The sequence below is a fragment of the Saimiri boliviensis genome, chromosome 11 (assembly GCF_048565385.1).
Source record: "Saimiri boliviensis isolate mSaiBol1 chromosome 11, mSaiBol1.pri, whole genome shotgun sequence".
Taxonomy (NCBI): domain Eukaryota; kingdom Metazoa; phylum Chordata; class Mammalia; order Primates; family Cebidae; genus Saimiri; species Saimiri boliviensis.
Window position 1 is genome coordinate 81,370,103 of NC_133459.1, and position 144,179 is coordinate 81,514,281.

Genomic DNA, 144,179 nt, shown 5'->3' on the forward strand with positions numbered 1-144,179 from the left:
TTTGGTAAAAAATATTTTAATTTGAGGTAAAATCCACGCAATATAGAATTAACCATTTTAAAGTGTACACTTTGGTGGCATTCAATATATTCAAAATGTTGTGCAATTACCACTTCCATTTGCTTTTAAAGTATTTTCACATCCCCAGAGGTAACCTCATTAGGCAGTCCGTCCCCATTTCCTCCTCCCCCAGATGCTGGTAACCAACTATCTGCTTACTATCTCTACGGAGTTACCAAATCTAGATATTGCATATAAAAGGAATCACACCGTATGTGCCCTCTTGTGTCTAGCTTCTTTCACTTGGCATAATGTTTTGAGCTTCTTCCATGTTGCAGCACTTCTTGTTCATGTTTATAGCTGAATAATACTCCATTGTAAAATCTTACCACATTTTGTTTATCCATTCATCAGGAGAGGGACAGAGTTATTTCCACCTATTGGCTATTGCCAATGCTGATGCTATGAACATTAATATATAATTTTTTATTATTTTTATCGATAGGATACCAGTGCAATTTTGTTACATGGATATATTGTGTAGTGGTGAAGTCTGGGTTTTTAGTGTAGCCATCACCCAAATAGTATACATTCTACACATTAATCTCTCATCTCTCACCTCCCTCCACTTCAGCCCCCACCCTTCCAAGCCTCCAGTGTCAATTATTCCACTCAAGTATTGGCTTGAATACATGTTTTCAATTATTTTAGGTAGGAGTAGAATTACTGGGTCATATCGTAATTTTATATTTAACTTTCGGGGGAATTGCCAAACTGTTTTCCACAGCTACTACACAATTTACATTCCAACTAGCAATGTCCAGGTGTTCTAATTACTCCACACCCTTGCTAATACTAGTTATTTTCCATATGTTTTTATTGTAACCATGCTAGTGGGTGTGATGTAGTAATTCACTATGGTTTTGATCTGCATTTCCCTAATGATTAATGATGATAAGTGTCTTTTCGTGCACTTGTTGAATATTTGCATAATGTCTTTGGAGAAATGTCTATTCAAGTCCTTTGCCCATTTTTTAAAAATGAGTTTTGTCTTTTGTTGTGGAGTTGTAAGAGTTCCTTATATATTCTGAATACTAGGTTCTTATTAGGTATGTCATTTGCAAATATTTTACTCCTTTCTATAAGCTTTCATTTTCTTGATAGTGTTCTGTGATGCACAAAAGTTTTTATTGTGATGAAGTCTAATTCATCTACTTCTTTTTTTGTTGTTGCTACTGCTGAAGGCTTTTGAAAAATCAGTTTCTTAAAGTTTGACTGTTTCATTCACAGACTAATTGAAAAGAAAATCCAATTTATTAACCAAGACACTGAAAGAATAAAGAAGTCTCACATTTTCTTTGCTCATCTTTGATCAAGAATTTACTAAAATTAGTTTCCAATTTCTAATATATTTCTTAAAAATATATCTGTTGTTAAAATATCTTAACAAGTAGGAGAAATATGCCAGAGTCCAATAACATATTATTAAAGTATTCATAAGTATCGTGGCCTAGAATGACAGCAATACTATAAAAAAGATCCGGAATTTAATTAGGAAATATAGAAAATAAAGAGTAACATATTTTCTTGGCAGTTATATACTGGTTGGGAGTGTTATGGACTGATCCCTACTGAAATCAGCTTAAGCAATTAGATAAAAATGTATCTTGAACTTATGAGGTAGGAGTTGCAAAATAAACCCTATCTGAAGGGTTTAGCTTGAAGTCCTTGTTTTTATGGCAACTCTTTAAAAGAGCTCCAAGTGTCCATATTTGAGAGAAAAAGAATCACCCTGAACACACACAGCTCAGATTACACATCTGAGATGATAAAATTATTCCCTTAGTGAGTATCTTTCCAAATCCAGGATGGTTTAGAATTAATTATAAAGATGATACAAGTATTAATACTTTTGTGTCAAGTTCAGGAATGAGTTTTTAGTCATTGGTTCAATCTGTGTATATTCAGTATTTAAAGTGTTTGTAATGATTTAGAATTGGCATGTTTGAGACTCTGACAGATTAGCCTGGTGATTCCTATTTAAAATATGTAACTGAGTTGTGATTTAAAGTAGAGGTATAAGATTTTGACTAAGTTTGTAAACAGAATTAGAGCATTTCAGAGAACTAGATTTACTATATTTATAAATTTAATAATTTATTAGACTTAAATGACTTATTTAAATTCTCAAGACAGTTTTGCTTATTAGAGATATGAACTTGTCACATTGGTCAGGTACCTAAAAAGCTTAAAAAGAAAACTGAATATATTACATTTATAGCTGCAGTTTCAAATTTCCACATTCATAAATGAGACTGATTGTTTAAAGAGAAATTAGTTAAGTTGGTCAAACACTTAATCAATTGCCTCTCAACGTTATGGTTCTTAATTCTTAAAAAATGTAAATTTTTAACAATAATGATACTTATAAATCAAACTTTAATATTTGGGGAAAACTATGGGGTTTTAACTTTAAAAATCCAATAAGAGAATAATTTAAATTACACATAACTCTGATTGCACAATGCACGGAAGTCATGTGTCATAATGCCCATTCAAATTGCACAATAAAGGATAAGTAGTAGTCCTAGTATAAGAGAAATGAATTAGTGAGCAATGATCAACACAAGATAAAGTGAGTGTGGGCAATTCCACACAATTTAGGTAAAGGCTTATTATTATTATTATTTTTAAATAAATGGGGAAGGCAGCCTCCTTCCAAGCAGTCACAAAAAGGAAAGACAGCTTTAGAGTAAGGTATTGTTCCCTGAGTTCTCCTAGAGGAGAAATATAGTTGCTGCAACCAACATGTGTCTCTAAAACATTGGGGACCAGACTAAATCTCCAAGAAAGACAAGGTCTTGACATTCAGGATGCTGCGCTCAACATCCTTTTAAACTGCTTGCATATGACTTTGTGATTTTCAAATGAAAAACCTTCAAGATTTTAAAAATCTTAAGGAGGGAATAACTAGTATGTTTCTCTAGTGGAAAATAAAGGCACTGGATGGCATAAAGGCCTGTCTTTGGAATCAGATAGCTTGGGTTCAAATCTGAGCTCAGCCACCTATTAAAAGAATGACCTCGTACAAGTCACTGCCCTCAAAGAAAGTTCAATTATTTAATAGAGCTGTAAGTAGAGGTTAGTAACTATCTCTCAGGGCTGTAAAATGTTGTAAAGAGTTTAGCACCACGATCAACACATAAGAACCATTCAGCAAGTTACTATTGCAGTCACTGCATTCTTAGGAGTAGGAAATTTCTGTCAAAGGACATGAGTCCACCATTCACATGGCTGCAAATTTTTTCTGCCTTCAGCCTTTGACTAAGAAATATACTTTACTGTTTTACATCAAGTTCATTATTTTCAAATACTTAAAGCAAGTTGTCTCTTTTCTTAAAGAGATCATTCATCAAGAATGATACTGTCATCTGTTAAAAATTTGAAGAAAGGACATGAATGCTAAAGGCTTTTATTAAAATGTTGCTAGATATGAAATAACATTCTTCTCATTGAATGGTCATAAATTGAGAAATAGAAAGAAAACCAGCTTGCACAGCTGGGAACATCTAGTTATTGTAAACCAAATGTTTGCTTTTGAAAACTTCATTCATACATGAAGCAACTATGAAATTATTAAGACGTGTGATAATTTGAGAAGCTTAGGCTTGAATTTATTATTTTTAAAATTGATCTTTCAGTACTTCACTGTTATTTAAGTTAATTATCATGATTGGTCACATCAGTCAGTTCAAAGCATTAATAAAATAAACACGGTCACACTTTGTCTATTTTCAGATAGATTTGGGAGACTGGAGATGACGATATGGATCATGGTCCTCTAAGACCTCCAAGGCGACCCTGGGAAGCTAAAGGTTCTGGAAAAACTTCACATGATTAACCTCCACATACCTAAGTTTCCATGAAGACAGTCCTCTTGTAAGAGTATTGCTCTGCTAAATAAATGTTTATTACAAAGAGACTTGAAACTGCGTAGACACAAATAGCATTTTTCAAAACCATATATTCTGCATGGTTTTGGTAAGTACAATTTTTGCTATATTCATAAAGACTTGGGGTTTCAGTTTTTAGTTAACTAAAGAATATTTCAAAGAAATTAGTATTTCAATTTTTAATCAGTGTAATGGAGGGGTAAGACTATCATGAATAAAGAAATTCTATACAGATATGGACCAGCTGTTCCTTATCTCCACTGGGAGAAAAAAATAAATAAATTAGGAAAGAAAGTCCTCAAATGTGCAGAAGGACATTTCGATACTGAAAATAACTGGTGAAGGTTATGAAACCTCTGTACCTGGAAGTCTTTCAAAGGCCAGTCCATACCTACCCGGGGTGACCACGTCCTACTGCACCAGACGCCACCTCAAAGCCCCAATTAATCTAAATATTCTGTTTTTGACAGATATACTCTTGGGGTTTCTAGGACAGGAAACTGAAATGTACAGTTGAGGAATGTACCTTTGATTGTTGAGTACTGATTTACCTGCCCAAATTAGCCTGACTCAGGATGTGGACTTTGATCTCAAAATGGTTGAATCCTGAAAATACTGTCATTGTCTTTAGAAAAAAACCCCAAGAACTGGAGACAGCTTTTTAAGTAGTATAATTAGTGTGGAAGCATCTTTCCCAGATTTCATGGCATAACCTTCCATGAACCTGAGAGGGAAGATTTCATCACACCCAGCAGCTGGGAGGGTTTGTGCTTACATTCCCATTTATCCAGTTAAAAACAAAAACAAAAAAATATTAAAACTAACCTAGCACATTTAGGGCTCAAAAACTGTAGTACTTAAGAGGATTTATTTAAATCTCTCAAATAACAGCTTGAGAACAAATCCTGTTAAATGCTCCATTTCGCTATTTTTGTCAAAAATTTTTGCTTGGCCCTTTCCCTTTTATTAAATTTTGTAACTACCCATTATGTTGCAGAGTAACATGTATGGTTGTTAGCAATCACCTGTAGCCATCGGCATTTCTGAAAGCAGTTAGAAAGCAAAGCCTTGAGATTTGCCAACATGGTAAAGCTGGATTATGAAGATACGATTCATCAGAGAAAATAAACTGAAAGAATTTTTTTGAAATGCTGTGAACACAACCCTTCTTCTTCAGATCTTTTTCCCCATTAGTATCACCTGCAAGGATTATTTGCTCTATGAGTGGGTGCCAAAACCAAGTGTTAAACTAAATATAAACTGCAAAAGCTGATGGGCTTCACTTGTCCCAGAGGTAGGAAAGGTCAGCCAGATCTTATTTGCAGGAAGACTCAACGATTCAGAAAAGCTTTGGAACTGCCGAAACTGACATCTGAGTGCCAGGGCTAAGATCCCTAAACTGTCCAGGAAGGAGGCCTTGTACAGGCTCCAAGCACAGTGCCTGGGTGAACACTGTACAAGATGCAGATGATGCTGATGGTCTGATGAGGGAAACAGGCCATCCTAAGAACGTGAGGTCAAATACTTAACCCAGGGACACAGTTGGTGGGGGACAATTACAGGGAACAATGACTTTGAGTACCTCTGTTTAGTGACATTCAGATTACCTTCAAAGGAAAATGCTTATAAAAAATATTAAGTCATAGGGAAGAGTCAAGCTACTAGAAATGAGAAAGGAAGAAAGCAAGAGAGAAAGGGGAGCACTTTCTCACTTCCATGTGGAGACCACTGGAGCAAGACTGAACAACTGGAACTAAGCCACTTGGAAGTAGCAAAAGAATACTGCAGATACCTGGGAGCCACATGGTTTTTGCTGAAAGTGGCAGAGCAGAAATGCAAGGTTAGATATATGGAAAGCTGCTAAACAAAGGACTTTATGAGAGACCACAGGGTATTTTTTTTATTTGAAAAGAAGGGTCTTGGGGAATTAGGAATCCATCGATTTTGCTGGTGGGTGCTAAGCCAAAGATTATTGTTTTTAATCAATATCATGATCCTGCTGTGGCTGCAGATAAGAATCCCAGAAGGAAGAAAGTGTAATGAAATACTACATAATCTAAGCACTACAAGGCTTGGTCCCAGCTGCATACTTTCTTGTCAGGGGAGGTGCCCTCTGACATGATTTCTCCCAACCTTCTCTTTATCTGCCCCTGGCATGAATCCCCACAGCCTCCCTACTGTTGATGTCCCTTCCTAGAGATCCAAAAGAAACTCATAGAACCCTGCTAGGCAAAACAGTGCTATGATTACAGGCACTGTTTCCATCCCTGCTCCTCCTTCCATTTCATGCCAATTCCTTTTTTCCCTTACTCAAATCAGCAAGTCTGTTTCATATGCAGAAGCCTACCTGTACAGAAGAAGCCTGCCTTTCTTTTTATTAGCCACGCTTACACATTTAAAAGGGTGTCTTAGCTCTCCTCTCATTTGATCTGGTGTGTAGGGGGAGGTAAGTGTCCCAAATTCCCCTTGACTTCCTTATGTAAATGGAGAGGATAATAGCAGAGATAGTTCTGCCACCTCTTAAGTAAGTCCTGCAAGGATTTTTGGAGTTTCTGTTTAGAAGAGGAGGCCTACTGTCTTCATCTTGAAAGATTTATTTGCAAATCTGAGACACAGAAACAATTCAACATCCTGTTACATCCAGTAAAACTCTAGTAAGAGTGGATGTTAAATGGGGCAGCAAAAATGCTTGCTAATCGAAGGAGCAGTCTCAGAATCTTTCTTAAGACAATATCACTGTCATTATATTGGTACAAAATATAATAATAATATTATTTTTATTCTCATTCTATAGTTAACAAAAATGAGGCTACAAAAGGTTAAGCAGCTTGCCCAAGATCACGTAACTAATAAGGGATGACAACAAAATTTTAACACAGTTCTCTCTTGAACATACTGTAATAACATTATGTGGTGGTCAAAGGTGTTGGGATAGTTGTGATTTGACAGACTGTCACAAGTATCTCCTATTGTTTTCCCTTAGAGTGAATATTTCATCTGATTAAATCAATATCCATGTGTTGACATGCTGCTAAAAACTAAAATTTATAGTTGTAGCATCTCAAATAGATATTAAACGGACATTGACCTAAATATATGGTTAAAATCCCTATGTCTACAAGATCAATCATTTGTAAGTTGACTCTTCAAATCTTTCTAATAGATTTGGTAAAATTGAGAATCCATTCTCCTATTTTGTGAGGAAAGCAGCGTCTGTAAGTATCATAGCTTTATGTCAGTATCTACTACTTGAGACTGTCTCATATTGTACATCCTCTAATAAACAGCAGGCCAATTACAGGCCAATTAGGTAATGTGGAAAAGTCATTAGTGAAACTAAATCTAGCATATCTGGATTTCCAAGCAAACACCATGCAAGGGAAACAAAAAATCAATCTGACCCAGCTTTACTCTAAATATATTACAATTTTATTGCATCGTGTCCAGTGCAACACATCATTCTAAATACTGGTGAATTCCAACATTCGTCTAGGAATATCTCTGAATAAGAACACATAGATTTGATAAACCTTTATAGTGCAGCAAACTTGTAATTTTGTCCTAAGTATGCTCCAATTAAAAGTTGAATGCACTACTCACTGGGGTCTGTTGTGGGGATATAGGGGAGGGACAGCGGGGGGTGGGGAGTTGGGGAGAGATAGCATGGAGAGAAATGCCAGATATAGGTGAAGGGGAGGAAGGCAGCAAATCACACTGCCACGTGTGTACCTATGCAACAATCTTGCATGTTCTTCACATGTACCCCAAAACCTAAAATGTAATTTTTAAAAAAAGTTGAATGCTAGGGATAGCGTTAGGAGAAATACCTAATGTAGATGATGGGGTGATGGATGCAGCAAACCACCATGGCACATGTATACCTATGTAACAAACCTGCACATTCTGCACATGTACCCCAGCACTTAAGGTATAATTTTTTAAAAATCTATCTAAAGATATTCAGGAAAAAAGAAAAGTTGAATGCCAACCAGATGCACCCAGAGAAAATCCTGAGTTCAACAACAAAAGCTTCAGCTGAGAGCTAAGGCAGTGAGGATTATATGGTGCTGAAAGGTGCTGAGATAGTTGCTATTTCATGCCAAAATGAAGACAAAATCCCTGTGCTTAGGTGAACTGGGAAGTTCAGGTACAGGTGGGGAAATACAAAGAAGAGTCCAGGACACTTTGGGAGTACTCAGGATGGAATAATTTACTCTTCTCAAAGCAGGGGAATGAATACATAGTCTATTTAAATGAATGGGATTTGAGGCTTGTATGGATTGTCAGTAACCTGACTGAAAGAATTAATTAGCACATCTAAATTGGATCAGTCATTTCAAAGCAAAGAAAGAGAAGAGTCACAGAAGGAATGCACAGGTGGTGCTCATCAAATATTGTTGGAAGACAGGATACCCTGCCTGGCCAACATGCACATAATAATTTTGGCAGGTTGTATAGTAAGGAAAGCACAGCAACTGTAAGGTCCTACAATGAAACATCTGAATCATATATAAATTTCCCTGTTCTGACTTTATTCTTAATCAAGAATATTCTAACATTCACCTTCTTACGAAACGTTTCTATAGGAAGAAACTTCACCTGTCCAGTATGTGTTCAGAATTTTTGTAAATTAATAAACTTTCAGGTTTTATGAATACGTTTTATACCACTTAGTGCTCTCTGCAAGAAGGTGATTAAGATTAACTTCGACGAATTTAATAAAAGGAGAAGCTATTAGAAGAACAAATAGTTGGAAGACTAGAGAGTTCAGTCCTAGGAACAAGCAGGAATCAAAGCAACTCCAGAGACCAGAAGCTGGAAATACTAAAGCTGTCTTAGAGCAGGGAACAGACTCTACGCTGCTTGACTTCCATACATCTCAGCTGTCTTTGTGCCATATGCACAAAATCTAAATCCCAGAAGAGAATATCTGCTTGGCCAAGTTTAGTCACGTAACTGCTCCTGGCCATAACAGAGTAGCAGGAGAAAGTATATGGAAGGAGGAGCCTCATCTGTGGCAGAAGAGCGGGTACCAGAATTCACTGTGCCACCGAGAAAACACAAAATAAGAAACAGCTATTTCCTCCTCTCAGAAAATCAGTGCTGGTGGGAAGGAAGAAGAGACATTTGATGGCCAGAACCCAAATGGCTACTACACATTCCCATGAATGTTTTAATGGAACTCAAGAGTCCCAAGTCTGGTTACACTTCGGACAAAGACTAATTCAAATTCTTAAGGCTCTAAGGCTGAGGGCCAGAGTCTGAACCAAGGGAAATTTACAAAAACAAATGTCACTTTACAAATGTTGGGGCGAAGAGCTTTTATAGTCATACAGTCTTACTCCATCTCGACTTCCCCATCAAATACTGGTATCCTATTACACATCGTGTCTGAAAAAGATTGTTTGACCTGATAGTTTCCAAATCTGGTTTTATATCAGAATCACCTAAGAAGGTCAAACAATACAACTCTCAAATTTCCAGTGCTGCAAGGAATTCTGGGATGGGATCTTACAGTCAACTCAAAACTGATTTACTTAGCTTCTGCTTATCCTTCCTGTTTGTCAATCTGTATCTATACTACTAATTTTGTCTTCTAAATTAAAGTTACTACAGAATTTCCACCCAAGAGAGTCTTTGACAGTGGGCAGGGATCTACCTGGAGGCAGGTTCTTAAAGCAGCATTTGCCAAACATATTAACAAGACTGAGAAAAATTCTAATGGTGGCTAATGAAATGTGGAGGATAGTTCTGCCAATTCATCTCTTGATGTCTCCATGCATCAAATATTTGATATTTGTCCCAGTCTCATCAGTAAATCTGAAAATCACACCTTTCATATTTTCAAGCAAACTATTGACAGAATGTTAGAGAACAGAACATGTTTGAAGATAGCAATACGTTTATATTCTGATATGCAACCAGATTAATATTGATTAATTCATCAGAAATGTTTGGATATTGTTGTTCAACTTGTTATTACACTACCTAATTTTACCTCCATACAGCCTTTGTATTTCTTCAATTCCAGTTTATCATGATACAGCTGGGAAAAGTCAAAACAAAAATAATATGTTTCTAAGATCTTCCTGTAAAATAGCTTTGGCAAAGAAAAAATTAGATCAATATGTCTTGTTTCAGTAAATCCATCCAGTCATTCAATGGCTATCCTACAATTTTACCCGAAATTGACATCAATTTCCAGAGTTTACCTTGGAGTTTAGTATATTGGAAACTCCATGACAGCAGGGAACCATAACTGTCTGTGTCCTGAGAATCCTGCAACAGCTTCTGGTAACCCAAGGGCACTCAATAAATGCTACAATGAATGAATCTTTGGTTCAGTAAACCTACTTTTTTCATTTTTGAAAAATCAAACTGGCATTTGTCTTGGTCTTTTGATTCCTCTACAATTCTCAAGAAATTATCTACCTAAGATGTGGCAAAATTGTATCCAGTTACGGCCAGGATCAGCCCTGAACAGACCCTGGGGAAATACTAGCCAAGTCCTAGCCTCCCAACCAGTGAGTTCATAGCCCCCACATACTGTGATCTGTAACAAATTTGTGCCCTGAATATCTAAGGCGCTCTGACCTTTAGCCCCTTATTCTAACACTGACCATATATGTTGGAATATGTGCTAGTATACGCCTGACTACCCTTGCATCTAATTTGTTTTAACCTGTGTGATGAATAATCTAGGCATATAATTTTTCACTGGAACTAAGCCTGGAACAAATCCCTAGGCTGCTAGTGGTAGTGAACTCTTTTTTTTTTTATTGCCAACCAAAAATTAAATCTTGCTTCTAATATTCCTGTTATTAAGTTTATGAAGTTATATGACCTATCAGTCATACACTGTTGCCATAACCTGCTCTACCAATTCACAGGCCTCCTTGGCACCAGCAGAGTCCTGAATGGAATCAGAATTTGCTATCTCCCTTGTATTGAGGGGACTTCAATGTCCATATGACTTCTCCATGTGTGGGAGTAGATCTCTGGTAAGCTCTCAGGTATTCTGCTTAGTTTCCTTAGCTCCCATTTTGCCAATCTCTCTCTGGATTTCTAGAGCGTTCCCTGTTCATGGGAAGAGTGGCCTCCAGAGTGTAAGCCATCTGTACTAGAAGACTCAACATCACTTCAACTGTTTAGGTCTTCTCAGAATCTCTGTCATCCTCAGCTCTATTTTCCTTGTATAATCTCAGTTCTAGTCTATGTGGTTTGAAGATTAGTTTCCTTGACAATCAAGGGAAGGAAAAACAATTGAGGAATTCTGGTTTTTTTTTCTTTTCTATTGATAGTACAACATCAGTTCTTAACATGTAAAATAAACTTCCATATTTTGTGCTTTAATCAGGTTGGCATTGTTATTATAGGCATTATTATTATGCCACTCTTTTAATCACCTATGATTAAACATCCTTTCAATCTTTTTACACATTATTTTCATTAGCTTATTCTAAAACTATTTCCGGATGTCTGCTCTTCACCAGATCCTATTATAAGTGCTGCTGATACAACCATGAACAAAACAAAGTTCCGTTCTTTGAAGCCTACATCCTAGTCTGAGGAGAAAGAAAATCAGCAAACAAGTGTAAATACAATGTCAGGTGGTACAAAGCGCTATAATGAAAAGTAAGGCAGTACAAAGGGAATAAAGGGGATAGTGCATAAAAGTGAAAAAGGAAGGCATCTGAAGGTCATATTTTATCAGAGAACAGGTAAGGGAGTGGGCTAAAAGAATATCTCGGGGAAGAATACAGTAGGCAGAAAGAACACAAAGGCAAACACTTGAGGTGGGAATGTGTTTGGCTCATTCACGACAGTGGATGAAGTAGAATGAGCAAACAGGGGTGGTGAGTGAAATAAATGGAATACTAAAAAATAGAAAAGGGCCGGGTGCGGTGGCTCACGCCTGTAATCCCAGCACTTTAGGAGGCCAAGGCAGGTGAATCACGAGGTCAAGAGATCGAGACCATCCTGGTCAACATGGTGAAACCCCATCTCTACTAAAAATACAAAAAATTAGCTGGGCATGGTGGCACATGCCTGTAATCCCAGCTACTCAGGAGCCTGAGGCAGGAGAATTGCCTGAACCAGGAGGCGGAGGTTGCAGTGAGCCGAGATCGCGCCATTGCACTCTAGCCTGGGTAACAAGTGAAACTCCGTATCAAAAAAAAAAAAAAAAAGAAAAAAAAATAGAAAAGGAATACAGGAAAAAAAAAAAAAAAAAAAAAAAAAAAAAAAAAAAAAAACAGAAGAAAAGTAAACAGATGGGACAAACTGAAAATAAATAGCAAGACGGTAGCTATAAACCAACCATATCAATAAATACAAAAAATACATATGGCATAAACCAATTAAAAGTCACAGATTGTCAATTTGGTTAAGGAAGCAAGATTTCTGTAAGAAACATACTTTAAATACAAGGATTCAGAGAGACTTAAAATAATAGGATATTAAAAGATGTATCATATAATCACTAATAAGAAACATGGTGTGGCTATACAACGCTAACAAAACTGAGTTCAAGACAAGAAGTATTACCAGGCATAAAGAGGGATATTTTATAATAGTAAAATGGTAAATTCATCAGAAAGACATGATAATCTTTTTTTTTTTTTTACCATTTTAACCAATTCTTGGTATACAGATCAGTTGCATTAAGTACATTCACACCAATGTGTAACCACCATCACTATCCATCTCTAGAACTCTTTCATCTTCCCAAACTAAAACTCTGTACCCACTAAACGGTAACTTCCTATTCTCCCATGCCACCCCCTCCACTGACAACCACCATTCTATTTTCTTTCCCTATGAATTTGACTATATATCTCATATAAGTGTAATCATAAAATATCTGTCCTTTTGTCTGGCTTATGACACTCAGCATATATTTTCAAGATTTACCTGTATTGTAGCACACATCAGAATTTAATTCTTTTTAAAGACTGAATACTATGTAACTGTATGTATATACCACATTTTTGTTTATATATTCATCTGTCAATAGACATTTGGTTGTTTCCACCTTTTGGCTATTGTGAATAATGCTGCCTGTATGGTTAGGCTTTGTGTCCCCACCCAAGCCTCATCTTGAATTGTAATCACCATGATCCCCATGTGTCAAGGGAGAGACCAGGTGAAGGTGATTGGAACATGGGGTTGGTTTCCCCTGTGCTGTTCTCATGATAGTGAGTGAATTCTCACAAGATCTGATGGTTTTATAAGTGCCCTCTTTTCTGGGCACTTCTTCCTGCCTCCTGGCAAAGAATGTGCCTTGCTTCCCTTTTGCCTTCTGCTATGATTGTAAGTTTCCTGAGGCTTTCCAGCCATGCTGAACTGTGAGTCAATTAAACCTCTTTATAAATTACCCAGTCTCTGGCATTTCTTTATAACAGTATGAAAACAGACTAATACAGCTGCTATGAATATGGGTGTACAAATACCTGTTCAATTCCCTGCTTTCAATTCTTTGAAGTGAAATTGCTGGATTATATGGTAATCCTGTGTTTAATTTTTTCACAGAACAGCTGTACTATTTCCACAGGGGCTTCATAATTTTACACTCCCACCAGTAATGCACAAGTGTTTCAATTTCTCCACATCCTCACCAACACTTAGTTTTAGCTTTTCTGATGATAGTTAGTCTAATGAGTGTAAAGTAGTATCTCCTTGTGGCCAATCACTAGTGCTGTGAAATATCTTTTCATGTGCTTATTGGCCTCTGCATATCTTCTTTACTGAAACTTTTATTCCTTTGCCTATTTTTATATTGGGTTGTTTGTTTTTTGTTGTTCAGCTGTAGGAGTTCTTTATATATTCTAGATATTAATTCACTATCTAATATGTGATTTGCAAATATTTTCTCCTATCCCATAGGTTGTCTTTTCACTCTGTTGATCATGTCCTTATATGTATATATAACAATCTTAATGAACTTCAATACGTATGATGCAAAACCTGACAAAACCAAAAGATAAATGGACAAATTCACAATCACAACTGGTTCTTTTAACATTCTCTCTCACAACTGATTCTAGTTGATGGAGCAACTAGAAAAAGATACCTGTAAGAATAATGAAGACTTGAATAACCAACTTGAAGTAACTGACATTTATAAAATAATATAGTTAATAACTACACTCTAATATTATATAATGGTATCTGAGTAAAACAAAAATAATTAGAAAACAATAACAAAAAGAGATGTAAAAATGCCAAAATATTTTTAAATGCAACACATTTTTAAGTAACCCACGGTCCAAGAATAAATCATAAAGGAAAATGAAACAGATTTTAATTAAATATTTAATTGGCAATAAAAATATATCAAAGTTTGTGTAATTCAACTATAGCAGTGCTAGAGGAGAATTTATAGTTTTAAATGCATATGTTAGGGGGAAAAAAGTATAAAAATAGTGATTTAAGTTTCTACCTCAAACTAGAAGTAGCAGCACAGATGAAAGCTGAAGTAAGTAAATGGAAGGAAATAATAAATACCAGGACAGAAATTAATGAAATGAAAGACAAACAGCAGATGAAATGAACAAAAGCAAAAGATGACTGTTTGAAAAGAATTTAAAAACTGATAAACTTCTAAAAGACTGACCAAAAAATCAAAACAAAAAACACAAATTAGTAAAAGGAAATCACTTCAGATTCTACAGACATTAAAACTCTATTAACGGCCATTCCACTTCTGGAATGGTTCTTATAGAAAGTTACAAGAGACCGTCATTTTTATCCTAACAACTAAAACAAGGCAGATCAGATAAATTTAAAAAACAAAATATTTTAAAGTGAATCAAAATACTAAAGACCTCAAATGAACTACACATCAGAAATTGAGGAGCCATATTATGTAAGTAAGAGAAGCCTTCCTGGTGCTCTCATCTCAGGCAGAAATGTGGAGGATGATGAATCTACCACACATGGAGTTTGTATACAAGGTAATAAAAGCAATTATACTTTTATCTCCTAGCAGTGAACAACTAGAAAATAAAACATGTTTTTTACTTTAAAAGCACAAAAGAATATATAATAGGAATACATTTAACAAAAGAAGTGCAAGACTTGTGTATCGAAAAGTCAAAACATTTTTGAGAAGTATTAAAGTAGTCCTAAATAAATAGAGATAAAACATATTCATAGATTAGAAGAGTTCATAATGGTAACGTGTTAACATTATCCAAATTGTTGTGAAAATTCAATGCAACCCCAATCAAAACCCAGAATTTTTTAAAGATTGACATATGAATTCTAAAATTTATATAGTAATATCCAAGACCTAAAACAGTCCAAAAAAGCTATACACACACATGTGAAGAAGCAAAACAGAACTGCATAGATAAGACCACAGGTACTTGATTTCAAGGCTTTAACATAAGCCACAGTAATTAAGTTTTATGCATGTGTTATTAGTGTAAAGATTTTAAAAAGTCTATGAAACAAAACACATGAGAATGTATATATTAGGATTACTTTGTCAAAGTGCTAAGACAATTTAATGAGGAAATAAAAATTTTTTCAAGAAATGGTTCTGAAATATGACATTCTTGTTGTGGAAAAATAAATGATCTTTGGTTCTCATTTCAGTCACACAAAAGCTAATTTGAGATGGATTGCAGACCTAAATGTAAGAGCTAAACCTGTAAGACCTGGAGAAGAAAGCATGAATACCTTCATCACACTGTGGTATGCAAAGTTTTCTTAAAGAGGTTACAAAAATGGCCGGGCGCAGTGGCTCACGCCTATAATCCCAGCACTTTGGGAGGCCGAGGCAGGTGGATCACGAGGTCAAAAGATCGAGACCATCCTGGTAAACATGGTGAAACCCCGTCTCTACTAAAAATACAAAAAATTGGCTGGGCATGGTGGTCTGTGCCTGTAATCCCAGCTACTCAGGAGGCTGAGGCAGGAGAATTGCCTGAACCCAGGAGGCGGAGGTTGCGGTGAGCCGAGATCGCGCCATTGCACTCCTAACAAGAGCGAAACTCCGTCTCAAAAAAAAAAAAAAAAAAAAGAGGATACAAAACACTAACTATAAAAATATGTACTGATACATTATCAATATTAATGACTTCTTAACAAAACACACATTGAGGCAAATGAAGAAGCAGGCAACACACTGCAAGAAACCATTGCAATACATACATCTAAAAAAGGATTTGTATTCAGAATGCAAAAAGAACTGCGACAATCAATAATAAAAAGACAAATAACCCCATTTATTTAAATGGGTAAAAGACTTGAACAGACAATTTATACAAGATCAACAAATGGACAACAAAGGCATGAAAAGTGCTCATCAGGGAAATGCATATTCAAGCTAGAATGTGGTATCATGTCACACACACTGGAATGGCCCAAGAGATCTAAAAATGCCAAAATATTTTTAAATGCAACAAATACTGCCACCATATGTTGGTGAGAATGTGCAGAAGCTACAACTCAGACACTGCTGGCAGGGGTATAATAATGATACAGCCACTGTGGAAAACTGGCAGTTTCTACTAAACAGGTGTCTATCCTGTTATCTAGAAAGTCCTCTTCTAAATAGTTACCCAAAAGAAATAAAATCATATGCCAACAAGAATGTTCAGAGCAGCCTTATTCAAAATAGCCGAAACGGGGGAAAACCTGAATGTCTATCAATAGAAGAATAGATTAAAAACAAACAAACAAACAAAAAGCAACTGTAGCATAGCCATACAGTAGGTTGCTATTTGCAATACCAAAAAGAATGAATTACTGACGTGATCAACAATTGGATAGATCTCAAAAACATTATGTTGAGCAAATATCCCCATATAGTTTATGATTCCATTTATATAAAGTCCAGAAGAAGGCAGAACAAATCTGGGTGTTAAAAATCAGAACAGGCTGAGCACAGTGGCTCACACCTGTAATCCCAGCACTTTGAGAGGCCGAGGTGGTTGGATCACAAGGTCAGGAGATAGAGGTCATCCTGGCCAACATGGTGAAACCCCATTTCTACTAAAAAGACAAAAATTAGCTGGCTCTGGTGGCATGTGTCTATAATCCCAGCTACCCAGGAGGCTGAGGCAGGAGAATTGTTTGAATGAGGGAGTCAGAGGTTGCAGTTAGCCAAGATTGTGCTACTGCACTCCAGCCTGGTGACAGAGTGAGACTCCGTCTCAAGAACAACAACAACAACAACACAGAACAGCAATTGCCGTGGGGTTGGAGACTGTCTTCAAAGGGTCACAAGGGAACTCTCTAAATCTTGAATGAGTTGTGTCATATGGGTGTTCACATTGTCCCCATTCATTGAATTGTACACTGGCAATTTATGGAATGAATGGTGGCTGTGATTTACAAAGGAATAAACTGAGTTGAATAAAGGTTCCAGGAGAATCCATGGTCAGTGTGTAACACCTGTCAAAGTACTTAGATATTTTGCATGTATATGTACATGCATACAAACCCCAGTGAGAGAGATGGGGCAGGGGAGAGAGGGAGACAGAGAATAGGAAAAGGGAAAGCGGAAAGTGGAGTGCTATGGTTTGAATACGTCCCCTCCAGAATTCATGTGGAAATTTTAATACCATTTTGATGGCATTAAAATGTGTTCCTTTTGCGAGATGATTAAGTCATGAGGGCTTTCCCCTCATCATGAATGGATTAGTATCTTACAGAAGGGCTGGCTACAACCGGCCCAGGTCTTTTTCCATCCCCACCCCCTCTTCTATCCCTTCCCAAGGACGCAGCAACAAGGCGCCATCTTAGAAGCAGGGAGTGGCCCTCATGAGACGTCAAACTTGCTGATGCTTTGATCTTAGACTTCTGCCTCCAGAACTATATAAAAATATGAATTTTTCTTTACAAACTACCCAGCGTATGGTGTTTTGTTATAGCAGCATGAACAAGCTAAAACATGAACCTAGCAAGTAGGAAAAACTCTTTGGGGAAGTTCTGCTGTAGAGAGATGCCCAAAAAATGGAGCATGAAGGAAATGCAGAGGCAAAGCTTGCTCAAGTTTTTATAAAGTCATGAGATATTTAAGCATTTCTGTACCATGAGGATTATTCAGAAAAGAAGAAATGTATGAAGATACAGGAAAAAGAGGGCACACATGTGGAAGTGATGTCTCTGAGAAGGTGAGAAGAGGAGGATCCAGCATACAAAAAAGGGCTGTTCTGAGAGGCCCTTTAACAACCAGCCTGTTTATTTAAAACACCCCAAATTCAGAGAGACAGTGTGCTTAAAATGTTTATTGCGGTGCTGGTATATATTCAGTTAAGAAACAAATTATTATTGGCTGCTGCTCTTCCATTCTCTTTTCCTTGATTACACAAATTACATGCCATGGGTGACTGCACAACAACTTGCACTTCTTCAAGCGTGCACAGAAAGCAAACTTTGTACTAGGGAAGGATGATGAATGTGCCTTAAGGGATTGCCACAGAAGGTTTTAGAAACTGATAACTTTAATAGTTATTCTCAAAAGAAAAGCACAGCAAAAAGTAGAAATGTAAAATAAACTTCTTGGTCCAATCCAGGTTCAAGGGCTGAGTAAAAGTTACAGTAGAATAACTGCTAATCATCCTTTCCTCATTTTGAACTGATCGAAAGCTCCAACTCTTACATAAATGCTACAAATATCCTAAAGTGCCTGTGATTTTCCTAAGCCTCGCTGGTTTAGAATTAATATCGCTAAAGCTCCATTCTCACCACATAGAGGACTGTCTCACAAAAAAAGCCCGTGTTCACCATCGACAAATACCCACAGCTTGAGATTAATAGTCAGGATTTAGGAGGGCAGGAACCTTCCATAAAAGCCACATGTGAAGGCCAAAGTGGATTTTTAATATTGGGGACAACAAGCATTAACTAATTTTTCCTACTGGAGTGCACTGTCCTTTAGTCTCTATTTTTGCTCCTAATTGTTCCTGCAGGTAGTAGGTTAACATGTAACGTACTTAGAGAAGGAAGCAATTGAACATGGCATAGATACTGAAAGAAAGGTCTCAATAAAAGAGCAGCATGTGCTCTAATCTGGCCTTTTACAACATCCACTATCAAAGAGCTTTGGGGGTTTAAGGGGATTAGATACCATAACCCATCTGTCAGGTCATTATGGAAGGAAACATTCCTGCTGTTTTCAAGGGAAGATGCCCTACTGTATATTATTATCATTAGGCATTTACAGAGTACTGCAGGCTTGCAAAGCACTTTGAAAGCATTCTTATTTGTTGTTCCTTATAAAATGCTGTCAACTCTAAGAATTATCTACAAACGAAGAAACTGAGGTTCAGGAAGATGGTGACAAATGTTTCAGTCACCCTGAAAGTGGCAGGAGCTATGAGGGGTACTTGGAGCCTTCAGAAGAGGGAATAATTTCCATTTGCTCCTACCTAAAAACGTGCCAAAGGTGTGTGCATGTGGGCACTTGTGTGTGTGTGTGTGTGTGTGTGTGTGTGTGTGTGTATGTGTGGCCCAAACCAATTCTCTTGGGTTTTCCTGAAATCTTATACACTATTCCATAATGAGCACTTATGAGTTATTTTCTGTAGACACAGGATATATCTTAACAGCAGTTGTATGTCATGATTGACACTGTTCCATATGGGAGGAGAAGCAGGATGCATTCAAGCATGAGCATGTGTAAAGATGGACTGACATATCGCAGCTATCATTTACAAAACTGGAGATCCCAAATCTAAAGCATAATGAGGCAAAAATGAAATACTACATGCCCATTCATCCGTGTTGCTTGTAATTTGCTAGAAATAATTTAGCATTCCAGTAAATTCTAAGCAAACGACTTAGTATACAGGGCAAAAAAATAAAGATGTCTACTGGAAAACAGCAAAGCTATCTCATATGGGCTCCCAGGAGAGGAGCTCTAATACTTCACAATAACATGGGTGCAGTTACCTGATATCATTCCTTTTGCTGAGATTCTCTCTTCTATTTAGAACAGAATTATGGGAGTTATTTTTGTGAGTCTTAGAATTGAGGGGATTATGGTTTTCCTTTGAAAGGGAATTAATCTCCATTAAAGTAAGGAACAAATAGCACTGATATATTTAGACACTAAAGGGAGAAATTGCCTCAATTGTGCCAAAAATTGTTTAAATATACTGATCAAATTGGATGACTTAATTAAATCGCTATGTTTTGTATCTTTTAATGTTGTATTTTAAAGAAAATGGAGAAAAACAATTTTTCATACTATTTTTAAACCATGAGTTGGTAAAAATGATTACTGATATTCACTTATTTATTCTCTACTGAGCATCATCTATATGCTAGACACGATCTCTTTCCCAAGGAGTTCACTGATAAAAGAGATAAGATATATTCACATATAAATATATTATAATGTATGGGGTTATGGTTCCATAGCAAATTATAGGTGAATTACCCTGGAGCTTGAGGGAAGGTCCAGTGCTTGAGAGGATTTTCATCTCATTCACAGAAGGGAGGGTCGGCTAAGAAAGAAGGGGGAATATGGGAAGCCTGTACAGGATAGATTTCAACCAAGGCACGTCTCCAAGGTTGTATAGGGATTGGGCAAACAGAGAAGGAGAAAATGAGGTATTCCAGGTAAAGGCACGGGGGCAAAAAAGGAGCTTTAACAGTAGCTGGTAGCAGTTCACCATCACTACATGCTTAAGCTAAGTCATGCGTAACTAGGTGTAAAAAGGAGGAGAGAAGGCGAAGGCAGACCAGTTAGTGCCATGGTTCCTAAATCTGGCTAATCCAAGAGATCCTGAATCCTGGAGATCCTGGTTTTAGTTTCATAGATTCAAAGCCCTTCTACCCTAGCCTTTGAGTCTATGTAGCTATAATTATCCAGCTACTTGCAATCCTCTCTCATTCCATTTTTCTCTTCATTTCCTACCCAGTGTCCTACCTCGGGTCCTTCTCTCTCACATGAGTGATTGCAGTAGCTTCCTGCTTTGCTTTCTCATTTCTGCTAGAATCATGTTTCTATAATAAAATATACGTATTTCCTCACTGCCCTACTTCAAAACCATTAGCGGCTCCATATTGCATCACAAAGGACACGGTATAGTAGGTGAGCCAAAACCTGTACAACACCTACCTTTCCCCCAGCACAGACGCACACGTACATGCATACTCCCTGAACACTTCCTAAAGCCCATTCAGCCTCCATTGGAATGCTTTGTGCTCCTCTTGTCGCCCAGCAGAAGTATTAATAACATTTAGCATTTCATTCCTGGGAATCCGTTCTAAAGAAATAATCTTAAAAATGTTAAAATATCTCTCTTTAGCCTTGTCTCTTGTGATTTCCCACCTCACTCTAGCTCCAGCTGTTAAGAAAGTTCTGGCAGTTCTCATTGCCTCTGGGCCCCTTTGCAAAGGGTGTTCCCTCTGCCTGATGGCTTTCTGCTGGTAGAGTTTTTCCTTCTTGCTTTTTATTTTTCTGTAATTCACCCTTAAAGGATCAGTTAAAACGTCCCTACTCTATTGAATCTTCTCCATTATGCTAAGCATTTAAAACCCTTCACCGGTTTTCCACCGCACCTTGAACACATCTCCACTATCACGCTAATCACATTGAATTACAATGGCCTAGAAGTCCATCTTTCTCTAAACCACAAGAGCCAAGAGAATAAGAAGCATTTCTTGTCTATCCACATGCTTTATCACTAACATTGAGCTCTCCAACATTTGTGAACAGTTAAACGAAAAATTATGAAAACCTCAACCAGGAGTGTTTGGAAAGCTATAGCAGAGGTGGAATTTATAGGGATTGTTAGATGTGTATGGAATAACTAAGAGAGGTATCAAAGGCAAAGTCAAACCCAGGTGATGGTGAGAATGATCTTGACAAAAGAAACAAGAAAACACAGGATGAGAAGGTGTTTAGCAAGAAGAACAGTAACAAATTCAGCCTGGGACTTGAAAAAAAAAAAAACAAGGCAAAAAAGACCTCCGAGTTCTACGTATGGAAAAACCACGGTCTGCTCTTGCATTCTCCCTCTGTCTCCTTCATCATCTCCCTCTGGCTTTCCTAGAATCAGAGGAATGGGGGAGGAGTGTCCAGAGAAAGAGACAAAATATTTCCATGTAAACAGTGCTCCTTATAGTTCTGCATTGACTATTCCTAGCCTCTTACATGCCATCTGCAGGTCCAAATGTTAACTTTTTTGCAGGGTCTATTTGCGTATTTCACAGCCCCATCAGCTCTCATGAGACATATAGATCAGCTCATTCATCCCTCCTATAGGCTAGGAAGTCTGGATATTTCCAGCTCTACCTATGATTCTTCTTCCTTCAGCCCTTTTGCTATTGAGATGCAGTGTGGGTAGCTATTAGTCACTGAATGACTACATTAAGAATCAATGGAAGTGTAACCAGTTTATTGAAAGGGCTGAACGTAATGAGTACAAAAGGAAGCAGCTGTATTTCCCTTCTACACTGTCTTTCAATATGTCACATTCCCCTTGCCTATACCTTAATGACATTTCAGGCAGCTCTCATAGCTTTCCAGTCATTTTAAACAACAACAACAACAAAAAGCATATTCATTTCAGTAATTATGAGTTACTTCTAGGTAGTAAAAGGCTCTGGTAAGTTTTAAGATTCTAATCGCATATTGCACTCAAAGCTTCTCTCCTCCCCCTAAGACAAGCTCAAGCCCCACCTGACTCCAAGCTCCTGCAGTGGAGAAGCTGGGCATAGTCTGTTCTTTCACTCTCTCTCTGTCTCCTTCACCATTGCCCTCTGGCTTTCCTCATCAGAGCAGAAGGGAAGGAGATTCTAGAGAAAGAGACAAAATATTTTCATTTAGACAGTGCTCCTCATATTTCTCTATTGACTATTCTTGGCCTCTTACGTGGCTTATGTAGGTCCAAATCTTAATTTTTTGCAGGGTCTGTTCGTAGGTACTTCACATACCCCTAACTCCCTGATGTGGGCACTCTCTGGCTCTGGCTAACTTCCTGTGATCCACATATTCTCTCTCTCTCTCTCTCTCTCTCTCTCACACACACACACACACACACACATGCACGTGTACACACACACACACACACATGCACGTGTACACACACACACACACACACACACACACAGACACACACACACAGAGTCCCATCAAGGCGGCTGAGCCTGGTTACTTCCAACACTTGCTCCATGGAAACTACACACCCATGTGACATTACCTCATGGGTTTATCTAACTGCCGCCCCTTCTCCCAGCACAGGTGGCTCCATAAGCCCCAGAAAATTTTGATGAGTTTCCCAACACTCAATAATAAACAGCCTTTTCTTTGTCTCAGAAAGATCAGCCTTGTTAAAACAGAATGAAAAGAGAGAGAAAAGAAACAGGCAGTGCTCAGTTCTGAGTTTAAAGTAGATTTATGAAACTGATAGCAGAGATAAAAGTGTGAAAGCAAAAGCTTTTACTTGCAAGAACTAGGTTATTTTGCAAGAAGGAATTGTTTGTTTGTTTGTTTGTTTGTTTGTTTGTTTTCAAAAAGCATGATTTGGAGAATTAAGCAAGGAATAAAAAGGCAGAACACTGAAGGAGCTGAGGCATAAGGTTTATGCCATAAACACTAATGAGAAAGCCCAGAAGAGAGCCAGGCTACTGCACTCCAGCAGAGATAAAGATTAAGAGGACTGGGAGAGGGAAAAGACAATAATGGAGGAGAATGTGATGAGGGTGAGAAGTCAGTGAGGCCCTGACTAGGGAGCCATGCCTGAGAGAAAAACATGGTATACCCAGAAACTACCCAGCCTTTGCCAGACCAAAAGCTATATGTCACCATCAAGCACCAGAGAGGCTCAGGGGACTATCTCACTGTCCAAAGTCCATTCTGAGAGTAGCCAATGAACAGTTGCTTATGATTTGTGCTGAGAAATTACATCAGCTGTACTTTTCATCACCACCCAGGGAGAACTTACTATCCACTGCAGTCCACTCACCACTTGGTATAAGCTACAATTGAATCACCATTTGTGGGCAATCCATCCTTTCCCCCGACCCTTGAGTGGCTCAGAACACTTGAAAGTTCCCAACACGGTGCCCTGAAATCTTAGCATGGTGGTATTAATGTGGAAAGAGAGGTCACCAGTCCCTGGCTTCTATACATGTGTTGTACTACATAGATTGTTCTCACCTTTAGCAGCCCCTATGCCCAAACACTGCCATTATATACTGGTTTTCTTAGGATAAGGTTTAAACACACCATAAAACAACAGCCCAAGACTTACCTAGAAGAAAAGCATGACAACAACAGAAACAAAATCCGGCAATTTGAAAAATGCAGAAAAAGGCAAGTTAAGTTTCCATTCTACTTACTATTATACGAGTTCTTCATGCCAGCCACCCAGCCCTTTCCTCAACCTGAGCATGTGGGAAAATGGGCTTTCCAGGGTAGCTGGGCTTCAGACCAATTTCTTCCTTAATGACATATATTAAGAACAGTATAACAATAATACTTTGCTCTCTTCCAGAAACTAAATTATGTAAAACAGACTCTTTGCCTTATCAAAAGAAAACCAGGAAGGAGAATATGTAGAAGAGGCACGGCTATGAGGTATATGAAAGTCAAATCAACACAAGTATTTAGATATTCTGTGTATTGAATTTGGTAACATTGAATTTTCAAAATTAAATACCTAAAATTTACCAGGTCACAGAAAACGTTCCTAGTGCATTTTGCATTTCCCTAGATAGTCACAGGCAGGCATTTCACTCAACCTTCTAGCTCAACTCCCTAGCTTCTACACATGTGTTGCCCTATGTAGATTGCTTTCACCCAGTACTTTTAGCAGCCCCTATGCCCAAACACTACCATTATATACCAGTTTTCTTAGGGTAAGTTCTAAATACACCATAAAACAACAACCCAAGATTTACCTAAAAGAAAAGCATGACAACAACAATAGAAATAGAATCTGGCAATTTGAAAGATTCAGAAATTTTCCAGAAGGTCCTAAAATGTATTTGTATCGACCATTTCAAAACAATTCCAAGCTGCAACTCCCTTCTCCTATTTCTTTCCGTATCAAGAGGCAAAAGCATGGGAAGAAAACCTTCAATGATCAGTTAATTTATTACAGTCCTTGGAAGAGTGACTACAAACAGTTTGTATGCTCTAATCATGCCCATAGTCGCAAAGTGCCTTTGTCAGCTACAAGATATTACTCGATAAAAAACTGTTTTCTCTGTTTTTCAGCATTTTAACAAATATTTACTAAAAATCTTCTTTGGTGTGCTAGGAGTTGAAGATACAAAGATAAATGAGAAACGATCCTTGCCTTTAGGGAGTGCGTAATCTCTTTTATTTAGTGTGTTTATATGGTGGTTTATTCTTTTTTTTCTATTCAATTTATCTAGATAAATGGGGCGTGGATATTGAACTTTGTATTCACACTCTGTGTTGCTGTGTTTGGGGCGAATCCCATTCTCTCTTCCTCTCTTTAGCTCTCCATGTGAATGCCGGGAGTCTCTTTCTTTTTCTAATTCTCTCCCTCTGTTTACTTCAAACTTCCTCATAGTCCTTCCTTCTCTCTTCTTTAAAGAGTTAAGTGGAAGTATATTTTGTTAGAGTTGTTAGACTTTTATGTTCCCCGGTCATAAATCTTAATTTTTGCACTTTAGATTTTTCCATATTATTTATTTATGTAGCCCCCTTATGTATTTTTTTTTTTCATTTACATGTCAGTAGAACTTGACAGAAAAACAAGTTCTCAATCTCCTGAACTAACTATTCCCAGGTAAGAGATAAAAGACCCATACACATAAACTCATACATGATGGAAAGATGATTATATTCATCACTCTTTTTTACTCATTGATATCAAAAGTCTCATTATGATTTTCACTAGGATTTGGCTTTATTTCTTTTATGTTCATAGTATGTGGGCCAGGAAAATACAATTTAAGAGCAATAAGAAAGACAGCAACAGGAAATATCCCTAAAATAATCAGAAAATGGACAGAATAAGCAAGAAGAAAAATTCTGTGATACCTAGAATATCGCATGTCAACAAACCTGGTTCAATCGCCATTTTACTTTATTTCATACTCCCATATAACTAACTCCCCAGTATAAAATAAAAATCCAGTTTTACAAATACATTAATCACACTCTATTTTCTAAAGCACTACTATTCTAAAATGAGTCAGATTATTTATTTTATTCATGCTTGTTTTGGGGCTTTTTATTATTTAGCCTTAACCTTTGTCAAACTTAGCTCAAAGTACTGAGTCATGAATATTACCAATTGATTTCTCCTGAAACCTTTGTCGCCTTCCAATCTACTTCATGAAATTTATGAATCCACGGCTGTAGATTGCTGCAGCTCCCTGTCTCTAACCTGCACAACATGTCTCAGTTCTCTCTGTAGGGACCTATGATCCTTTGTTCTGACAGCTGCCTTCTCTCTATGTTATGTGATCGGAGAAAGTTTTGAAGATCTTTTGGTCACGTTTCTGCATTTGGAGCTTAAACTGAAAGTCAACTGCACCACTAGCACTGCTACCCAGAGCATCTCTGTAGCTCAAACATCCCCTGCCCTCTGCTAATCCCCACAATAGTTCTTACTGACTTCAGGCTCAACTCTCACAGTGGGCCATGAGTAATTTAGTTCAGTTGAAACTTAGGCATTATATACTCTGTGCTAAACAATCTGATGGGTGTCTGGAGACACAAAGTGGAAAGACAGGAACCTTGTTTTGATTAATTAACGCACAATTTCATAAGAGGGAAAAACATGAATAATTACAAGAAAGTTTTAATGCAATATTAGAAATCATGATTATATAGCCTTAACATAAAAGACTGAGACACTTATTAATGGGGCAGTAGTGGCAGGTGGGGATTTTTGACAGATTTCAAATCAGAGGAAGAGTATTTCACTAAAGGAAAAGAAGGAGATAAACAGCAGATCTTCTTCTGAGAGTCTGCATGTAGTGTATGGTATCCATCTAAGTAAAGAGAGGCTCGAAGAGGTTATGTAAAAAGCTGACGCTGGCAGCACTGGTATTAGAGGCAGAACTAGTGCACAGGTCTCTCTGACTCCAGAATTCATGCTCTCTACGTCACTGCCTCAGAACAGAAGTCATTTACTGTCTGTTATACACATATAACAACATGTGATGCTTTCTGCATTCCTTGTTTGGTACCTGACCTTCCCATAATATGTTCAATCTAATTTAAACTGGCTTCCTTCCCCGCATTGAAACTGCCCTTGTGAAGGTGACACAGCCTCATGCTGAGTAATCCACCTCTCTTATCTTATCCAACTTCTACATAGCTTTCAACTCCTTGAAACAATTTCTACCTTAATCCCTGTGAGTCCACAAACCCCCAGTTTTCCCCTGATCTCAGTGGCTGTTCTTTTTCAGTCTCCCTACTCCCTTCTCATCTCCTTCACTACCTCCCGTGCAGAAATACCTAGTCATGGCTGTGCATCTTTCTTCTCTCTACTTTTTTTCCCCAAAATTAGCTCATTGTGACATCGTGGCCTTCATGTCTCTAACCTTGAGTACCCAAATGGCAGAGGAGTGGCTAAAAGTGTAAACTCTGGATCCAGGCTTCCTGGATTCTAATCCCAGATCCACTGACCAATCCCAGATCCAACTTAAGTGCCTACCCTCTCTTGCCTCAGTTCTCTTACTTGAAAATGGAGAAGACAATGGTAGCTATCTTTATACACAGCTACCTTCCCTACAGATTCACTTATATATCAAATTTAATGTGTTCCCAACTGAATTCTGTATTCTCATCCCCTAATAAGCCTGTACCTCCCCATGTAAATAAATATCACCATAAACTCAGATACTCAAGCCAAAACATTTAAGGATGTCCTCTAGTGTTGTCCTTTATTGACTCCCAACAGCAGCAAGTTTCAACTGCTGATATCTATGTATCCTCCAAAATATATTCTAAGCCTCTCCATTTTTTTCATCTCCTCTTTCCCATTCTAACCCTAATACCATTATCTCTTACTTAGACAACTTTAGTAGCCAACAAACTGAACTTATATTCATATTTTCCACCTTACAATCTACTTTCCACATAGAAGGAAGAATTATCTTCCTCAAAGGGTGTAGCAGATCACATCTATCCACTGCTGAAAACCTTCCAGTGACTTCCCACTGAACTTAACATCCAGACTCTACACTACGGCCTAAAACGCCCCTTGTAAACAGCTCCTTCCTTTCCAGCCTCTCTGTAACCACCCTCCCTGACTCCTCACACAGCAGTCACAATGGCCAATTTCTGTTCCTTAAACATGCCATTTGAGTCACTCCAGGACCCTTGAACTTCTATAGAATGTTCTTCCACTGGCAAAGATGTGTTTGTCACTGGATAGCTAGTACTTACAGAAGTGCCTGGCACATAGTATGTGCTCAGTATCCATCTGTTTAATGAGTTGATTGATTGATTTACAGTTCTTTACAGTTAAGATTTCATTCATTTAATTTTTATTTTGAATTCACTAGGCATGCTCTCTGTGTAAAGGAACCATGAAATGAAATATTTTTAAATGTGTAGACTCATTCTTAAGTTACAGTTTTAAAAATAGGATTTTTGCCATTTTTCTATAGACAATTACATTACCTCCTTATATAGAAGAAATAGACAATAGATAGATAGATAGATAGATAGATAGATAGATAGATAGATAGATAGAGACAGAAAGGTATCTACATATACATACACACACACACACACACACACACAAATGATCCAAGAATATGCTTTTTATAGAAAAAAAGGTGGCAAACTGAATACATAAAACTTGTTATATTCTCAGATAATGTTAAATATAAAATTGAACCAAAGATCTAGAAATAATTACTACTTTTTCAAACCTAGATACCAAAAGATAAAGAATAGTACCACACCACAAGGCTTCACGATGCAAATGCCTTCTTGTGGCATTGACATTCTTAACACATACCTGTCACCATTCTGAACAGCAAGCTATACAAATCATACAAATATTTATACAGAATTTTTAAACTCCACAAGCTCCTTCCTATAAAGATTTATAAAATATTTTAACAATCATTTATGTGCATTTATTTTCTGAATTTTTCTTGATTTAAAAGAACATAAAAATAACGTTTCCTGAAAACACAGAACTGTTGCATTTTGTAGCCATTACCTTTTTTTTTTTCTTTTTCTTTTCCCTACCCTGGTAAATGCTTCCCACCACTAAGGGTGACAGGTATCTAAAGATCTGTAAATCATGAGTTTAATAAGTATAATAAATCATTTGTTACAGTTATTTTTAAGACTTGACCTTATCGAGTTTTAACTGATATGTTTTGCAGGTACTCCTGCTGTTATATGGAAGCAATATAAGTTTAATATTTAGTTACTGCATCCTAAGGACACTTTGTTTTACTGAAGTATGAAAACTGTGAGTGGAAACAGTGTCCCTAAAATAATTAAACCAAGACTTCAAGCCACAGAATACAACAAAGTTTCTCATTAAGGTTAATCTTTGAAAGTTGAAAATTTAGAGATGAAATTTTCAGGCTTCCATTTTATGGTCAAGTATCTGTTGTTTATGTTCAAATAACTGTCATTACATTTAATAGTAGTAAAATCTGAAAGAAAATTTCCTGACATACCAGTTCTCTTAAAGTTGGATATTATGCACCTTAACTATCTTAAAACAAAATTTAAAATCCACCATTTACACTTTTAAAACTATTGCAATTTTTTTCTAACCTTTTTATAGGAAATAAAGAAAGAGTATCCTGTTGAAAGCCATTCTGACAGGAAAAGCAATGTCAATGTTTAGACACTCATAAATGTGGACCATGAGTGAAATCATAATGAAGTAACATATTGTGCATAGAAAATATCTAAGGACAGAAATATAATATCTATAGAATGCTTCATCAACTGTCATAATCCTAACTAATCACGGCACTTCATCAATCGAGTTCAGAAGCAGATAAAGTGACAGATTCCTAAGTAACACACGTACATGACGCTACTGCTTACAATGTAAAATGGCCACTTGGATACATTTTGTTATGTGTGCTTATGTTGCTCTCTCTTGGTGGAAAAGCAGTACTGTTCAAATTCATTACCACTGATTTTTTTTAAAACTTTTTTTAAAGGTTTTCCTATTAGGAAAACCAGTTTGTTTTGATACAGTATTTTCAGTGCCATTTGCACAAATTAAAGTGCTAATTGCTAACCTTAGAACAGCTAGAACTACTTTAAATAATTCCGAGTTTCTAAATTGATGTGAATTAAAAGCCGGTTGGAATAAACACTGAAAGGTTTTCATTTATGCACTCCCAGGAGATTTCATTTTGTAATAAACAAAGTACCAAACAAAATGAAGAGCAAGAGGGTATTGACTGTAAGAATTCAGCTTTGAAAACCTGATTCACTGAAAGGAGATGAAAACATTGGTAGAGTCTCCTAAGTGCTCCACCCATTTACATATTTGCAGAAGCAAACTATGATTCATTGTTTTGAAGATACTGGATAAACATAAGTGGTGGTAGAAGTTCAAACCTGTAACAGAAAAAGAAATTTCTTACGATAACCGATGTTAAGATGAGAACCAAGGGCACGCTGAAGCTCGCTGGCACCAGTTTGTGAGACTGACTGTATACATATCTTCCCAAATCCATGTTCAGTGACATAATTTTGACAGTTGAAATCTGTCATGGTGAAAGTTTTTACACTACGGAAATTCTCAAACATTGTAAGTAAGGTTTGTCTTTCTTTTTGTGCTTGTTTCATTTTTTATTTTTTGGAGAGATGGTTGTTAAATATTTACCAGCATACCATTAGAAATGCCAAAGAACATGCCAAAAAGAAAATTAAAATTTTTTCCTAATTGCCATAGATCTAAATGCCAAATAAACGACTTCTCAGAGGAAGTCATTACATGCTAAACACTGTGTAAGTAAAAGTACTGCTAAATTTAGTGTAGTACCTTGAAACAAAAGGACGTCTTCTCCTTCTTTTTAATACACTTATAAATCAAACAATATATAGCATTTATGGACAGAATAGAAAATATTCACAATGACCATTTCCTCTCTTCCAAATTGAGTCTTTTCAGAGAGAGGCACTGCAGTTGTATTTCTAACCAGTTCTCTACAGTAGTCATAACAGCCTAGTAACCTTTGGGAAATTGTTAGCTTAGCCAAATACCACACTCAATCGCAGGGAAAAAATGTTTTGTATGCTGCTGTATTTTAAATGTGAGACTGGTAACATAAACATCCAATAGCATGAATGAAGATGTCAAAGAGGGAAGCAAAACGTTTGGTAAAGTCTCGAAAATGATGTTCCATAAGCCAGGCCCCTCATGTGCTCACTGGGTTACACTCACCTTTAGAAGAAGGCAAGACGTGGGAACATTTTGGAGTCTTCATTTCGCTTGGGAGATTTACCCATCAGTTTAGAGAAACAACCCCAGAAAACAACTGCTATAGCATTTAAAACCTTAGGGAAGGACCTCCTATCTAGAAGACATGAGAGTTTAACTTCTGAAACATCATAGTCTTCTGCAGCTCATATATGTCAACAGCATGAAAAAGAACTCATAAGGCATGGTCTGGTAGCTTGTGTTTGCATTAGGTACAGTGCACTGTGTGGGGAGGATTATCAAGAGAAGGTTTGATTGATTATTTCTCCAGTTCTGCCTATGCCCCCAGGACCCACTTGAAGACATTATACTTCAAGGTGACTATTCCGTTGAAGAGAATATAATATCAATTAATTAATGATTACATATAAATAATGGAAAGAGTCTAATTGAGCAATAGTTCAGCTAAATAGCCCCAACAATGTCACCAGCAGTGACAGTGCTGCTGAGCAACTGATGAACAGTACCAGCCATGGAGGGCAGAAACAGAGCCTTTTAAATTCATCTTTTTATGTATTTCCTCATAATGAAAGCCAATAACAAAAGCATGTTTTACATGAAAATATGTTTAAAAAATATAATCATTGAACAGCAAGAGTTATCTGTTTACACAAACACTAAAAAACTCAGAATAAAAAGACAGCTGATGATGTAAGTTTGTTTCCAACTATTGGCAGAAGGACAGAAAGATCATCACATCAGTAACATAGAAAGAACCATCATTCTGCAAAGAACAATCAATGGAAATGCAGTTTTCAATGTTACAAGTCAATAAGCTGAAGATATAAGAGAATCATCTTTAAATATTATATGTAATCAGAATCTGTTGTAAAACCAGATGAAAAATAACTTTGAAAAATCTGTACTAAATCAATGAGGTATTTATTTAATAAAATAAAAACCTGACCTCTGGGTACAATCATTCTGAAGTCTCTATCACAGGGAATGAAAATGAGACTTCCTCTCTTAACTTTAGAAATACACACATCTTTATCACAATCTGATGGATACCATAACTATTGTCTCCATTTCACAGGTAAGCAAAATGAGAAACAAGGTATTAAGCAACTTATACAAGGTCAGCCCATTAGTAAGTGAGCAGCTGGGATGAAAACTCTGGCAGTTTAGCTCTTGAGTCCAGCCTCTTAGCAACTACATTACACACCTCTCATCTGGATGAAAGATAAAACTAAAAAATCCAGGAGTCCTTTCTAAGCAAAGAGATTTTAGCTGGATTTTGGAGCTGGTTTTTTTTTTTTCTTTTTGCCTCTTTTTATTATATGCCTTTATTGATAACCTAAAATATTAGATATGCAATTCTGCCTTCTGTTAAGCAAATGACCCATTATACCTAATGTCCATAAGGGCCATTCCATCTGGAAACCAGAGCCAGTCTCTTAATTGTTCCATGCTAATAGTTAATAAAACATTTGATAGAATTCCTTACATATACCTTTGTTCTTTAGCCTTATGACATTTCATAGAATTATTTATTTAGATGACTTTTTCCTGTACTAGAATTTGAACTCATGGAAAGTGAGGATGTTATTAATAATTTGTTTCTCTGTTATCTAGCATAGCAACTGACACACAGCTGACACGCAACACATATTTGTTAAAGTGAAATTACATGCCACAAAGAAAGCAAGCCTGAAAGAAACAACCTTAGCCTGCATATTAAATGCACAGATAATTGCCTGTTTTATACTAAATGCACTTTTTAACAACAATGAAAAGAAATTTTAGACTGTTTCCTGACCTCTATCCTTTCTTCCTCATGTAAAATAGGTCAAAACGTCTGAACGATCCTTTCTCAGACACGTCTCCTGAATGTGGATTATCACCATGACACCCGGGGAAGCCTCTGGTCCTAACCGGCCTGGACTCTGAGCAAGCGTCCTGACTGCTCTCCTGACACCTGCCACTCCCAGGCCCGGCCACTCGCCGTCTCAGCGCCCCCTGGCGGCCCTTCCCACCCCACCCGCCTCCGGACCTCTCAGGCCTCCCGGCTCCGCCGCAGACCTTCCCGCGCAGGCCCACTCGGGTTCCAGCCGCTGCCTGGGACGGCGAAGGGCCGGCCCGGGCGGTTCTTCCCCAGGCCCTCCGGGGCGTCCCGGGGCGTCCCGGGCCGCACCGGCCTGGCCCCATGGCCCCGGGGAAGGCGTTGAGCCAGGGACCACTGTCCGAGCGGCTTGCCCCGGCCCGGCCGGGCGCGGCGCCACATCCCCGCCAGCCCGGGTGGCAGCTCGGGAAGCCTGTTATATGGCGTCTTCCACGTCCATTTTCACACCGACAATGGTGACGCTAAGGAACTTACACCTCGGCTGAGCCCCGCCGCCCACTCCCCGGGCACGGGAGCTGCTCACAGGCCTGGGATCCGCGAGCGGCCGAGCTTCCTTCTCTGCGCGTGGGCAGGTGAGCCAGAGGCTGGCACGTGGGCCTGTGCGTCCCCCAGCCCTGGCCCCGCCGCCTCCGTACCAGGGGAGCAACTGGAGGGCGCCGCTGCCTCTCTCTCCACACGTGCGCACTTGCCTCTAGGAACTGGTGAGTTACTTCAGTTGTATGTGCCTCTCCAGTGCGACACTTCAGTGTGTACACCAACCGGCGTTATTGAATAGGTGAAGATGATTACCACCTGGTAATGCGTTTCGTTAGTCCCATTCTTACAGAGCCTGAAACTCAAGGCTAACCACCACCCTCCCACCCCCACAACCAGACTTAGAATCACAAAGTAGAATCTTTCTGGTCATCGGATTAGTTTGTTTGTTTGTTTGTTTTTGATATGCAACGAGGAAATTATACTTTAGAGACTAGTGCTTGTTATTTTCCTCACAACGAAACTCTTGAAAGTTGGCATTTACTTTTAGGAAACAAAGACCCTGTTCCACTCAGCTAGTCGATAGACAAACCAGGATAGAACTATGTTGGGAACCCACATCTTCAGCTTCCTATTGCAGCGTATGTTCTATTACATAAGAAAAATAGACAATAGAGGATAAGTAGGACGCTAAAGAAGCGAGGAGAGAATCCAATGTTTCTAGAATCCAGTGTTTCTAAGGAGCTTCATTTTATTTTCCCAAAGTCTGGAGATTATTTGGCAAAGTGTGACGATGCTATGCAGCTCTTTAGAAATTTGTAATTACTCATCTAACATGTACCTAGCTTGGATCTGCAAACTGCTGTGGAAATTTCTAGCAAGTGTAGGAAGAAGCCAGATCAACATTTCTTAGAACGTTTCAGGTCCTGAATGAGCCTCTTGCAGTTTATCAGGACATAAATTCTCAAGAGGTTCTGAGTAGCCACATAACTTAGGGAAGTTGTCATTATTTATCTGCTGCTTTGAGAAACAAGACACTGACTGTGGGCCAATGTGCTAAGAAAAAATTTTACCCAAAAATGTAAATAATGCAGAAGTGCAATATGCCTTTGCTCTTTCTTATAAATATAAGAAAATATTTTCATTAAAACAACCAAAAAATAGGCAAGATTTGTCCAACACCTTTAGAATGAGAGTAACGTGACAGTGCTTCACATGGGGAAAAGTGAAGCTGAATGAGATGAAATTTAGAAACAGAAATGGTCAGGAAAAAACAACAATTCAAAAAGCAAACAAAAGTATTATATGACTGAGAAACCCAAGGCTAAAATAAGAAATTAAGCTAATTTCTTAGGTATCTACTGATTCGTTTCAAGACAAGTCTGGCTTCAGTTTGGGAAGAGCCAAACAGTGGAATTAGCTAAATTTGCTTATGTTTTAAAATCCCCTCAATTTCTTCCCCAAATTCGAGTTTCCCTTTGTACTTCTCACATTACAATATAGAACATTTACTGAACAAAGACCAATTTGGACTAAAATGATATTAGGTTTTGATGATCTACCTATTTTTAGCCTAAGGACTAAGTGGTTTTCTGAATTCACATTCTCATCATTTTAATGAAAATGAGGCAATATGCTGAAATGGTATTTTTTTTAGATTGTATTAAGGTTTATATACCTAGATTTTTCGCATACACTGTGTCATATACTTTTCCTCTAAATCCAATATATTATGAACACACGGATAATGTTTTTACTGCTAACAGCATGCTGCAGGTTTAAAAATTTAGTTTCTTGACCTTTTTCAATTTATTCCAACACTAATAGCAGCATAGTTGTAATGACAGAACTTGACTAAATGCATTAATATACAGTTTTATTATCCAAGAGTTTGGATTTGCACATCCTCACTGTATGTTTATATTACAATATCAAAGACTGAAGACTGCCTTAATAAAACATTTCAAAAACAATGAGTGTCCATTGCTGTGCAACCGTGAAGACACTACTCTGTCTACACAAATCTATTTTTGATGACTATATAAAATAGCTCAATTTAGACACTACATGCCTCAGCATAGTGGTATATTATATTTTTAAAGAGGGGGCTTAATTTAGCAGTATTTCGCATGGGACAATACAAGTTTGATCAAATTTCTTAAGGCCTAACAGGTTGCTTAAAGAAAACTTAGACACAGAAAAAATATCTGACTTGATAAATACCGTCTCTCACAAATGTGACAAACTCTGAATAAATTCTAGCTTTAAAGGAAGTAGGTCAGCCACAAACAGACCTTTTTGTTTCGTATAAGAAGATACTTTCAGATGGCCAGCAAGTGTTTCTAGATATATCCCGTTATTATGCAAAGCTCTCATCTGCTGCTGGACGACTTTAGACACTCATTAAAAACAAACTTTTATCATATATGACCCAATAACTGATTAAGATCTATTCATAAGGGCTTGGATCACATTCTGGCTACATTCTTAAGCATTTTCCATCTTCATGTATCATGATTATGTTGTAAATATCTAATATAATGCATGCTTATCATTAGGATTATTTACCTCTGGATATCATTCCTGGCCTCAAGCCATCCCTCTGAAACCCTGGTTCAAATATTCCCCTGGAAATGACCAAATTCTCAAGTGACAAGTCCAAGTAGATTTCTTGCACTAGACTTGTCAGTGTTCATATTTATACCACCAGTGTATATTTGATAAATACATGATTAAATGTTTTGATTACTTTATTAGTGAATGAATTTGTGAATTTTGGTGTATTCCAAAGTGTGCTCAATAGAAGTCTAGTCCTGGGAGATGCACTGCAATAAAAGATACTATGGTGAAATTTTGGGAACTGATGCATGTTCCTGTCCCTTTCTGGAAAAATCTCAATGTATCTGAGGATACTAAAGACTCTCTGAAGTACTGAAAGTAGAGAAACACATTCCACTTTTATACCCAGTGTGTTCCAAATTTACCTGACCATGGCGATGGGCATCATTGTAACCATACTGTACACATACCTGATGAATAATCATTAAAAGATAACTCTCTCCAAGTTAAAGATTATCTTATTCACTACAAAAGAACCAAATGTTTAAGGTACCATATAGTTTTCTAACACTTGAAATTATTCAAGATTTTATTATAATTTTAAAAATATTTTCATTCAATTAAAAATGAAATTATATATATATAATTAAAATTATTTTATAAAATAGGGCGACAGCAAACTACCCACATTGGCCTCATCTTTAGAAGCCATTGAAAAAAATCAATTCAATTTTAAAAGCCTGTATAGAATATTTTAACTTTATAAAAATAATAATGAATTTTTAAAAATATATTTAAGAGTCAATCGTTATACCATTTGGTTATCAGTTCCAAAAAGCAAGGCATACATGAACATTCCAATTTCCTAAATTTTTATCCAAAATGCATCTTTTTTAAAAAGAAAACTATTCCACATACTTTATACATAATCATCCTAAAGAGCAATGGCACAAATAGCAGTATGATATGCTTTTGGTTTTTTTTGAGGCTTAGTGTTCTAAGTTTTAACAATGATGATATTATAAATTACTGAAAAAAATGAACTTCATAGCTGAGATGCTGACATAATTCTAATCACATTAGTAATACTTTTGCTATAATCCATGACACTAGAAAGATGTAAAAATGTAATTTCTAAATTTTAGAACAGTTGGCCTTCAAGCTATCTATGAGAGGAGTCGACACCAATTTTGTTGACTTGACCTGACTTTAACAGCAGGTAAAGTTATCCCCATAGTGCTACTGCTGTCTGTACACAGTAAAAATTTCTGTAAAAACATATCTCATCACTCTGAAACCTTAATTGCGAGTCAATGTCTTCTATTACAAAAAACCGTGTGTGTGTGTGTATGTGCATGTGTGCATGTGAAACAGAAATAAGCGTTTGATGACATACTATAGTTTTCTTATGTTAAACTTTTTTTTATTATAGTAACATACGGGAGTAATTGAAATAACTTCACCATACAGATAATCACATGCTAGAGCATGACAATGCAACGCTAATTGCACACTGTATTGACATTTCAAGCACATTTTCTGTAACAGCATTTGCATTCATATACAGGTAGTAAAGCACATGGGGATAATTTGAGTCATGATTTATGTTAGCAAATGTATTGCTTTCAAGCTAATCCTCACACCCAGAATCTTCAGCAAATCCAATAATATTCAGATGTTTTAGCATGTACAGTGGTTATTGTATGAACCGAATAGATCAGGACCAAGAATTGCTGTTAGCCTTTGAAACAGAAATATCAGTGTTATCTCATTTTTTTTGTAGGGCAAGCCTTCTTACTAATTGAGGAACTATCTGGTCCATTAATTATAGTTCTACTTAGATAATACAGCACAGTTAATGTAGCATGTGTAACTTGAATAATTTTTCCTCAATATACTATATACCCATTTATGACAAGGCCCGAAAAGGACCAAAAAATGGCAGCAATCTCAAAATGTGCAGTAAATTTTAATACACCAGTTTTGGTTGCAAGACTTAACTTGTAGCCATGTATCTGGCTTTATATGGATCCAGACAATTAATGCATTTTTAGGCATAGAGACTTCAACCTGGTTCTTAAAAAAAATCTCAGCAGACAAACTGAACTTGATGCAACAACATATTTTATCTATGTTTTATTATTGCTGAGGCAAAACCACACCATAAAATGCAAGGAAAACCGATGTCTAAAAGGCAGGATTTCTCTTTTCTTGGCTTTGTTAATACAAAGGTCAAAATTTCACCTTTGAACTAAAAAAGAAGAAATAAATAGAGAATAAGCAGTGTAAGTAACAAAATTGTCATCATGAATATATTTCTAAATTTTTATTTATTTATAAGTCAACGTTAGCCCAAAATAGTTAGATAACCAATACGGTCCTTGAAAATTTAAATTTCTTAATTTAAAGAGAAAAGCAGATTTTCAAAAAATCATCAGGTTGCAGGAACACAATTAATTGTACAGTTATACATTTCATTGTTTAACCCCTAGGACCATGTAAACTAAGACTCAAAGTTTAAATTAACATCACAGAACAGAAAAGGAAAGTTTTCTGTCACTCTTGAGGTATTTACTATTTTTTTAAATAATATATAAGAATGAATCAATGTTTTATAGAAAAATCAAATAATGGCATTTCTGCAGCTATCAATCATTGATACTTTTAAAAAAGTAATGTATATGTTTAGAGCTAAAGAAATTTTTTAAACAATTAGTACTTTGACATCCTAAAGAAGTATTTGGATTATTAAAACGTCTAAAATTTCAAGTTATATACAAAATTCCATACTCATATCCTTTACAAATTAAAAAGAGAATTAAAATGAAATCTTTTTATTGATGTCTAGAAGCTATTATTACCTAGTTGGATATAAATATTAGATGAAAAGAAGTTTAGGTTTCTTCATTTGGGTTTGGTTTGATTTTAGTTTTAGGGAGGAAGAAATAGTTGAAACTGTGTATTTAGATATAATTTTGACATACGATAAAATTTGTAAAGATCTTTGCATCTTACACATAACGAAGAACATCAAACTATGTTCCAGGCAGAGTTGCCATTGCCATTTCTATATTTGATCCTGTTACAACTTGATTTTTAAATATTTAAGGTAAATGCAATGCCACTAAAATAAAAATTTGTTGCTAGTAAAATCAAAATATGAATCACAGTAGTTCCTTCAATAGATTATATAGAGTGAGTGGTAACTAATCTACAATGCTGGATTATACAAGTGAAAACTAATTTATAGTCTCAGACTATGTCTGTAGGTAATGATCTAAAATAAAAAGGTTGCTTCTTAGACAATTCTAGAAATTATTCAAATCTTGCACAGTTCCAAAAAGCATTCCAATCTTAGATCTACTGAATGAGCAGGGATCTGTCTTTCTACAGCAGAATAAATATATGCTTTCATTATAAGTAAGCCAAGTTCCCCTATTAAAAACCTCTGGCAAGATTGAGTCGCTTTTGGAGTTTTCAGATAAAGCTATTTTCTCTCCTAGAAAAGGGAGTCAGACCTATACCATCACTTACGCTGATATGTTTTAACCTATGAATAAAAAATTTATAATAAAAACTGGGAAATAATTTCTGCCTCTAAAACACTTCCATGGCCTCCCAGGACTACCATGGTTTATTGTTGTGTCTTTTCTTCTTAGTTGCTCATTAGGGAAGAACACTACACCAGACACAGCCCATAGCATACCAAGTAGTATATATAAATAGTGAACACAAGGCTTTTATTCACAACTTCATCATATCAAACTAGATCAGTCTAAATAGGCAAAGGAAGGCAATAAAATTTGAACTCTCAAAATAAGGCCAGATATAAGTAGCTAGAGAAATGAAATGTACTTGTTGAATTCAATTTGTTGGGTAGTTTGATGTATTTAAATTTACTCTCAGAGTTTAAATTTGTGTATGTTTGCATGTGTGAGTGTGTTTGTGTTTTCTGGGAAGAGCATTTCTCCTAGTGATAGACATTCTTATTTTTTGTTTTAAATAAAAATTTTGCTCTTGTACAAAAGTTGCAAAGCACACACTCTAGCAAACAACATAACCATTTGTGATTTAAGATAATGCAAAATGAGTGGCAAACTGGGCTGATATCATAGACACTTAAAGATATAGATAAATAGATAGATAGATAGATATAGATATAGATATAGATATAGATATAGAGAGAGAGTGAGTGTGTGTGTATATATATATATAGTGGCCAAATCATGAATTTAAAAGAAAAATGAACTCCATGAAGACTTATTACTTGTTGATCATTCTTAGGTGATTCTGTAGTGTCCCAATTTTAGCATTATTTTTTCTAAAAAATCCGTAACATATAGTGTAGTCACTGTAATTTCCTTCATTCAGATACCCTCATTCTCTTCTTCCACAAAATAGCAAAGTCCTCTTTGGGATGCACACAGCTAGGAAAAGTACCAAATATGGATGTTAGGTAGTCATAAAGAATCAAGTAGCTAGCAATAATTTAGGAAAGAAACAAATTATTTCAGCTAAAAAGACTCAGAAGATGGCTTGAAAAGCAAAATACATCTAACTTATAACTTTGGGTTGCCAATTATTCCGGCTGTGAATTAAACCAGGCCAACTCGCCCCTCTCAGTTCTCCTGCTTCGGGGCCATTTCTTGAAATAGCTTTTAGAATAGAAAAAGGAGGTAAAACATTCATGAATTTGGAAAATAATTAGCAGCTGGGAGAAAATAAAACTGTTGAGGGAAGAAGTTTAAATAAATTCTAAAAAGTGATGGTTGCACTGATGATTTCAATGTCAAGGTAGTGCTGCTTATATTTTTATGGAAAACAAAGCTCATTCTTGGTTTTAAAAACTGTATTCAAGAAAAGGAACTGCTATGAAGCTTTTGCACAATAATTTTGGACAAGAAGAACACTTTGTTCTCTGTTTTGATTTCTTAAAAAACCCTGAAGGGTACAGTGATGACTTGTAATATGTGGTAAGTAAAATATTCTATTCACAATCCTTTAATTGTTTTCTATGGTGCAATGAGAAACTACTGTATTAGACTTTGCAATATAAGTTGGTTTCAACCTTGAAAGATTTATAAAAATAAGTTTGTCTCATTATCCTACAACACTAAAATGTCAGCTCTCCAACTTCTGCAAAACAGGAGAAACTGAATTTAACCGTATGTTAAACCCATCAAAGATACACTTTCCAAATAAAAATGAGTGGTATAAAACATAAAAACCTTATAGAAAGATTTTGTTACCACCATTTTCTGTTCCTTTATGTGATTCTCTATGAAAAGTAAAAATGAAAGTTTACATTTTATTTTTAACCCACTGGATTGTCTTCTGTTTTGTTTTTTATCTTCATTTTATTTATTTATTTATTTATGAGATGGAGTTTCACTCTTGTCACCCAGGCTGGAGTGTAATGGCACGATCTTGGCTCACTGCAACCTCTGCCTCCCAGGTTCAAGTGATAATCCTGTCTCAGCCTCACAAGTAGCTGGGATTACAGATGCTTACCACCATGGCCAATTTTTGTATTTTTAGTAGAGACGGGGTTTCACCATGTTGCCAGGCGAGTCTCAAACTCCTGACTTCAGGTGATCCACCCACCTCGGCCTCCCAAAGTTCTGGGATTACTGAGCCACTGCACCCGGCCTGTCTTCCATTTTAGAACATAATAGATCTCACTAGATCCTTACCGAAAATGTGTGTTATTACAAGCAGCAAAATTTCCACAGAGAGAAATAAAAAGGTTGGAAAATCAGGTTATGACTTTTCTAGTACTTTACAGTGTGCTATAGTAATGATAAACCCGTTTTAAACTTCTTTATCTTATCGAGCAACAACAGGTTTCTAAATCTTTTTGTTTCAATTAAAATGGCTACTATATATGAGAATTTTTAAGGTATTATACTAAACCCTTTTTCATGTCAAAAGGCATGTTATCTAGAAAATAATTTAACACTGTAATGGGATCTTCAAGATCAGTTTTTTTATATACTCTGCAGCAAAAATAACATTTCTAGTAGGAAGGAATTAATTATAAACCTAGCAAGTTCTAGACATTCAGATATTTGTGTAAACAATTTTAACATGGTTTATTACATTTCCAGAAAGGTTAAGTCTTATATTCCATTTTCTGCTAATTCTTCTTTCATATATTATTTAATATAATAAATATATGTTATTTGAGTGCATATGTGTATATATTTTCACACATATATATGTCTTATATACATAAAACAGCACTTAATGGTCATGTTCTTTGCATGTTCAACTTCAGGGGAAAAAAATGAATTGCTATTATGTATAACCAATGGCAGTCTTCCCTTCTGTTTCACAAATGGCCATATCTGGATGTAAACAAGACATTGGAGCGAGTCATTCCAGGTGAATTGTACTTCAAGTTGTAGGTCGGTGTTCTCAAGAAGAACTGGGTACTCCCTGGTAGTAAATACCTAAAAGTGATAGTTACCAAATTAGATTTGTACAAGCAAATTATAACTAACTCTCTCACTAAAGGATTATGTGGTTAGCAATTTACATATTCTATATAAGAAATGTTACTGTAACAAAAATGCAATTCATATAAAAAGATTTCCTCCCCCAGACTGTAGGAAAGGAGAGAAGAATCATATATAGATACAATATATGATATTAGTATCCCAAGACTTCCCATAAAGAGCCATTGTACTCAAATGCTGTGAAACTGTTCATGTGGCTAATGTTAATTTAGAATTCATCATCAGTCCTTGGAAGTAATATGTGGAGTCAGTCAAATATTTCTTTAAAACATGTGATTTGAGACTTTGACTAGCTATATTAACAATAATTGTTTGTTTCAAGGGAGGCAGAACCACTGATTATAATTTAATAATAGATCATTGATGTATTATTACTATTACAGGTAATCTAATAGAAAAAGTTAAAGATTAACATTCCTAATTAGAATATAAATTTTATATTCTTTGGCCATCGAGTGCTTATGATCACAGAATATGAAAAACAATCATGATTACAGGTTGCATATAACCTGTATATGCAACATATAGCCAAATGTATTTCATTATATGAAATACATTATGAAATACTATACATTACATTACATTATATGAAATATTACATTATATGAAATACTATATGTACATATGGCCAAATGTATTTCAAAAATGTGGGGTTTTTTTCAGATTTTAGAAAGACAATCTAGCACATTATATATACTATATTATATAGTAATATGTATATTACTGTATAACACCTCCATCAGGGCCTTGGAGCAGCATCTTGTAAACAAACCATTAACATTTCTGTAGTAAATTGTATTAATATTCACAATAAATCAGATAAAGACTACAAATAACTTCATGTCAGTTCAGGTCAGATTTGCCAGCATATGAGCTACCTTTTTTCTTTTTTTTTGAGACGGAGTCTCACTCTGTCACCCAGGCTGGAGTGCAGTGTTATGATCTTGGCTCACTGCAACCTCTGCCTCCCGGGTTCAAGCAATTCTCCTCCCTCAGCCTCCTAAGTAGTTGGGATTACAGGCGAGTGCCACCACACCCGGCTAATTTTTTTTTTTATATTTTTAGTAGAGATGGGGTTTCACCACGTTAGCCAGGATGGTCTCAAACGGGTTACCTGATTTTTCAAGTTTTCAAAGCTTTGAAAATTAGGAATTGCAAGTAAGAGATTGTGCACCTGTAGAAGCTGTTTTCCTGTGAAAAATCTTGATTAGCATTAGGCCAGTCCAATCTATATATGTCTAGAGAGAAATGGTCAAGGAAATCCACATGAACAAATGAAAACAACACTATTTGAAATGTAAGTCCTACTAATGATGAGAAGGAAATGCTATAAAGTCAGGACAAAGATACTTAGGAGGAATTTCTAAGAGCAGAAGCAGCAATATAAGGAGATTTGTAATTAGCAGTAGTCTTGGGAAATAAACAATGGAATGGAATCATATCTTTTATTTTCTTCATTTGACATTAGAATCCTCCAGGGACAGTATCATACTCCCATAGATACATGAAAAACAGAGGGTCTAGGGCACTATTAGCAGTCTATTCTATGTTAAATAATACTAATAACTATGATAATCCTGCATCAATGGAAAATTATATTTATAGTTGTTTTATATGAATTATGTAGAAAGAAAAGAAATTCATTATAATCAAACTAAATACAGCATTCAGATTAAAATAGCAGAACTTTCTATAATATCCATAAACATTTTATCATGAATTATCTAATATCTTCTAAACCTATTACCTAATATCACAAACTATAATTACTCAAATCATTAAGTTAATAGAGCAGTAAAATAATATAAAACAAACCAAATTAAATCAAAATTGCATTACAGGTCATGAATAATGAAACAAGTGATTTCTCACATCACAGATTATATAAATTATTTTCTTAATATCACTTGGGTAATTTATATGGATTAATTATTATGTCAACAATTGGTGGGGTCATGATGATTGATCCGATATCTTCTGCCATGAAAAAGCTATCCTTCCTATCTAGGGCAAAACTGCAAAAGAAAACAAGGTGTTTGATCAAAATCCACTATTCCATATAAGTTGAGAGTTATTCTACCTTCTACTGAAGATGCATTCTGATAGTACTGGTAATTACACAGTAAACAGTAACTTCTACCAACTTTCTTTCAAAGACTTTCCAAGCAATAGTTGCTACTGACATTTCATTTACATATACTTTTGAGATAAAGATCAGTATTTCACACATGAAAAAATAAAAGCAAAAAGTCCAGGATCACAATTAACTTACACTATTTTACAGAACAAATATTTAAATAATAGTGTTTTCCATGTGCCCAACACTATTGTAATTGCTTTACAGATATCAACTCATTTAGTTCTCATAACAATTCTATGTGGTAGATATTATTGTCAGCTCCATTTTACAGACAAATAAACTTTATGAAGCATACCAGGGTCAAATGCCTTGCTCAGGGTCTCCTACCCAGGAGGTGGCAGAGCCAGGATTCAAATCCATGCAGGCTAGCTCCAGCAGCAGAGCTCCTAGCAACCACACTATACTGTCATGACAATTGTACATAATTATCTTTGGATATTAATTTCGGTTTTAAAACTAATGGGTATAATTATTATACTCATTTTCCCAGAAATATGAAGTATAAAATAATCTAGAAAGCAGAAAGATTATCATGCCACAAACCTAAACTTTTTAATAGCACAGAAAAATATGAAACTTTTTTTTAAGACTTGAAAAGAAGTTCAGCATGAACTAAGAAAAAGCATATAAAATTACATTGGAAGAAACACTTTGCATCCTTAATACAAATCCTGTAGGATATTTTAAAGTGTTGCAGAGAAATACAATGGATTATTTACTTTAATATCTCCATTAATATGTCTTGGGAGATCCCACACTAGCTGAACATTGATGATTGTTTTTGAAATGTTCCTTGCAATGAAGTTAAATAATTTGATTTTTTTTTTAAGCAAGAAGACTATCTCAAGGAAGTGGGCTTATAGATTAAAGAATTTGTGTTAAGCGCCAAAAAAAAAAAATGTGGTAAGTGCACAGCTTATTTTTCTACCTTATTCTTTACTTTCTTTTCTACCTAAAATGGCTCATTGCTAACTCATGTCAAGGAGAAATACCTCAGACTACCCTATTAGTTTCATAGCCTCACTCCTCATCCTTCTCATCCCTAAGGCAGGTGTGTATATCTTTACATAACCATTATATTAAATACAAACATAGAGCCCATATTTATGTAATTCCTGATTGATACAGAATTAGTCTGTCTTTCATGTACCAATTTATTGCTGACCGTGGAGGATCTCTAGAATATGAGGCATTTCAAAACTGGTAGAAATTAAACCTGAAAAACATAAGCTACACTCACCTTCCGTTTCCTCTTCCTGGAGTTAAGACCAGGACCCCTGATTTCCCCAGAGCAATTTTAAGACCCCATTTGGAAAATTCAGGGTAAATAAAGTTCATCAGAATGTTTGTTTGTCCTGTGTTTTTAAAATATTTACATTGTAATGAAATATAGAACATGAAATGTACTATTAGTGTTTTTCTTACCATTTTAAATTGTACAATTCAGTGCATTAAGTACATTCACAATGTTGTGTAACCATCCCATTAATGTCAGAACTTTTTCATCATTTCAAACAGAAACTCTTTATCCTTTTAAGTACTAAAGCCTCATTTTCCCTTCCTTCCTACCTCTAGTAACATCTATTCTATTTTCCAATCTATGAGATATTCTTTATCAATCTCACCAGGTGTTTATCAATTTTGTTAGCATTTTCTAAAATCTGCTTTTGGCTGTGTTTATCTTCTTTATTCTATGTTTGTTTCATTATGTCATTAATTTCTTCTATTTTTATTATTTATTTTTTTCCTGTATTCTTTGGGTTTATTTAAATGCTATTTTGTTACCTCTAAAAATGAATGCTTAGATTTAATGTTTGCCTTTCCTTTTTCCTAATATATTCATTTAAATCTATAAATATCCCTATATTACTGATTTAGCCATATTCTACAAGTTTTATTTCTAATAGCTTTATCACTCAGTTCAAAATATTTTCTTATGTCCATTATAATCTCTTATTTGATTCATGGATTATTTAAAAGTATATTTTTTGACTTTCCAAAGCATAGTTATTCTGTTTATATTTTTCTATTGTTTTCCAGCTTAAAGGCATTTGGTCAGAAAAAGTTCTCTGTATAATTTCAATCTTCTGAAATCTTTGAAATTTGTTTTTTTTTTAATTCCACTATATGGTTGATTTTGTAAAATTTCCTATTGTGCCTGATATACTGAATTCTGAAGTTAATACATCTACTTCTGTATATGACAGTTAAGTCTGTTAATTCTATTCTTAAAAAATTTATGTCTTTACTGAGTTTTTTTCTGAAAAATGTTTATTAAATCTTCCTCAAGGGTTGTAAATTTATCTCCTTTTCATTTCTGTCATCTTTTGCTTTGCAAGCCATCGCGAGCATTGTTACTCCTAGGAATCTAGAGTGTTGACAACAGCCCCCATCTTTAGCAGACCCTGAGCTCCTATTTTATCCCCTCGGCTTTTGACAAGACTGTCAAAAGCACTGCTTGGCACTAACAAGTACTCACTAACAGGTACCAGGTTAACAAGTACTTTCGAGCAAATGTGGTATTTTGTACAGCTTTTCTAGTTACTATCAGATGCAGGATTTATCCAAATATTTAATGTTCTATTACCAAAAGCAGAAATGCTAACTTGGTAGTTTTTAAAATGTGTTTTAGCTATGGAACCCCTCATGAAATGAGCTTATGTGAAAGCTCGGCACATGAAAGGTAGAAACCCAGAAATGCTGAGGCTCAAAAGTGGCAGAAATCCCAAAGCTTCCCAATTAAGCCTAGGTACAGTGGAATATTGAGCAGGTCTCAAGAACTCTAGTATCCTGGAGAGATATATGTGTATTTCTAACTGACCACCTGGCTTTAGATACACAGTTCTATTTGCTCAAAGTTATTATGAGTCCATCTCTGAGAAATGTCTTTCATTTGATATGCATATATTATTTTTTCTGAGACTGCAAAGTTGAAGGCCACTCTCTTCCATGTAATAGATGCCATATACTCTTTAAATCCCCTTAAGAAATATCCTATAGATCTTTGGTAAAGATAAACCTGGTCCATAAACCTGTCTGAGGTTAGTTCTATTTTCCATCTGTTTTACTTTTATAAACAAATTAACCAAAGTTAAATCTCCTCATAAATTATTTAGGTGTACCTCATAAATTATTTATATTAGGTATATTTATTTGTAAATATTATAAATATAAATTCATATTATCAAGTATACTTCATAAATAAAATGTGTCAATCTTCAATTTATTCTACAATAAAATGCAGAATGTGACTTCTACATTTAAGTAAAATGCTAAAGAGTTTGTTTCTTACTGTGAGGAAAAGTAATATGGCCACTTTTTACATGTTGTTAAATTAATGTGACATTAACTTGGGTTTTAACAGCTAGATATTAGGGAGAAATGTTTATCCCTTTGCTCCTTGCATTCCAGTATAGAAGAATTTCACTACTGTGAACTTCCTGGCCTCTTACCAGAACCAAATTATATGATTTGTGGATTTAAAAGAAGAAAACAGGCATGCTTGGCTCAGCCTCTTTTGTCTTTCTGGCTCTGCCTTTCTGCAGTGAGGATGCATCTTTTCTTTTTTTTTTTTTTTTTTTTTAGACAGAATGTCGCTCGTTACCCAGGCTGGAGTGCAATGGCACGATCTCGGCTCACCGCAACCTCCGCCTCCTGGGTTCAGGCAATTCTCCTGCCTCAGCCTCCTGAGTAGCTGGGATTATAGGCACGCGCCACCATGCCCAGCTAATTTTTTGTATTTTTAGTAGAGACGGGGTTTCACCACGTTGACCAGGATGGTCTCGATCTCTCGACCTCGTGATCCACCCGCCTCGGCCTCCCAAAGTGCTGGGATTACAGGCTTGAGCCACCGCGCCCGGCCGAGGATGCATCTTTTCTTACTCTCCTGCCAATGCTAAAGGAACTAGACTTTATGGGCTAGTGACAGTGGAAGGTTTGCATTGATTCTGCTCTCCCTTTGACAGGATAGGTAAGTTTAATTCCAAAATTCAGTATTAGAAAACTCACTTGGCTCACATCTACACCATGTTCCCCATTGTAACTTTTATCAGTAATAGCACTGTAGAGTAACAGAATAACAGATGATGACCATATATCTAACTCCAGTATTTCTCTATCAAACGGTTCTGAACTTTGGCAGGAATGAAAGTGTATTTACTGACATCTCAAAATGATTATAATCATAACACTGGGGCCATCTTGGCCATTTGTCAGAAATCCAGAAGTCAAGATTCCATGGATGGGAATATCTCTTTTGACCACCAGCGGGGGAAGAAAATAAAAAAGTCTGAAGCAACCATAAAGCTTACCTTTTTCCTCCAATGTAACCAAGAAGACTCATCCTATTTTGTGTACCCACAAAAGCTACAAGATCCATCAATGGAAATTAGTTTACGAAATCTAGAATTGTAGAAGTGATATTAAAGAATCTCAAGGAATTCCTTCTTAGACTGAAATTTAAGATTTTCCTGACTGTGCTCTCAGAGTATCACCCCTTAACAAGAAGGTTCTTCATTTATATAGTATGATGTCCAAAAATGGCTATCATTCTTTTAAATCATACAAAAGTATTAATGAAAAGTATTAAGAGTTTTATTGCAATAATTTGCTCCATTCAAACCATTAAAACTGCAGAATATAACTTTGATATTTAAATATTTTTATTAATGGTTACTTTTACCACTACTATTATTGTGATCAACCCGCTTCTATTTGTAGAAGAGTTAAAACCGGTTAAATGTCCCGTAACATTACAATGACAGAATCCAAGACAAACAAATATTTAAAATGTCTCAATACTTTCTATTAAAAATATTCTGAGCCACTCTGCTGTTACAGCTCACATTTGCAATAAAGTTAGCTTTATTATACTCCCTCAGATTTTTTTAAATAAACAGATCAATTTCTAGGTGTTTTCAAGAAAAGAAAATCCAAGCTATAGTGGTTCCATTTTCCTCATTTTTTTTTTTTTTTTTTTTTTTTTTTTTGGAATGGAGTTTCGCTCTTGTTGCCCAGGCTGAAGCGCTGGAGGGCAATGCTGTGATTTCCGCCCGTCACAACCTCAATCTCCGCCTCCTGGGTACAAGCAATTCTCCTGCCTCAGCCTCCTGAGTAGCTGGGATTATAGGCATGCACCACCATGCCCGGACTGCCTCGGCCTCCCAAAGTACTGGAATTACAGGCATGAGCCACCATGCCCGGCCCTCATTGTTTATTCAACTATTCACTGACTTTTTTGACTCTGGCTTAGTTTTTCAAAGTCGTGGCTTAATTTCTTCTATCCTGAATAGCACTACATCTTACAAATACTAAAACTAAAGTTACACATTCATCTTTATTTTTAATGGGAAGTATAGTTGTCTTGAGAAATGCTAAAAGGTACTTTCTTTACTCTGTATTTTTGTAGCTTAAAAGCAATATTGTTTTTCATGTTTTTTGGAAAACTATTTCAACTGTTAATTTATGAAACTCATTTTTCAAATAGCTTGACAAAATTTTACCTTCTACATATATGGTAATGAAGGAAATAGCAGAAGTAAATTGAACAATAAAAATGAAACCAAAGGTATCTTCCCAACTGTAGTAAGCTCAAGGATAAATATTGAAATAACTCTATTGGAGAACAAAAGTTAAATATATTACCAAATTTTGGATGCTCTTGCTCTGAACTTTTGAATGTGAAAGTATATAAGTCAAATAACTTCATTTTCAAGTATGTTTTATCACCTTTATATTCATGATTGCTGTCCTTGTTCAATCCCTTAAAGGTAAAGACTGTACTGATTAAAAATATTTTGCAGATAATAGCACGTATGAATTTTCAGTCTTTAGCTTTTTTCCTAGTCATATAAATAAAAAAGCACTCTCAATTTCAAACTGTGTTTTAGCATTACTTTATATAAAACTCTCAAGGGTTAGAGAATGTGAACAAGTACCTGGAATTACCCCAGTCAGGACCAATGCCTGAGAGTGATCCTCTTGTGTCAGTTGCATATTTGTAAACCACTAGCAGGCACTGTTTACAAAGCTCTACCAGGCGCTGGCAACACTGGAGCTGCAAAGGAGTCACCACCTCCGAGCTTTTATTGAATATACTCTCCCAAGAGGATCTGTTGGCATGGAAACAGACATGATCTCATGTTGGCTGTTAAAAATGACAACCAGCTATATCACTTCCCTAGCAACAAAACCAGTAAGGGAAATAGAAATGACCTCATACATTTGCAATAACTATGAATGGTTTAAAGTTATATAGTAAGTATCAATTAGGAAATTAATCTTTATATTAAAGAAACAAAATATCAAATGCATATACGATGTGTGTGTGTGTGTGTGTGTGTGTGTGTGTGTGTGTGTGCACGCGCGCGCGCGCACATGCACGCGTGAGACAGAGAGAGAATCTCACTATGTTACCCAGGCTGGAATACAGTGGCTATTCACGGGCATAATCATGATGCACTAGAGCCTCGAACAACTCCTGGAATCAAGTGATCCTCCCCCATTTTAGCCTCAAAGTAGCTGAGACTACAGGCATGTGCCACCTTGCCCAGCACTGTTTGTTCTTAAAGCTTTTAAAGTTGCCAACCCTCATGGGTAATAGGAGAGTTTTCCAACACCTCTTAAAAAATTGAGTTACTCTATATTAACGTATTTGTAAAATTAAAATACTGAGCTAATTTCTCAAAAGTTAAGTATTCTTGGAATTTAGGCTTTCTCGGAATCTGTATTTACCTTAACATTAATAATGATCCCTCAAAATAATTAAAAAGTTGCTGAGGCCAGGCGCAGTGGCTCATGCCTGTAATCCCAGCACTTGGGGAGACCAAGGTGGGTCGATCACAAGGTCAAGAGATGGAGACCATCCTGGACAATATGGTGAAACCCCCTCTCTACTAAAAATACAAAAAAAAATTAGCTGGGCGTGGTGGCGCACACCTGTAGTCCCGGCTACTCGGGAGGCTGAGGCAAGAGAACTGCTTGAACCCAGGAGGCGGAGGTTCCAGTGAGCCAATATCACACCACTGCACTCCAGCCTGGAGCCTGGTGACAGAGCAAGACTCTGTCTCAAAAAAATAAAAATAAAAAGTTGCTGAAACAATTGTTGATCTCTCTTCACTAGGAGAATTTAGGTGAATACCTTGATTGTGACCATCCCTTGCAAAATACTTTTAGACAAAGCTATTATCTATGATAATCCTAGAGCACAGATTCTCTGTGCTAGAAGTTATGCTATCTTAACAAGTACTGCGCTACTGCAATGCCAGAAGCAGTATGCCTCCTCCTCCATTGCACTCAGCTTATTCCAAAGCAAATGGTACATTCTTCCTTTAATTTTGTGGTGGTATGCGTGAGTGTGGGTATGGGTGTGTGTGTGTGAACAACTCCTAAGTTTACCATCATGGCATTATGGTTTACATCAGGAAATACCTCACTACTTTACCACCAGGGAAAGAGAAAGAGACAGAGAGAGAGAGAGACACACACACACAGAAAGAAAGATTTATTCCTCATACTTATTCTTTGAAACTCTTCAAGCCTCCAGGGGAAAGTCTGGTTTGAGACTTAGTAATGATTCACATCTCATTTTACATAAACCAATTCACATAACCCTCAGAGAGAAAAGCACAGACTTTCATAAAGGAAAAAGTATTCAGAACAATATTTTCCTGAAGAAGTGAACTTCCCAATGGGAAACACAAAGACTTCACCTTCAACCTTCTGTGGATATTTGATATATTTGGAATTTTTTAAAAATGCCTTAGAAACCGAAATGAATTTTTTACTAGAATGGCTACTGTTTATTTTTTCAGAGAAACATGGCCACAAATAGACAGCATGTCACCAAGGAATGAGAGATTTTCTTAATAGGAGTAAGATTCAAATGAGCTAATTGTAAGAAACAAATTTTCTTCAGTGTTCTGAAATGTTCAGGACTAAATATAATAGGCTTTTAAAATATTCCTTTTTAAAATTGTCAAACAAAAAAGTTACTTTTATTTAGGAAACAGTAATTTGATGGTTAAATTAACTGTAAAAACAAAATTTTAATTATTGCTAAATACAAGAAAAACTAGATATAACACATGCGTTTATCAAGATTTACAGATGTAGATATAGATATAAAATCTACTTACCTAATTTGATCAAAAAATGCTGGAAAAATAAATTAATTAGGGAATATGTTTATAATTAGTATACTTTGATTTAGTAGACCCTATAAAATTTCATATAAATGTGAATACATACAAAAAAATCCTGTGTTTTGATGGTCTACCTAGCACTTTTCTTTCTGCTGGGATTTTGGTTCTGTCTACAAAAGTCTACCTCCATCACCACCCTCTACTCTCAACTTGGATATATTTATTATATTTATTTTTTGATACTTTGGACCTATTTAATCAGATCTACTATCAGGTGACTCATATTATGGTAATTTTTCTTTAGAGGTAGGAAAAGAACAAATAAAATGTAAGAAAGCTAAAAGAGCTTCTTCTGTACCCCTCAAATCTGATGTAACTTCTCAAATAATATGTGAGTTATAATATGACCAGCTTTGGCTTCTCATTCTCTCATTCTCCCTTAAATATTTAAAATAAATATATGAATCAAAGTCCTACACATATTTATTTCCAGTGTGTGTATTTACCACCACTAGCCAAGACTACATTCTAGAATATATTAATCCATATTTAGGTTTCAACATACCAAAACCCTCAAGAAAATGAAAGCAACCTATTTAATTTGGCACTAGGCCAGTGGTACCCCTCTACACAAAGGAAACCTGAATATATAACTGTATCCCCTACTCCTACCTGCACCTGGCATAGCTGAATAGATGTGAAATGCCTCTATAAGACCACAGTATTTCAACTTTCAACACTAGCAACACAAAGTATTTTTAAAAGGCCAAAGGAGGTAAAAAAAAAATAGCTAAAATACCAGTGTTTTTATCAAAGAACCCAGTTCTCATCTACCTGCTTTTTAAATTTAAATTCCAAGGAAATAGGGTCACCAAAATCTATGAATTCAAAAAGAAAAATTAAATGATTAAAAAGTTCTTTCTGGCTCTCCCTAATCCTCACAGAAATATAAAAGGAAATCACTTTAAATGACTTTTTTAAAGTAATATAACAGTAAGATATAGAATACTGAATACCTCTGGCAACAAAGGAGAGTTATTCATGAAATCCAAAGACTTAGAAATCCTCACATTATCCAGTAATCCAGTAATTTTCACCCCACTTTCTCATCAAAACATTTCATAAAGCAGTTATCTAAAGAGTGAAACTGATTCATTCATTTCTCCCCTGGTACAAGTCCTAACTGAGTAGCCCAAAGTTAAGCAGGAGAACAGAGAAAGGAAAAGTTGTGGTAGGTTTCCCTAGATTTGGTCCAGGGGTTTTAGTGATGCTTAAAACAGAAAACATCCTTGTCCCTCTTTTTTCGTCTTCCAGGCTGCTAAAGTTTATACACACCAACACAGTAATCACCAACAGAAAGATTAATGACCTAAAAAGTATAACAACACAGCCAATTGAAAGTGGCATGAGAACAGGGAGATTCACATCATTTTAAATAGTCTATACATTATGCGTACCTTTTCAAGTACGCATAATCCAGCCTAGAAATACGCTGCTGCCTTAGAATGTTCCTTAAAGTTTCTTCTTGTCCTAAGATTCTAAAAGAAAAGCTTTTATATGTCAAACCCCCACAGGAAAATACTTTTGGCTTGGGAATCCAAGCTAGATTCTCTTCTTTTGGGTTTATGTATTAGGATTTTGAGTGGAAGTGAGGCTTTCCCTGACCATGCATTCCTTCTCCCATATTACCCACTCTGCATTTTCCTCTTGGCTTTACCCCACGCTATTCTTCCCGTAACTCTCAGCTGAAATACCACTTCCCATAGCCACTATTCCCTACCTCTCCAGCCTAAGTTTGAATCCCATAGAACCCCAGACTTCCTCTATGCCAGTAAAACATGGTATGTAATCTTATTTACGGAAATTCCAAGAGCTATTTCCTTAGAAAGTGAACACATTCCAAATGTGGGCATCATAACACCCCCAAGATGCTGCATGTAATAAAAGGGTTGCTGGGCATGCTCATCAGCAGCCTGGAAGAGGAAAAGAGAGGAACAAGGGTGTTTTCTGTTTGATACATCAGTAAAACCCCTTGGCCAATCTAGGGAAACCTACCACAAAGATCTACATTACTCTGGTGTTTCTGGAGGTACACAGGGGATGGTTTACTTTCTTTGTTTTATTGTTTGGGATATTGACAGGCAAAAGCAAGAATCAAGGCCTTGGATTCTTAGATAAAATCAAAGACTTGAATTATATTTTTCTAGGATTTTACACCTAACTGTGAAAGAAAGTTCAACTTCATATTAAAATAATTCCTTAAAAACTGAGAAGAGTAGATTTTCCCCATGACAGTTAGACTGTTGGACCAAAGGTTAAAGGAGTATACATTGACAAGGCATGATCCGTAGGATAAAGAAGAACTATTCTGGGTCCAAACTGAGAATCAAACACACACAGTACTAGTATTGTGTGACTTCACTAAATTTAGGAAACCTAAGAAACTCATTAATGCAAAATAAAATTTGATATTAAACTCACCTCTTTAAACTACTAAATTGAAAGAAGTAGATGAGAGTGGAGGCAAACTGGTCTCAAAACTACTCCTGCCCCACCTGCCCAGGCATAGTAGGCTAGGGATTTGGCTAATGCTATGGACCTGCAGTAAAACAAGCTTGGCAACCATTGGCAGATCTGCTTTAGGGAACATCAATGAAGCACAGAGTTAAGGGCTTGGGCTTTTGACTCAGACTACCTGGATTTAAATACAGGCTCATACAGTTACTATGGGAAACTGAGTAAATTATATACTCTGTTTATGCTTCAATTTCCTCATCTGTAAATGAGGGTAACAGTTTCCTCCAAATACTTTTTGTGGAGATTATACAAATATTTAATATGTAAAACAATGGCAGACATTTAGTAAGCCTTCAATAAATTCTACTTACTATCCCTATGATTACTAGTACTAATAGATACCATCAGAGAAACTGGCAGGCAGTATTGTACCAAGGATAGGAGAAAAGGATTCTAAATCAAGTTAAAGTATGACAGCAAAATAGTTCAGAAAAGAGGAACCATAGAAGCAAGGAAGCACCACTTTATGGGTATCTTTAGAGTCTGGTGTTGGAGATTATCTATGGACTCAGAGAGACAGCACTGATTTCACTAACAGATTTTCTCATTGCTCTCCATGGTAGAGAGTAGCTGGGATTCACATACAGCATAAAGCCAATAGATCAACCAACAGAAAAAAACATTTCCATTATGAGTTCAGGTTGGGAGAACTTTTACAGAGAGCCATCAAACAAGGGGCTGCAGAGCTCAAATGTTTCACTTAAGTCTCTGTAGAAATAAGAGCCCAAATTAATCTCAGATTTCATCACACCCCAGGTTGTCTTATTAATTCTCCCTATTGGTGAATGGCAGCTAAGAAAAAAACATGGAAGAAAGACTGAGTCTCCAGATGATATGAATGATTCTGTATCACATGGCTAAAACAGTTAAATGGAGGACATTCTGAGATCATTTCAGAATGGAACAGTCTGTTTAGGTTTTACAGAAGAGGTAGGTATAGTATGGGGCTTTACATAAGATTCAAATAATACAGAGGGTACCAGAAAGTTGGGTTGTAGAAAGCCATCCAATCAGATATTCAATAACATCAACAGTTCTAAGGAAGAAAGTGACAATTTTTTAAGAAATCTGAAAAGCAATGAGTTTGTTTTTCTGGAGCAGAATTCAAGTAGGAAAGTAATGAGAAGGAAGACTGGGGAATAAGAAAACAGCATATTAGATAGCCTTGTATCTGCAGATAAGAAAACTAGACTTAAATGATAAAGGAGGAAAATCACTACAGATATTAGGAAATAATTCCAACAGTAAGATGGAGACGGGAAACAAAAAACTGGAAGCAAAAATGCCTAGAAATCTATTCATTTCACCTAGCTGTCTTACCAAAAAAGATTCCTTTTGTCTAAAATCCTGTCATACTTTATCTGCATCTCTTTTATAATGATGATTAGTCCATTCTCATGCTGATAAGAAAGATATACCTGAGACTGGGTAATTTACAAAGAAAAGAGGTTTAATTGACTCATAGTTCAGCAAGGCTGGGCAAGCCTCAAGAAACTTAGAATCCTTTGGGAGGCTGAGGTTGGCGGATCATGAGATCAAGAGATCGAGACCATCCTGGCCAACATGGTGAAACCCCATCTCTTATAAAATACAAAAATTAGCTGAGCATGGTGTTGCGTGCCTGTGGTCCCAGCTACTCAGGAGGCTGAGGCAGGAAAATCACCTGAACCCAGGAGGTGGAGGTTGCAGTTAGCCAAGATCATGCCACTGCACTCCAGCCTGGCAACAGAGTGAGACTCTGTCTGAACTAAAAAAAAAAAAAGAAAGAGAGAGAGAGAGAAGAAAGAGAGAGAGAGAGAAAGAAAGAAAGAAAAAGAAAGGAAAGAAAGAAAGAGAAAGAAAGAAAGAGAGAGAGAGAGAGAAAGAAAAACTTACAATCGTGGCAGAAGGGGAAACCAGCACATCCTTCTTCACATGGTGGCAGCAAGGAGAAGTTCCAAGTAAAAGGGAGAAAAGCCCCTTATAAAACCATCAGATCTCATGAGAATTCACTCACTGTCAACAGAACAGCAGCATGGGGATAACCACCCCCATGATTCGATTACCTCCCACTGGGTCCCTCCCACAACATGTGGGGATTATGGGAACTACAATTCAAGATGAGATTTGGGTGAGCACACACCAAACCATATCAAATGATTCATTTGTATATATCTTACTTCATCTGCTAGAGACATCAGAGTTTATAGGTTAAGAGCATGAACTCTGGGGTCAAGGCTAACTGAGTTCAAATCCCAGTTCCACTAGGTCCTTAGCACCTATCTGTGCCTCAGTTTTCTTATCTATAAAATGGAGATAATATAAAATCTGATTCAAACAGATGTTATGAGGATTAAATCACTTAACACATGTAAAGTGATTAGAACAGTACATCTCACACAATAAGTGATACAGCTATTATTTTTGTCAGATTCAACATTGTATCTCCAAAATATTTGCACAAAAGTAAATACTTGATGATTATTGAAAGAATGAATGGAAACAAGTTAGTTTAGCCATATGGGAATGTGATAGAAAAACTAATAGGATTTAGCAAATGACTGAATAAAGACAGTGAGAGAAAAGGAAGATGCAGATGCCCCTGTGATATCCAACTTGTATGACTGAGAGAATAACAACAGGATTAAGGGAAGCCGAGAAAGGAAGCCATTTCCGAATAAAGGACATGGAATGTTTAGTTTTAGATATATTGAGGCTAAAATGACAATGAGTCACAGCAGCTTTAGCAGCCCTGGGATTCCGGGGAGGAGGTGAAACATAGCCATAATTTTAGAAGTCTGTTACATAAAGGTGACTGCAGAAGAACTTCAAGGATATTGGTTTGTATCTTCTTTAATTGGACTACCTTCTCTCCACTGAATTCAAATTAATTAGGTGGTGTTGTGTTCACATTCATCATATTATCTAAATCAGCTTAACTGATCCAAATTATAGTTGAGTACTAAAAATTATATGCAGTAAGAAAATCCATATTTTAAAAGATCATTCAAGCCTTTTATTGGACTACCTCTGTAACTCAATAGTAAAATATTAAAAATGATTACAATAAAAGATGACTTAGAACTTACCCTGAATCACAGAAACAGTTCCACAGCCCTTGGCCATGACTCCAGAGTAAGCGATTAAAAACTCGGTTGAAAATCCGATACAAATTTACTTCTTCAACATCAGGAACCTTCCAGATGCGTGGAAGAACTGTACGAATGCTTGTTTTCACTATGTCCAAAACCTAGTGAAAAATCCAAAGTGCTTAAAGTCCAGGAATGTATATCTGTGTCTAAAATTCAAAGATGCAGCTTGAGCCCAGAACTAGACCAGCCTAGGCAATATAGTAAGATCCAGTCCCTGCTAAACTTTTTTAAAAATTAGCCTGGCACTTTGGTCCACACCTGTAGTCCCAGCTACCTGAAGGGTAAGATGGGAGGACTACTTGAGCTCAAGTGGTCAAGGCTGCAGTAAGCCATGATTAAAAATAAATAAATAGAGGCCAGGCACGGTGGCTCAAGCCTGTAATCCCAGCACTTTGGGAGGCCGAGGCGGGTAGATCACGAGGTCAACAGATTGAGACCATCCTGGTCAACATGGTGAAACCCCGTCTCTACTAAAAATACAAAAAATTAGCTGAGCATAGTGGTGCGTGCCTGTAATCCCAGCTACTCGGGAGGCTGAGGCAGGAGAATTGCTTGAACCCAGAAGGCGGAGGTTGCAGTGAGCCGAGATCGTGCCATTGCACTCCAGCCTTGGTAACAAGAGTGAAACTCCATCTCAAAAAATAAATAAATAAATAATCCGAAGAGAAACACACACACACAGAACAGTCATAGAACAAAAAGTCTAGAAATAGGCCCAAGCATTTATGAAACTTCGGTGTATGACACACGTGACAACTCAGATCAGTGGAATAAGAAGAGACTGTTCAGTAAATAGAGATTTCAAAATTATGATTTTTATGGATTAGGTGAAGAATAGATCAAGCAGAATCCCTCATTAAATTAAAAAGAATCAACTCTAGAGGGGTTAAGGTCTTATATGTTAATAAAAATTAACTCTCTATCTTAGTGGATAGTATAGGTGAGTATCTTTTGGACCATGACTACTTAAGTCACAAAAAGGTAGGGACCATCAAAGATTAATAGATTTTGATTACATAAAATTCATAACTTTTGGTCATTAAATATACCTTGAAGAAAATAAAAGACAAACTTACAAACTGTAAAAATATATTCAAAACATAGATATCCAAGAAAAGATTATATCAGAAATATATAAAGAATATTTACCAAATTTTTAATATAAATAATAGAAAAAAATGGACAAAACATTACAAACAGTCATTTCAGAAAAGAGGAAATAAATATGCCCAATGAACATAAAGAACCAAACTTAAAGCTGTAATAAGATATCCATTTAGTCGACAAAAATTCAAAGTCTGATGATATCAAGTGCTAGAGAGGATATGAAATCTACAGGGTTTCTTAGACATCGCTGGTGTGAGTACACATCAGTGCACAAACTGGAAAACAGTTTGGCATTGTCTCCTAAAGTTGAAAATTAATATCCCTATGGCCCAGCAATTTTATTCCTGAAATAATCTCTCATAGGTAAAAATAGGAGGTGGTATGTACAAGAATGTTCATATCAGCTGTTAACAATTACAAACACCAAAAAACAACCAAACTCTTCAACAATAGGAGAGTGGGTAAATAGACAGTGGATACGCACCCCCTCTGGACTATTATGCAGTATCTATATAGCAGTCAAAATGAATCAAATATGACACACAAGACAGAGCATCTTCATAATAAATGGTAAGTTTTTAAAAAAGTACTAGAGACTATACATAGCATGATACCACCCCCTTTTTTTGAGGCAAGATCTCGCTCTGTCAACCAGGCTGGAGTGCAGGGGCATGATCTCAACTCATTGCAGCCTCAACCTCTTGGGGTCAAGTGATCCTCCCACCTCAGCCTCCTGAGGAGGTAGAACTACAGGCACACACCACCATGCCTAGCTAATTTAGGTACTTTTTTGTAGAGACAGAGTTTCGCAAGGTTTTGAATGCCTGAGCTCAAGCAATCCACCAACCATGGCCTCCCAAAGTGCTGGGATTACAGGTATGCGCCATCACCCCTGGCCATGATACTGTTTTAATAGAAGTACAGTCAATTAAGTTTTAAGAATGAATGAAAGAGGAAAGGAAGGAAGGAAGGAAGGAAGGAAGGAAGGAAGGAAGGAGGGAGGGAGGGAGGGAGGGAGGGAGGGAAGAAGGAAGGAAGGAAGGAAGGAAGGAAGGAAGGAAGGAAGGGAGGAAGGAAGGAAGGAAGGAAGGAGGGAGGAGGGGGAGGGAGGGAAGGAAGAAGGAAGGAAGGAAGGAAGGAAGGAAGGAAGGAAGGAAGGAAGGAAGGGAAAGGAAAGGAAAGAAGGGGGGAGGGAAGGAAGGGAGGGAAGGAGGGAAGAGGAGAGGGAGGGAAGAAGGACCTAAAAAATTTGTAAACAGCCAAAAACTGTTTTGTCTAATTCACATGTACTTGATACTTACGCAAAGTAGATATTTCCAACAACAACAACAACAACAACAAAACACCAAATACTAATATTCTGATTTCTATTTATCAAAGTGGATTTTTCACTTTTTGTTTCTCTAGCTACAATTATAGCAACTGCCTATAAAAATGAAAGTGAAAGATGAAAAGGGAAAAAGACTTTCAAAAATAAAGACTAAAAGACATTTCTCTCAACAGACACAAACATATGAAGAATTGGAAGCATATGAAAGAATGATTTGTTTCTCTTTAAAACAGCAATATTTAAAGAAATGATATTAGTTATCTCTGATCAAGGTAAATTTAGAATAAACATTTTTTTAAAAATAAATTTAGTAAAAAGTTTTCAAAGTGGTGTTTATAGCAGACTATTAACTACAGCTTCTCACGGGGAACTGTGTGAGCAGCAGCATTCCTCGGCCTCCTTTTCCAGCTTCCTGCACTGTGTGTGTGGGGGCAGTAATACAAATCCTACAGGAGGTCAGGGTGTGTCAGGGGAAGGGGCAGGGGATGAGGAAGGAAAATGCAATCCATAGTAAAGTAGTTTGTTTAAAAACCTCATGGAATGGCTCATTATTACAGGTAACGAGTGCTTCATTATAAAGAGGAATATTTTTAAACTTTTCACAATAATGCTGAAACATGAGCATCAAGGTATTAATATGAGTTTCAAGGCCTTTTAGTTTTTACAATTTTAATTTAGCCTGTTAGTTTAACTCTTTATACTTTTTAGTGTAGAAAGCAGTGCTCATGACTAATGTGATAGAAGAATCAACACTAGCTGTAAATGATAAATTTAAATCATTTTTCTTCTCAATTTTTCTTTCCACTTTCTATCAATATATTAGTAAGTAATAATAGGCAAAAAGTCATAATGCAGAAAGAAAAAAATTAAAAAGTAGCCAAGATAACCCATATATTAGTATCAAGGATAAATATGAGTTATATAAAATAACAAATTGAAAAGTATTACCTTAAGTTCATCCGTTTTCACATTATATTATAAAATAATTTATTCAACTTTAAATTGATAAAGGATTTGGGATCATGGAGTATTCATTCATTTCTTTTTAACTACCCTTCAAGGGCTACTAACAGGTATCAGCTGCCTGCTTTATGCCAAATACTGTGCTAGGTTACTTGCACAAGGTCTATCACTGTACTTGGATTAATTAGAGGAGATTTTCTTGGCCACTACTCTGTATATATTTTCTTCTTAATTTAGAAGAGATTTTAAAAGCATGACAGTACCATATTCTAGCCCGTACATGACTAAAAGCAGCAACTTCAGAATGGGTCCAGGGAGTAAGGGATGGGTAATGCTTCTGCTCCATTCCGAACGTTTTCTTCAATATGGAGATGGAAAAATCTGCAAGCATCATGGCACCCCATCAGGCACCCCTGCCTAAGAAGCAATTTCCAAGATTTGTGAGACTGGCATGGTCTGGGCAACCTAGGCACATTCTCCTTCCTGTCCAGAGCAAACCACTGGAACATGCATTCCTGTTTGTTTCTCTTTGCCTTCAGTTTTCAAGGAGACTCCCCAAGATGACAAGCTTTGGTCCTGGGAGACCCACTCCTGTAATTTGGAGGACATGGAGCAACACAAAGGAAACAGGAACCCAAATCCTTCAGCTCTCCTCTGAGTCTTAACATAAGCTCTTTCCTCGGCCTGGTACAATCTTCTATCTCTTCATCTGATAAACTTCTGTGTTTCACTTCAAACCCCACTTCTTAGGGAAACCTTAACTATTGTTTGATAGCTTAATGACGAGTTATTCCTTTATTAGCAATCATCTTATTTTACTTTAATTTCCTGTTTAATTAATGGAGACTGTTATATACATAAAGGGAGGTAATTGTGCCCATCTTGCTCATAAAGTTACCATGTCCCCAAGGCTTAAGACAAAGTCTATCATTTAATAGGTTCCTGTCTTAGTGAGTCATTTCTTGCAAGAAGGTAACACCTATATAGACAAGGTAAAAATCATTAAGAGAACTTACCATGTGCCAAGCACTGTTCTAAGCACTTTTACATATATTAACTCATTTAATTCTCAAAACAAAAACATGAGTTAGAAACTATTGGTCCACAGTCCCTTTCCAAAACTCTCGAGGCTAGATTACAAAATCATATATATTATTATTTCTGCAGGAATAAAATGTAAATATTCAAACCAAGAGATAGACAAAATCAGTACATAACTTCTGGTCAGGTCATTGTCACCAAATGAATTCAGGTGGGTTAGGTTTTGCTGCCTAGGGGTTAAGAAAACGTTCTTGGTTGTGAAAACATTTTGGATCCCTATTTTTATGGACGAGAAAACTCAGGCTCAAAGCAGATAAGTAACTTGCCCAAGATTACCCAGCTCACTGTATCCAGACCTACCCTCTTAACCACATCCAGCCCTGGCTCACAATTTGTTTTTTCCAGATGCCAGCCGCAAAAGCCTAGAAGAGAATCCCATTATCTCTTCTTAGATTCAGATTCATCTCTAGTCAAACAGTATTTGGGAAGAGGGTGGGATCACGGTGTACAAACAAGGCTGCCTAGGCACCCCTTCCTTTATGGCCATGGAGTATGGAATAGTTCGCTTAGAAGGCTATACAGATGGGGAGACAATGATTGCACCTTTAGCAAAACACCAAATAATTTTACAAAAGCACAGAGGAGGCAGGCAAGAAATCAGACTGGAAGGAGATAAATTAGTGCCAGTTCTACTTGTGATGCTTTTTCTTTTTTGGAATTCTGGTGCTTTGGGGATTGAATAAATTGGGTAGAAGATGAATAATTTGTGAAACTCAAAAATAAATGGTCAGCAAGGTGCTCTTGTGTTTATCTGTGGGCTCAAGTGAGGCTAACATACAGAATACAGGTATCTGTTTCCTTATATTATGACTTTTAAAAGCATCCCAATCCGGGCCAGGCACGGTGGCTCAAGCCTGTAATCCCAGCACTTTGGGAGGCTGAGGCGGGTGGATCACAAGGTCAAGAGATCGAGACCATCCTGGTCAACATGGTGAAACCCCGTCTCTACTAAAAATACAAAAAATTAGCTGGGCATGGTGGCGCGTGCCTGTAGTCCCAGCTACTCAGGAGGCTGAGGCAGGAGAATTGCCTGAACCCAGGAGGCAGAGGTTGCGGTGAGCCGAGATCATATGCCATTGCACTCCAGCCTGGGTAACAAGAGTGAAACTCCGTCTCAAAAAAAAATAAATAAATAAATAATAAAAGCATCCCAATCCAACATTAAGCTCTCCAAGGAAAAAAATAAATGGGAGATTCAGTCAACGACAACATTAATAAAATGAAAAGATTTGTCTTTTCCATATGAAATATAGCACATTTGAAGGCAAAAAGCACATAGACAAATTCATATTTTGCAAGAGCATACAGATGTTGAATGACAAACTGCTCCATATGGCTGAACAGTTGGTCCTAAATTAAAATAATGGCATGAGGTGAAGGCGGTTTAGAAATAACATTAAAATCACTACATGCTGTACTAATAATGCATGCAGCAGCGATAGCTATAGGGTAAAGGCATCTTTGCTGATGCAAAACGAACAGCTCTGAACAGCATCTATGTCAGCCTGAATAAAACAGAGATGGAAAATAGTATCATCAAAATGCATGCAGAAACAGCTATGGTAGGTATTAAAATAAGTTGCTATTTAGAGAACTAATACTTGATAAACAAGTATCTCTTAGCACCCTAAAATAAATGCAAATATAGTACAACCTTAATATCATTAGTTATCTCTCTTCATCCTCTAGTCTTAGTTTATGCCTACATATCACATCAGAGAATACGCTTTTCAGCAAATATGGCATTCTTCACAGCCCACCAACATGGCTATATTTTCATACTTCATATATATTACTCACAAACTATATAAAGCAACTGCATTCTTGGCAGAAAGCTAAATTATGCAAGTATCAAGTTACCACAACATGACATTAAATAAGATTAACTATTTCCATTTTTACCTGGTGAGGGTTCTTTTCAGCATTTAATTCCTATACCCTTGATCTTTACATTTTAAATCTATTAAGGAAAATTTGAAGGCAAATAATTTTTTTTATTTCCAAGAACACAAAAGAGGAAAGCATGTGGAAGACTTTGTGAGTATGTCATTCTAATCTTGGAGTTTTATAACAGGCTAATAAACAACCAATGCCTCAATTCTGGAACAGGAAAAGTAAGATGCATACTTCAACAGTGGTCTCCAAATGGAATTAAGATACTTAAATAAAGAGTCTCCTGCCTCCATACCTTGAATAGTGCCTGGGGCATGACAGTCCCTCAATAAATATCTTTTGAATGCATGATTAAGTGAGCAAATAAATGAATGAGTAAACAACTCTCAAAATCCCTAGCAGTGCCTAGGATATTATTTGTATAAATTGGCAACCAACAAATGTTTGTTAAATTAAAATGTATCACACACAGGCTTTGTGGCAGCCATGGAGATGTGCCATCTAAATTACCATGTTTCAAACAATGCAGTTAGCTGATGGCTTCCCCATTTGGGATCCACTGCAATATTCAAGCCATGCTTATGCTCTCCCAAGATGGTTCCCAGCCAAGAACTGAGCATGACTGGGATACAAATGAAAAGTTATATCTGCTCACTGTGATCCCTCCAACAGGCAATCTTTGTTCTGGGCTACCCATCAGCCTGATCAAGACTTTCTCAGAGATCCACTAAAGTCTGAGGTTCTTCCTACCCAGTCCTCCTCTCCTGCATTTATAGGTGTCAGACCTGCATTGCAGTCCCAAGGCCCTTCCTGCCTACTTGAGCTCTCTCTCCCCTTTATCTTTCTTGGGTATTTTCCATTAAAAAAAAAATCTTTCACTCTTAATTCCACCTTAGTGTCTGCCTCCCAGGAGATTAAGCTGGTAAAGCTTTTTAATGATTATTGACTGACATCACAGCCAAAAGAAGGATGGATCTGATTAATATGCATCTAATGTAAATTAGTTATGCCCTTAGCTTTCAAAACAGATATATTTTTCTAATACCGAATTTGGCATTCCACAGCTGACCTGCATTTCCAGGTTTCTTTTAGTTTCTTGAATGCAGTTTCTAGCTTTATAAGACGATAGCACAAGTTTCTAACTGATAGTCAAATAAATGATCAATATGTTATAGGCAAACAGACAACTTTTTTACATTATTTCTATATACTCTGTACAAAAGAATACACCATATGAAGAAGTCTTAGTAAAATAAAATACATCAGAGAATCAGTCTGACATGGGGAACCTTAGTAGAAAAAAAAACTCGGCCTGCATTTTACCTCTTCTAAAGCTAAAGTACATTCCCTTATGAGTCTCACTTCATCACAAGGACCCTTCAGTAATTAATGTTGTAAACCTCAGAGAAGTTCTGAGAAGTCACCTGTCCAAGATAAAGGGCATAGGCAATACTGAACTCAAGTCCATACTGCTTCATATGCCCACTACAATGTTATGTAATGAAAAGAGGTCTAGTAACTCTATTACATGCTTTTGCCTCTCTAATTTCACCATATAAAGCATTTTTTATATGCAGTTTGACCCATTATTAGCTCTTGTATTGTCAGGAAAAAAATATTTCAGTCATTCACTGTCTGGTCACTTTACCTATGAGTTTATCTGAAATAAACTTATGGCAGGGAAGAGGTAGAGAAAAAAAATTGCATATTAAATACATGTATATAAATAAATCAGCTAAACACATTTAAATTTGTTCCAATGCTTATTTTCAAAATTACCTCTATAATTTTCTCTTATTCTTGTCAGATGAATTCTAAGTATTTCACATAATTAATTCCAATGCTATTTATTTAGTAGACAAAATTTTTTTTTTTTCTTTTTAACCCCAATGAGAATCTGTTTACGTTAGAGTTCAATACCTCATTCTGGCTGGTTTGCATTGCTGGCTGTCTTGATGATTTGTATTCATGATGTGTATATTTGTTATGCTTCTTTTTGTGAATACAGATAAAAGAACCTATACATTTTGTCAGGGTTAACTTTATAAAAATGGAAAGTTTTACAAAACTTTATATTAAAGTTTTAATATAAAGCTCCTTATATTAAAAGGTTATTCATGTTAAGGAGTTATTCATGGGTAAGGAGTCTTAAATTAACTGAGTAAAAGGAAGAATGTCATCACAGAATGATTGCTGCTGAAAGCTGTCCTCTGCTTCTTTTCCCAGACATGCCTCATCTTTCACTATATATCTGAGAAATTTGAGTCTGTTTTGGGAAGACCTCTTAAAGAACAAAATTGTTGAAGGAAGAAAAGAAGCCACAAGAATCATAAGGATAGCAAGAAAAATTGGTACAAGCAAGTTGCACATGTTTAAAACCTGGGCTTCCACTTCTTTTCACAGCCTGGGAATACCAATCCTAAGCAACTTTCAGGGCTTATAAAATTGGGCATTTTTGCAAGATAAACTTGCTCTATTTAAAGTCAGCCCTTTCTGTTCTTTTAACAGCCAAAATTCAAGATATGAATTTTTCTGCCAAAAACAGAATTGTCTAGTAAATTATCTATGTAGAACAATGACAGTAAATGTTTGGGTAGTGCAAACTGTGGGACATTAACAAGCTTTTATTGAAAATGGGACACATCATACTTTCTGCAAGCACAAAGGAAACACAATACCTTTGATTTATACCAAAAGGAAGAAGCAACAAAGAAGCTCAAAAAAAAAAGGGTAGCGGAGTATAAAAGTTGTAATGAAGCTCCTCCCCCTCATATTAGTGCTTCCGCTCCCTCAACATAACAGTGTATAATTAATACTTAAAGGTGGTTGTACATCTGAGAACTGGAAGAAAAGATTACGTAAAAATAGTTCACTCCAAATATTCTTGGAGTAAATCAGTATCAAAGAAGTAGATACATTGGTATATGCACTCAATAGTAAATTTGTAAACAAGCATTTATTTTTCCTCTACATGCAGAAAGTCAATTGAGCATAACAACCCTAAAACATATGAAATTGTTTCTTCCAATTCGCAAATATTATTATTCACACATATCATTTAATCATCCCATCAATGTTTATCAGACCCTTTCACATCACATGCAAAAAACAGAACAGCACTGTCTTATTATTGCTGTTCAAACAAACATATCACTAGCAAGTAAGGAAAGAAGGGCACAGAAAGAAGCAGCTAGCTTGCTATTGAGTCTAGAATTCCAAGAGTCTAAAATGGAATCAACTTAACAAAAATTGATAGAAAGCCTCCTGCAGGTAACTACAAAAAATGAGACCCACCTCTGGCTTTTTAGAGGGTTGGAAAAAAAAATCCATAGATTTCTCAAGGGAGATCATAAGATAACTGAATACAAAGTGCCATGAAGATTCAAGCAGAGAAGGATATCTGGTTGCAGGGGGCTCTAGATGCTTTGTGAAGGAGATGGCACTGGACCTTCAAAAAATGTGGTGTGAGATTGTAAAGAAGGGATTCTAGGCAGCAAGCACAGCCAAAGCAAGGTCCTGGGGTCAAGGAGAGACATAATCAGTTTCTTTCCCTTATTCCTACCTCAACCACAACAAACTCACAGCACCATTACTTAACAAGCCCTTTCCACAGAGATGCCTGACCACTGTGATGAATGCTCATGTACATAAATCTTTGGTACATTCAGGCAATTATTCTGTAGGATGGAATGCTGGAAGTGGTTTTGCTGACTCATAAGGTTATGAACATATGTAATTTTAATAGAGACTACAAATTATTTTCCTAAAGACTTATACCAATGTACTGTCCCTCTAAGAGTATAGCAAAGGCCGTTTTATCCATACTATTCCCATCACTGGGTATCATGTGTCTTACTAAGTTTTGCACATATGATAGTTTTCACTTGCTTTTTCTTCTTCATTACTAAGCCCAAGGATCTATTTACATGTTAAATGGCTATCTGAAATCCATAAGTTGTCTTTTCATGGCTTTTTTAATTTGCTTTGCCATTTTATTTGTCAATATTTATAGGCAAGTTTCTTTTGCTGACTGATTTGTAGTGGGTACTGGTTCATTAGTGTTACTTTTCATTTTATGTGCTACACTTATCAGTCTTCCTCAAACTCCTCTACACTCCCCCAGATGCCCTCACAATTTCTGCCTTTTAAGATATCTTTTACATTTCATAAGATTTTACTTTTCCTTTAAACCTTCTAGGTTTTAGATATTTTCTTAAGATGTTTTCCTACTCTAAGATTATAAACTTTTATTCACGTATTTTCTTTTAAATCTTTAATGTTTTCTTTTTTACATAGAAAACTGCAATCTATATGAAATATGTTTTTATATGGTGAGAATTAAGACTTCAACTTAATTTTCTTACAAATAGATAACTGTTTCAGCACCATTTAGAGGTAAAATCATCTTTTCTGTACTGGCATATGAAATGCCACATTTATCCTGTGTTATTAATATCTTACTCTCTGTTTTGTTTTAATTAGCAACTTACCTACACTTCTCTCTCTTCTAGATCACAAAAATTATATGGACTTAAGGAAATGCAGGGTTACAATTCTAACAAAAAGTCCTTATCTTAATTAATCGAAGCCAAAGTCAGTGACTTGGAAACATATATTCAGGGCTTCCCTTGTGTTTTGCAATCTGCCTCTGTCGCCAGCTTTGCGATACCCTCCTCAACAGTGCACTCTATGTGGCACATGGCAGGACACTAAGTATTTGTTGAACCAGTTAATGTACAACAGTGAGTTCAGCTTACTTAGATAAAAGTATATAATTTAACAGTCAGCATGTAATCGGCATCAGGTTTCAGCTTATTCATGATAATTCCTAGAAAGGGCAAATGATAGTTTGTATTACTGAAGGAATACAACTTCACTCTGCTACTAAAACAGCCTATGTCCCAGAAAACAATGGTACAGTGCAGTTGATGGGCCCTTCATGGTGTTGACCACTCCACTCTCCCACTCCCCAAGACGGCTACTATGTACTTTACACTGTCTCCCCAAATCTCCAGAACCGTCCCCACCAGAAGAAAACTTTCCCATCTTCCCACCACATTCCCATGTGCCTCCCTTCCCTCCTGTTAGAAGAAATGCTCTTGATTAGGACAGCCCTCCCACTCTCACAGCTTACTTACTCAAGACCTTTTCATCACCTCTTTCCTGCGCCATTCCTCTCTTCTAAATCATTATCATCATCATACAAACTGTAAATATCTTTATCTTAAAAAAAAAAAAAACCTTCTTGTTGGCCCACATCCTTCTCCATCTACCACCACCACATTTTCCTTTCCCCTCTATAGCAAAACTCCTTGAAACAGTGCCTATAGTAGCTGTGGTACTTTGCTATCCACTTTTCTTCTCTTGTACATAATCCAAGCTTTACTCCCCACCGCCCCTCTAGATTTATGATTGGGGTCTTCACTAACATCCACATTGCCAAAAATTATAGTCAGTTCTTACTGCTCAGCTTACATCCCTTGTCAGCAACATGTGACACAATTGATTACTCTGTCCTTAAAATAATTTCTTTACTTGGCTTCAAGGACACCCAATTCTCACGGTTTTTTCATGTATTACTGGCTGCTCCTTCTCGTCCCATTTGATAGATTCTCCCCATCTCTCTGATTTCTACATGTAGGAGAGGCCTAGGCCTCAGTCCTTGAAACTCTAGGTAATATCATCTAGTCAACACCTTAAATATCTTGGAGACTCCTAAATTTGTGTTCACCATACACAATCTTAGCCCTAAACTCAAATCTCTCATACTATACACTAATATTTTCATTTGGATGTCCAATCAATATATCAACATCAACATGGTCAAAATCAAAATAAAATGAAACAACAGAAATAGCAAAACCCTCCCCCTCTTTCTCCAGCCTCCATCCATTCAGTTGCCACCCTAGCCAGGCACCCTTTAGCTCTTGTCTCAGTCACCCTAAAAACCTTCCAGCAGGTCCCTACTTCTATTCTGCCAAATTCCCTCTCCCCTAGTTCTATTCTTCACAAGTAGTTCTCATGAGTCCCTTAAATTATAACAGGCTATGTAACTTCTCTACTCAGATTTTCCAGTGGTTACTCATCAATTGGAATAAAATCCAGTATCTTTCCATAGCCTATAAAGTTGTGAACTAAGACCTCCCTATCTGTCCAACCTTATCTTTTACCAAGACCCCATCACTCACTCTTTTCCAGCTAAGACAGACTATCCTATAAATACATAAATAAAATGGTGCCTTGCTCTGCTTCATATACACATCAAACTAATTTCTACCTCTTGTTCTCTGAATTTGTTCCTCCCTCTGCTTGAAACATTGTCTCTGTAGATATCTGTACAGCATGATTCTCATTTCATTTAAGTCTCTGCTCAAACACTACCTTCTCTCTATTTTTTATCTCAGTGTATTTTTCTTCATAGTACTTAATACAGTCATCCCTCTACACCTATGGAGATTGGTTTCCAAGCCCAGATAGCAAAATCCATGGATGTTTAAGTCCACGATATAAAATGATGTCGTGTTTGCATATAACCTATGTACATCCTCCTGTATACTTTAAATCATCTCTAGATTACATATAATTACTTATCATATCTAATACAATATAAATGCTATGTAAATACTTGTTATACTGTTGTACTGTTTAGGAATAATGACAAGAGAAAAAACATCTGTACATTGTCAGTACCAGACACAGCCACCCTTTTTCTTTCCAGACATATCCAATCCCTGGTTGATCGCATCCACGGAGGGAAACCCACGGACACAGAAGGCTGACTGCACTACCCTACATTCTATTACATATGTATTTATTATCAGACACCTTAACTAGAATGTAAGTTGTGTAAAAGCATGGATTAAAAAAGTTCCCTTTTGTATCCTCAGAATCTAGAAAAGTACCTGACACATGAGAGGTACTTAGGAAGTATTTGTTGAAGAAATGAGTAAACAAATGAGCAAATATAAAGTTTGTCTATGAATGTGGCTTAATGATCCTAGCTTAATACATAATCCAAGAGGAAAAAACTGTTTTTAAGCATTACTCACTTTTCGTTGTTTTACAGAGTCCAATTTTATGAGCCAATATGAAGCCACTTTGGTTTTATGATACTTCCAGTTATCGATGATCTGTTTGGGAGGATAAACATTAAGAAATTTAATCTAGAATGGTCATCAAAAAAAATAATAAGTAAATAAACAGGTTAAAACCCATTTTTAAATTAATTTGTGTAAAAGCACTATAATATTACATGCAACAAATAATGTCGACTTTCATAAAAAGATGTGCAAAGATTTTGAATACAAATTAAAGAACCCATCTACATCCAAAGCTTTCTATTCTAGTTGTATTAAGAATACAATCTCTGTGGCTCACACTTGTAATCCCAGCATTTTGGGAGGCCAAAGCAGCCAAATCGCTTAAGGCCAGGAGTTCAAGACCAGCCTGGCAAATATGGCAAAACCCCGTCTCTACTAAAAATATAAAAATTAGCTGAGTGTGGTGGTGCATGCTTGTAATCCCAGCTATTTGGATGGCTGAGGCATGAAAATCACTTGAATTCAGGAGGTAGAGGTTGCAGTGAGCCAAGATTATACCACTGCACTCCAGCCTGGGGGCAAAAGAGTGAGACTCTGTCTCAAAAACAGAAACAAAAAATCTCTAATGAATGAAAGTCAAATGTCTTTAGGCACATAAGATTTGGGAAGAAATCCAAGACATGGATTTTTCATTTTTATTTTAGAGGCTGATTTATGACATCACTCATAGTAATAAAATATTGAATAATACATTAGAAGGCACCTATATAAAATGAGGATTCTGCAACTTTGTTTTTTCTGCAAGTCTGCAAAAGTTCTGAATATACAGTCTTGTAATATATACTGTAGCAAACAGATTAAAATATTTACCACATACAGTGAATATACAGTAAACTATTTGGTGTCTGACATAATTATTAACTATATTTTATTAATTATATAAGCCTGTATACATTCTTTATAGAACAATCACGATAGTCACAAATATTAGTTTTACTCTCTGATAGTTTAATTTTCTTCTACTTTATTCAAAAAGGTGGGATATAACTAATATCTCTAAGAAATACATAAAATAAAGTGGTATAAAGTCATTGGCTATACGTAGAAAATAACTTTATCAAATAAGATAACATAGGTAAATAAAAGCACATCTAGCATAATACTTTACACCCAATGTTTTCTTTCACTTCCTTTGATGTAACTTAAGTAGCAGCTAGCTTGCAAACAAGTTACCATTTTCACTTTAAAAAAATACATATAACACAAAATGTATAATACTTGGGGGCTTTGCTTATGACTGTGTCATCACTACATAATATAAATTGCAGTCGTGGGTATTTTTCAGCAAGAAAGTCTCTTTTGTTGTTTGTTTTTTGCTGTTGTTGTTTCTACAGATGTACTTTAGTACAGATCTAAAGTATATGCAAAAAAAAAAAAAAAAGGCCAAGTGAATGGCTGTGGTTTTTATCCCATAACTGGCCACTAGATGGTGCCTTCTCCTATAGAAAAAAAAATACACACACACACACACACACACACACACACACACACATATTTTATGTATATATATAAAACATACATATATATATATATATATATATATATATGCATATGCATGTCCCCCAAAAAACAAGGTTCTATTATCTAAGAATGAAAAGGATGTTTGAATGAAGAAATGTAACCTCAGGCAAAGAAATGCTCTTTCACCAAAAGTAACTGCGGTAACTTGGACCTTCTTTCTAAATTAAGAGTAAGTCAATGATCTTAATTGGAATTTTAGGACCCTTTGCCATTTTAGAATGTTACACTTAGTGGTGCACATGTGTGTGTAACAAGAAAAACACACAACTCCGCATAAGTCATTTCAAAATCTGACCCCAAAAATGTGACATCTGAAGTGTCACACTCAAATAGTCTTGACATTTTATTTCAAGTCCCCATGCTTTTCATCATACTCCATTCCGTATTAGTTCATTCCAAATCTTTATAGAAGCAGGTTTAACATGATGTTTGCTTAATCATTAAGAACAATAATTATTTAACACTAATTATTCTCACTTGATGAAGCAGATTTATCATTGAAATAGCACTACATACTACAAGATATTTTATACCAATGATTATAATCTGATGTCCTGTTCATGAATTGTAATAATTAAAATAAACCCTTGTATTTTCTAAAACTAGCAGAGGTTGAAAAGAACATCAGTTAAATTTACTGTCATTGAGCATAATGCCATTAGAAAATAAATTTTAATATTTTAAGAAGAATAAAAAGGTACCAGCTCCTTGGCATTTTAGATACATCACATACTCACATCTTCTATCAGAAGTTCTGATTCTGCATCTGACTTTCCTGGAAACCGGATCTTCATGTCCTTGAGAACAAATAAGGTCTGACTTGTTAGATCATCTTCTTGTTCTTTTGTTTTCAGTTGCCGCAAAGACTCACTCTTAAATTTGAAAGAATACAGATATTTGGAGGGGGTCTTATTTCATTGTGCCAGTATAATCTGAAAGATATTTCTAGGTAAAAATGATGCACTTTTAATTGAAAACAATAACAATGAAAAAGGAAGAAAATCTTCTTTTACGCTTGTGAATTCTCTGGATTAAATGGATACAAATCCCAAGAATGTCTTTCACACTTCCACAAGGTTACACTTATTTAGCTCAAAGTACTAAAATAAAAATATAAATACTTAAAAAGGACTTCCTGGTCAGTTTCATTTGCTACATATACCTTAAGCAGTTTTTGTTGATTAGAAAAAAAAATTCATTGTTATCAAGTGAAATTCATTCACTTGTATTTCCTGACTTCCCTTTGGAAACACAATCCATATTAAATAAACAAATTAACTAAATCCCTAGTCTATGTGAAGGTATTTAGGGCTATCCAAGCATCTAAAAGTCAACCTTCTTACAAACTACATTCACTACTTTCTGCGTACCAAATCTCTGGTATACTATATGTTAATAGATATAAACGGAATACTATATATTAATTTAATATACAGAACACATTATAAATAGCATTATACTTAAGTGCTCTAAGGAGAATTTATCATTTTTTAACCTATTAATCGACTGTCACATTAAGTAAAATTTTCCAAATTTCCACAAATTTAAAGATAGACTGCACAATATACTGCAAAATCACACATTTACTCAGGAAATTTTCAATAATGTTATCCTACTATATCAGCAAATGGAAAATAAAATAATGCTATTCTTAGTGTTCATCTTTGAGTTCTGTGATAAAGTCTGAACGTTTTAAAAGTCATATTAAACTGTAAGCTAAGGTAGGTGAACAATCCAAATTCCAAGAGGTCATGAGTTGAATTATGGAAAGGATCTGAGGTTCAGCATGTCCTCCTCTCAGCTGATCCCCTTTGCCACCTAGATTCTGAATACGGAGCTCCCTGTAGTCTTAAAAGAGCAAAATAGATGACCTACCACTTGAGAGTTGGTAGAGCAGGCATCATGACTGGAAGGCAGATGCCTCATGTAGGAGGAAGCACGGTTTAAAGAATGTGACCGAGATGCAGAAGTTGGCCGTGACACAGATATCACTTGTTGAGCAGAAAATGGGCGGGTGTCCCCACTGGAAGGTGACTGAGCAGAGATGGACCGAGGGCAACTGACTGAACGCCTTATGGAGCCTATCAGAGATGGAGAAGAAGGATACTACAGTAGCAGTATTAATATAAGTTTTTCACTATATTCAGTTTATATAAACTAAAGATTAGAGCAGCTGGTAGCGGAGCAGCAATAAATGTCAAACCATAGGCATCATCTTGAGAATACGAGTTTGGAATACATTTTTCAACAACAGTGAACTTGTTGCAGAAGAACACTTGTGATGTATAAAAAATGGCTCTTGTGGGAATAATACTATAAACAATCCTTCAACATTTTATCCTCGAAACGAGATAAAAGAACGAGAAGAAAGGCAAATTAACATTTATGGAGCACCTTCTATAAGCCAAGCATTGTGCTAGGTACTACACTTTTATTTTAGTCCTCATGGAAACCCTCTGAAGTAGGGATCTCCAATGACCAGAGGCTCAGAGAAAGAACGTTTTCAAGGTCATACAGCAAGAAAGTGGTCAAGCTCAGGTCTCAATACTGACCCTATCTAATCTCAGTGTCTTCCTTTTTTCTATAATACCATGAGGCTATCCACTATCCCTTGGGATTTGACTGGTCACTTATAAGTCTGTATATAGGTTTGAGATTGGCTAATTAGCAGGAAGATTCATAGAGAGGGTTGTAAAGGAGTATAGAGAGTGGGCAGGCTAAATAGGTTAAGTTACAGAATTTAGAACCCATGAAAAAAAAAAGAAAAGAAAAATATACGGATTATCCTAATGCAGTTTAAATACAGAATCTGTTATTATAAAGAGTAGTACTGAGCAAAAAGTATTCTAATTCACAAAAGTAAAGAATTTCTTTTAAGTAGGTTAAATTCCAGTAGTAAAAGACTTGAGTGAAGGAAAAAACATATGGATCCAAAGGGTTGTTATCAGAACAAATACCTAGGGGAAATCATAAAATATCTTCCCCAATGCATAATAAGAACATCAAAGAAAGAAAACCAACTTTTCTAGATAAATTTTTACTCCTGACACAGGGAAATAGATCATCACTCAATACTGTCAATATTTTTATCTTTTTTCAGCTCATATGGTCTATATATCCTCTGTTCTATATTCTTTCTCTGCTTGGGGAGTATATCTTCAATAATTAAATAATGTAGTAAAACCCACATGAAGTCAGGTTGAATACCCAAATATTTCTCTTCATTAGCTGTTGAAAAAAATTTAAACCTTTATAAGGGAATAGATATAAACCTTATATTTAGAGATGTACTTCCAAATTAAATTTTGGAGAGTATAAAAAGGTATGCTCATTAAAACTATAAAAGATTTTCTTAAACCCTGCTCTTTGTTCCAACATTAACTTCCTTCTTAACCTGCAACTCTCTCCACTTTTCAAAAGGACACTGCTTCTGTGTTTCTAGAGAAGAGGGGAAGGGCCATGTGAGGAACACACCATTGGTCAATTTTTTTTTTTTTTTACAAAAAACTGCACATATTTAATGTGCACCAAGATCAAACTTAAACTAAGAAAATACCCAAGGCATGGTGCTAGTAACTGCACTGTAGCCCTACTCCCTTTGTGGACTTGCGGTAATGGTTTGGTTGTATATAACCTGACCGCTGGGCAGAAGGAAAATCTCCTTTGTCTGGAATCATCACAGATTCCTTTTTTTTCCTACACATGGTAGAAATTCAGACAGAATAACTAAGTAGCTAGACATGCCAATGATGTTTGAGTAGATTCACAAAAAAAATCACTGCAACTTGCATATCCTTTGAAGCTGCAACAAGCTGGAATTTTTCAAACTATCTACAAGAGAAAGTGTTACACATAATCTGGATTTTGTCCTTGATCATCAGCAACACTCTGGAGACAAAATTCAAATAGGACTTGTGGCTAAAATGCTTCTTAGTAAGATTAAAGAAAGAATATAAAACAAAGTGAAAGACTTGTTACAATTCCTTGTGAATATAAAAACAAAATATAACTAATAAAAAAGATATGTACTAAACTAGGCTAGATTTAAAATGAAAATTCATACTTAAAAAACATTTTAAAAATCTGTATATTTTAGTGCATTATTGCCTGGTCTCAATTTGTTAACCTATTGGTCTGAGAAAAAAGAACAATCTCAGCGCTACAGGAATGTTAGCCAATTTTTCTCCAACCTGTCCTCGTCCCCCATCAGTTCATGCCATTAGGGAGGTACACATCAGCTGATAGGAAAGGGAATTAAAAACTAACCAAATTTAGGAGTTAAAATGTCAGCTTCTAAAACAAACACAGAGGTAAACTTACACAAAGACACACTGGAAGTATTTAAGGAATCCTTAAGAAAAAAGGAAGCAAGTGATAAAATAGCTTACAAACTGTGTAATTGGTGCTCAACAAACATTTCTTAAATGCATGAGTAAATAAATAAATGAAACAGAACACAATACATTAACTCCCCTCCAAAGACAGAAACCATGGAAGATATGAAGTAGTAGCATGTTTCTTTAGAGAATAATGTGTAAACAAAGACCATTCCTCTAAAAGCTTCATCTGTTGGTTCTTTATTCCTCATGCATTTTGCCATAACTGTTTAAGACTAGTTTTAACCATGTTATCAGGGAAGTTAACATATTAATTACATTGCTGAGGGTCAACAAGGGCTCACAATTGTGTTCACTGCATTATTGAACTGGTTCCTTTAATGGAAACCTAGGATAGTGGAGCACAAGGCAAATAGAAATATGAAAGACAAGGGTTCAGAAAAGTCTTGGATTGGAGGCAGCAACAGGAAGGGGTTTTCCAGTTGAATCTAGGCAAACAGCAATCTCACACTGGACATTTGGGGATGAAAGAAAACTCACAGACAAAATATTGCACATTTGGAATTGAAAAATAAAGATGAGACACAGAAAGACACAGAGAACTTAAAAAGAAATACAGGTAGAAGGAGAGAAAAGGAAGCAGGAAAGGAAGGAAATGGAGCAGCTGGTTGATTGCTCTCCTAAGTACTTCCTACACATCATAAGCCCTGACTTAAGTGTTCACCTGTGATGAAAATGGGAAGGAACAAAACTTTAACTATTTCACAATTATGTGACTTACAGAATCATTCAAGTAAAATGCCTAGCAAGACACATACTTTATATATATATGTGTGTGTGTGTGTGTGTGTGTGTGTGTGTGTGTGTGTGTGTGTGTGTGACAGTATAAAACAAAGTGGGTGAAAAAAGTAGAGAGGTAGAAATTAAATGAGAGAGAATATATTGGCTTAAAAGACATGTAATCATGAGATTAACCATGAGGCACATTTTACAAAACCCAGGCAAAAATCTGGCACTTAACAAAAACGATGAAATATAGAAGAATAGTTTCTTAATTCAGCCCTTTTGTTTTCTGTTTGCAGATCTTAAAAGGGATTAAGGGATGTGCCTGAGTCTGGTTAGGGAAAGGAAGTAAGATGGAATCCAGGTCTTTTCACACAAAACAGGGTTCATTTGGCCCAAGGACCTTTTATTGGGTTTAATAATTTCCATTTCATAATTCTTGATATAACATCTAAATTAGAAGAAATTGACTTACTGGGTTGCTGAATTAATTTGTAGTGGTTGGAGGGTTTAAGATTATATGTAAGTTGCTTTTCTCTTTTCTTATTTTGGTACTCTTCTTTTTCATTTTCATCAGATTCTGAAGAGCTGCTGCTACTATCATAACTGCTGTCACTGCTGCAGTACTTCTGTCTTTTCATTATCTCAGTACTCTCAGGCATAGAACACAGAGGCTAAAAAGAGGGAAATGTGTTATTTTTTAAAGAATTCTTTAAAAAGGTTTATTGATATGATTAGTTACTATTTCTAATTTCCCCCTTATGCTTGCTGCTTTTTACTGAAGGTTGAGAATCTCCCCAAATGCTTCTGCTGCCATGCTGCTCAGCCTACAGTGCTATGCATTGATTGTTCTGTTTCTGCAAAATATTATTTCTTAAATGACATAGTCATGATGAGGAATGTGCTGTTCCTACATGATTGGAATAAAGGGTCAGGGTATCTGTAAATAAAGAATAACAAAATAAAGGGAATATATTTGAGATAAAAATATAAAAATCAGAAACTTAATCAGCTTTTCTTCATTCCATAACAGAAATTACTCATCAAGACTCAGAGATACACCTTTGCCGTATCATTAACGTTCAGAGTCACTCAATAAACGTGTGTGCATGAGCACGCGCAAGCGCATCTGTAGGGCCATGGTGGGTGGAAGGAGATTAGGGGCAAGAAGGATAAAGAGAATAAGAAAGCAGGAGCCAGAGAAACCACTTTATAAAATACGGCCACATACCAAAACATTGCCTGTTAGCCTATCCACTCAGATAATGTGCAGCAAGAAATTAGGTATCCCTTACATGACTGACTGGCTGTGGATATTTATAAAAATAAAATTTGTGGTTAATTTAGTTAATTGTCCACTTTCTAAACTGGTCAGGAACAACTGATGTCTTTTCTCAGAGTATTCCTAACTCTGACACATAGGTTCTGGCCATAACAGACTGACAAAACTTCTCACTGCCCATGCTACATTTTAAAAATTAATAATATAATATGAAGGTCAGTATGGCTAAATTTTCATGGAGGAAGGACAAATTTCTCTAAGATACAAGGGAAGATCTGTAAAGACTGAAAATGCAATGCTGTCATGTGCCACTATCCCTATTAGAATCACTTGTTTCTAGTCCTCCCAATCAATGTGTTTCCAATGATGCCAGCTGAAGGAATGGAAGAAAAGGGACACGGGACAGCTTCACTTCAGAAAGAATGTGCATAACCAAGAACAAGACAGTTTTATAACTCAGTCATTTTAAGAAACTATTTATTACACACACCACATGCCTCCTATTCCTGATGGGAGAGGTTCCTTCAGTTGTATACTAGTTGCTTGTTCTCTGTTAAATCAAACAAAAATGTTTTGATGTTTGCATACACTATAATGAAATCCTTGGATGGCATGGGATTTCACTGAAAGTAGGTATACCCTCTAGTGTAATAGTGTAGAATAAAAGATAAAGAGAGAACTAGCATTTCATGAAGTGCCTGAAATACATAGTAAGCCAAAAAAACATGATCTTCTTAAACGTATAGCCTTTGCAAAGTATGAAAAATAACTAAAGCAGCAAAGTAGTTTAATTCACTAAGGTACCAACTTGCATTTAAAAGTATGTGCTCCTTCTGATGGCCTAATATTTACTAAGTACTGACAATGTTCAAAGAGATATGCATAAGAACATTTACCAGTAACATAATCATCAAACATTTTGACAGTCCTAAGGAACATGAATTCTAGAGGAAAGTTGTTTCCTCAGAAGTTTAGCATACCCAGAAGAAACAGTGGCACAATCAGGCTTGCTAGTAGCCTTCCTTCATGTAGCAAACAGCTTTAAGTTTTCTTACAGAGCCTGACTACATAATGAGTTATTCAACCCTATAAAGAATCACAAGGGGAAATGTATAGCTGAACCTTTGTGTCTTATATGCACTTGGGATTTTTTGACCAATACACTGTTCAAGCAATAATTAACTAGAAGTCACAGCAACATGAACTCTACACAGTGTCTTTACTACAAACTGGAATTTATAAACTGGCATTGAGTTATGGCACAACCATACCACCTATTTTTTAGGTCCAATTTTATTATGAAGTAGGCCATGTGTTGAAAATTTATAAATGTATAAAGAATAAACAACCACATGCCTGTCACCCAACTTAATAAAAAGAACATTGCTATTATTTTACTGCAATTACTTTTGCACCAACCTAGTGGTATTTATTTTTATGTAGCTAGTTGACGTTTCTTAGATTCTCAAAATAGTGAAAAGTTGTTATTTCTCCTATTACAAGTACTAGTTTTATTTAATTTTTATTATCTCCAATTATTCTACCAGTAAAGACACTGGAAATTAATGTTTGGTGCATGATATTGTCGCTCTGAAAATGAACGGCTGCTTTGAAGTTTGGCTCACTTTAGACCCTTGGTAAACAACATAAAGTTAAAAGTTTTAAAAATGCTTCTAGTTCAAGACTGATTATGCAGACTTCAACAACTTTGAAATATAGCTGGCTTTAACAACTACAGGAAATATCTAGTTCATTTCATTTCAACAAATACATTGTTAATTCCTACAACTTGCCTAGAATGAAAGGGGCTGAAAAAATTAGACAAAGTGAATTCTTCCTCCCAAGAGGTTATAGTTTTGTTTGGATGACAAGCCTTATATAAATGAAACACAGGAAAATATAAGACAATATAAAGCTGTCTCAAGGCTTCTGCATTTGCCATTCTGCCAGAAACATTGTGCCACCAGGATATCTTATGTCTGGTTTTCTGAACAGCAATAATTAATACACAAAGCTTAGGAACTTCCAGTATTTCCCCAAATGATGCCAAGACTCATGCAAGTATTTACAGATACTCTAAAATACATTTCTTCCAAAGGAAGTATCAATGACATATTCCACAATGCCTCAATATAGAGAACATCATTCAGAACAGTCCCTGACGTCCAAGATCTCCACCAGATAAGTATCTCTCACCAGGCTCACCTGTATCATTTCACTGTCCAAGAACCTTCTGCTTGAGTCATACCAAACTTTTCATGTTTCTACAACATTCTATACAGTATCATAACTTCATGTCTTCGCCTTTAGTGTTCTGTCTATCCTAAATGTTCTTCCACCTCTCTTAATGCTTAAAGCACTACTCACTTTTCAAGATCCAGTTCTAATAGTATTACCTTTCTGAAGCTATCCACATGCTACCAACCCCTTTCTTCTCTATGCTGCTGTAGCACTTTACACTCCCTTTATTACAGTACTTGCCACATTATCCCGTTTTTTTATTTACCTGTCTGCTCTTCTACTAGCCAATGAGATTCTTACAGATATATTTAACAAAATGAACTAATAGATTTTGAAAACGTACTGTGTTTCAGACGCTGGATAGGTTTTAGAGATGCAAAGATGAAAATCTACTTGCTACCCTCAGGGAGCTTACAACCTTATACTTAGGCAAATGTGCAAATAATTACTTTCCACAACTGCTCTATAAAAGTATTATTTGTGAAACAGGAGAAAGAGGGAAGGGAAGGTCTAAGCCTAACTGGGGAAATGAGGGAAGGTTTCACACAGGCAACAGCAGTTCAGCTGAAATAGGAAAGAGCCTCTAATCAAACCACAAGGCAATGATGTTTTGTTTTAGTAGGAAGGCATTTCAGAAGCACGAAAATATGAAAGAACATGATGTGTCTAAGGACACAGAGATAGTATAGTAATTGTGAAATATAAATGGAATAAAATAAAATAAAAATTACAAAATGTTCAAATCAAACTCCTTCCTACTCTACTAGCAAGAACTTTGACATATATCAGAAGAACAACACTGTATGCAGTGGCTCACACCTATAATCTTAGCATTTTGGTAGACAGAGGCAGGAGAATTGCCATAAACCAGGAGTTCAAGACCAGCCTTGGCAACACAGCAAAACACTACCTCCACAAAAAAAAAAAAAGAATTTTTTTTTTAAATTAGCCAGGCATGGTGGTATATACCTGTAGTCCCAGATACTCAGAAAGGCTGAGGCAGAAGGATCACTTGAGCCCAGGAGTGTGAGACTGCAGTGAGGTATGAACACACCACTGGACTTTAACCTGGGTGACAGAGTGAGACATGTATGAAAAAAAAAAGAACATGTAGATGCCATCTACATGACAGCTTTCTACTTATTTCTAGGAACTACATCTATTTTAACTAAAATAAAATCAACGTTGCTAGGTCAGCAAAAGATGAGGCTCCTAGATTCATGATTTGCCTTATTTACAATGCTACCCATTTATTTGATAATTCTCTATCTAGAGGTATGAGTATGAGGAAAACATAATACTTAGTTTAGAATAAGAGTACTAGCTCTGGGTCCCTTTTGGCCCGACTCACAGTATTTTCACTGACATCAGGAAAATAACCAAAATGATGACTGAAACTAACAAAACAAAACTCCTGAATATAAGATATCATCTTCTTTCCAACTCTACCTGCACTGGGTACACAGTCCCTGTGGTTCCTTTAAAGCAGCACCTGTCATTCGTATAGTGAGAAGTATCAAGGGCTAGTAGCATCTACTTTGGTAACTAAGGAAGGCAGAGATATACTGCACCTTTGGTCCTCGAGCCTTGGTAGTTTTTCCCATCAACTTTTCATCATCAATTTCACATTGCTCCAGAAGATCCAAAATATCTTCCTCCTTCAAAAAATATTTTAATTAAAATTACAATTACTAATGGACTCCAGAATTTTTCCAAGTTGATTTATCTCCACAAAATAATGCAGAGTAAAAATTCCTGAAATTATTTAGTGAAGACTGTTGAGATCAAAGGAGAAATATTAAAGAGTCATGGAAAATTCTCTTGAAACTTTCACTAAAATCTGGCATTACAATTAATGCATAGCCAAAATCTATTCTGTATTATAATAAAAAATGTATATTTATAGAAGAGTATATTAAAATTTTAGAGTATCATACTTCAATAAATTAGTGCACTGGACACTAAAATTTCTGGAAAGTTCATGCTAACTTCCAGATTACAAGTTTATCAATCATTTCTATACAGATTAGTACAAAATAATATTAAACCTCCAGACAGAAAACTAATTATTGGATTAATAGTTTCACTTAGAAACATTCTAATGTGAGTATTTGCTGACTGGGCACTATTTAATGAAATGCTTTCAAAATTTTACTGATTGCATAAAACTATTTTTAGAACTTTAAAAGGTTTTCATTCTGTAGTCATCAAAGGTGGCACAAAGCCACAAGTGCTCTAATACTTTTCTTGTGTTCTTCTAGGGTCATATTCTGAATCAAAAGGAAATTTTGTAAAAACATATACCCAGTGGATATTGAGCAAGCCAGAAAAATATGAGTATATTAGCTATACTGAAAGAGGTATAATCAATTGTATCACTGAGTTATTTAAGAAAGTGTCCTAGAAAAGGTTTCTGAGAAACTTGAAATCTCACTGTGCACTAAAAATGTGTAAAATAAGTTACTCTTTGTCCCAATCTAAGAAAATTTAGCTATTGAAATACCAAAAGATTATTATACATTTTTTATTAAATAATCATCCTACAAAAAATTCCGCAGATAGCAATACAATATAGTTAAAAAGAAACTCAAGGAGTTCTACTTCTGTTTAGGAGAAATATTACAGATAATACTTTTATCATAACAGCCAGAAAAAGCCAGATAAACTAAACAATCATATTTTCTAAAACACCAGAAAGCGGTAGGAAGTAATGTAAAAAAACTAAATTCCAAAGAGGAACAAGTTCTTCCTAGAGTAGAGATGAGTGGCCACTCTCTTCTTTGTCAAGTCGGGACATAGGCAGGCAGAGACCAGGTCTAAAATACAGCTACTAGGTTAAAAACAATCTTCTTGAAATCCTCCCTCTGACTACCCTGCTCAGACACTATGTAGGGAGAAAGAGATACCAGCCAGCTCCCAGATGTTCCAACTATCTTAGATCTGACACACCAGACATGTGAGTGCAGCTACCCTGGATTTCTAGCCCGATTTGGGCATTCAAATATATGCTACCATTTGATTCACTCCAAGGAAGACCAGCAGAAGAACCACTCAACTGTGCCCAGCAAAAATTGCAGAGTAATGAGCAAATAAATGAAGTGGTTTGTCAAGCTACAATAGAAACCTGATGGACCTTTTACTAAGGTGTACAGATTAGACTGTGTGTGTGTCTGTGTGTGTGTGTGTGTGTGTGTGTGTGTGTGTGTGTGTTTCATTTACTTCCTCTCATATGCCAGACCTATCATGTATCAAGAAAAAAATACTACATAATGTTTGTTATAATCAAAAAACAAGAATGCTACAAACCACTACGTTAATTCCACGGGTTTCTTTATCCAGTTACATATATACATCTATGTAATAAGACATGTTATTATAGTGATATTACAACATAATTTGTCTTGGTAGATACCTTATTTATGAAATAAGTTGGTTCATCATGAAATGTTACTAAGTGTTAAAATGAAAAGCTTGAGGAAAGCTTATCTTAAAAGTAAAATGTTTTTATATGTTGGAAAGGTGGCTTGTCTGCAAAGACATATTGTTTAGCTTTACTCTTTTTTCTCTGTATAAACATTAGCTTACCTTCATCCTTTTCAAAGGATTATTCAGCTCTCGCTGGAATGAAGCTGCTCTTCCTGAAAGGAAGGTCTGAAAGGCAACAGCTAACAAATTTTCATACTTTTCAAGTAGTGCTTTATCTTCAGGAGGATAAATTCGTCTACAGCAAAATCAGATAAACCAATTTTTTAAAAAAGAAGCTGTCATAGCTCAATAGTTAAGATAAACTACACAGATAATCCTTGACTTCCTATTCTATACTGGTCATGTTGCCAGGTATAAGTATTTCTATACTGATTAGTGTAAAATAGTATTAAATATTAAACCTCCAGACAGAAAACTGGTAATTGGCCTAATAGTTTCACTTAGTAACTTTCTAATGTGAGTATTTGCTGACTGGACACTATTTAATGAAATTCTTTCAAAACTTTAATGATTGCAGAAGAGTATTTTTAGAACTTTATGAAGGTTTTCATTCTATAATCATTAATAGTGGCACAAATCCACAAATAAAGTTTATCTAGAGAATTAGCATTAAACAATACAGTTCTAGAAGGTACAGTATAAGGGTTTAGTTTGGGGGACATGGTTGGAGAAGAATGGTGACTGGGCAAATTGAAGAAATATTGAACTTTATAGGAGAGTGTTCAGACAATAAGGGATACTGCAGAAGTTTTATTCTTAGTCTGGTTACTGAAGCATACAAAAATGTAGGCATTGGTTCTGATGATCTCTTTTGCAGTGATAAAATTTGCCTCTCTAGTAGAGAGAAGTGGGTAGAGAGGTAGAGTGGGTGGGTGTTCTCATTACTACTGTTGATGGTGTTAAGGCCATGAAAGAACGTCTTACCATGAGTGCAAGAACGCCCTCACACATTCCTTTATCCTGCTTAGGCAATGTCAAAAGTTGGAAAGTGGGTATTCTTTCCAAGAACACAATGAGTTGGGGGGAGAGGAGGGGTTGATCCTGTCAAGGGTGATATTATAAAAGAGTTCCAGCTTAGCACAGCCCACATCCCTCTCCACTGTCTCATATCTAACTTCTTCAAACACTTTCATTATTTGCCTGGTTCCTGAAAAAATACAGTAAGCACTATGGATTGGCAGGAATAATACCAAGAGACTTGAATTCTGACATTTTTTAAAACACTGCACTATAACTAAATAAAGTCACAGGATAACAGCAGGTTAAAAAGATCTCCTACAACCACCCAGAGGCTGGCTAGCAGGAGCACTGTCAAGGCTGAACCATCTCCTTGCTGATGACCTTTTTCTCTTGAAAAATAGTAAGCAAAAAGCACCTGACTGGAATGAAAGAACAATGCTTAAAATAAGCACATAAGATTAAAACATGAAGAATCATTGCTTTAATACTTCATTTTTTCAATCTATACAAAAATAGCAGCAGAGTTACCTATAGTTCCCCATATGTCGATTTTCATGTTCTTCTCGTGAGATCTGCTTTCGTACTTGAGCAAGTCTCTCTTTCTGGAAATGAGAAACATTTTACAAATAAAATCTGACAAGTGAATCATGCAATTCAAATTGTGGGTACTCTTAAAACTTTCATACCAACTCTTCTTTCCGCCTCTCCAACTGGTGTCTTTGCTGTTCCCAGTCTGAGGAGCCTGGTAAGAGTCTTTTAATTGAATTTTGACCATAGAGCCTCCTTTGAGCCTCAGCTTTTTGTTTGGCCAAGTTTCTCCTTTTGTCACTAGTCCTAAAATATAAAATATAAGTCTATATTCTAGAATTCAAACAAGTTCTGATCTTATCCCTGTAAGGCGAATTTGCAGAACAGGAAACATAGTGAAGCTACAAACCAATGCTTATTAAATTTATATATTCACTTAACATTATATTCATCTAACCATACCTCAGATATGGCACTCTGGTAATAGATATGATAAACGGAAGTTCTGAAGATAAAGAGACATAATGGTAACCGTGCATATTTTAGAAGATCAGAGAGACCTAGTTTCACATTTTACCCCAACAATTTACCAATATACAAACTTGGACTGGTCAATTAACTGCCTAGTTTGGAGATCGGTTCCCCATCTAAAATGTTAGCAATAATGTTTCCTTCTTGAGTTCTTATAAAGATTAATTTGTGGTAACATTAACAGGTACTTAATAAGCAAAGGTTCTCTTCTCCTTCTTCAACCAATTCCATTTATACTGACCACTCTAATACGTTTTCATTTCTGACCAAAATCCAAGCCTAACAATCATTACTTATTTGAAAACTTCTGCAAAGTCCTTCCCATTTTTCACTCAATTATAAAAATTTGCTTATAACACTCTGATTTTCAAAGAAAAGTCCTGTTATGGGATTATTTCCTCTAAACCACTTTTTCTCTCTTCCATGACATGTAGTTAGTGAAATAATACAAGCCTGAGGATTTTTCTCCCCAACCCCTCCAATTTAAACTCTACCATACCACCGCTGAAAGACCTAGAAGAAAGAGAGCGTACTTCAAGAAAAAAGGAAAAGCAAGACCAATTCTGACCTCATCTTTAGGGGAAAAAAATAAAAAACAAAAAACAAAAACAAAACGAAGAGTTCTATTCTTAAGTTTACATTTCCATGCTTCTATTGTCATTATGCTGGTAGGGCCCAGATAAGAGTGTAAACCAAAGGAAAGGCGACAAGAAGTCCCTTTGCTAGCTTCTAGTGCAGAGGTAAAAGAAGTGCTTACATTTACATATTGCCTCATTTAATTCATAAGGAGATTGCATTAAGAATATATGTCCAGCCGGGCGCGGTGGCTCAAGCCTGTAATCCCAGCACTTTGGGAGGCCGAGGCGGGTGGATCACGAGGTCAAGAGATCGAGACCATCCTGGTCAACATGGTGAAACCCCGTCTCTACTAAAAATACAAAAAATTAGCTGGGTATGGCGGAGCGTGCCTGTAATCCCAGCTACTCAGGAGGCTGAGGCAGGAGAATTGCCTGAACCCAGGAGGCGGAGGTTACGGTGAGCCGAGATCGCACCATTGCACTCCAGCCTGGGTAACGAGCAAAACTCCGTCTCAAAAAAAAAAAAAAAGAATGTATGTCCAAGGCCCTAAATGATAAAGTGTTCTTTTGCCTCAAGTATGTACCATCTTCACAACTTGACCTTGCAGGAATGTTAGGAAACTGATCCATTCTCTTTCATGACAACATTCAGGCTTGAGTGGCAAAAGGTCAACAGGTGGTCAAGTAAAAGGAATAATTTGAGAAAATAAATAAACACATCTAGAAAACTGTAAGTCATTCAGGATTACTGGAGCTCTGGGTGAATACAAGAAACTCAGCTTCTCACTACTAAGTTATTCAGCCTCAAATTTAAGTGTAAACAATAAAGGAAAACATACATTTTTAAAAGAGGGGCATAATGATGTCTGTATGCGTTAAAGATTATGCTCTTGGCAGTATACATGGTGGCTTAGAATTAGATGAGAAAAAAGCAGGAAGTTAAGATGAGACGCTATTTCATTAACAAATATAAAATATGAGGGCTTGGAAGAGGAGAGCAGCAAAGGGATTAGAGAAAAAGGGAAAGTTTAGAATAATATTTTAGAGGAAGAATGGTTCTGCTCTGGTGATTAATTCAATATGAAGAATAAGAGAGATGAATTTGCGATGACACCAAGACTTCTGATTTCAGTAATTCCACTGGCACTTTCAATGATGAATACAAATTTGGCTCGGAGTTTCCCTAATAAAAGGTAAAGGAAATGCCATGGTTGAGGTAACTCTTTAACTTTTGATTTTTTCATTTTATTATATCTAGAACAATCATTTTATCATCCTATCATATATCAAGGAATTTATTATCATATAGCCATTTAAAATGGATAAAAGTTTTCCATTTTATCTAGAATGATCGTTCCTATATAGCATTCAATTTAAAATAAAAAGAAGGGAGGAAAGGTAAGTAGAAATGAAAAGAATAGAGAAGAACAAAGACCAAACAATCCATAAGGGAAAAATCTAGAGGAAGCAAAAAATGGGAATAAAAAACTAAGAGGAAGGGAAAATAAAGAAAGACGTTATGATAAGTATTCTGTAAAAGAAATAAACATAGATCTAAATACATATCTAAACCAAACAAAGCACTCATAGACAAGGATATTGATACATAAACAGTTTGAACATACAAAAAGAATAACAACAAAAATAAGCACACAGAAGTTCCTTCAGACACATTAAAAAAACAAAGAAAAATCAACTACCCTGAGACATTTTTTCTATAAAGAAATGTTCCCCCATTCAGACTTTTAGGAATATTGTCATTCTAAAAACTATTTGCCTTTCTATGAATATTCACAGGCATAAATCAACACTAATAACTCTCAGTTCTTATATCAGGGACCAGAATAAAAATTTAGCCAGACCAAAAAGATCACCATTCACTTATCATTTTACTTAGCATTTTTCTTTCAACTGTATCCATATATTGACCTAAGCATTTTAGTATACCACTTTCTTGAGTCTTTTCCACTACTTTTTACCCTGTAATTCCATCCAAGAGATTTCTCTAATCACTTGCTTCACATGCTCTATACTCCAGGAATGTGGAACCACCAAAAGTTCTATGAACTTGTTTTGCTATGTCTCACTTCTTTATCTTTCTACAAGTAGTTGAATGGAATGCCCTCCCCCTACCATTGTCATCCAACCCAAATTTTATTTAGTACTGTCTATCTGTTAGTTCTAGATATGGCCCTGGGTATACAAAGAGAACCAGACAGGGCCATTACTCTCAAGGACCTGACCAACTAAAGGAAGTGAGGGCAATGGCATATAAACAAATACATAGGGTATGATGAGTACTATCTGAAATGTAGTGGGGAGGTATGATGATACCACAAAGGAGTAAGTAAACCATTTTGCTCAGCAAAGGCTTCAAATAGAATGTCAGGCTTGAGCTAGGTTTTATGAATGTGCTGACAAAAAATGTGATATTCTACACATACAATGGATTGTTATTCGGCCTTAAAAAGGAGGAGATTCTGACACATGCTACAACATTGAGAACTTGAAAACATTATGCCAGTTACTTTAAGCCAGTAACAAGGGGACAAATACATATGATTCCACTCTTATGAGATACCAAGAGTAGGACACTCAAATTCATAAAGACACAAATATAGTGATGGTTTCCAGGGACGGGGGGGAGGAAGGAATGGGGAGTAGGTGTTTAATGTGTACAGTTTCGCCTTTGCAGGATGAAAAGAGTTCTGGAGATGGATGGTGGTAATAGTTGTGCAACAATGTGAAGTACTTAATGTCACTGAATTATACACTTACAAATGGTTAAAAAGAAAACTTCAGGCCAATATCCATGATCAACATAGATGCAAAAATCTTCAATAAAATACTGGCAAACTGATTGCAACAGCACATCATAAAGCTTATCCTTCACCATCAAGTAGGCTTCATCCCAGCGATGCAAGGCTGGTTGAACATACGCAAGCCTATAAACGTAATTCATCAATAAATAGAACAAAAGACAAAAACCACATGATTATCTCATTATGGCCGGGCGCGGTGGCTCAAGCCTGTAATCCCAGCACTTTGGGAGGCCGAGGCGGGTGGATCACGAGGTCGAGAGATCGAGACCAACCATGGTCAACATGGTGAAACCCCGTCTCTACTAAAAATACAAAAAATTAGCTGGGCATGGTGGTGCGTGCCTATAATCCCAGCTACTCAGGAGGCTGAGGCAGGAGAATTGCCTGAACCCAGGAGGCGGAGGTTGCAGTGAGCCGAGATCGCGCCATTGCACTCCAGCCTGGGTAACAAGAACGAAACTCCGTCTCAAAAAAAAAAAAAAAAAAAGAATTGTTTCTCATTAGATGCAGAAAAGACCTTCAACAAAATTCAACAGTGCTTTATGCTAAAAACTCTCAATAAACTGGATATCAATGGAATGCATCACAAAATAATAAAAGCTATTTATGACCAACTCACTGCCAATATCATACTGAATGGGCAAAAACTGGAAGCATTCCCTTTGAAATCTGGCACTAGACAAGGATGCCCTCTCTCACCACTCCTATTCAATATAGTATTAGAAGTTATAGCCAGAACAATCAGGCAAGAAAAAGAAATAAAGGATATTCAAATTAGGAAAGGAAAAAGTCAAATTATCTCTATTTGCAGACAACAGGCTGGTATATTTAGAAGACCACAACATCTCAGCCCAAAATCTCCTTAAGCTGATAAGCAACTTCAACAAAGTCTCAGGATACAAAATCAATGTGCAGAAATCACAAGCATTCCTATACACCAGTAACAGACAAACAGAGAGCAAAATCAAGAGTGAGTTCCCATTCACAACTGCTACAAAGAGAATAAAATACCTAGGAATACAACTAACAAAGGAGGTAAAGGACTTCTTCAAGGAGAACTACAAACCACTGCTCAATGAAATAAGAGAGGACACAAACAGATAGAAAAACATTCTATGCTCATGGTTAGGAAGAATCAATATCATGAAAATGGCCATACTGCCCAAAGTAATTTATAGATTCAATGCTATCCCCATCAAACTACCAATGACCTTCTTCACAGAACTGGAAAAAATCACTTTAAACTTTATGTGGAACCAAAAGAGAGCCCACATAGCCAAGACAATCCTAAGCAAAAAGAACAAAGCTGGAAGCATCACACTGCTGAACTTCAAACTATCCTACAAGGCAACAGTAATCAAAACAGCATAATACTGGTACCAAAACAGAGACATAGACAAATGGACAGAACAGAAGCCTCAGGAGCAACACCACACAGCTACAACCATCTAATCTTTGACAAATCTGACAAAAACAAGCAGTGGGGAAAGGATCCCCTGTTGAATAAAAGGTGTTGGGAAAATTGGCTAGCAATGTGCAGAAAGCAGAAACTGGACCCCTTCCTGACATCTTACACTAAAATTAACTCCAGACGGATTAAGGACTTAAACATAAGACCTAACACCATAAAAGCCCTAGAAGAAAACCTAGGCAAAATAATCCAGAACATAGGCATAGACAAGGACTTCATGACTGAAATGCCAAAAGCAATGGCAATAAAAGCCAAAATAGACAAATGGGATCTAATTAAACTTCAGAGCTTCTGAACAGCAAAAGAAACAATCATTAGAGCGAACCAGCACCCAACAGAATAGGAAAAAAATTTTGCAATCTACCCATCTGACAAAGGGCTTATATCCAGAATCTACAAAGAACTAAAACAGATTTACAAGAAAAAAACAAACAAACCCATCCAAAAGTGGGCAAAGGGTATGAACGGACACTTTTCAAAAGAAGACATATATGAAGCCAACAAACATGAAAAAATGCTGATCATCACTGTCACTAGAGAAATGCAAATCAAAACCACATTGAGATACCATCTCATGCCAGTTAGAATGGTGATTATTAAAAAATCTGCAGACAACAGATGCTGGAGAGGATGTGGAGAAATAGAAACTTTTACACTGTTGGTGGGAATGTAAATTAGTTCAACCATTGTGGAAGACAGTGTGGTGATTCCTCATGGATCTAGAAATAGAAATTCCATTTGACCCAGCAATCCCATTACTGGGTATATACCCATTATAGTCCTTTACTATAAATCATTCTGTTATAAGGACACATGAACACATATGTTCATCATAGCACTGTTTACAATTAGCAAAGACCTGGAACCAACCCAAATGTCCATCAATGACAGACTGGACAAGGAAAATGTGGCACATATACATCATGGAATACTATGGAACCATAAAAAATGAAGAGTTTGTGTCCTTTGTAGGAACATGGATGAATCTGGAAACCATCATTCTCAGCAAACTGACACAAGAACAGAAAATGAAACACCGCATGTTCTCACTCATAGGCAGGTGTTGAATAATAAGAACACGTGGACACAGAGAGGGGAGCATCACACACTGGGGTCCATTGCCAGGGAGGTATATGGCAGGGACAATGGGAGGGAGGGTGGGGAGGAATAACATGGGGAGAAATGTCAGGTATAGGTGATAGGGGAATGGAGGCAGCAAACTATCTTGCCATGAATGTACCTATGCAACAATCTTGCATAATCTGTACATGTACTCCAGAATCTAAGGCACAATAAAAAAGAGAGACAAAGAAAAGAAGAAGAAAAAAATGGTTACAATGGTAAATTTTATGTTAAATATATTTTACCACAATTTTTAACAATCAGTTGGCAATCACCAAAAGGACAAAAGTGAACAAACATTAAATGAGAAAAAGTGCAAAGGTACAGAAATTTGAAACTGTACCACAAAAGAGTTCTTAGAAAAGTCATTTCCATGGCAAAGGAAAAAGAACAAGAAATGATCAGGTTGGAGAGAGATGCAAGGGCCAGCTCAAAAAGTGCCTTGTATATAATCAAAAGATCAAAAAATGCCTTGCACGTAATTCAAAGGAGTTTAAACTTTATCTGACAATGTGGAAACAATCTGATTAGAATATCAGAGCTTATAAATCTCTATTCTGATACTGGAATCCCTCAGGTCTCTGCCCTTCTTCTCAAAACATACAGTCCAACTGTGTGATCTCATCCTTTAGATTCAAGGGCAATCTATACATGAATGTCAATCATACAGATATCTCTATCTCCTGGGGCCCTGTATATCAAATTTTCCATTTAACATTGTTTCAAAGCATCTCAAAATTGTTTAAAACTGAATCATCTTTCTCTTTCCACCTTCCCCCATTATTTCTCTAAGCCTCTTTCTCACCTATAATCTTCATCTCAATGAATGGCACATCATTAGACAAGTCATCTAACCCAGAAGCCTAGAAATCACAGGAGATACTTGATTCCCAATACCTGTTGTAATGGTAGTGGACTCTGAATAAATGGTGTTGGATGACTTGCAGAACAACAGAATAGAAGCTGCAAAATTGGATGGAGGTTAGTCCTGGAAACAGGAAGGAAGCCAATAAAATAGTCCAAGAGAAAGATAAGAAGTTTTTAACCTTGGAGAGTAGACGGATAAATAAAGTGATAGTCAGAAATTTGACAAGATTGAGTTGATTCAAAAGAAAGTTAAGTATAACTCCCAACTTCCTAGCCTGGACTTTCACATGAATCATTCTGCCATTAACTAGCAAAGCAAACTGGGTAATTATTAATGTATTGTATGTGTCTATGAGCATATATATTTCTCTTTTAACAACTGAACTACTTAAGGTGGAGACATTTTATTCATTTTTGTATCTCCAGCTTCTAGCAAATTTTATAAGCTCTTTAAAAATGTCCAGTAGGACAAGCGCAGATCATGCCTGTAATCTCAGCACTTTGGGAGGCCAACGCAGGCAGATCACCTGAGGTCAGGAGTTCAAGACAGCCTGGTCAGCCTGGCCAACATGGTGAAGCCATGTCTCTACTAAAAATACAAAAATTAGCTGGGAGTGGTGGCAGGCACCTGCAATCCCAGCTACTCGGGAGGCTGAGACAGGAGAATCCCGGAGGCAGAGGTTGCAGTGAGCTGAGATCATGCCACCGCACTCCAGCCTGGGCAACAGAGACACTGTCTCAAAAAAAAAAAAAAAAAAATCCACTATATGAATGATTAGGTTTAACCTTTGTGGGTGGGAAGTATTTGATATTGTTAGCAGAGAAAAAAAAAAAACAAACCCATCAAGAGGAACATGATGGATCGAAGGAGAAAATAATTCAACTTTGGCAATATTAAATTTAAGTATTATCAGAACCGTATCCATTCACTCATTTACTTATTTTCTTGCTCACTCACTCATTACATGTTTATTGAATACCTATTAGAGCAGGGCATCCATGGTACATGGTCAGCAGAGAGCTGCAAATGCTTGACTAGAGCTCCAGAATGACTCAGAGCTAGTGAGGGGCACCCCAATCCATATTGCTACATACATGTCAGACTCAATAATACCATAAAAAGTAATAAGATTGACACAGGAGAAAAGAGGGCTGAGGCAAAAACACAGTGAGAAAACGACAGGTAGGGACCAGAAAGTAAGTGAAATCGTAAGCGAAGACTAAGGATGCTCAAAGTTAAGAAAACTCAGACACTTAGTGTCACAGAAGGCCAGTGAGGCTAAATGTTCAATGGCAGGGTGGCATTAAATGCTGCAAGCCTGTAGCCCATGAATCAGTTCTAAATAAGGGACAGATGGGCAATCTAACTTAATTTAATTTAATCTAATCTAATTAACAAGTATTTCAGACCCAAGGACTCATGGGATTGTGAATATCTTTTCTAGATTCTATTTTAATGATTGTAATAGAATACTTATGGAGGAAAAGATTCTTCTTATTAACCCAGTAACACCATCATAGAATTTTCCTTTTATTATAGAAAAAAGAACTTTTACTTGTTCTACATATAACCTTTTTCATACTTTCTGGTCTCTGAAGACCCCAAAACTAATGTTTTAAAAAATTATTCGAATCTGAATTCAAATTGCATTCTGTCATCCAAGTAAAAAAAAAAAAAAAAAAAAAGGATCAATTTTGACCCCCTCCACCCAAGGTTCTGTTTTCACAGCAGTTGTGATGGAATATCCTGAGCAATTTACGTTCTTCTAAATTTCCTTGAGACTAAAAGCACGTTTACTAAATGAACCGCTATACATGAGGTCATACTATAAACAAAGCACTCTACTGAGCACTGTGAATATAAAAGTATGTACTCTTCAATTTCAAGGAGCTTAAATTTAATTGAAAAGAAAAACCAGCTGTGCCCAGGTAAAACAGCACATAGGATAAGAGAGTAAACAAAGTGAAAAGCCATATGCTATGCAGGCAAAAAGTCCTTCTGGAGCTCCAAGAAAGGAAAGATTAATTTTGGTCAAAAGGAAGACTTCATAATAAAAGATGGGAACTGAGTCATAGGCAATAAGGAAAGGCATTCAGACTAGAGAATAGAATAAATCATCAGTAAGAATGGGCAAGCTATGTGGGAAAAATAATGAGACAATCAGCCTAACTAAAACAATCTGGGTTGGAGAGAAACAGGAAATAAAACAGAATAGCAAAGGTTAAGTTATGTAGAAACTTAGGCTACATGTTGGTAAATAGAACTCTATTTAGGTTCTTGAGCAGAAAGATAACATAATGAAAAGAAGATCATTCCCAATAGTCTGATTAAAATTAATGTAAATAGGGGATTTCTGGATTCACAGAACAATTCTTTCTGTCCAAAATTAAAACACTCCATATGAAAATTAATCCTCTTTAATAAATAGACAAGAATTTTCCTAGTGTTTCTAGTTCCTGCCTAAGTTACTATGACATGCTCAGTGAGACTCAAGTCTAACACACGCACCCATGGAGCTCTCCACCCAGCTGGAGAGAGAAGGGACTTCTGAAACATAAGCCTCATTAGCATATGCTCCAAATGTTAAGAACTGTGCTAAATTCTCTGTGGAACAACACTAAGAAAGATAAATAAAATTAATTCCAACTTCCCCTTAGTTTTAGGTCTAGAAATTTCTAACTGCTGAAAATATATATACCTCATTTTTAAAAACACCCTACCTCACTTTTAAAAATACCAAAAACACCCACAGATAATGTCCTGAATTGGTATCATCAATGGCAAAGTCAAAATATATGCCCAAAAAAACCCCACTAAACACAAGGCTTATTTAAACAGTAATAGTAAACTTTCATGCAAAAAAAAAAAAAAAATGTAGAGGCATATTGCTAATCCAAAATACTTAATGTACTTGGATAAACTAAAAACAAAATTCTCATTCTACATCTCCTTTTCTACTCATTTCTTTTAGAATAATTGAAATATAAGTAGAATTTAGACAAGTTCATCTTTCATCAGGCAAAAAAGACCACATGAAAGTTTCTGAACAGGTTTCTATGTCCATCTCTTTTTTTTAGTGATGCTGCCCACAGAAAGCTACATCTTAATCAGATACCTACTAAATGCTTGGAAACATCTTAAATTTAAAAATTGCTTGAAAGCATACCCTAACTGTGCTAGAATTCTTTAATGACAATTAGAATAAATAGAAATCATAAAATCACTGAGCTTAAATCACCTTAGAGGCCCTTTAACCCAATACTCTAAGCTCTGTCTGAACACTTATAATGGCAGGTAATTCACTATTTCATCAAATGTTTCAGTTAAACATCTAAAAACTTCATTTTGTAATGATCCAAAAGCTTTTCCCACATAACAGCATTTCAAATACTTGAATGGCATGATCATGTACACTGCAATCAGCCCTATATCCACACCAGCCAAGTCTTCTCTCAAATTTTACTTGCCTCCCTAAATGGAAAAGTTACCTCTCACTGAACAATCGCCTCTCTTTTTTGTTTACAGAGGCAGCATGATGTAGTGGGAAGACCCTGGAAAGAAAGTTAGGAAATCCATGTTTGAGTTTTTTTTTTTTTTAATTTCCTGAATGAACTCTCTGTGCTTTAGTTTCTTCTTATAAGGTAAGGAAGATAATCTAGTGGGTCTCCTAAAGTATTACCAATTTAATAATGTACTCTATAATAAATAATTATACTTACATTGCAATTTAACCTCATTTACTGCAGGTACAGAATGTTGCCTGGGAAGCAGGAAAAGCAATATACAGGAGGAAGGGGAAAGATTTTTTTTAACTACATGAGTTTAAAGAATGGATGGAATCAAGAAATGAAAAACCCAAAATGGATGGAATCAAGAAATGAAAAATACAAAATAGAATCAAAAAATAAAAATTACAAAATATAAAAATAAAAAATACTATTCTGAAAAGCCAATTTTATGTACAAATGATTATGTCAAATGCGCATTAAAATGTCCAAAAGATGGAGAAAATACTTTACCTTACCTTATATTTAGTAGCTTCAATGCATTTAGCAGCACTCCCCTTTTTACATCATAGTCTATTTTCTGATCAGTTCCAAAGCTTGGGGCTCGGTTAATCTGAAATTTACAAAGAAAACAATATTGGAAGGTGAATAAATATTCAATACATATTTGTTAATTTAATGTGGGATATCTAGCCAGTAGAACAACTCTACAATAAACCTCAAAGCTTTACATGGAAGATGGCCCAGTTATTATTGCCACATGTCCATTCCACATCACCATATGTCAACAGATTACAAGGAACTGACTGTTAGCACCATCTCCTTCTTGCTGGTGCCTTAATTCAGAAGCTCTACCGTCAGTATAATCTAGCCTCTCCCTTCATTCCACTCTCTCCATTACCTCATGCATGGTTGGTTTAAGTTTAAGAAGGTTAAAAATGATTTATCCTAACAAAAAGGAAATAGTGATATTCATGTTACCAACACAGTAATAATTATACACATCTATATGTTTAAAATATAGAAACTATCAGTGCCCCTTTTTCACTGCTTCAGATCTTCAGGAATTCATTAAAATGAAAAATAAAAGAGCTAGAGTTTTTGTTTTTATCTTTGTTGAATTTTGTTACTGTCGTATTGTTATAAAAAATATAAGTGGAATACCAGATGTTTAGGAAAATTTCTTAATCAATTAAAACAGTTGGTTAGAACACTGGTGAGTTCAACACAACAGCTTAGCTTCTTGACATCAACTAATCCCTTAGGCTATCTCATATATATATATATATATATATATATATATATATATATATACACACACACACACATATGCGCTACTAATCACAGTTATACACATTCATCACAAGAGACGAAACAATTGAAAGCATGCATTCTACAACTGGCACCTGAAGAAATAATACATTATAATAAAAAATTACTCAGGAATACAACATCTTTAATTAGAAATGTGTAACAGGTTCACAGCAGAAAAATTAGTATAAAGAAGGAAAACAAATAACAAAAGATTACCTGTAATCCCACTACTTAACACTTAGTGTCTTGTTAACCATTTGGTAGATATTATTCCAGATATTTTCTATGCATACATATTTAAAATATTCATTTCATCTTCCAAATACATGTCTATACTAACCATACTTCAGTTTATAATCCAAGCTTTTCTCTTAATGATGTATCATGAAAATCTTTCATCATGCCATCATTTCGATGAATGCATGGTACTCCTTTACAGAGATAGGCCATGTTATATTTTGATTCCTTTGTTGATTTCTGATTTAGAAAGTGGTAAATAAAATTCCTGTCTTTGTGATGCAGTCTCAAGGAGAAGGAAATAGCTTGAAAACTGCAATAACATCCATTTATTCTAGGTCAATTTGAGAAAGGGTGTTTATCTATTATGAAAGCTCTAAGCATTTCCCTTTACAAGTGCAGAGAAAGGGTAAAGCATACATTTTATAGGAAAAAAAAGTTTTAACCATACTGATTCAAATCTCTGGAGTTTATAATACAATTAATGACAACATTGCCACTATATGTGACATGGTTATAAAATAAATCAGACATTTGTAGAATTCCTCAGAGTTTCCATTCCAAATTTCTTGTGCCAGGCATATCCCTCCTCCAGGATGGTACTGAGGTCTTGGTATAAAGCCATCTCAGATCTCTCTCTCTCTCCTTACCTATTTCAAATTCTTCCCTGTACTATAATGTAAGAGAAACTGGTCTGTGAAAGGTATACCCACACAAGACAAAAACTATTAATAATATGTGGAAAGGCAGGAAAACTTTTTCAATTTAAATTTTTATTCAGGGATGTTCTTGGGTTTTTTTTTTAAGTTTTATGAAAAAGGTAAAGAAAAAAATAAAAGAAGAACTACAAACGACTGACAGAAGAAACTAAAAATTAGTGCTCCACACAGTCAAAATTCGCCTCTCTAATGTGATGATTTATTTGGTTCTCATTTCCTATCCCAATTCTAAAACAGATGAAACATAGTCGATGTTAACGTCTCAAAATTCAACAACTTGTAAATGCATTAAAAAATGAAAATTATTATAAAATATATTAATTAGTAAACACTATTATTAATTGTCCTAAAAAGTTTTATCACAACAATCACTTTGTCCACAAATTAAAGTACCCATACTTCTGTGCTCCTAAATTAGTGCTGTTCCCTGTGCTCCAGAGCCTTTCCCCACCCCTACTCCATCTCTCTCAGCCCTGAGCCGTTACCCCACCCTTCTGCAGCCCTACAAACTTTGTTTTGATGTGTCTTCTGCAAAGATTTTTTTTAACTCTCCAATACACACAGGTAGACAAAGAGATTAATCATGCTATTGTTTATGCCATTTCCCTTTTACCTACTAGTTCTTATAACTATTACCATAAAATGCAAATCTGAAGAACAGCTACACCAGGGCAAGTATTCTGTCTTCTATCCCCACCACCTTACACAATGACTATAACTTAGTAGGTTCTTGTTTAATTTATGGGTACTTAAACTATTGGTGGTATATTCATACTCCACGCAACTTCCGTGTTTTTCCTAAAATATGTTTTCTCCGTATGAAAATGTGTGCAATTCTGCCATTAGCAATCAGTCCCTGAAATTATTCTGGTTAACTAAAATCACATACTCAGAAGCACCTAATACCTTACTCCACTTGATGGCGCCAAAAGGTTTTTTAACAATGTCTGTTAGACCCACTAAAATTTCAGCAGGGAGTAAAATACAAGACAAGATTGAAGTTAAGATTCTTTGAACTGTTTTAATATAATAAATGTTCATTATCCACAGCTCTTGGTTATTGTGTAGTGTTTTAATGGTTCTGATTGATCTAGACACAAAGAAAGAGTAAAGAATGAAGAAACGTTCATGCAAACAAGGGTTATTTTGAATATTTTAAAACAAAATTCAGAATTCAACCATTCAGTCCATTCTGATTTAGCAAGCTAATAGAAAGTTCCAGTGAAGCGAGTGTGTTTTGGTTTGGTTTGGTTTGGTTCGGTTTTTTTTTAAAAAAAAAAACGGTAACCGCGGGTGTCTACAGCCCTACCCCACTGAATGCTCCTGATCTCGTGAAGCTAAGCAGGGTCAGGCCTTGCTGGGACTTGGATGAGAGACGGCTTGGAAACACCAGGTGCTGTAGGATTTTAGGGCTGCGCACTGTGGCTTAATCCCAGCACTTTGGCCTGCCGAGGCAGGCAGATCACTTGAAGTCAGGAGTTCTAAACCAGCCTGGCCAATATGGTGAAACCCCATCTCTATTAAAAATACAAAAATTAGCCAGGCATGGTGGTGCACACCTGTAATTCCAGCTACTCAGGAGGCTGAGGCAGGAGAAACATTTGAACCCAGGAGGCGGAGGCTGCAGTAAGCCAAGATTGCACCACTGCACTCCAGCCTGGGTGACAGAGTGACACTCTGTATCAAAAAAAAAAAAAAAAAAAAGGTAACTAAGATATCTATAAAGTCATTATTTCCTGCTATCCTCCTTTATGCATGTGCCTTCACTTTTTCCCCACTCCATCAATGACAAAAGAGAACTAACAGGGGCAGAAGAAAATATAGCTAAGAACAGGAAAGGACTGCTGCAGTAAATAAGAAACCTAAAGAATAAAATTTCAGGCCTTAGCAAGATGACAGGTCCATAGTGCATAGTCAAATGCTTTCATATCCAAGGAAAGGAGGAAGCAAACCAGACCCAGGCTGGAGCAAAATCTGAACATCCAACAGAGAGAATTTTATTTCCTTGGAGACACAATACATGTTATTGCTTAAAGTAGATGTGATCACACACAGGTGCACACACACACACACACACACACACAAACACACACACAGTCTTTGACCCTCATATTAGAAAAGCGTCATTTCATTGAAATGTATATTTAGTATCTTCATCTCACTTATCACTCGTTCAATCTGCTTATGCAAACCCTGATATTATACATGAAAATTCTAACTCCTAAATCACTAACAAAAAGAGAGATAAGTGATTTAAAATGAAAGATAGTGATTGATTACATCTTCTATAGCAATATGTTCCTGATGGATTTTCCAAAACATGGTATTTCAGTGGCCACAAGAAGGTGCATAACCCCAGATCAAGGAGCTTAAAGGGAACTGATGGATGAGGTCTTCTGGACCATGTGACTTCTAAGGTTTCTTCTGGGTAATGTAAATATAAACATAACTAGCAGGAAAATATATTGAAATTGTCAAGAGATAATTTTTACTTTCTCCTTTTTACTATTCCATGTGTTACATGACCTTTTATCATCAAAGAAAAATAGTAACTCTCACCCTACCAAGGACTGGCAGCAAACCTGAAGACATACAACTGACAGTCTCCCTGAGGGGAACCCCAAGTATATAACATGGCCGTAAAGGAGAAATTTACCACCCAGGGTATTGGATACTGTATACTGATTAATGAACCAATTGGAGCCTCTTGGAGAGTTTGAAGGGGAAATACATTGAAGGCAAGATCCTGAAGCCTGGGCACCCACAGAGAGGAGAGACGCTACCCAGAACTCATGACCTGGTAGAAGCCAGGAGGCTGAGAAATAGTACAGCAAGTAAGCAACAAATCAGTAAAAGCACCTCCACATTTGAATCCCAAATACCTGTCCTAGAAATCACTTGATACTAATTTGGGAAAATTAGTAATATCAAACACTTTGATTCATTCTTGGAACTGTTCTATTCCCTGAATTTTTATCCTCTTCTTCCCATTTATTCCATTCAGGCCTCATGCTGGTCAGTTAATGGGACAACTGTCTTAAGTACACATCTTTAAAACATTTATTTCAATACATAAGGACAATGATAACTTCTTCTTAAAGAATGCCTTACCTCCAGAAGCCATGGCTTTAGTTTTCTATCCAACAAAATATCAAATCCCAGGACTTCAAAGCAGACACTTTCACTTCCTGGAGGCTGACCAGGTCTGCACATTCGATATGCATGCAGGACATGAGGTTCTGCTACAATCAGGGTCTTTACCACCAATTCCTATAAGATTGTGATAAAAGAGGTGAAAATGCCTTTGTGTCTCATTTCACATGTGTCAATATAACCAGGGCCTACAAACTGGCAGCCTGGCCAAGTTTACAAAGCTCTGTGGTATCTAGCCCCTGCTACTGCTCTGACTTTATTTTTCACTCTTACCCTCATGCTTGCCTTGGGATCCTCAAGTAAGACACTTTTTCCTACCTTACATCCTCTGCATTCACGGTTCCCTCTTGCGGAATACTCTTTCCCCTGTATTCCCAAGTCTAGCTCTTAGACATTCAGAGAGGCCTTCCCAACCCCCAAGTTAAAAGCAGCCACCCTTCATTCCTTAGCATCACTACATACAACATATAACCAGTTGATATTTTCTTTCTACATTAGAGAAGACTCCTTGTCTGACTTATTTATAACACCATTCCCAGTGCCTACAATAGTAGCTAGCATTTAGTAGGTATCTAAAAACATTTGCAAACAAGTAAAATAAAGGTGATAAATGTGGTTTCTATAAGTCAAAACAAGTAAGGGAGGAGCATATGCTAGCCCCATCCAGAAGAGATGAGGGTGATAGGGAGGAAAAATTCCAAGGAGAGTAAATTATTTCACAAACACCGGTATAGAAACTCCCCTTAGATAAAGGCTGAAAGGGCTGGGAAGACAAAATCTATGAGAGCTGAGTTTCTTTATTCAGTGATGATACTGTGGTGTTTAAGTTTTACCTGAGAAGAGTGTTGCCAATTAAAAGATTGACTCTCAATATTTTCTGAGAAAAAAATACATAATACTACTGGGGTGAGTTATTAATCCTAATTTTTTAAAAGTTATTTTACTGAAGTTTCAGAACAAGCTATAAAAGAAAAGCTGTCTCACCCATTTTTGCTCAGAAGATACTGTCATTTTAACTCCCTCTCTATAGGTATAGGCAATAGAAAAAGACAGTTAAGAGCCTGGCTCTAAAGTAAGATTTCCTGTGTTTATTCCTGGCTTTGTAACTTGTTAGCTATGCAACCTCAGTCATGTTGCTTACACTTTGTGAGTCTCATTTTTTCCTCAGTTTAAATATAAACCGCAAAAAGTTAACATAAGAACAAAATGAGATTCCATGTAAAACTCTTAACATAATGCCCAGAGTCCTATTATAGTTACTGTTATTCTATCATTCCTCTAGAATTCCACCTCATATGTGAGGTTAGTCTCAAATATTCCACTACCTGTTGGAACAGTATTTGTTAAATGAGTGATAAAAGGGAAGACAGAAGTTAACCTCACTGTTAACCAGAATCACAACCCAGTTCATATTTGGGAATAAGTATCAAAAGTGCCATGAGAGGCTGTTTTCAAAAAATTTTGCTCAAGGTAACAAATTCATGATGGCACCATAGCATATAAAATAAAAGACAAAAAGCCACTTTATGTAAATCTTTGCCAATATTACTGAAACCACTTGAGAGGAGGAAAAAGTTAAAACTTTGATAAGTATCTGTGTGAAACAGTACAGGCTGAGGAAGGGGGTGGAGACTGATTATTAATCAGACCCTGAATTAAGAATCTGTTTTTGCTACATAGAAAATAATGTCCTTTTAGATTGTAAAGGCAAGATTTCCAGTAAATGTGACAATAGGAATGATATAAACAAATACAAATAAGTTTTCAATTAGCAATAATCACGCCTCAGCTAAACCCCATTGGCTACGATACTGCCACTGTGCAAAGCTAACAAATAACAAATAAAATTCTACTACAGTTTTTGAGAATTTTCAACATGATATCACTGCTTTGAAATGCGACTTGTAGATTTACACCTTAGATATACAAAAAGCAGTAAGGATAGTTATTTTTTAACAATTATACTCATTTTTAAACTCCATTGTTTGATTTTCTACTGATTTGTTATTGACCAGAACAAAAGTACACGGCTCTGTCTTCACAAAGGGTACTGATGAATTCTGCTTTTTATATATTAATAGTTACTTTTTGAGAAATTACCCACCAAAATGAGGTCATTAAAAATAAGTTATAAGTTAAATTCAGGGAATTTCTAAACTAAGACATCAAAATTAAAATTTACTGCATAATTGCCTTCTTCACCTCCTCCTGCCATTCTCTTTTTATACTATCCCACTGATTCATCTTAAAGAGGTAGCTATATAAAGTATACCAATTCTTAATAAAGACAGCCAATTTTCAAATAATTACATAAATGGAGACAGTTGTTTGACAAAATAATTATAACAAAAGTACTTGAAATGCTAGGTTTATTAACTGATTATTTATAGATGATTAATATACATTCTAACATAGCCAAGAATGAGGCAAAATTTGTCCACTTATAAACAAGACCATGAAAAGTGTCAGAGCTTAATAGGCCCACATTGGCTATGTTTGGGTCATATCTAAAAACTATACTTAAGGTCCTAACAGAAAGTTAATGTCCATATCCTCTCAGTAGCATTAGTCTTGCTGTATACCTTCTCTTAATTCAATTGTGTGGGGAAAACGACACTTAAAACCAGTATATGTAAAGCTAATGACCCTCATTATTCTCTCTGGTTCACTCCATAACTGCCTCACCAAAGAAGCCCAACAGGTTCTACCTTTTCACAAAGATGTCCTCAAAAAGCCAAATACATATGACAGTTAAAAATGTGTACAGAAAAAAAAGAATGCCAGAGGATATATAAAACTTTCTGGGTCCCACTGAGCAATAGACCAATTCACTGAATTATCATCAGACAGAAGATTGTATGATCTTCCATCAATGAACTACAGTCCAAAATTACTGAATTTCACCATTTTGATGCTTCTGACCCACTATGATAGTAAACTGTCATTAGAATAGTTTTTGGAATTTCCACAAAATTGGCCTTGAGAAAGTAATTACATCAATAAACAAATGTAGCATTATTGTGATCCAATTTCTCATTTACATGCATTTCATCTCTTAGGAAGCTATAATCAAAAGTTAACAAACTGTTGGTTATCTGACCAAATTCAGATGACAAACACTTTTGTTTGAGTCCCAACATTTTTAAAATTCTTGAGTCCATTGCCAACATTTAAAATTATTTTTTTCATTTTTATAATTTACACATAATTTACCAACAATTTACCAACAAGTTAGAAGAATGTGCCCCACCGGGCCTAAAATATCATTGGCACCAACAAGCTGGTGCTGAGTGGTGGCTACCTCCTTCAGACCTCTCCTGATTTTCAAATTATCACAGTTCCAGAGCAACCTAGTTTCTTCTCTCCAGACCACTTCACTCCTCTTATTTGCCTGACACCTAAGGACCTTTGGATATATGGCCTGCGATATAGAAAGTAAGGTAAAATGTCAACAAACAAAATAATCAACAAAAGGATAAACAGAGCCACGTGCCACAAAAGAGCATTTTGGTTGACAGTGCACAGCATATTCAACAGTGGTCACATAAGATTATAATATTGTACCTTTACTGTACCTGATCTATGTTTAGATATACAATCTTTACCATTGTCTTACAATCACCTACACTATTCAGTACAGCAATAATTTTTGTTTTTTTGAGACCGAGTCTTGCTCTGTCGCCAAGGCTGAAGTGCATGATCTCGGCTCACCGCAACCTCTGCCTCCTGGGTTCAAGCAATTCTCCTGCCTCAGCCTCCCGAATAGCTGGGATTACAGGGGCATGCCACCACATTCAGCTAATTTTTTATATTTTTGGTAGAAACGCGGTTTCATCATGTTGGCCAGGCTGGTCACAAACTGCTGACCTCAAATGATCCACTCGTCTCAGCCTCCCAAAGTGCTGGGATTACAGGAGTGAGCCACCGCACCCGGCCCAGTAATGTTTTGTACAGGTTTTGAGACTAGGAGCCACAGGCTATACCATATACAGGTTATCTGATAGTCTAGGTGTGTAGTGGGCTATTCCTAGTCTAGATTTGTGTAAGTACAATCTGTGATGTCTGCACAATGACAAAATCACCCAAGGATGCATTTCTCAGAATGCATCCCTGTTGTTAAGCAGTGTGTCTCTGTAGAATGATTTGATTTTTCTCTCTAGTCTTCTCAATTAGAGAAAACCAAGTTCAATCAATACTTAATGAACTTTCATGGCCTGATGGTGCTTCAGATTACTGCTGAGGAAAGACAGTTATAATTGTGGAATGGCATAATCTTACTGAAATATCACTCCAAAACTTAGCAACATCATGTTGATTTGCTTGCAGGAATTCTGTAAACCATTTGATGGAACGTTTGCTGCCTTTGTTCTCAGTCTCATCCCGTTCAAAACGCTCATTATGCTTGTTCACAGAGTAGTTTGTCAGATGCATGTATAACTGGGTCTGTAACAAGTAATAACAAAAGTTGTTACCACCTATGGCGTCCTAGAACTGCAAGGTTTCAGAGGAAAAAAACACACTCAAAGACTAAAGAAAGTTTTAAAGTTTAAACTATAGAGATAACAATCTCATGATTATTTAAATAATATCCCAATTAAATGGAATGGCACATTTCTCTTAAAAGTATTGAGAATGTAACCATCTACAAGGTTACTTTGCAATATTATTAAAAATATATTTACCATTAAAAAGTATCAAATTAATAAAACTATAGAGAGTAATTAAAATCTGAAGCTACTTATTGCTAAGCAAGAAAAATGATCTGTTTGTTGTTGTTAATTTGTCTGTTTTTAATGTTTTCTGCTCTCATCGTTTTCAGTCAAATCTGTTTTGGGAAAGGACTTTTCTGAGACAGCATTCTATGTCCTTTCAAAGAAACATAAAAATAAAAACGCAGGTAACATAAGTCAAGAGGCAGAACCACCAAACACAACCTCGGCACACCCATACTGACTGGGAGGCCCCTTTAGCTTGGAAGCAGACAGAGTGCACTTGGAGTCAGCAGACAGAATGCACCAAATAATACTATGCAGATGTCCAGTATGGTATTGTGCTCCATACTGGAACCCTACATTTTCATCTCTTTATAATCTTACATTTGTTGATACTATTTTCCTTAAGCAAACTTGAAAAAAAATCCAAAGTTTAAAACTCCTCATAATTGTCAATTAATATGCATCTAATGTCTTTTTATTAAGCTAGCAGAAGCATTCATAAAATCTCTTTAATTCCTATCCTCATCATGATCCTAAAGATTACTTTAGATAGCAATGTTGTATCACAATTAAAATATACTTCATTCACATGATTATTATTTTGATTTGTTAATAACCAACTATATTCACATCATATTTTATTTTCACTGCAATTCCTTAAGTTTATGGTGTTGAAATCTTTGAAACAAGAAGGCAGAAATGATCATTTGAGGTACATGTTGTTTATTAATCCATGTGCCTACCACTAAATAAAAATTTATTTTTTTCATTCATTAAACAATGTTTAAGGAACACCTACTATCTACAGCAATGTCTGCTGGGCACTGTGGATGCAAAAACAACAAAATAAATAACAGTCTCTATCCTTACAAAACAGGAAAAGCTTTAAATTAAATGATACTTTAAAGAAACAGGATAGATCTTATGCTTGCCTAATTCTAAGTGCTTAAAGAAATATAAAATTAATCAAGCTGTAGCATTTCCTAGTTTCCAAAATATAAATTTTCTTTAACTTTTAAAGAAGAAGTTTGGAAAATAATTTTGTCAGAAAGTCTTTATTTGGCAAGAATTTATTAAAATTAATAATACTAATAACACTAGCTGTTCTAATGAAAAATTAAGTAAGGGAACTTTGCATTTTTCTTAAATAGTGTATTTGTAAATGGATTGGAAATTCCACAACTTCACATTTACCTTGACAAAAATAGACATCTAAGCAGTTCACTGCCAGTTAGTCATTTGCAAGAAACAGAAGCAAAAGCAGCTATGAACCATATAGCAATCTGCAAGGAGTGAAAATAATATAACCATAGCCCATCCTGTTTTTCAGCATGTAGGCTTGATATAATATATTGGTGTACACAAAGTTTTTCAAGGATTGGCCAACCACTATACCAGTAACAAAAAAATGAAAATTTATTATATTTCAATGTTTGAAATTCTGTCTTATAATCTCCTTATATGTCATTTATTAACATTTAATTCTTATAGAAATAATACAGCTGAATATAAAATAAATGCTCACTATTTGAAAAATTTGAAATAAGAAGAAGGAAAAAATCTGTAGCAAGCTGCTGTCCAGAAATAACAAATGAGCACTTTGGTTTAATTTCTCTAGTCTTTTTTTCTAAACTTATTTTTAACATAACTTTGGTCTCACTTTACATACACTGTGACCATACTATATCAATGTTATCTGTGTTATCTGTGTTATCTGAAATATATCTCAAATCTATGCTCTTATTCTTGGTCCAGACCCACTGCTACTATTTCAGTTCAAGTCCTTTTTCCTTCCATATGTGGTCAGACTAGAATACAACGTCACATATTATTCAAAATATATGTAACTTCTTGTCTCTCTTACTCTAATCATTCCCATCCATCTCCACCCACCTCTCACATTCCAGACCAGGGACCATTCCTTCTTTCATTTGTGTAAAACCTTTCAATCCTTCCATCTTAAGTTAAATTCTAAAATCCTAGACAAGGCCTACAAAGCCTTAGAAGATCTAGCTTCTAGCACTCACCATCCTCATCTCTGAACAGCCAGGCCCTCCTTCTTAGTCTATACTTCAGCTATACTGACCTTGTCTGCTTTCTCCACACATGCCATACTCTGTCTTACCTCTGAGCCATTCTTTTGCCTGGTGCTCCATCCAGCCCTACCCTGTGCCTGAACCTGGCTAACTCTTCATTATTCAGATTTTAATTTATAAAACATTCCCTCTCTAAACTTTATCTCCAACTGCTATGTGCCCCTGCTATGCACTGCCATAGCGCCCTCAGTTTCTTAGACCATCGCACTTACCACCAGATACTATAATTTCTTATTTTATTTTCTGCCTCCCCATTAGACTGTTGCTTCTGTAAGGTCAAGCAGTGTTTCTGTCTGGTCATTGTTTTTCGAAAACCAGCACAGTGCCCAGAATGTAGTGGAGTTTCAAGCATTACTTGGTGATTGGCTATATCCAAACCTTATAACCTTTAATAATATTACTTTCTTTTTTTTTTTTACTTTATTATTATTATCATTATTATACTTTAAGTTGTGGGGTACATGTGCAGAACACGCAGGTTTGTCACATAGGTTATGTCTCTTTCTTTTAACTTCTTTTCCTATGAAAAGTTTGACAGTTTCCTTATTCTTCCTTGGCCAGGTTTACAACGTTTTTCAATTTATTGAACATAGTACCATTTACGATCAGCCATTATTTAATGTTGAAAAATGACCACACTTTGATGGAATTAATTGTGTACATAACATTAGGGGAGAACAATAACCAGGTCTTTGACAAATTGGGAAGGAATAATTAATTGTAATTTTAACTCTAGTTAGTTACATACAAAAATAAGTTTAGAGGTTAACTAAAGTTTAAGTATGCATAACAAATTATAATTTAACTTTCATAAACTACAAATTACAGTTATGCTTTTCATGATAAATTATAGCTATCACTTTCATAAATATGTTGTGGCTGCACAAAAAAAAACCTTAATGGACAAATATCTACAAAGAGCTCCATTTAATAGGCTTTAAAATGTACACTGAAACTGCTAATTCATCTCAACTTCACATTTGGTCAATGTAAATTGACAGCCTTACTTCTCTTTCATTGCAACATAAATTAATACCTACTTTCTGATAACTTTTGCTTTTTATGTTTCATATACTTTCTCCCACAATCAGCATGTTCACACCCTACATGTTATACAAAGCCTGCTCAAATGCCACCTCCTTCATGAGAAGCTGAACACAAACTGCCCTAACACAGCTCCAAAACACTTTATCTGTACTTCTCAATTGCATATTAGTATTATTTATAATATAGTCATTTCTACACAGGGCCACTCCACACAGATGTGTGCTTTGAAATCCAGCCTTGTGCTCACAGCATCCAGAGACAGTACTTTTTTTCCAATTAGCCTCCAATTAGCAAATACCTTTATTTTTTAATTTTCACAACGCTGTCTGTAAGTTAAAAGCAATCTTATTTATGCACACAATTCTACACCTGAAAAACCTGAGAGGACAAACTTTCATTTATACAATCTGTAAGCCTAATGGATGCTTTAAAAATTATATATTGAACAAATGAATGAAAACATAAGTTCTGCCTAGCATCACTTACCAAATTGGACTCATTAGGTGGAATGTACTTCTCTGTACCCATTCGCACAAGTCCATCATGGTAGAGAAATATTTTTAGTGGATCACATGATGTAACCAGAATATAAATTCGTAAGTCAAACTTGTAACCTTCCATTAAGAAAGGCTTTTCAATGTACTCTTGAACAATCAAATGATCCTGAGATGGAAGTTTGTCACCGTTTCTTATCAAAGAAATCCTGTGTTTAAAGAAAAAAATTAAAAGAATGATCTAATATAGAGCAAGATTTTTTTTAAATTATGGATATACTCAAGAGGAAAATAGTGGAGTAAAGGACTCCAAAATCTGTCCCTCCACAAAAGCAATGAAGAGCAAAAGAAATAATAAGAATCAACTTTTCATAACCCCAGAAACTAAGCAAAGGCTTGCAGCAAACAGAATACTTAGCTAAGAAAAAAACAGCTGGATCTGTGTCAAAGAGCTTTGTAACATTTTAACTTAATCTAGTCCCATCATCCACCCCCAGCTCAGCAGTGGCCTTGAACAGCCTCATTTTTAATACATTACAGATCCTGGAGTGGTTAGAATGGATTATTCTTACAGTTGGCTGTTTTGACCTGTCTGGTGGCTTCCTGGAGGACCTCGAAGGGCTTGCTTTTACCTTGCCTAACTTGGAACTTGACCAGTGCTGAGGCAGCTACTTTCAGAAACAATTGTTGGAAACATTTAAAGGCAAATGTATTAGTCACTATTGTCTAGGCTGTCTAGGGGGCAACAGTTGGGCAGACAATAGACTAAAAAGACTGGGAAGAAAGGCTGAGGAATGAGAATCTTTGAACTCTGAAAAGCTCTGACATATTCCTGAGAATCTAGACAACCAGTTGCATGCCCAAGGTTAGAAGCATGCTCAAGAAAGACCTGAGAAGGCCCTAAGCTGTCCCCTCTGGCTAACCATCAGACTCTGCACAAGCAGGAAGTTAAGGCTAAGGTAGCATTGTAAATTATTTGTTTGCCTGTTGAAGGCATGTCCCAGCAATCACACACTCAGCCATCTACAAAGATTTAGAGTTTTTTTGTGTTTTGCTTTGTTCTGTTTAAAGAAATCTCTGTCCAATTATTAGCTGACCACTGAGCTAACAGAACAGGAACTTCAGTGGCCATGCCCAGCAACAGACTTTTAAAAAATCACTTTAGAAAGGTCACTAAACCAAGTAAAAAACTACTACAATGAGATGCAACAAAAAAATGTGTAGAGGAGGAGAGTCTGATTTCTAGAATTGCTATAATACTCAAAATGTTGTTTTCAACAAAATATTATGAGGTATGCAAAGAAAAAAAATGTATGGCCCATATACAGGGAAACTATCAATTAATAGAAACTGTTGCTGAGAAAGCCCAGACATTGGCTTTCCATTAGCTCTTTCAACAAATTTTAAATAGTTGATTATCCAGTAAGCCCAACATCATTTCAGTACAAAGAACTGAAAGAAACTATGAGAACAGTGTCTCACTAAATAGGGAATATCAGTAGTGATAGAAATTTAGGGAAAAATAAAGGAAGCAAACCAATTTTGGAGTTGAGAAATACAATAACTGAGCTAAAATAAAGTCACCAAAGGAGATAAATAGTATACCTGACAAGGCATAAAAAGAATCAGAAAACTTGAGGATAAGCCAATTGACATCATCTAGTCTGAGGAACAGAAAGAAAAAAGAAGAAAAATGAACAGAGCCTACAAAAACTGTGAAACACCATCAAGTACAGCAACACACATAACAGGAGTCTCAGAAGGAGAGAAGACAGAGAAAAGAAAACCAAAAGAATATTTGAAGAAATACTGGCAGAAAACATCCTAATTTGGTAAAAACATTAATCAATACATTCAAGAAGCTCAATTACCTCCAAGTAGGATAAACTCAAAGAGATCAATATCAAGATACATTATAATCAAACTGTCAAAGAATACCAGAAAGGTTACTGCCCAGGTAAACATAAAAGTCTCAGCCAGGTGCAGTGGCTCACACCTGTAATCCCAGCACTTTGGGAGGCCAGGGTGGGTGGATCACCAGAGGTCAGGAATTCGAGACCAGCCTGGACAACATAGCGAAACCCTGTTTCTACTAAAACTACAAAAATTAGCCAGGCATAGTGGCATATTCCTGTAATCCTAGCTATTAGAGAGGCTGAGGCAGGAGAACCACTTGAACCCAGAAGGCAGAGGCTGCAGTGAGCCAAGATGGCACCACTGCACTCCAGCCTGGGCAACAGAGCAAAATGCCATCAAAAAAAAAAAAAAGACTCTGTGTAGTTTTGATTTTTAACTCTTCATTTTTCCTACTGATTTTAAAGCTAACTGCATAAAACAATAGTTTTAAATCTATGCCTATGGTCACAGAAGGTGCAGAGATATAATTTATGACAATAACAACATAAAGGGAGTAAATCTATGTAGAAACAGTTTTTATACACTATTGAAACTAAGTTGGCATTAATATAAACTGGATTGTTATAAATGAAGATAATAATGGTAATTCCAGTGCAGCCTTTTTTTAAAAAACACAACAATATATAGTAAAAATGACAAGGGAATTTAAATAGTACAGAAGGAAGTACCTATTTAACATAAAAGAGGACAGTATAGAGGAATTGAGGAACAAAAGCTACCAGACATACATAAATCAAGTGGCAAAATAGCCAAGTATTTCCTTTTCAGTAATTACATTAAATGTAAATAGATTAACTCTTCAATAAAAGGTAGAGCCAGGCAGAATGAATTTTTTTAAAAACATGGTCTACGAATATGCTGTCTACAAGAGACTCCCTTTAGAAGCAAAGACTCAAACAGATTGAAAATAAAAGGATGAAAAAGATATTGCAATAAAACAGTAACCTGGAGTGGCAAAATTGTTACAAGAGACAAAGAATCACATTATGTATACCTGACAAGGCATAAAAAGAATCAGAAAACTTGATAAAAAATGATTAAAAAAAAGTCAATGCCTCAAGAATTTATAACAATTAGAAACATTTATGTGCCTAATAACAGAGCTCCAAAATACATGAAGCAAACAACTGTAGAATTGAAGGGAGAAACACTTCAGTAACAGTTGGATTCTTCAATACTCTACTTTCAATAACATACAAAATAACTAGACAGAAGATTAGCAAGGAAATAGATATAATTAAACAGATGAGAGAGGTGCTCTTTACCTAGGTCCTGCTGCATTACATGAGATAAACCCTGGAAACACATAATGCCCTTTCAGTTATCTGCTTTTCCAGCTACTTTTTTATATTGCCATGAAAATAAATTGAAAGATTTTTTATTTATGTTTTAATATTAAGTATAAATATATAAATATAGACATTTTAGTATTAAATTTTTCACATTAAAATTGAGAAAAATGTGAAAATCAATTATTCACCACCAGAAACATTCCTTTAATACTAACATAGAGCCAACTCAACATTAAGCAATTGATACAAAATTCCCATTAATACTATTCATTAGTTTAAAACTACCAAACCACATTTGTAAATAAAGTACAATTAGATTATGAAGTTATGATTTAAAAGTTAAAAGAAAAATTTTTGAACAATAATCTACCTGGTAGCTATATTTCCAAGTATCTTTTTTCCTATAGCATTTTAAATTAAAAAATTAAAATGACTCAATGGTATTTATTAAAAGCAGCCTTAGCCACATTTTCTTTGAAAAAGTACATTGCAGAAAACTAACATTAAGTAAGCAAAAGGAAGTAAGATTATTAGTTGCACATTCTATTCTCAGTTAACATGTCTAGCTCTTGGAACCTCAGTTTAAAATGTGTTCTATCTCATTTTTAATCCAATTACCATGGCTACATAAAGAAAAAATGTATTTATAAGGCAAAGAAGAGACATATTTTGCTTCAAGGTTTCTAGTTATGAAAATAATAACTCCATTTTCATTTATTTCTCCAAGGTAGTTTTAGCTCTACTGTAGCAACTGATTTCACTCTCCAAGCCTATTAAAATTATGTGAGTTTTATGCTTTGGAAAAAAAACAGAAAATACCTTTTTCCCCTTATATTTTGTTATCCCCTATAAAAGCCTCACAACCTGTTGATTTAATTTTTAAATGGAATTACTGAAGCTTGTGGAAGTTTAAAAGAATAGAGATCAATAAATATTTGGTTCCAAAAATGCAATAGCTAAAAACCTCTTTCACTATTTTTTCATATTGGTACTCAACCATGAGTAATCATGCACATTTATTCTCCCCACCTCCAATTATTTTTTATTTTTATATAATCCAAATAAAAGCAATCCTACCCATGACCCATTGCACCGTTAGCTGGTTTCACTATAAAAGTTTTCTGCTTCCGTTTTTTCTTCAATTCTTTCACATAATTTTGGAATTGAGTATATTCAGCAGGGAAGATCCATGTTCGAGGAACAAATGTATAATCCAGAGGCCGAGATTTGATCATTCTGTAAATCAGATATAAAAAGAAAAATAATTTCTATTCAAACTTGTACATATTTTCTTTCTCTGGGATACTGATATTTGCCACAAATATTTAAATTTTCTCCACTCCTTCATTTACTTCCTCATTGATTCAGTCATTCAACAAATGTCTATTGGGCACCTACTAAGTGTTAGACACTATTCTGGACCATGGATACATCAGTAAAAAAAAAAAAAAAACTTGCCCTAATATGTACTAATTTACATATTAGCACATCAAACTGTTTTTAGAATACGCCCTATGTGCTAGGCATTGGGGATAGTAAAATAAATTAGTATTATCTCTGCCCCCAAGGATTGTATAGATAGGCTATTAATATTAAACAGTGTGATAGGTACACTAAAGGCATGTAAAGCAAGGTAACATGTAGAAGGAGTCATTAACTCTGCCTCAGGGATAGGGGTGGGGAGTAGGTAATTGCTCAGGCCAGTGCCATTGACATTGCTTCTTCACAAATGATTTTGAGTCTCTCGGTCACACGTAGGGAAGAGTTTTCGGTTACCTTTTATACTACCATGTTTTAGAGTCAGAAAGTTTACTAAATCTCTGTGAATAGAGAGTCCTCTTTTAAAAAAAATTGTCTCTGTTTATCACTCAACTTTCTTAAACGAAAAAAAGGCAAAAAACCCTAGCCAACAGGAATATAAATTGCATAAAGTACTTATTAACAGCTTTCCCATGAAAGTAGATTGTTACTCTAAATATTGATTGCACACATAAATATCTGTGCATGTATATTCCTCGGTGAGCACATATACATGTGTCTTTGAGTGTGTTCATACATGTACTTAGCTCAATCCCTGGGGCATATTAAATGCTCAATAACCAGTATGAACACACACACACAAACACACACACACACACACACACACACACACACACACACACACGTGGCATATAATGCAACAAATTAGTTCCTGTAAAATTTAACTGAAAATAAACAAGTATCTCTTAAATGACAAATACAGATAACCTCTTATATTTAAATGAAAAACTCTTACTAAAGAGGCAGAAAGTTGCAGTAAAGAGGCCTGAGATTCTGGAGACTGATTCTGATCCACCTCTGCTATTAACAATTTGCTTGAATTTGTGCAAGATATTCATTTCTCTGACCCTCATTTACCTCCTCTGCAAAGTGGAAGACTAGAACCAGAGACCTTCTAAGACCTTTATAGCTCTAAAATTCTATCACTCTCATCTAAACATCATTTCAAATCAATGTAACCTTGTGAAAGATAGCACTACAGTATTTACAATATAAATTTTGAACACGTCTTCTCCATTACAAGAAAATAAAGATTACTTGGTCATATTTCTTGCTAAGAAATCCTTCCTACAGATCTCCCCCATTCCTGGAAAATGGTTGATCCTCTGGAAAATAAAAAGGTAAATATTAATATTCTTAGTGAATTAATTATATTCATGTATATGATAATAAATTATATCCATCCTTTGAGTTTTATATTTTAATAAACTTCCAATTATTAATCTAAAAGGTTTAGTATTAAATGACCTACAGTGGATTTGTAGAATTAAAGTATGATAATAAGAAAATAAAACTGCAAAATTTTAAAGTAATCTCAAAAGAGTATTCACATAGAAAATAAAAGTTATAATTTTCTAATTTGAACAGTGGTAATTCAATATCGCAATTACTTTTGTTATTCTAGATTCCCTGTATTCACAGAAATACGTACTGGTAAAAATGACTTATTTGTTCACTACTATCAATTTTATATTACCTTCTAAACTAATAAATGAAGGTCTATACAAACTGTCAATTTTCTAAAATTCCTCATATTTGGCTTTTTAGTTTGATATCTATTTTCTTCCGAATATAAGTTTGTACTATGTTCTAAAAATAAATGAAGCCAGATTACATATAGCTGACATCACAAGGTATTTCTGCATCCTGGTCTCCCTATGCAATCTATTCTACATCTTTAAGTGCAATGTAAAGCACCATCTTAGGAAGAGGTTTCCTCTATTGATTCTTCCCTAAAGATAGAAAGAGGTTAACAGTTAAGTTTGAAAAAGATTCAGGCTTCATGCAAAGAGGCAATACAAATGGATAGCAACTAAACAGGCTATTCAGGTGAGTTAGAACTGGAATTTAAGATAGCAACAGATTAAGGACCTATCTAAAAAAATTATGGTGGAATCTATAACACTTTCCTCATATGAATAATTGGTCATGATTAGTTTCCTACCTGGTAATTTTGCAGCTCTGAAATTTTCTCCTGCTGAACAGCAGAATCACACCATATAAGATTACTTGTTTCATCCTCATCTGGAGTTTTCATAAATCCCATTTCATCTATTACTAAACGAACTGCAAGTAAACCATTAAGTTAAAGCAAAATTAAAATACGTCTAAATATATTCAATGCAGAAACATTTTTCTAGATAAATTTTAGTTCACAGTATTTCATTTGGAAAATATCTATTAGTTACAGCATAACCTTATTTTTAGTTGCAACAGTTTTATCTAGGGCCAAATTATACTCCGTAGTAACTGAGAACTGTTTTTCTGTTGCATCCAAAATCCTTCCTTTCAATCTTCTCAGATTTAACAGATACACAAAACTGCCAAAGGGTTTAGTGATTATTTATGGTACATGGAAAACATACACAGCTGAAACAATACCTCTACTGAGGAAAATGTACTTTTTTGTGACCTTGGGCTAGGTACAAAAAAACAAAGGTAAAAATATCCCAATCATCAGACCTATCCCATACTTTCCACCTCCCTAGTTCGAATTATTTTTAGTACTTAAAATCAACTCACCTGTGTTTACTTAGAACATGAAATAATAAAGCAAAATTCACAGGAGAGATTTGGATTTGGTCCTTCACTGCTCCCAATCCTCTAATCCTACTGGAAACGTTTATGCTCAGAGGAAGGCTTCCTTTTTAGTACAAACTATTCATGTGTTTCTCTCTGATCTAGATCTTACAATTAATATATTGGCATTTTTCTTCCATTGAATTTCAAGTGTGAAATAAAGATAAGCAGAACACTTAAGATAATTTTTGGCTTCCAACAGAATCCTAAGTCTTAACAGAGTGGTTTGGTCCCAGGTGACAGTGCACAATCACAAGAGTTGGGGAAAGGGACATTCTCTCTCATCTGTCATAGACTACCATGCAGCTTTGGCATCCTGAGGAGTCAGCAGCTGCTGTGCCACCTAGAGCTCATGTAGAGAGCAAGAGCAATGGCAACACAGACTAGAAGACTTCCTTAACTGGCTCACAAACAGAAAACAATGACAAATTCAGAAGGGCATGTCAGGAGCACACCTGTTCCTGAGTATGTAAAAGACACTGCCTGCAGCATCTCAAAGATACTTGGGAAGACCTTGGTGAGATAAATGGAACTCCTGGCAGTTACGTTTGGAAGTAATGCAATGTGTTATTTAAATATGGACATTCATGTATGTACAAACCCATGAGGCTGGGAACATTCAGGTTATATTTCAATATTGGAAAAGATACATTTTTTCCTTACATTCATAAATTCAAATTTGTCAGGTCAGTCATATATAAACCTATTTTATTATGAAATTCAAACCTGGGAGAGCTGACAAAATTAAACTTCAAAGAAAAATAGAATGCCAAGTCCCTTTTTTCAGCTAAGCTGTTTAATCATATTTGTGTTTAAACTGAAATTTTAGAAATCAGTTGAAATATTTGTAAGGATATTATCCTCTACCGCATGAATCCTTCTAACATATTACAAATTTTATAGAAGGCATTTAAAAATCCATTACATAAAAGATAGTTATCTCTCTTGATTTCTACATTGCTTTTAACACCAAATCAGTTTTTCCAGCAATTATGAGAATCCCATAATTGATTCTAAGGAAACCTACCAATTTCAAACTTTGTCCCAGCAACATTTGCTGTAATAGTTCCCTTCTTTTTCTTCTTTCTGACTTTCCTTTTCATTGTGCTTTGATAAGGTAATTCTGTATTCAAATCCAGGGGAGTGGGTCCCTGAATAACTTTTTAAAAAAACGTAAAATAATCAGATGGCACTGAAATAACAAAAATATGTACCAGAGAACACAAACACCATGCCCCCCACCCCCTGCCCCCCACCCACACACACACAAGGTGAAATTATAAATCCTGGTACTTTAAAAGCCCCTAATTAATTTTTAATACTTTAAAAAATTAGCGTATTTTTTAACATAGTTAAGTCAATTTCCTTACCTCCTTCTTGAGGCAGAGACGGCATTATTGCCTGTGCTGATTAGCAAGCAGTATGTGCTGCTGTACCAAACTCTCAGGAAATCTGGAAATTCCACATTAGTCTAAGTAGGATATGGCCCCAAATCACTGAAAGTTCCTATCATATCATCTAGGTAGAATCCTCAGATTTCAGGATACCAAATTTATGGGATAACACAGTACCTGCAGTGATTTTAAAACAAGGTCATTTAGAAAACAACTTTTTTGAAATTTTTTTCATATATGTAAAGACTATTCTTCTTAAAAATCAAGTAAAGTGAAAGTGAATATGTTCCATAAACAAATAATTGTTAATTAGTTTATTAAACCTTATCCAAAATGCCAAGTGATGGTTTCCTATCCTAAAATAATGCATAGTGTAGGTAAAGAAGTTTTATTAAGTCATATGTCATACTTATATGCAATAAATAATATACACAAACAATAACAGCAATAACAATATTCACTACCATTTATTGAACACTTACTATCTTAGGCATTTATATTATAACATTTAATCTTTCAACAAATCAGTAAGGTAGAAGTAGAAGCTTTTATCCCCATCTTACAGATAAGTTAAGTTGAACTTAGAAAGGACAAATTATATTGTGTATCTTTACAATGAAAATTTCAACACAGAGATTAAAATGAAGATCCTTCTAATGTCAATACCAGAGTCCCTTATTTAGAAACTCATACAACCTTCAACCCAATGCCTGAAATACTGCTTTTAATATGAGACAGTGAAAAGTGCCAGGCAGAGTAGAGGTCACATGTTGACAGAATGCAGAGAAATGATTCCCTTATAAGGGAGTAGGTGGGATGACTTAATAAAGTAAACCACATCTTGAACTGTGCCTTAAAAAATGAGAACAGTTTTGAAGGACAGAAAATGGGTGGGGTCATTATTATGATGATTTCATTGGGCACACAGAGGAATGCAATAATGAATGAACTAATTTGATCTGGCTACATCTCAACATGGCCTATAGTACATTTTGCTTATATTTTCATTGTAAATATATGAACACAGGCATTTATGCCCTAATTATACTATATTGATCAGTCTGTACTATCAACTTTCTCATTTCTCCTTCATATTGTAAGTCTTTCAGTTCTTGTAAAATGTCTATAAACACAATGAAAAATTATAAAACCTATTATGATAAGCAAAGGCATAATATCAACAACTTAATCAGGTTTTCAAGTTCATGAGAAATTCAGAAACATCCAAACATTCAGTTATCTAAAATGTGACCCCAATATTCATTATTAATAATGTTTCATTATTAATTAAAATTTAGGGATTTATTTGTTCTCAGGTATCATTTGCACTAAAATGATTCTCTAGTATAATTCAATATTGAAACTAGGGAACTGTTATTTATTACAGACTAACTGTAGGTAGGCATTCTATTAAGCATTTAAAATATTTTATCTCATTAGCAAACTTTGAATTTAGGTATCATTTCTGCCCATTTTTCAGATATAGAAACCAAGGATAGATATGTCAAATAAATCAAGGTAACACCGCTTAGAAATAGAAAACTTGGACTCTAAACTCAATTCTAACTATTCTATCCATTAAGATCCACTATTTTCAGACCCCATGCTAACATAATATATAGACATACGAGAAGTTTGCAGCCCTATGGCAGTACATACCGCAGGATATGGCCACATTCCGGGAATTCGCAACACTTTCAATAGTATATTCATGGTAAAACATCTCTAAACTGATCTCAACTCTCAATGTCAAGCTGGAAACATACTAGATCACTTCTCAGAAAAGAAAAAAGGAGTAGTATAGCATTTAATTGAGTTTCTTTCTGGAGGCTCTCTGAAACCTCAGGGAGGTAACTATTTGAGTTTACAAGTTTTTTGTCCAACATCTTGTTACTGGAGTAAACAAAGATCCCCTTTAAAGTAACAGAATGCTTATTCCATTAAAAGTAGGTGACAAAGTCAACAAGACTTTGAAAACAATGTTTGCCTAACTATACTAGGTTCTAAAAACAAATTTGTTAACTTTTGACTTAAATAATAAGCCAAATGACTGATTTGTACCAAGTTGAAAACAAGAACTTTCATCCCTTCCCCAAGGCATATGGGAATATAAAGTTCTTAAAATTATACTATCCGTATGTGCACTTTACTTAATTCCATGTATGCTTTAGTCAAACTGCTTTAACTCAAGGACTTCATTCTACCATGGCAATTCTAATTAGCTTTATTCTAAGCAAGAGATTTGAGATGACAGATTTATCCCACCACTCAGCTGAAACCATAGTTACCTGCTTTCCAAAAGCAGAAAACATGCTTCAGTTACCTCTGAAATACTTTAAGCCAATGGCTTCTCAACCTCACCTGCAAAGCAGAATTACCTGAATGAGGACTTTTGAAAATCCTGCTGCCCAGGCCATACCCTAGAACCAAGTGGGGCCCAACTATCAGCATTTTTAAAACTCTGCCCGTGATTCCAGGGCAGCCAAGGTTGAGAACCTCTAATGTAGGCACACAATGACATTGAAACAAATAACAGCTAAATACAACAGCACGTGAAATTATAAGAGAAAAAGTAAAGGAAAACTCATACCTTTTTTTAAAAAGCCAAATGGGTAAAAATTATCTACAAAAATCCTGTTTTCCTTTCTAGGAATGCCAAGCACCAATAGATACACAAAATAGACACAAAATGCCAAGCACCAATAGATACACAAAATAGACACAAAACCAAAATAATTCCAGTGTATTTGTGCTAGAGTACCCTTTGTCCCTATTCTTCTGTTGAGCTTCTACCACACTTAAAATCCACATAAAATACCCCTTTTTCCAGAAAGCTTTCTCTGATTATATCTGAAGCAGTCATTTCTCCCTCTTCTGGTCTGAGACCTTATTTGTACCCCTATCATAATCACCTGCCAAGAAGATGGTTTTTCCCCTATTTTGTTCACTCCTCCATTCCCAAGTCCTAGAATAGTGCCTGACCATAGTGTTCAATAAGCACTTGCTAATGAGCGCTATGGTTTGAATATTTGCGTCCCTCCAAAATTCATGTTGAAACATAGTCCCCAATGAAATAGTATGATGACTTAGGACCTTTAGAAGGTGATTGGATCCTGAGGGCTTCTTCCTCATGAATGAGACGGACTTTATAATCAAGGCTTCACACAGCATTCAACCTTTCCATCCCTTCCGTCATGTGAGAACATAGCATCCATCTCTTCCAGAAGGTGCCGCAACAAAGCACCATCTTAGAAGCAGAAACAGCAGCCCTCAATGACAATGAACCTGCCAGCACCTTGATCTGGACTTCCCAGCCTTCAGAAATTTGAGAAATAAACTTCTATTATTTATAAGTTGTTCAATTTGTGGCATTTTGTTAAAGCAGCACGCACAGGCTAAGAAGGTGAGTTAATAAATCAGTTAACTGGCCAGGCACCATGGCTCATGCCTATAAAAAATCCCAATACTTTGGGAGGCTGAGGCAAGGGATCACTTGAGGCCAGGAGTTCGAGTCCAGCCTGGGCAACATCTCTACAAACATTAAAAACTTAGCCAGGCATGGTGGTGCCTACCTATAGTCCCACATACCTAGGTGGCTAAGAAGGAACAAACAGCTTGAGCTAGAGAGGTCAAGGCTGCAGTAAGCTGTGTTCATGCCACTGCACTATAGCCTGGGCAGCAGAGCAAGATTCTGTCTAAAAAAAAAAAGTATGCATTTTTTACTTATTTATATTATTTTTTAGTTTTAATTTTTTAGAGACAATCATAGTTCATTATCATCTTGAACTCTTGGGGTCCATAATCCTCCTGCTGGGACTACAGCTTTATACCACCACAACTGGCTTTTAGCATTATTATTATTATTATTATTATTATTATTATTATTATTACAGAGATGAAGTCTCACTATGTTTACCAGGCTGGTCTTGAACTCCTGGGCTCAAGTTATCCTTTCCTCTCAGCCTCCCAAAGAGCTGGGATTACAGGCATGAGCCACCATGCCTAGCCCACATTTTTAAGAGGAGAAAGCAAAGTACATAGAAGTTTACATATTACACTGCCACTTGAGCAAACCAACAGAGGAATATATGGAACACATGCACTGAGCAGCTGTGGCCTGCTGTGGCTATGGGTAGGGATAAGGGAAACTTACTTGTATATACACCTTCAGTACTCTGGGTATGTATTACCTATTCAAAAAAGTTAAATACATGTGATAAAATTTTGTTATCAACATTATTATGTTGATAACCAAATCATCAAACTTTGTTTTCCATTTAGGAGAAAATATTTTTCTTTCATTTAAATGAAAGTATAATATGGTAGAAAAAGCACTGAACAAGGAGTCAAATCAAATTCCTATCCTTTACTTTTCCACTCAACAGATATAAATTATTAGGCTGCAAAAGTCAATGATTTATTCTTTCCAGCTTTAATGTCTAAAATGGCAACCAATTAAGATAACACTGCTGTTACTTTTCACGGCAAAAGGTAAAGACAAAACTCTTTCATGTAAAAGAAAGAAACACAGAGGAAACTCAGACCTTCTCCAGCAACCCCAAAATCCACACCCCAGTAAATATATGAACCTCTGTACATCAATTTTTAGCTCACCCAAAGATGGCTAAAAACAATCAAATAAAAAGTCAAGAGGATCAAAAAATAGGATTGTTAAAAATATGAAAAATAGTATTAAATAAAAATATAATAAGAGCTGTTTTGTGGTGACAAGAGGAAGGAGAAAAGAACCAGTATAAACCAGTACCTACTTCTACATAACATTATTTACCGACTTCTACATAACTTATTTAGTCCACCCACAAATGCCCAGTACCTTTTATTTCAATTTTATATATGGGGAAATGCAGGTTCCAATGTTAAGAAACTTACACAAGGTCACACATCTAATAGGATGAAGTGGTTTATCTCTTCTATTAAAAGGAGTATGGGAAGGAAGCCCATATTCCTTCCCACTTTTGTGCTGCCTTCAAAATTCAGCCTTTAAATATAACATATTGAAGATTTCATAAAGATGCTTGATTTTGTTTGATTGGATCTACTTTAAAACCTGGGGCCCAAGGCAGTGAGAAGGCAGTCCTCTGAAAGCCAGGAAGATAGCCCTTACCAGGAACCTAATTGTCCTGTACCTTTATCTTAGACTTCTCAGCCTCTAGAACTGTGAGAAATAAATATGTGTTGTTTAAGCCACCTAGTCTATGATATTTTACTATAGCAGCCTGAGCAAACTAAGACACTGAGTCCAGTCTACCCCTGGCTTCACACGGTAGAAAATTAAACTCTATCCTGGGGTTGATATCACTTAGGTAAAACATCCTATGAGCCAGACAACGTTTTGAGGTTTTTACATATAAAACTCTGACCTTCAAAATGGTTAAAGAAGCTGGATGTGGTGGTTCATGCCTGTAATCTCAGCACTTTGGGAGGCTGAGGCAGGTGGATCACCTAAGGTCAGGAGTTCAAGACCAGCCTGGCCAACATGGTGAAACCTCGTCTCTACTAAAAATAAAAAATCAGCCAGGTGTGGTGGTATATGCCTGTAGTCCAAGCTACTTGTGAGGCTGAGGCAAAAGAATTGCTTGAACCCAGAAGTGGAGGTTACAGTGAGCCAAGATTGTGCCACTGCACTGCAGCCTAGGTGACAGTGACACTTTGTCACCAAAAAAAAAAAAAAAAAACTGTAAAAGATAGATTATTACTATCCTCATAGCTAATTGTTTAAAGAAAAGAGATATAATGAATAATGATATGGAAAAACAAGTTACAAGAAAATTTTAAAATAACAATTTTGCAAATAATCCTCAAGATAATATTCTCCAGATCCCTAAATTGTAATTATCTGAGGAAAGATATTTCTTCTAAGTATAAATATCTAACAAATGTAATAGAAAACTGACAAATGTAACAAAAAATGTATACAAGTAAGCTTTTACTTTAAGGCGAAAATACTCTCCACACACATAACATTATTTGCAGAGAGGCCATTAAAATTAGCAGTCAGAAATCTATTATTTTTTAAAAATTATAAAAATAGGGCAGTTGATTTTTATGTGCAAAAAGTAGTATTTCAAAATATCAGGTCATGAATGAAATTTTGTCCATTTTTGTATTATAGTCAATTTCATTAAATTTCAGCACTTGGTTCCCAAATCAAACTTAATATATTATTTTATCATCAAAAAAAAATCATGCTTTTTCTTACATGAAAGAGAATAAAATTTAATGAAACATGTCACTTTTTAAACATCAGAAATTAAAATGCTTATTTGTTTTGAATAATACTCAAATTGGATTTAACGTCAGTTCTAGACTAGCACTTCTTAAACTGTAATGTGCACACCTGGGACTACTGTTAAAGTTCAGATTCTGTCTCATTAGGTCTATGGTAGAGCCTGAGAGTCTCCATTTCTGACAAGCTCCTAGGTATGCTGGTCCATAGACCACACTTTGAGTACCAAGGCTCTGGATGACCGCAATGTTTAATATTATGCTGACACAAATTTTTAACTCAATGCCCTACTCTAAAACATGTAAAGATCAGGAAATTATAACACGATTAAAAAATTCATGTAGGTGATTGTGAAACTGTATATTGATGCCTAAAGGGTTCCATGAGTTGAAAAACAAAATAGGCTGGGAAATGCTGAACTTGAGCATCAGTATTATCTGCAAACTTCTTAGAAATGCATATTCTCAGGCCCAACCCCAGAACTTCTGAATCAGAAATCTAGAGGTGAGAACCATCAACTTACAAGTCCTCCAAGTGAATCTGATGCAGGCTAAAGCTTTGAGAAGCACTACACTATAAGGCCAACAGCTTGGTGGTCAGGGAAGATCCAGGAAAGTGGCCAGAAAGTGGGAGACCACCGCTGCTGGAATCTATTCCCTTTCATTGGTCTTTTAAAGCAGAGCAACGTGGGTGACTTAGAAATCACCCGGCCAAGTAATGACTGAAGGAGAAAGCATTTATTCAGCAGGACTCTCACTTTTTTCATAAGCTGCTTTGGAGAGCATGTAGAAAAGAAGAAATTTGCTACGAAAGATCTCACACGCTGCTGCCGACAGCCCTGGTAAGTGAGATGAAGTTTGCTCATCTAGAAAGACAGTTTACACCCCTCATTCGACCCCAAACCAGCTACCAATGCTCACTAACCAACACACTCATTTTATATAAAAGCAATCTACTAAGTATCTTTAAACTTATGAAGATTAACAACAACCACAAAGATTAACAATACACCCTCTATATATGGATAGTCAGAAAAGTGTAGAGGGAAGGGAAAAGAGGAATGCAAATCAACATCAGCAAGGGAGTAAAGATACCGCAATATACTCGTAACGATGAAAATACTATACATCACTGATACATGTTGAATCACACAATGAAGATTCAAAACAGCTGATGAATATATACAGTACATCATTTACATACAGTTTAAACTTATGCAAAAATATATATTTCTTATAAATTAATACATATGAAATAAGCATGTAAAAAAGTACATAGGAATGATAAACACTAAGTCTGATGCCTCTTGAGAGGAAGGAAGATGCAATAGGCAGTTCTACAGAGAGTGAGCACCTGTGTTCTTATACAAAGAATGCAATTCTTAATATAAAGAATAAATACACAATTATCATGGTTTAGGCATTTGAAATAAGAGGTAGAAATGAAATAACCATAATATTTTTGCTTGAATCATTATGTGTCCTTTTGTAAGTATTGTGATATAAATCATACTGCTGAAAGTGAGGTCTGATCCTGACACATAAGCAATGTGGAGTCACTGAAGGACTCTAAGAGAAGTAATATAATCCAGATTTATTTTTGATAGATTACACTGGCAGTTACTGTGGGGCACGAGTGGAGACAGAGTCTTAGGAGGATATTACAAAAGTCCAAGAGAGAGATGATAAGAGCTTGATCACAGATAAAAGCAACAGACATAAGGAGAAAGAACACTGCTATTGCAGAATAGCAGCAGGACTTGGTGACTGATAAGGAAAAAGTAATCCTGGATGACTTGCAGATTACTGGCTTAAAGAATTGGGTAGAAGATGGCACAATTTATCAAGAGAAGGCTTGCAGACAGAAGAGCCAATTTGAGGGGCAAGATTATTTCAGCTTTGTATTTGCAATAAGGATGGATGTAAATAAACAGAAAATAAGACAACAGAATTAGTGATAGGAGATAAAAGAGAATCCTCACTTTTATAGGTAAAATGGCTTTAATTAAACACTGAAAGGTCCCTTCCAAAGCTTAACTGCTCCTATTTCTGTCCTTTCTGCCAAGAAAGGACAATAGGTTTCAAAATGCACAGCTGCATGACTGGTATACAAATGACATCACGCAAACAACTCTCATAACAATAAAACACTGCCACCACTCATTGTGTGTACAGATTGAAAGGGTATTTAGAGAAGCTACTTAATCCTTGAACTTTTGTCTCCCTTCCTCTGGCTGGATTGATACTCAAAACTGGATCTGTCCTGCGTTCCAGACCTGAAAGTACCATTTAATCAACCACTTCCAAAAACCTGATAGGAACCAAGTACGATATTATGTAAGAATAAACACAAGAACTATTTATTCATTCTAGTAACAATTAATCTTGACCTTGAACGACAGTAGCTCCCACTAATGTACTTACTACTTATTTATTTTTCGGATTGGCTGTAGCCTGTTCCACAGAAACTGGAACATAGGAGTTAAACTGCTGAGTTACCATATCAGGGAAATACCGTTCTCTAGAAGGTTTTTTAAATTTAAAATAATAAAATTTCAACTGTGCTAATTTCTAGAATCAGACAAATTTGTCTGATTTCAAATCCCTCTAAATTAAATTTAATGCCATAAAAATTAAGCCATGGTCCAAGAATTATACAAAGTTGGGAAAAGTCATACAGAAAAAGGCAAATGTATAGTATGTGTTCAATGTTTATGTTTAAATTACAACACCCATAAAAAATGTCTACTAAGCTCTGTGCACTGTCTTGTCTTTGGAATTTAGCCTACTTTGACATGAAAAAGCAGGGACTGATAAATGAATAATGATTACAAAGCACACCTTCAAGGCATTTTTCCCTTATTAATATTTGTATTTCCCGTACATAGGATAATGAAAAAGCTGAAAAGCTCACTCAACAAATGGTGAATTGAATAAAGTTCAAAGCAAATAACAGCTACAGCTCAGTTATTAAAGTGACAGAAGATAAGGTTATTTCATAATGTATTCATCAAGTGCTTAAGTAGAGTCAAAAGCCCCTCTGGGCACATTTCTCCTACAGTATAATATTTTAGTTTTAAATAGTTCTCCAGTAGCCTAAGGAAAAAGTCTTACTTGGTCCCTAGGAATAATCTGTGATTTAATCAGTTAACTTTTCCATCTCTCACTTACTTTTGTCAATCCATTTACCTCTCCCATTTCTTGACCCTGCAAATAACTATATCAAATCTAACATAGTTGAACTTCATCTCCTCAAAACACCCAACCTGTGCTTGACTACATAAAGACTTCTCTTGTTCTGAGCTATGGAGTTGAAACTGAGGGTCCGTTGGACTTAAGTCTCCTGAGATTTCAATAACTTGGATTACAGGTTTAAAAGAGAGGTAATAAGGGAAGCAGAGAATTTCTAAAATAGCCAGTTCATTCTCTGCCAGAAAACGCACAATAAATATCAAAATGTGCAGCTGCTTAGCTGGTGAACAAATGACATCACCCAAATGTCATTTGATGCCAGCATTTATAGTTTTAGTGTCCAAAACTTAACTCTTTAACTTGCCTTGAAAACTTGATATTCCTCTTATGCTCCATATCACTATATAGGTTATCACTATATAGCCAAACCTCTAAGAGATACATGCATCAGAATCATCTTTAACTTTTCATTTGATCCCCTTGTTTGATACTTATTCAATGCACACCTTATTGCCAATTTTATGGTTTGTATTAGTTTACTTTTTATATTTCCATCTACTTTTATGTCTTAAATCTTAAATATATGAAATTCATTGCATTGTTAAATATACCTGCTATGTCATCCATATTAGTTAATAATTTAACAAGTACTGAAGTCAACAAGCTCCTTACCTAATAGCTATGCACTAGTTCTTCCTTAGTAATAAAACACCTATTGCATTGTTATCATTAGGGGTATCATTGTGCCTAACTAAATAACTATATTTCCCAGACTTCCTTACATGTGTACTTGGCCTAGACAATGAAGTGTAAGCGGAAGTTGTTGAGCAAGACTTCCCAGTAAAACACCTCTAAAGGGAAGTGGACAATCAGTAGACACTCATTTGCTTTTCTTTCTTCCAACCTGGAATGCAAGTATGACGGCGGGAATTGCGGCAATCCAAACACTGGTTTTGCTCCAACTGTCTTGGACTACCTACCTCCAGAGAAAGTAAACCTCCATCTTTAGTTTAAGCCAATGTTATTTGAAGTTTCTGTTACCAACAGCTAAATTCATCTCCTAATGGATAACGAATGCTACTCTAATAGAAATTATTATGTTGGTTTCTAAAAAAGATGCATAGCCTAAACACAAAGTCAATGGCACAATGACTTTGGACAGTTCTCATTTTTGCCATAGCTTACTTTTACTTATTTTCTTATAACTAGGATCTGAATTTCCTCTAGTGAAGTACTACTTCCCCATTGTCAAAGCATATGTTTTGGGTGGAGTTGATGCCAATCCAAGCTCAAAGGATGCATACATGAGTTAGGACTAAACAGTCATAGGATCCCTTCCTCTTGACCACAGAATTGGTTCAGAAATGAACACAGGATCCAACTAATGGCAGTAAGAATCAGGCCCAGTACTCATTTTCAGAATCTGAAAGAGGATAGGTTCTTTTGTAAGCTGGATTTGAACCTGAGAGGATACACTACCTGCAGTTACTGGTCCCCATCCTGCCTCTACAAATAGCCTGTGGATTAAGTCAACATGAAGGAGGCAGAGCCAAAAGAGAGAGGGATAACAGATTCCTAAACTTTTCAGTAACACAAACTTTAAAAAAAAAAAATCAGTTTTTTTGCTTAAACCAGATTCCTATCCAAAACAAACAATGAAATTAGATTCCTTTTTTTTTTAAATAAAGAAAATTACGTCAAAATGTCCTTGCATAAAATGCCACAATTCATGTGAAATAAGAGGTTTCCTTACATGTTTCCTCCATGAGATAACTGGCTGCTAGGCAGCAGCTTTTAATGTATCTTTTAATTTACATATTCTTCAATCTCAAACACAAAGCCTGGAACACAGGAGCTAAACTGCTGAGCTATCTATAAGGGAAATAACAGTTCTCTAGAAGGTTTTTTAATTTAAAATAATAAAACTACAATTGTACTAATTTCTACAATCAGGCAAAATTTGTCAGTTTTCAAAACCATTTAAATTAAGTTAAATCCCAGAAAAATTAAGCTATGGTCCAAGAATGATGCAAGTTTAGAAAATCCATATGGAAAAAGGCAAACAGACAGGCCTAGTTCATAAAACATTCTGTATAGCTTCCCTCAGTTGTGTGTATAACCAAAAGATTTTAAGAAGGGAAGGAATAATAACGCTATTTTAGTTTTAAGGTTATTAAACTAGGTACAAAGTTAATTTACAAAATCACCTTTGGAAAGAAATAAAACGCTAATTGGCAGGCCTTCTGCAAAGAAAACTAATTCAACTATATTTTAATAAGTTTAGCTCATTTTAAAATAAGAATCTTTTCCAAACCCCACTCCAAATCTTTAAAAACAGTGTACCTCTCTGGCACCACAATCTTTGCCATGAAATCAGTCCTTTTATAGAAAGAAATGCAGAGGAAAAGAACTATTTCTGTCCCTCATTCTAACAAACAATCATGGAATGCAGAATAGAGCTGATGCCTGAAGTTAACCAGTGCACACTAATATAATCCTTATACATACTCTCAAATAGAAGTTTGTTTTTCACTCATTCTTTCTTCTCTTGACCTCTACCTTCCCTTCTCACAAACACTGTAGAAATGTATCACCAATCTGTTTAAAGTTTAACTATTGCTTTATTATTTTATTATATATATTGTTGAGGCAGTAAACATGCTTTTAATGCTCATCATCTTATTCAGCATTCTAGCAAGAAAAAAAGTACGCCTCCTGGATTCAACATATACATTTTTCTTTCACGGAAGTTCAGAGCTTTTCTTTCAGAGAAGTTCAGAGCTTCGCAGCTTTCGGAGCTTCACAGCTCCAAAACTACCTGAAAAGTAATAATTCATCCAAAACATACTGACACTGATCATATCAATGATAGATACATTCAAGAATGACAGTTGACCCTAGCTATCTATAAAATTACACAGGTAACCATATACCTACAGTGTGCATATCAGTTTTAAAAACCGAATATTATACTAAATCAACAAAACTGATTTTCAGTTGTGCCTTATGGGATTTAAGTTTACTATTTTTTAGTGCAACCTAGTATTCAGATTATCCCTATACACAAGTCTTACTAGAAAAAAATGTGCATTCTTTAGAACAATCTTAATCAGTACACCACAAAATTGTTACCTATTTCTGCCTTGAACTGGCTTTGGTGAGCATGCCACATTGCTCGAACTTATACTAATAGATTATTTGGAATGAGGTTCATATATCTCTCCCCAATCTATTTTTTAAAAACAGACTTGCCTACATTAAGAATATTAAAAAGATTAATCTTACAATATTGATATGGTTTGGTTCTGTGTCCCCACCCAAATCTCACCACAAATTTTAATTCCCATAATCTCCACGTGTCAAGGGAGGGACCTGGTGGAAGGTGACCACGTGACTATACTATGGGGGGGCAGTTTCCCCACACTGTTCTTGTGATACTGAGTTTTCACAAAATCTGATGGTTTTATATGTGTTTAGAAGTTCCTCCTTCATTTTTCTCTGTCTCTTCTGCCACCTTGCGAAGAAGGTGTCTGCTTCCCCTTCCACCATAATTGTAAGTTTCCTGAGGCCTCCTCAGCCATGTGGAACTGTGAGTCAATTCAATTAAACCTTCTTTGTTTATAAATTACCCATTCTTGGGTAGTATCTTTATAGCAGTGTGAAAATAGAGTAATACTTGGTATTATTATGATACTTGGTATGCAATTTTAAATATTCTCTCTACCTATATTATTTTTTTTGCTGTTATTTGATTGTTTAAATACTTTATTTGAATATCTTCTTCAAACAACTAAAATATAAGCTCCTTTAAGGGAATATACAGTGCATACATTCTGCATTCTCTACAGCACAGGCATTGTGCTCTGCATTTATAAGTCCCCAATGATTATTTATTTGAATAATTAAATATTTCAAACTCTTCTTTCTCATGAGTAGATCTGATGTCTACATCTTGCCTACATCCCCAAAGAGCTTAGATTCTGACAATTGAAACTTTCCACCTGCAATTAAGTAAGTAGTAATTGATGAGAATGCTAAAATCATTCAGGAAGCTCAAAATGATGTCTATGGCAAATCGAGATTTGCTATCACATGATTAAGATTATGATTAAAGGTAAATTCATTGTAATGATTAATTTTATGTGTCAACTTGGCTAGGCCACAGTACTCAGATATTTGTTCAAATACTAGTGTGGACATTGCTTTGAAGGTACTTTGTAGGTGAAATTGGCATTTAAATCAGTAAACTTTGACAAAAGCAGATGACCCTCCATAAATAATGTTGGTAGGCCTCATCCAATCAGTTAAGAGATTGCAGACTGAATTCCCCCAAGAAAGAAGGAAGTCTGCCTCTGTCTTTAGGCTCAAGCCACAACATCAACTCTTCCCTAGGTCTCCAGCCTACTAGACTACTCTGCAGATTTTGGACTTGCCAACCACTACAATTGTATGAGCCAATTCCTCTCTCCCTCCTTACCTCCCTCTCTCTATCTCTCTCTCCCTCTCTCCCCATTCAACCCCTCTCCATATATATAATTGATTCCATTTCTATGAATAACCCTTACTAATACATTCTTTATCCCATAGGATCAGCTACATTTCTTGAAATTATAAACCTGATTTAAAATACTCTATGAGGCAAGAAGGTTCTGGAGGAACCATGGCTTAAACCAAGGATGTCAGATTATTATGAAAAGGAAATGGATGAAGATAGTTGTATAAAGAATAATCTACACGGCCGGGCGCGGTGGCTCACACCTGTAATCCCAGCACTTTGGGAGGCCGAGGTGGGTGGATCACGAGGTCAAGAGATGGAGACCATCCTGGTCAACATGGTGAAACCCCGTCTCTATTAAAAATACAAAAAATTAGCTGGGCTTGGTGGCGCGTGCCTGTAATCCCAGCTACTCAGGAGGCTGAGGCAGGAGAATTGCCTGAACCCAGGAGGCGGAGGTTGCGGTGAGCCGAGATCGCGCCATTGCACTCCAGCCTGGGTAACAAGAGCAAAACTCCATCTCAAAAAAAAAAAAAAAAAGAATAATCTACAGTATTTATCTCTAGAATAGAAGTAACGAAATGAGTAGAAAATAGAGACTGTCCATAATCACCATCATATTTCTTTGGTTCTAATCCATACTGTTTTTTTTTTAACATTTAAAAACTTCTAAAATTGTGATGTATCTTATAATTGCTGTCAATTTGTTAGTCCTGACATGGTTATCACTGGTGTACATACACATCAAAATTTGCAGAATTCATGTCAGAAGCTGAAAGAAAAACCCAAGTAATAGTGAAACACTCTTTTAAGAAATGTGGCATTAGCTCTTGATGGCCAGAGAATGATGTTGTGTAGAAAAACATAGACAATGAGGGCTGAATCAAGAAGAGCTACAGAGGAGTTTATCCTCCAATGTGCAAAAGTTTACAGAATGCCTTAATACATTTATTTTACTTAAATTTTCCCTCTTTTGTATGCGTGAAAGTGATGCGATATTTTTTAAACTACCTTTAAAGGGTTCTTTCAACATGTATAAATAAAATTGTACGATTAAGAAGGCACTGTTGCATAGTCAAATTTGCAGAGGTTTTTTTTTTAAGTAAAAAAAGTAATGGCGTTTCTTATAACAAACATGATATTAAATGTAATTTTTAAAAATGCACTTAATTGGCTATCAAAATGTGTACAGAACTAAGGACAACAGCAACCACCTTTTGCCAACTATGCCAACAGTTCTCAAACCTGAATGTGCATCAGAATCTCCTGGAGAATAAGATTACTAGATCCCACCCCCGACTTCTGGTTCAAGGCAGCACAATTCATTCAGACCTCATCTTTGGGGAGGGATGATAATTTTCATGTGCTTTGACCTGGGCAGGATTAGCTCGGGGGGAAAGGGCTGAATCTGTAGAAGGACATAGTATCTGCAGCTGCACTGGGGCAGGGGGTGCAGTGACTGACTCAGAAATAAGCTATTTCCAAATCCAGTTCTAACATCAACAATCTGCATGGTAACTGCACAAGACACTAAGGTTCCAAATTATTAATCTGAAAAAAGAGAAAGTGGAACTAAGACACCTTTTCACTCCAAAATTCTAAAATCTTTGGCCCCAAAAAATAGTATAATTTAGTTTTTCATAATTCAGATAGGTTTGCTAACTCAAGCCTCACTCAAAATATAACTTTTAACATTCCAATTAAAACTGGATCCAAAATGGCAAAATTTCCAAAACACTGGAGTGAGTTCAGCAATTCTTCTCAAAAAACAATGATAAAACAGAAAAAAAAAAGTTAAGAACAATCATTTTATGACTCTGGAAAATAACCAAAGGCATACAAGAAAGGAAGACACTTTTAGTCAAGAAAACCTATTGAACCTGGGGTAAGAACAGTAGGGATGGCATTTTAACCTGGAGTCATTCCCACACACCTCCACCCTCCAAATCCATTGGCGCAATAGTTTTTTCAGAGCTGGCAAGGCATGAAAACCAGCGACTTTGCTGTCGGAGGAGACTGACTTAATACAGAGCAAAGTGTGGAAACACCATACCAATGGACCTATAAAAAGCAATAATAAACTCAGTGGCAAATAACAGTGGATGGCCAATATCACAGCCGCCTGTTGTGTTCTTGAGCCATAATATTATTCGACAAAAAAAAAAAAATTGGAGTCATGAGTACCAGCTCTGCATCTCACTTAATCACAAAACAAAGTTGCCTGCCATTTTTTCTGTTCTTCTTATTCATAAACTCCATCACTCACCCACCAAGAAGAAAAGAACTGTAGCATGAGATACAAAGGCAAACAGATTATACCTAAATTCATGTTCCGAGTGGGGACATTACTTTGGCTAACCGGAAGTATATTTACCTTCTGACTCTCACCTGGGTTCTAGTTAGACAAAACTAAAATAGCTAAATTCCAAGCTGAAGAAGTTTAATTACAAATTGTAATAGAAAAAAAATATGTATTGGAAGACTCAAAGTCACCTAGGATATTGGCCTGGAAAACTGTCATTTCTTTTTTTTTTTCTTTTTTTCCCCTCTATTTAATCCATAGGTTCGCACCATCTGTCTCTTTGAAGTGTGCGGTGGTTTCACTCCAAGGCATGAAGGTCTGTCTTGCACACTCAAAGCAGAGATTCCCAAATTACTGACTCTGGCTCCTACCCTCGGGCATTTTCATTTAATGATACAGGTGAATATGGGCATCAGGATTTTATTTAAAAAGCTCTCCAGGTAATTCTAGCCAGCCACAAACTTTGGGAATCATTGCTTTAAGGCTCTGTGAACAATGTCCCCAGCCCTAGAAACTGTGTGCCCTGGCCTCTCAAGGGACTGCCTCAAAAGCAGTGTAGCTGAGTCAACTGATTAAGCAAGGGCAGCTGCAGAAAGATTCAAAACTCCAGACCACAACCATTCCAGCTGATGCTTCCTCTACCCTTCAAGGCAGGGGAGGATCCGCCATCTTCCCTCTGAACTCCATCTAGTTGAGATCAACTGCTACAGAATGAGAACAAAGTAATCTACAGGCTTGCTGTGCTGGTAGAGGTAGTACTCAGTGACTTTCTTGTTCTCTCTCTTTTAACATTGAGACTAGGAAACTGAGGTATCTTTCTGAATTCATGAGTTTTTCATTATTATTATTCTACATGCAGTCCTCATCTTATATTGTCAAGGAAAAATGAGAAGCTGACTTCGTGATGTAAATCTATGCAATGTCAAATGGAATTTTCCTTCACCGAAGGTGGTGGTATGTTGTAAGGATATCAATAATAAGCATTAAAATTGTTTAGGGAATTCTCCCTGTCCTTTACTTAATTTTATATTTTATATAAAATTTTTGACAATTTATTCTTAATGACAAGAATAAGGAATTAAAGATAAATTTATTTCAATATAATAAATTAAATGTTCAATATAATAAAATAAATGGGAATAAATTAAATGTTCTTCTGAGAACATTCTTATCACAATGGGAAGTAAGAAAAATATACATAAAAATGTAATTATTCCTTGAATACAGAAATGCCTTCCAAACATGGTAGGCACTCCATAAATATTTCTTAAGTGAAATTAATAGTTGTAAATAATAGTTGCAAAAAAACCTATTCAAATTTATTCACAGTTATTTTCTCAAAGTAAACATAGATATTATTAGCAATGTGTCAAGAACACCATCTGATGATATTCAATGTCAGTATTTTTCGGTTACATTACTTTTTTCAAGTTTTTTTCTATTACTTACATGGTAAAGTGACCATGCAGGTAATAGGGTAATTTGGTAAAAAATATTCAGATTTCTATAGAGAATGCAGGCACATTAGAATAGGCTACTCATGATGGACGATGGCAAGTTTCTCAGTTTACTCTCTAAATTATATTGATTCCAATCAGTGCTACATTACTAAACTTGGAATGTTATTTACAACTAAAATCTCATATATCACAAAATTAAATATCACTGCTGTATATATAAATTATCACTTTAAGAACAACTCATTGACTTTAGTACTATTAAATTAGAAAACTAAGTACAATAAATTACTCAAGTCAAACTCAAAGCAATTTATGAGTCTACTTCTTTGAAGGTGGCCTATAATTTTTGTCTCTCTCTAAACCATCACTAAAGGGGACACTCTGGAAGACAACTAGAAAGTATAGCAAAAGCCTAAATTATACAATGTGTTTATACTCTTGATTTGGTAATTAAACTTAGGAATCAATCCTGATAAAGTCATCTAAAATGCTGAAACACATTTGTGATCAAGCCATTATTAATAATACCTGTAACTGAAAACAGCCTAAATGTATCCAATAAAGAAATTACATAAATTAGGACATCAAACAATGGATAATTAAATAGTCATTAAAATTGAAAATGAAGAGCTTTTACTGGTAGGGGAAGATGTAATTATTTGAAGAAGGAAAGAATGATTAATAACAACTGAAATGAGATGTATTTTACCATGAATGAATGAATGATAAGGTTGAAGATATGCTTTAATTTACTAAACCTAAACAAATATGCCTAAATTGGGGTATTATATTCACTGTCTACCTGCTCTACATGTCACAATTTGTTTTTTGAAAGTTCAGGATATTTTAAAGCAATGATGAAAAGAATCAATTATGAATCGTACACCATGATAAATTTTACTATACAGTGTCGATAAATCTTAAAATAATCTATAAAATTGGCTACTTCCAAAAGAGCTTGATTCCTAAGTAGTACACAAGGATTATGATTGTGAATTATATTTAGTGTTATTTTAGTACTTAGAATATTTGCTAACCTACCCCTGAGGTTAACACTTCCAGAGTAAATAAAAATGTAAACTAACTGATTCCAGATTCCAGGAATTCAAGCCAAAACTGAGATCATTACGTGAAAATAGCTACCAGTGAAGTTACAGTACAGGTTATATTTGCATGAGGTGTTATTCACACCCCAGTGAGAGAAAATTAGACATACAGTACATACTGAATTCATTTAAAGTATTTTCCCTTTAGAAATGAACAGAAAGAAAGCACACAGACAAAATCCTAAAATCTTTTTTTCCTAGTCAGTATGAAAGCAGTTTGGTTTTCAAGTTCTGCTTTCAATTTGGGCATGTCAGGTTTGAGATATCAACAGCATGTCCAATTGCAAAGTTCAAGAAGTATTTGAAAATCAAAAGATAACTGCTAGTTAAGGAAATAGGATGCAGTTTTTCTCCTATCTTTCAATTGAGGGTGTTAGCCAAGAGGTCTGTGTTAGTTTGAGGCTCCCAGAAACAAACCTTGATATAAGGATTCAAATAAAATTAGTTTATTTGGGGAAGTGCAGGAAACACTGGTAGGGGAGCAGGGGTAGGGGAGCAGGGAAGCAAGACAGTGTAGGAAAAGCAGCCAATGAAGGATGTATAATAATGACAGCTTCATAGTGGATGGCAAGAGCTTAATTCCCTAGGAAAGTCTAGGAACCACTCACTGTAAAACACACAGCTTCAGAGTTAACCCAACCAGGGTCAACCAGCAGTTGAAGGCTGCTGTGGGGGTGGGGATGAGTATTAATTCCATTGCAATTCCTGTCTTCTGGGACAGGGAAGGGAGTGCAGGGAGGAAGCCTGGAAAAGCTGGGGGCCTCCAGATTCAAGGCTCCCAGAAAAGTTCTTGGAAGCCTTCAAGCAAAGAAATGCAGATACTGACATACAGTTGGAAATATAGTATAATGAAGTAGTAAGATACAAGGGATATGGGCAGGACATTGAAGGCATGTACTCAACACTTAACCCTAAGTTATATTATGTGTGCCCAAGACTTCAACTGTCATTTATCCACTGAGATGTGACCTTTACATTCAACCAACACACCCTGCCACACTCCAACCATTATGTAAAAACATATTAAGTATTAGCACTGATTCTTAGCAAGGTCTGGGATCTAGTTTCTGTGTGGAGGATTTAGGAATTAAAATCTGTTTGGTGGATGTAATTAAATGCTTTGATATGGCACAGCAAGTACACTATAGTTGATTATATTGTCCATTTGTTGTACTTGCAGAGTAGGTATTCCATATTAGTTTTTTTGGAGTGATTTTTGTAGAGTTGATGGAGAATGGTCATACATGGTTCATATCCCCAGGATGCCCCTCAGTTTCCCATTGCTGGAATCTTTCACTCACTGTTTACTAGACTTGCTGGAGTTTGCTAGACTCTTGGTTCTGTACTCCATCACTGATCTCTTTTGAATCCAGTAGTTTTGGAGGTCATTCTAGTTCTTGGCACATAATTCGTGGTTCTCCTTGCTTCTAATGTTTCAATGCTTCTGTTATCTCTAGTAATAAACTTCCCACTTCAGTCTCCCCATCCTGTAAAAACATTCCTAGCCATCCCAGTAATAGAATGTAAGACAAAGAGTATTGGGAAGGGATTTATTTAGATCATCTACCTCTAGTTCCTAACTCTCTTCAGAGCCTATGACAAAAGATTTTTCATATTTATTTATTTAAATACTTAATTTTTAAGAGCAGTTTGAAGTTCACAGCAAAATTAAGAGGAAGGTACAGAGATTTCCTCTGTACCCCTCCCCACCACACACACACATGCCCTCCCCCATTATCAACATCCACCACCAGAGTGATACATTTTTAACTGACAAACCTACATTAATATATCCTAATCACTAATATAGGTTACACAGGGTTTACATTATGGTTCATTCAGTGTTGTACTTGCTAGGGGTTTGGACCAATGTATCTATCATTATAATATTCAAAAGATTATCTCTCATGTTGTAAAAATTCTCTGTGCTCTATTAATCCCACCCAATGCCCTCCCAACCCCTGGCAACGACTGATCTTTTTCTAACTCCAGTTTTGTTTTTTCTAGCATGTCATATAGTTAGAATAATATAATATGTAGCCTTATCAAATTGGCTTCTTTCACACAGTAATATGCATTTAAGCTTCCATGTCTATTACTTAATAGCTCATTTCTTTTCAGTGCTGGATAATATTCCATTGTCTGGATATACCACAGTGTATTTATCCATTCATCTGCTGATGTACATTTTGGTTACTTCAGGTTTTGGCAATTAAGAATAAAGCTGCTATAAATATCCATGTGCAGCTTTTGTGTAGACTAAGTTTTCAACTCCTCTGAGTAAATACCAAGGAATGTGATAGCCGGATCACATGGCACCAACTGCTAAAGTGTCTTCCAAAGTATCTGTGCCGTTTTTCATTCCTGACAGCAATGAATGAGAGCACTTGTTTCTCCATATCCTCTCAGCAGCATTTGGTGTTGTGGGAGTGTTTTCGATTTTGGGCATTCCAAGACGTACATAGCGGCACTCATTGTTGTTTTAATTTGCGCTTCCCTAATGACATAAGATGTGGAGATCTTTTTATATGTGTATTGCATCTCTATATACCTTCTTTAGTGAGAAATCTGTTAAGGTTTTGGCCCACTGTTTGAGGTTTGTTTTTTTTTTTCTTCTTATTGTAGTTTTAAGAGTTCTTTGTATATTCTGGATAACCATCCTCTGTCAGATGTGTCTTTTACAAATATTTTCTCCCAGTATATGGCTTGTCTTCTCATTCTCTTGACTTTTTTTTTCACAGAATATAAGTTTTGTATTTTAACAAACCAGCTTATCAATTATTTCTTTCATGGATCATGACTTTGGTGTTACAGTTAAAAAATCATTGCCATACCCATGATCATCTAAGTTTTCCCCTACATTATTTTCTAGGAGTTTTACACTTTTGCATGGTGCATCTAGCTCTTTGGTCTGAGTTAATTTTTGTGAAGAGTGTTAAGTCTGTGTATAGATTCATCGTTTTGCATGTGATGTCCAGTTGTTCCAGCACCATTTGTTGAAAAGATATGTTTGGTCCATTGTATTGCCTTTGTATGGTTGTCAAAGATCGGCTCACTATATTTATGTGGTTCTATTTGCAAGCTCTCTATTTTGTCCTATTGATCTATTTGTTCTTCTGCCTCAATTGTTCATACTGTCTCAATTGTTGTAGTTTTATATTATGTCTTAAAGCTGAGTAATGTCAGTCCTCCAACTTTGTTCTTTTCCTTCAATATTGTGTTGGCTCTTCTGGGTCTCTTGCCTTTCCATACAAATTTAGAATCAGTTTGTCAATATCCACAAAATAAATTACTGAAATTTGGGGATTCCAGTGAATCTAAAGATCAAGTTAAGAATAATGGAGATCTTGACAATGTTGAGCCCTCCTATCACTAAATTTGGAATATATCTTTATTTATTTAGTTCTTCTTTGATACTGTTCATCAGAGTTTTTGTAGTTTTCCTCATATAGATCTTAAACATATTCTGTATGACTTCATTTATATGAGGCTAAAAAGCAGGCAAGACTAAATCTAAAATGATGGAAGTCAGAATAAAGATTACCTCAGGCAGTATGAGGGGTAATTATTTGGGAAAAGTGATGAGGGAGCCTTCAGGGGTGCTGGAAATGTTCTCTATCTTGACCTGGGTGATACTTATACAAGCGTATGCCTAAGGAAAAATGCATCAGGCTAGATCCTGAAGATTTTTGCAGTTCACTCTATATATGTTTTACTTCAATTTATCTTATTAACTCTTACATTTAAGAGTCTAGGTATCCTACAAATGTTTTAATAATTAAATAGGTCAAAAGAAAAAACACAAAGGAAAAGGTAAATAAACATGCATTTCACCTAAGCAAAGTTGATATAACAATTTATAAATTCATTCCATGGACACAGGGAAAATGTTATATGAATGTATACTAAGTATTAAGAACACATATATCTATGAAAATAAATGAATGCTTTTTCAGAGCCATTAGAGAAGCTGTCATTGAATACTAGGAAGCAAACCAAGACTATAACAAAAATTAGTAAATTCTCATTTAAATGCAAAGAAAATTGAATAGATTATATATTAAAATAAATCATTCTTTTAAATGTTCTTTATAAAGCCATTATTATGAAAAAATCATGTTGAAAAATAATCACAATACATAAATTTTCTAAGACCCAAATCCAAAAGAACAATTAACAAAAAATATACTAGCAGACTACTAAATGTATCTACTTAATACAATGAAAATTATGGATCTTGTTAATAAACACATAAGTTCTTGTCATCATGCCATTAAGCCTAACAGTTTTCAGAGTCAAGTGAATTATAATATGGCAGATGCCATTTTGTGATAAATGTTCACTTTTTTGTACTATACAGAAAACATATCAGACATGATCTACTACATTATATCAATATATCCCTGCCAAAATTAGTATTGTTACATATTTGAAGTATTTATCTTTGTCAAATTGACCTATTATACCTACCCAAAAGTCATTATCTAAGGTTTAAATTTTCAATCTAAAAATTTTTTAAGTTTTCAGTCTCTGTCCTGAAAGCCAATTCCATAATTCACGGAAATAATTATATATGTAACTTAGCTCCTGATGATAAAAAATAATTATTTTCCCCTCTAATAAGCAGTGCTCTCTCTTTTTATC

The 144,179-nt window shown here is 35.7% G+C and overlaps 1 protein-coding gene, 1 long non-coding RNA gene and 1 other non-coding gene across 3 annotated transcripts; 1 reads left to right on the forward strand and 2 right to left on the reverse strand.

Annotated features, from left to right (window-relative positions):
* Positions 1 to 33,296: 33,296 nt before the first annotated feature.
* Positions 33,297 to 50,795, forward strand: LOC120366053 (uncharacterized). Its single transcript, XR_005580830.2, has 3 exons — positions 33,297 to 33,868; positions 45,689 to 45,761; positions 49,000 to 50,795. It is a non-coding gene; the product is annotated as an uncharacterized LOC120366053 (long non-coding RNA).
* TTLL7 (tubulin tyrosine ligase like 7) lies at positions 37,597 to 120,863 on the reverse strand. Its single transcript, XM_003921374.4, has 20 exons — positions 120,711 to 120,863; positions 120,368 to 120,499; positions 118,706 to 118,827; positions 117,799 to 117,866; positions 116,299 to 116,457; positions 112,005 to 112,221; positions 107,939 to 108,103; positions 103,619 to 103,777; positions 98,756 to 98,850; positions 87,498 to 87,645; positions 87,340 to 87,413; positions 85,951 to 86,086; positions 83,937 to 84,023; positions 79,318 to 79,516; positions 75,598 to 75,803; positions 74,460 to 74,594; positions 72,151 to 72,231; positions 58,645 to 58,805; positions 50,795 to 50,968; positions 37,597 to 42,652 (listed from the first exon to the last, which is right to left on the reverse strand). Exons 1-20 carry the CDS (start codon positions 120,733 to 120,735, stop codon positions 42,532 to 42,534), a joined length of 2,664 nt encoding a protein of 887 aa, XP_003921423.2. The 5' UTR covers positions 120,736 to 120,863; the 3' UTR covers positions 37,597 to 42,531.
* LOC120366291 (U4 spliceosomal RNA) lies at positions 105,351 to 105,489 on the reverse strand. The gene has a single exon (XR_005581016.1). It is a non-coding gene; the product is annotated as a U4 spliceosomal RNA (small nuclear RNA).
* Positions 120,864 to 144,179: the final 23,316 nt, after the last annotated feature.

Coding starts and splice junctions, on each gene's coding strand:
- TTLL7 (XM_003921374.4), bottom strand. CDS start 120,735: ATGCCGTCTCTGCCTCAAGAAGGAG. Junction 116,458..117,798: donor TTAGCAAGAAATATGACCAA/GTAATCTTTATT, acceptor TCTGATTTACAG/AATGATCAAATCTCGGCCTC. Junction 98,851..103,618: donor TAAAGCCATGGCTTCTGGAG/GTAAGGCATTCT, acceptor TGTAAATTTCAG/ATTAACCGAGCCCCAAGCTT.